General features: G+C 38.7%; 4 protein-coding genes and 2 long non-coding RNA genes across 12 annotated transcripts; 4 read left to right on the top strand and 2 right to left on the bottom strand.

The window, feature by feature from the left end:
- Positions 1–677: 677 nt before the first annotated feature.
- On the bottom strand, positions 678–22,957 carry LOC121975930. Of its 4 annotated transcripts, none has more exons than XM_042527863.1 (11): positions 22,442–22,957; positions 22,202–22,361; positions 21,939–22,121; positions 21,698–21,797; positions 21,583–21,613; positions 15,457–15,499; positions 7,388–7,540; positions 3,992–6,128; positions 2,006–3,326; positions 1,165–1,248; positions 678–1,007 (listed from the first exon to the last, which is right to left on the bottom strand). In XM_042527863.1, the coding sequence occupies exons 2-11, from the start codon at positions 22,258–22,260 to the stop codon at positions 949–951; spliced, it is 4,170 nt and encodes a 1,389-aa protein (XP_042383797.1). In that variant the 5' UTR covers positions 22,261–22,361; positions 22,442–22,957; the 3' UTR covers positions 678–948. The 4 variants fall into 4 exon arrangements, with proteins under 4 accessions (XP_042383797.1, XP_042383798.1, XP_042383799.1 ...); XM_042527864.1 differs by having other exon boundaries at positions 22,202–22,338; XM_042527865.1 differs by having other exon boundaries at positions 22,202–22,391; positions 22,563–22,957.
- Positions 22,958–25,452: 2,495 nt separating this feature from the next.
- LOC121975929 (ubiquinone biosynthesis protein COQ9-B, mitochondrial-like) lies at positions 25,453–39,888 on the top strand. Its single transcript, XM_042527862.1, has 6 exons — positions 25,453–25,821; positions 25,899–26,006; positions 38,466–38,639; positions 38,722–38,893; positions 39,285–39,358; positions 39,461–39,888. The coding sequence occupies exons 1-6, from the start codon at positions 25,498–25,500 to the stop codon at positions 39,545–39,547; spliced, it is 939 nt and encodes a 312-aa protein (XP_042383796.1). The 5' UTR covers positions 25,453–25,497; the 3' UTR covers positions 39,548–39,888.
- A 14,955-nt stretch (positions 39,889–54,843) lies between these two features.
- Positions 54,844–58,027, bottom strand: LOC121977806 (guanine nucleotide-binding protein subunit gamma 3-like). Its single transcript, XM_042530229.1, has 5 exons — positions 57,767–58,027; positions 56,268–56,320; positions 56,114–56,158; positions 55,999–56,043; positions 54,844–55,162 (listed from the first exon to the last, which is right to left on the bottom strand). The coding sequence occupies exons 1-5, from the start codon at positions 57,881–57,883 to the stop codon at positions 54,883–54,885; spliced, it is 540 nt and encodes a 179-aa protein (XP_042386163.1). The 5' UTR covers positions 57,884–58,027; the 3' UTR covers positions 54,844–54,882.
- A 2,812-nt stretch (positions 58,028–60,839) lies between these two features.
- Positions 60,840–61,728, top strand: LOC121975928. The gene is made up of 2 exons (XR_006110488.1): positions 60,840–61,294; positions 61,432–61,728. It is a non-coding gene; the product is annotated as an uncharacterized LOC121975928 (long non-coding RNA).
- Positions 61,729–63,343: 1,615 nt separating this feature from the next.
- LOC121975927 lies at positions 63,344–85,245 on the top strand. 4 transcript variants are annotated; one of them, XR_006110487.1, is made up of 3 exons: positions 63,428–64,030; positions 65,549–65,664; positions 85,035–85,245. It is a non-coding gene; the product is annotated as an uncharacterized LOC121975927 (long non-coding RNA). The 4 variants fall into 4 exon arrangements; XR_006110485.1 differs by lacking the exons at positions 65,549–65,664; positions 85,035–85,245 and adding an exon at positions 64,168–64,464 and having other exon boundaries at positions 63,447–63,830; positions 63,961–64,030; XR_006110484.1 differs by lacking the exons at positions 65,549–65,664; positions 85,035–85,245 and adding an exon at positions 64,168–64,464 and having other exon boundaries at positions 63,344–64,030.
- A 32,088-nt stretch (positions 85,246–117,333) lies between these two features.
- LOC121977805 (AP2-like ethylene-responsive transcription factor AIL1) lies at positions 117,334–119,538 on the top strand. The gene is made up of 8 exons (XM_042530227.1): positions 117,334–117,933; positions 118,021–118,103; positions 118,230–118,238; positions 118,318–118,406; positions 118,480–118,553; positions 118,648–118,698; positions 118,780–118,856; positions 119,018–119,538. Exons 1-8 carry the CDS (start codon positions 117,518–117,520, stop codon positions 119,440–119,442), a joined length of 1,224 nt encoding a protein of 407 aa, XP_042386161.1. The 5' UTR covers positions 117,334–117,517; the 3' UTR covers positions 119,443–119,538.
- Positions 119,539–144,179: the final 24,641 nt, after the last annotated feature.

The following is a 144,179-nucleotide window of genomic DNA, read 5'->3' as shown; positions in this document are numbered from 1 at the left end:
CTCATAGCACTATTTATTAGCTAGAGGAATTATTTGTTTTAATTTCTTTTACTGAATCGATTTGGCATGTTTCTGGTTGACCAAATAATCAAAAAAAAAATCAATTTCAATTTAGTTAAACTATAAACTAAAATCAAATTGAAAGTTAATCTTTCAGATAGTAATTGCATATTTGCCATTTTAAACAAAAATTCGACCATCAAAACATATAAATTAATTATGATATGGATAAAAAAATTAATAATCGAATGGGTTACTTAATAAATAAATATATTTTAAAAGATAATTGAAATCCATCCATACTTTTAAATAATTTTATAATTTTCCTATCAATTTTAAATCCAAAGTAAATAAATTATTACATATAATATTCCATTTGAAATTGTCAACGATTTAAATTAAAATTATCATAAATTTTAAATTCATTTTTAAAAAAAAAAGATGTTCATTTGATATTTACAAAAAAAAAAGAAACTTTTATGGCCGAAACATATAAACAGCAAGATCCATCAAGACGTAAAAGATTTTACTGCACAGATGGGATCAAATGGCAACTGAAGAAGCAGCAACATAGCATTGTAATAAATTGTAATAAAGGACCGTCCCATGCGCAAAACTTTCGTCAATACATAATCCTGAAGAAGATTGTATATTCTAAAATTGAGTCGAACCCACTGTAGTTCAAAACAATGTTTTTATATCATATAAAAGCATGCTATAAGTGGAGAAGACAACACCTCGGGCCATACAACATTGCCGTGCTAATTGATAAGTTAGACTAACAGAATATAAATCATCCAAATCTACAATGGGAAGACAGTGGCAAGGTAGGTAAGAACTCACAGCAAACAATAGACGGGATTCATCACTGAAGCCGCTATAACGAATCTATTGGAAAATTGGAACGATATGTATCGAAGCCATATCATACTTTCAGGCAATCCAGTGTCACCTAAGCTTGGTTTCCTTGCTTCGAAATGAAGATAACGAGAAGAGAGATCGTGGTGCTGCAAATATTTACGAAATGGGTCAACAAAGATAGTTGAAGTGTCCAAATGATTATCTTACAACAAACTTGCAACTGAGATTTTATCATTCAGCATATTAGCAGTTGTTTGTCGGGAACTTTGAAAAAATTGTCAAGAATCAGGGTGCTTTTGTTACCTTTCAGGGAGCCCCCACCCAGATGATCCTCTCTAAGTTTGAAATTTGCAGGAGGGTTTTGAATGGAGCTGCGTAATGATTCAGCTGCATAAACCAACCGTGTTCAGCAATTTGCTCATTGTAATCAGAAGAATCTTTCAAATGTTAATAGCTGGTACAGAAAGAACGAGTAAAAGGTATGGATTGAGAGTTCATAGAAATATTTATAACACAAATGTCAGCATGAGAACTGCATCTTGATTGGTCGGGATCTTAGAACTATAACATTGTCAACTTGAGATTCAGAAGAAAGAACGAGTAAAAGGTATGGATTGAGAGTTCATAGAAATATTTATAGCACAAATGTAAGCATGAGAACTGCATCTTGATTGGTCTTAAACATTCCATTCTAAACAATCATTTACGAAAAAAAAAGGTGTTACTTTGTTAGTTTATGCATACATCTTTAGAACTATAACATTGTCAACTTGAGATTCAGAAGAAAGATCTTAGGGACCTTATCAATGTTTGCATCCTCTGCACAATAAAAGATAAAGCTCAATAATTAATGTCAATCCTGCCCGAATCAATAAACCTACATGGAGAACAATGGCAAGCAGAAGAAGAGAACGAGTCATTTACTGCTATTTTTTTAAAAAAAATCATTTTCCTAAAAAAAAAAATACCTAGACCTAAAAAAAATTTTCCTTTAATTATGATTTTCTTTTGCACCAAAAATTGGAAAATCTAGAAAATATGTTTTCTGGAAAAAATTTTCAGTGAAGCATACGGGCCATAAGATCACATTGAAGAAATCGAAGTCGTTCAAAGGAAATTCATGCGAAAAGGAAAATATTTCTACCTCGTTCAGAAAACATCTCTCCTTCATTAAACCCATCATGGACAAGTGGATAACCCATTCTAGACTTTCTCAAATCTTCTGTTGGTCTGTTTGTCACATCACGACCATCTTCAGTATCATCATCACCTTCAGAAGCTGTTGAGGCAGAAACCCAATCCGAGACTAGAGTCTCCGCACCCCTACTCTTCCTTCCAAATTTCAGTAATCGTTTGAACCCTTTTGTAACATCCTTGCGCGATTGTTGTGATGCATGAGCAGCAATCAAAGGCATATGAGCACTTCCCCATTTTTTTCTCATCCAAGCAGCATCTGCCTCCAATGGGTTTAATGGATTTAAGGTCCATGATGCCGGACTGCCGATAGGTGAATCTGCACAAACATCAATATCTGATGCCTCAGGGTGCACATTAAAGTTCCATGATCGAGGGCTTTCTCCTGGTGGCACTTCTGCATTCCCTGCAGAATGCTTATTGGGGGAAACGGGAGCTGTACTGTAATCTACTTGGGAAAGTGACTGAAAATCACCATCCTCTGAGCCAAAATCATCGGAGTTCTCATATTCTTGACTACACCTTAACTTTTCACTATCTGCATCAAGCAGATAGTCAGCAGGCTCAGGATCTTCTTGAGCAGATGATCTCTCATGTGTATCTTTATCCAAATCAGGTGAGTTGCCTTGCTGAATTATACCTGAAACAACAGAGGCTTTAGGATTAGAAATGCTAATTCCTGAACTAGGAGCGGCACCTTTCCCTTTCCTGACAAACAACTTCAGCTCCTTGCTCTTTTGAGCTTCATTGGTAAAAACTGTATCTGCATGTGGCTTATCAAATCCAGTGAGTGCAGTATCAGGAATATCAGAATTGAGAAGAGAAAGGTCCTCCAATTCACCAGGCATTGCAGCACTATTTCTCATGGACAGAAACCTATGTGACTTGTCTTCCATAACATGGTTAGTCTCTTCAACAATGCTCTTGCTTCGAGAAAGAATTTTAATTCTTTCTCTTTTATTTACCCTGTTAATTGCTGTTGATGGTTTTGTATTTTCCTTTCTGAAGTCAGTGAAGTTAGGAAGTGATTCAGAAAGAGGATTTTCAGTTTGTGATCTGTTCTTTGTGGAAACTAATTTGGCAGATTTAACAGAAGGCTTAGGATTTGAAATTACTGTTGTCCGAGGTGTGGAACAAGACAAAGCTTTGTTAGGCAAAAGCTTCGTGCTTTTAAAATGATTATTAGCAAACAGATCATTATAAGATGTATGTTGGCCTTGATCATATAGTTTATCCACGTCTTCCTCCTCTTCAGCAACAGATTCAACAGCCTACAACCAGAAAAAATTGCTCCACTAAATAATTTCCGTAAAATATCAAGCTGAGGCTACTGATTAGTGCCCAAAAAATTCAATGGATTATCAGATGGTATTGGCAACAATAAACAATATAAACTGTTACTTGAACGCAGTACAAGTACCTGACAAAAGTATGAATCTAGGTTCAAACATGTCATGATACAGCAACAAACAAGCTAGGTTGCCATCTCTTTACCTATCTGCTACATTGCTTTGTTTTAAGTTTTATTTCTAGCTAATCTGAAAAAGAAATTAATTGGTCACTGGAACAGTTCACACAATTGTGATAACAGAACAAAAAACCAAATAGACACAACTGATTGCAAATCCAGAATCGCTAGAACCGTACTAAAATAATTTGGTGCAGATTAATACTCAATCAATTAGACAAAGATAACATATGGGCAAGTCACACTAGAATCCAACAATGGCTAAAACTCTAACTTAAGCTTGTTACATAGTTTATGATGTCAACCATATATACATAAATCTAAGGATGTAATTACTTTCCAACTGGAAATTTGTAGGCAGCTAGATCTATACTGTAACAATTCTAGATAAAGTCAGAGATTATGTACAATAATAGTGAATATGCATAATAATGAAGGATAATTAGAAGAGAAACTACATATCAATACCTCATTTTGTCTTTTTCCAAAAGATCCCACTTTTTCTGCCCAAAGATATTTTTTTTTTGAAACCTGTCTAGCAGCAGATACTGTGTATCTTGAATTCATTTCAGCCTGACTGTGTTCTAGACTGTCCCGCATTGCCTTCATTTTCGCTTCCTTTTGAGCCCTTTTTGTTTGCGACTCTACCACTAGCTTAGCATCCCGTTTTTGCGTGTATGCATAATACAACTTTCCTCTTGAATCATTTGATGAGCTGAAGTTGTCAAATTTTTCATTAGCAGAACCATAGTCCTTTTTATCTGCCATTGGTTTTAGAAATGTGGCATCTGTTTCCATTTCCTTTTCAGAAATTTCCCTCGTGGATTTCTTAAGCAAGTGATCAGGAGGTATCATTGCATGTCTTTTATCCATAGCCACAGGAACCTGATCATCAAATTCCACAGGTGTGCTTCTTCGATTATTAGCTGTCTGATCAATAGCAGTTCTGAGCTTGTGCGCAGCAAAAAGCTTTTCCAACTCATTAGCCTTTGTTCTTAGTTCATCATTTAAGTCCTGATTTCCTTTTGATTGTTTCATAACTTGAAGCTGTTCCTTGTGATGGGTAGAAGGTGGCTCAACTACATTCTGTGTTTTCTTAGAATTCCTAGAAAGCAAAGCTGGCACAGAGTTTGTTTCATTATTTTTTAATTCCTCTATGTTTGTCTCACAAACGGATAATTTTTGCTGATTTTTTTTGTCCATGCTATAGGCATATTCTTTTGTTTTAACTAGAGAATTTCTAGAAGTTACATGTGAGGCAGGAACATTTCTTGCTCCAGCTTCCTCCATTTTTACAGGGAGAGTTTTCCCCTGGGTTTGAGAAGTCTGTAAATCACTTTCTGAATGTGAACTTGATAAAACTTTCAGCTGAACCTGAGAACCAAACGGACCTTTTGCTTTCACTTCTACACTTGTCCTTCTCCCAGATGTCGAGGATTGGTTGCCTAATTTTGCTTGATTCTTTGTACCAGCACCATCTGTGCCAAGAGTTTCTCTGGTCCAAGGATGTGCAATTTCTTGATCTCTCCGATCAAGTTGCTCGGTGGCAATAGATCGAGTTTGTCCTACTTCAAGAAGTGTTATTTGATCTTTCATTTGAAATTGGTTCCCTTCTTCTGACTGTAAGGTAGATATTGCGAGATTTAGTGAATCAGTATCATTTCTGTTTACTGGAAGGGTTTTTTGGTGTACAACCTTACAATTTTTATTGTCAATTCCCATTTGTTCATCCTGTCCTGTAGAAGCACTGACACAGTGCTTGCCCTTCTCTACATCTGGCCTTTTCTTGTTAATAGAGGACCTGACACCTTCATCCTTGTTTCGATCTCCATCACCAGAAAATCCTTTGTCCTCGGAATGCAATGAAGGTGAAGTATCTGTTGTTCTTTGATCCAACCAGCATTGTGATGTGACAGTATCCCTCAATCCTGCGGCCTTGGTCTCCTCAGTTTTATTTCTCAATGGAAGCTGTAAGTTGGTAGAAGTAGGTGTTTCAACAGTGCTCCCACTTCCTCTAACATCATTCATACTGTTACTGGTGCTGCTGGTAAGATCAATGCTCATGTCACTAGCACCACTCCACCTTCTCAACACTGACTTCTCCGAAACATCAGAAGAGAGCCTCCTATGGCCTTTACCTGATATTACCCTATTGGCACCTGCAGAAATGATATTTCCAGAGTTTGCTGACTGTTCCTTTTGTTTGCTTTCAAACATGTTGATTCGGTCCTGGACACTTAGCCGTCTAGATCCCCCTCCATCCTGCCGAGATGGCTCATTAGCTGATGAAGCAGAGGAAATAGGCTCCTCCGACACTGCCTTCTGCCGCAGGATGGACATGGCTTGCTGAGTTGCACCTGAAAACACTGTCGACACTGTCCTTAATGTTTGGCTGTTAGGTTTCTGATCTTGAGGATCACCACCAACAGGAGGTTTACTAGCACCAACTTGCAACTCTGGCTCATCTGTTGACATGTCTGAGCTTGAAGAGGAACAGAGGTTCTTGTCTGCAAAGCTTTTCAAATGCTGATGCAGAGACTGTGACTGATGGGCAATAAGATCGGGATACTTTTGACAAAGGAAAATGAATTTGTTGCATGCCTCACTGTTGACAATATACCATGCATCAGTATGAAAATTGCAATATGAGAGAAAGAAGAAATGATATACTGATAGAAAAAGAAATAAGTCACCTTGTCTAACAAGAATCACAAACTCTTGTGAAATTTAATGAATATGAAAAATACAAAGATCCTAGCATACATGAACTATGCTGTCTAGATTAGTTGGAGGCATTCATATCTATGAACTTTGATGTTTTTACCACTAATTCTTATAACGATGTTTGCTGATTAAGCTTGATCAGCTTTAACAGTTACATTATATTTGTGCACTAACTTTTATTAGATAACCCAGATCAAATAAGGCATGGTTCTGTTGACAACTAACAAGATGTTACAGCATTGATCATGTTTGACTTTCAGGAAGTGAAAAACACAACTTACTTCTGGCAATGGCTTACCTAGATGACATGAAGACATAATAAATACTCCCATCACAATTACTAGTCGATGGCTTACCCAGATAACATGAACACATAAAGCACGGTCCCATCATAATTACTAGTCAATAGATTCTTCATATCTTGAAATTTGATGGTTTAACATTTGAACTGGCATTACCATTCTACCTCACTAGCAAAGTAGGAAGCATACAAGCTATATAAACTGGCAGAGCTCTTGATATCACTCAACAAATTGTGGGTCTTGTACTAAACAAGATACAAGGATCTTGGTAGATATCGTACCAATTCTGCAGTCCCAGCCAGCCAGGACATGGACAGGACAGGTATTGCCTGGTCAGAAGCAAACTGACAAATTAATTGGTTGTATCATATTTCTCTTGTGATGTGTTAGCTAGCCCTATGCCACCACAAGCTGAAGGGAAGAATGTATGGAGAATGTGTAAATAGAATGTGCCTGTGCACCCAGTCTCCACAGAACAAGTTTTAACATTGCAATGGTGATGCCACTAATCCTTAATTACCTTGATAAGGCCCAGATCATCATCAGCATAATGGAAAACATCTTTTCCCACGAGATAGATGAAGAAATATCATTGTCAATAAATAGTTACAAAGAAATGGATCCAAACTATTGAGGTTGCATTCAAGAAGAGTTACTCCTGAAGAAAAAGCCTAGAGCATTCAAATTGATAGAAGAAATAGGAAACAATAACAAAAATAAATTGGCTAACCAAGCTTTTTTTTTCTCACTGTATGCTACATCTATTATAAATTGAGATATCATTTCTCATTTAGCAGGAAAAAAAATAATACAAGTGATTTTGAGTTCCACTACTTACATTAGACGAATTGCACCAAAATACTCGGCAAAGAGAAGAAGCTCAGAGACATTATCAATAGAAAATCCAGCAGAACAAGCCCGAGCACACGCTTTGGCCAGGTCTTGCTTAAGAGTGACAAGCCTCAAATCAATGGCTCTTAGAAGTTCGTTCCTGACAACAAAACCATAATGAGACTGATAAGAAAAAGAATTAGCTATCCAACAATCTTACTAAAGCTTTTGATTAATACATATTAGAAAATTTTGGAGCGCATTCAAGGAAACTGATTGGCAAATTATTTTGAAGTTTCATTAGCAAATGCTACAGTTATTTTGAGAAACTAAAATGTAGGAAACTATGGGGTTCTATGAATGAAATCACACATTTTATTTTGAGTGCCGGAAATTCTGTCATTAAAGTCCTTGATTTAGTCATAATTTCAGGAGTATGCCAGGATCATTTTTGTAAAGATATACAAATTAGAAAAAATAGGACAGTATAATATGTCAAATATTAGCTTTATTTAGTTTCCTTTTCATTAGTTTCCTTTCCTATTGTAAATTCTCTCTATAAAAGGAGAGCCTTGTACCTATTCTAGTTAAGTGGAAATAATTATTTTCCTCATATTTTCTGTCTTGGTATCAGAGCAAGAAGGAAAAAAAATATATATACAACAACAATAAAATTGTAGTAGCCAATATCAGAAGTCACGTCCAAAACCACTACAATCCCTTGTCACGATAAAACCCTCTGAGACCCTGCAACACCATTCTAACTCTCATTCAGTCCAAATCACCACCATAATGGTGACAACTTCCTCCGAGGGTCGCAATCTGTCCGAATGTATATTCGTGGGTAAGGAAAAATCAGTTACATCACAGATACAAAAAGGCTCTTAATGTTAATGATCCACTACATGCCACATGAGATGCTAAAAACTCTATGGTTATGACATGGCTAGTCAACTCTAAGGAGGAGAATATAAGTACCAATTACATGTACTATCCTACTGTAAAAGAGTTATGGGATAATGTTAGTCAGATTTATTTTGACCTAGGAAACCAATCTCAGGTTTTTGAATTGACTTTAAAGTTAGGGGAAATTTGTCAAAGAGATGATTCCGTTACCAAATACTTCAATTCGTTGAAAAGGCTGTGGTAGAATCTTGAACTCTTCAGCACATACAAATGGAAATGTGCTGATGACTACAACCACCACAAGAAAACTATGGAAAACAATCGTATTTACAAATTTCTTGCTGGTATCAACGTTGAATTTGATGAAGTACGAGGAAGGATTATTGGGAAACCTCCTATCCAATCCATTGGTGAAGTATTTGCCGAATTCAGAAGAGAAGAAAGCTAAAGGAGTGTCATGCTGGGAAAAAGGAGTACCAATGAGTCAATTGAAAATTCTACCTTATTCACTGATGCTACCTACAAGACTGCAAATTACCAATGTAGGTCTGATGATAAGCCACGAGTTTGGTGCGATTTTTGCAACAAGTCTCGGCATACACGTGAGACATGTTGGAAAATTTATAGCAAACCTGCCAACCGAAAAAGCAATAAGCAAGGAGAGAAGAATCGTAGAATTCAATGAAGTCAACTCAGGTTCCTTCAACAAAGAGCGGATTAATCAATTCTTGAAGCTGATAAAATCCAACTTCTCATATGGTATTCCTAGTGTTTCCTTGGCACAAACAGGTAACAATCCTAAAGCTCTCTCTTGTTTAAACTCCTCTCTGTGGATTATAGATTCTGAAGCCTCATATCACATGTCTAGTTACTCTCACTTATTTAATATTTATTTCCCTTATTCTGGAAATGAGAAAATTAGAATTGTCGATGGTAGTTTTTCACCTATTGCAAGAAAAAGACATTAAACTAACCGAGAAAAAATCTCAATTCAATTCTTCATATTCCTAAATTAGCATACAACCTTTTATCTGTTAGTAAACTATCTAAAGATTCTAACTGTTGCATTATATTTCTTAAATCACATTGTGAAATTCAAGACTAAAACTCGGGGATGATGATTGGGCGTGCTAGGATGATTGAAAGTCTTTACTACCGGGATGAAATACCTATTAGTAATAAAAAAGCTCAGAGCTTTAACAGTATCAAACAAACTCGATTTGAGAAAAAATAATACTGTGACACTATAGACTAGGACATCCTAGTTTTCTTTATTTAAAAAACTTATTTCTAGAATTATTTAAAGGCATTAATTGTTCTTCTTTACATTGTGAAACTTGTATTTTTGCAAAATCTGATCGCTCAACTTATTTGCCAAAGATTTACCAAACCTTCAAACCTTTTTATTTGATTCATGCTGATGTTTGGCGCCCATCTAAAACTACTACTCTTTGTAGAAAAAAATAATTTGTAGCATTTATTGATGACCATACGCGTTTATGTTGGATTTATCTGATGAATAAAAAATTCTGAAGTGAGAATTTTATTCAAAAATTTTTACACTGATTGAAAACCAATTTCAAACCAAAATTTGTATTTTATATTCTGACAATGGAACAAATATTTTAATGAGAGCTTAGGGTGATTTTTTGAATAAAAATTTTTTTTCATCAATCTACTTGTCGGGATACCCCTCAACACAATGACATTGTAGAACCAAAAAAAAATTTACTTGAAGTAGCACATGCCATAATGTTTTATATACGTGTTCCTAAGTATTTATGGGATGAAGCAATTTTAACCTCCTCTTATTTGATAAAGATACCTATTAAGGTGTTAGAATACAAAACATCTCTAGATTGTCTTAAAAAAAAATTTCATGAAATAAAATTGATTTTTGATTTATCTGTCAAAGTTTTTAGATGTACTGTATATGTTCATGTGCCATGTCAATTTCGTTCAAAACTTGAACCACGTGCAATAAAATACGTATTCTTGGGTTATTCACCAAACAAAAAGGGGTATAAGTGTTTCGATCTTCAAACAAAAAAATTTTATGTGAGCACGGATATGCCTTTTTTAGAAACAAAACCCTATTTTACCAAAAATTCTCTTCAATGACGACAAGTAAAAGACAATTTTTGGGGCATTTCTATCCCACTTCCCAATATCATTTTTCTGGACAATCTTGAAAATAGTCACTTACCTCTACAAACTGATCACCATGATCTAAGTCCGGAGCCTCAGGTTTATACCAGGAAGAGATTTCATTAGAAATAAAGACTCAAATATCAAGCATCCACAACACCAGTCTGAAAATTCGAGCTTTGGCATCAAAATTTCATGTAACCCTATCCCAAGTCCAACTTTGATTCCTCCCATTGTGCCTAATTATTCACCTACTATTCCTGATCTATATTCCTATAGCAATTAGGAAAGGTATTCGAAATTGCACTAATCATCCTATTGCAAATTATTTTTTCCTATCAAAGACTATCAAAAAAACCATAAAGTTTTTACTTTTAGGATTTCACACTTGTTTGTTCCAAGGAATATACAGGAAGCTTTGGATGATCCAAGCTGGAAATTAGCAGTCATGGAAGAGTTGAATGCTTTAAAGAGAAGTGACACTTGGGAGATAGTTGATCTACTCAAAGGTAAGAAACTAGTTGGGTGTAAATGAGTGTTTACAATAAAATGTAAAGCTGATGGAAGTATTGAAAGGTACAAGGGTAGACTCATGGCTAAAGGCTTCACTCAAACTTATGGAATTGATTATCAAGAGACTTTTGCTCCAATTGCTAAGTTAAACTCTATCAGAGTCCTGTTATCTCTTGAAATAAATTCCGATTGGTCACTACATCAACTTGACATTAAAAACGTATTTCTCAATGGTGATGTAGAAGAGGAGGTGTTCATGAGCCTACCGTCTAGATTTGAGAAGAGACTTGAGTGGAAAAGCGTGGAAGTTAAACAAGACATTATATGAACTCAAACAGTCACCAACAGTGTGATTTGAACGCTTTGAAAAGGCTGTTATCAGTTATGGCTTCTTGCATAGTCAAGCAAATTACATAATATTTTATAAACATTAAAAAAAGGTAACGTTGTTATTTTTTGATTGTTTATGTTGATGACATTTCTTAACTGGCGATGATGAAACAAAATTAGCAGTCCTAAAGAAGAAACTCACAAAAGAATTTCAAATTAAGGATCCGAGAGTCCTAAGTTTTTCCTCGGAATGGAATTTGCAAGATCCAAGGTATATTTGTTAATTAAAGAAAGTATATTCTTGATCTCCTTAGAGAAACATGTTTGCTTGGGTATAAAATGGTTGAGACTTCAATTGAGCCTAACTTGAAGTTACAAGCTGCTAAGGCCCAAGGACTATATCAGAGACTCGTAGGAAAATTGATTTACTTGTCTCATACGTGGCTTGATATCACTTTCACAATTAGCATGGTAAGTCAGTTCATGCACTCACCAAGAGCGGAACATTTCGAGGCCATATATAGGATATTGAGATATTTGAAAGGAACTCCAAAGAAGTTTATTATTCAGGAAACATAGACATCTTCAAATAGAAGTATACACAGATGCAGAATGGGAAGGAGTGTTACGGACAAGAGATAAACATCAGGCTACTGTTCTTTTGTTAGAGGGAACCTAGTTACATTGCAAAGTAAAAAACAAAATGTGGTAGCCAAAAGTAGTGTTGATGAAGCATAATCTCATGGAATCTGTGAGGTGATGTGGATCAAAAGAATTCTTGAAGAATTGAAGCTTATTACTCAACTCCTATGAAGGTTTATTGTGACAATAAAGATGTTATTTCCATAGCTCAAAATCCAGTTCTTCATGATTGCACAATGCATATAGAAGTGTATAAACATTTCATCAAGGAGAAAATGAATAATATGCATGACATATCTTCCAATAGATGAACAATTAGCTGATGTATTGACAAAGGGACTACACAAGAAACAATTTGATAAACTTACTAGCAAGCTGGCTAGAAGATATCTTCAAACCAGCTAAATGGGAAGTGTTGGAAATTCTGTCATTAAAGTCCTTGATTTAGTCATAATTTCAGGAATATTCCAAGATCGTTTCTTATATGAATATAGATTGTAAAAGATATACAAATCAGAAAATATAGGAAAGTATAATCTGCCAAATTTTAGCTTTATTTAGTTTCCTTTTCATTAGTTTCCTTGTCTATTGTAAATTCTCTCTATAAAAGGAGAGCCTTGTACCTATTCTAGTTAAGTGGAAATAATTATTTTCCTCATATTTTCAGTCTTTGAGTATAAAAAAAACCCAGTGGTATGTATAAGTTGAACAATCTTTGACAACCACTAGATTTCATAATTACATTTGATAATGAACATTGTGGTTATGACAGCAGCCAGGCATATGGACAGCTCTTACACAACCCCAATAGGAAACCTGATTTGCTAGTTTAGATACAGTGCATCTACAAAAAAAAAAAAATCTGCTACCTTAACAACCCCCTAGTGCCGGCCCATATGGAGGGAGCTAAACAGTGCATCTACAAAGAGAATATTGCCAGAGGAGATTGGATTAATAAACACACAGGCAAGAATCAAATAACTCTAATTCTTGCAGTGATTTGGTGATTGGAAAATTGATTTACTTAAGCTGTTATTTTCATCCCTTGTATGTAGTCACACACTATTGCTTGGGAATGATGCAGCCACTTAAATTACTTGAACTTGGATGTCAAGTATTTAACACGGGTACAGATCTAAGTGTTTGAGACTTTATTTTCTAAAAGTGGGGAAACAAGGACCTGGCTGAAAAAAGACCCAAAATTTAACCATGACAGTCAAACTTGTTTCCCTACATAGGAACAAATAGCGGTCTGTGAAATCAGATCAGGGCACTGTGAGTCCATTATTTAATAAGACTTAACACTCTCACCTATGGATAGTACCATAGTTTTATACAATTATTCTTTTAACCTAAGGGAAACAAGACAATAATACAATAATGACCAATCATTTCTTTTGATTGGTTGGACTAGAAACAGATTTTGGATTCATCTAGACAAGCTCAAAATTTGAAAAAAATGCAGTGTGGCAAAGTCTGACTGACCAAATTTTACATTTTATTTTATTTTTCCTTTTGTTTGTTTCCTTTTGTTTCTTACTAAAATGCGTAATGGCCAGGGGTCGATTCTCAGGAACTGACGACCTAAGGTTTACCCCGCCATGCGCCTATGGCCTGTGTACCTGCATGAACCTCCCTCTATATCCGTGGGGCCGGCACTAGGGGGGCCGCTAAGGTAGCGGATATCTCTAGTTGGAGAAATTGGAATTGTGAAAAATATCCAAACATGTTGGATACCTTATCCTGCAAATCTAGCATCATGGTTTCAAGTGCCAATTAAGCATAGTGAAAACATATCATCTTGCCACTGTGCCACTGAACAGGTAAATGCCACTGTGTTGCTTGTTATAACACAATTTTGATAGTCCTAACTGTGACAGTGCCTCTCTGCCAATCCGCCCAAAGCAGGCTGGGACATGAAGGTTTTCTTCCTATAACTTGTTCTTTGATTTCAGTTGTAGGTCGCAGGGATGAAGTGATACTATAAAACAAGTAGGGATAGGAAGAGAAGAAACATCATCTGGACCGCCACCAACAACAAAGATGAGTAACACAAAAGTTGGAGAGATTAAGATGTATCAATATCCTATAATTGTATTTATTCCAGTTTTTGGCAGCCAGTCCAAGTTCAACTCATTAGTTAGCCAGATACATGGAGAAACTACCTCCAACATCAAATATCCAAAGAGAATGTTTATCTTCTCTTTGAAAATTATGAGTGATCTCACTAAGATGTTGCATGACCAAATGCTCTCATCCGATGTATGACGATCATTTTTGGTATCAATAAGATGTGATAATTTTATCAAATGATAGTTATATTATTGTGACTTGTTCCTCAGTTGTTGTTGACTTATTATAATTGAAGGTAAACAAGTCAAGTAAAAAACAATTATAGGATTATAAAAAAAATTAAGTTGATCTCAGCAAGCTTTGAAGTGTGTCAAGCATCAACATAACATGGTAGCAAAACCATTTTGGCTTAAGCCCAAAATTGACACAAAATCATACTTTAAACCTTGTCTAGCACTATTGTCGTAATTGTACAATTCATGATTTATAGATTTTTATCAATATAATACAAATTGGATGTAGAAAGACATTATATCATATATAATTATGATTATTTGTTCTGATTTAATATGATTACATAAGAATCATATTTGGGGAAAAATGAAGTCGTTAAGAAATAAAAAAACTGACATATTAAAGTTAATCCTAGCCACAGTAATTAAAGCAAGTTGTCAAGTCCATTATAAAAGGGGGAAAAGTAAAATTTTTATTGCTTGATAGAAAAAGAAAGGTGAGTGGAATGTTGGGGCAGATAACTTAGAATATGTGGAAACTCAGAAACAACCATGAGGTTGGACTCTACGCTCAACATTGATGAAATGATGCAAATCTTGTCACATTGAGACCTGAATTGACAGCCGAAGTGGAGTTAACAAGGCTGAGAAGAAGTCCTTTTCTCTTTCTCGCTTCGCTTTGCATTGTTGGTGTCTTTATCTTCCTCTCTTCAACTATGTTGATGGAAGTTGAGGAGATAAGTGTCAATTCAACTTTGCATTGTTGGAGCTACATGAAGTAGAAATATACTGTATTTGTTTGTCTAGGTGAGATATGAACCTAGTTAATCAATAATATTATTAAACATGTTTTACAATGCCAAAATATAGTAATCTTTTTAACCTATCTCACATTTTGTCAGCTAAATCTTATGATTCACAATTCAAAATTTTATCATAACAATCATGATTGAACCTTGATTTAACAAACTTTGAATCTAGTAACTCGCTGCTAGGACATATAATTAAATAATTAAACAAAGAAATAGGGCCAAAAGGCAAGTTAATTCATTATTGAATGGTACATACTCCATCCATTCAAATACTGAGCTAACAGTTCATAAAAAATTCAAAAAGTTCTTGCTTCATAAATTGTTTCATAGGTGTAATCTTAATGAAAGATTGCCCACACAACTAGAACAAAAAATAAATATGTTGATCAAAATTTGCATGATAAGCAATAAAAACATACTTTGTTACATCTGCATCTTCTACAGAATTGATAACATCTTCACCTGCGAGAAAAAGCGAAAGATATTATCAAGCCAACAAGAGATCACTTTATATGCAATAACCTGAGGCCTAACTAATTTGGTGAAGATGATTCTACCAAACTAGTTAGGGCTCAGGTATTGGTGTCAGTCGTATGAATCTCATTCCACCAATAAAATATGTAAAGCTATATGCTAGTAACATCTAGATGTTTTAAATCACTTTTCAATAGGCTAGTAATAGAATTTTCCTTGTTCTCCCTTTATGCCTCATGTCTTCAAATCATGGGTGTCCACCACTTTGACCCATATAAGTATGATTAGTTGTACCAAAGTCACATAAAACTTCTCTTTTTGTCCAAAGACAATCACATAAGTAAAGTTTAGAACCTTTTCTATGTCCATTTTAGTCACTCATTATCCTATTGGTTATATCTTCATCAAGATCTCCTCATTCAATATTGGATAAAAGATGCAAAAAATTTAAGTCATGATTGCCAGATGGTTAATAATTATCAAATTGGGAATATAGGTGAACTAGAATTTAAAGGAAGAAAAGAAAAAAAAATATTAAGATATATTTCAAAAGATGTTCAAAATCTTAAAAAGATGCATATTGTGCATATTAACATTGTGCAAATAGTCAATAATGGCATAGATAAAATTAGATAAAAAAACAAATTTATTATCAAAGTATTAATAATATCATATTATTGTTATTATTAATCATCATATCAGCAATTACTTACTACTATTATTTGATAAACTCATATTATAACTTTACATGTTAAATCTACTAGACAATTATCAAATAATAAAACATTATTCATAAAGAATTATAGATAACAACAATCGATAATAATCAAAATAAAAATGATCTGTATTGTTATTATTGAATAAAACTATATTATAGATTATCGAACATACTTTTAGTAAAACTGTATTATAGTCCAATTGGGCCCATAATTACCTCATAATCATATTTTAATTAAAAAGGAATTTTAGGCCTCCATTTATCAAGAGAGATTATTTTTATGTCGCAATTCGTTATAGCCTCTCTCAATAGATAGTGAGCAAGAGAGAAGATTGAGGCATCAGACTAGTGAGCAGCAGATACCTAGTAAAAATTCTTAACTTACGGGGTCAACCTTACAAACAAGCAAAAAAAAGGAATGCAACAAAACTTACATGATGGTCTTAAATCTTACACTTAAATTGAACATCTATTTTTCTTACTTACAAGTAGTCAAATATGAGAATTCAATACACGTGTATGTAGGTGTTCAGCACATCATTTTCTAAGTGGGGATCACAGTGACTCTATATGCAAGGGTCTGATTTTAGACACGAATACTGAGATGCAACAAAACATAAATTTTATTACAAAGATTCAAGTATTATTATAGTCATGGCTTAATATGAAAACAAAGAAGTTTAAATCTGACCATTGGATTTCCTAGGCAATTCAAGTCTCCATGGGATAATGTTACAAGTGGGAGACCACTGGGTCACTATCTAGTGTTTGGTTTGCTGAGATAAGCGGACATACTATATCCAGATAAGGAAGCCTATGTTCACATAAATCTTGTACCTTCATGCAAGCATCAATTCCTAAAACACATCTTGTTTGTGTGTCATGTTGGACCCGTGGGTGTTTTGATGTGATCAACCAAGTTGGTTAGGTCCTGCTGTGTTTGATCTGAGTGTGCAGGAGCTTAGGAGCGCAGGAAGTCGAGCCGAGGGGCTCGGTGCGTCCGAAGGACGAGAGAGCTGCGGAAGAGTACACCGGTGGGCGAGAAGAACATGCGCGGCGTTCGAGGGGCGTTAAGCCGGAGAGGAAGACTGCTCGAGGAGAAGGCCGGGAATTGGGTTCGAGTGAGCCCTATTCCGGTTGGCCGAAATCACCCAAAAGAACGGAGTGTCGAAAGCTGAAGAAAGCAAGCTGGAATTTGAGCTGCCAGCTTGGAGGCGCCTCCATCAGGCTTGGAGGCGCCTTCAGCTTGAAGGCGCCTTCAGCCTTGTTGAAGGCGCCTTCAACAGGTCAAACTGACCGTTTCGAGCTGCGGATAAAGTTTTATCCGCTCAACCCTTGGAGGCGCCTTGGACCCTTATTGGAGGCGCCTTGGACCCTCGAGATCAGATTTCCAGAGGCTATTTAAAGGCCCCTGGAGCTAGGAATTCAATACAACTCAAGCAATCAAGTGTGTAGCCACTCTTAGTAATAGTTCTAAGCTTCCAAAGTGTAAAAGGCTTCTCCGCTTTCAGTAAAGGAGATTCTTTTTAGTGCGCTTTTCATTGCCCTGGATTAACAACCTCCTTGGTCGTAACCAGGTTAAATTCCTGTTTCTTTTCTGTTTATTGCTTTATTACTTTACTGCTTTATTTACTATTGCACTAATTGAGTTGAAAGCACGAGGAGGGTATAGTTTAAATTTTGTTTTCAGCAATTCAACCCCCTCTTGCCGGCCTCCGCTGCACCTACAATTAGTATCAGAGCCTGATCGCCTCAGAAGGACTAACCGCCAACTGAAGCACTACGATCAAGACGATGGCCGGAGCGAACATCCATCCCCCGAAGTTCGACGGAGACTTCGCCACATGGAAACGCAAAATGGAGGTATTTTTTAAAACTGAATTTGACATTCTTTTAATAATGAAATATGGCTATGCAGTTCCGAAAGATAAGGAGGAAAACACCTGGACGAAAAAGGAACAAGCAGATTTCGTCGCCAACGGGAAGGCTGAGTTCCACCTACTCAGCGTTCTGCCGCCTCAGGAAGTAAATCGGATCGGAAGCTACGACTTCGCGAAAGATCTCTGGGAAAAATTCCTGGAGCTTCACAAAGGTACCTCCGAAGCAAAGCTAGCGAGGCGCGACATCCTCCGGACCCAGTTGACGAACCTCCGGATGAACCAAGGTGAGAAGGTAGCGCAACTCCAAGCGAGGATCAAAGAGCTGATAACTCAACTCAACAACCTTGGAGAAGAAGTAACGAACCGGGACTCGATCCGGTACGCGCTCAACGCTTTTCTGAGAACTTCCGATTGGGCCTCCTTAGTAGATGCGTACTACATCTCTAAGGACTTTGAGATAAGTACGTTAGAACAATTATTTTCTACTTTTGAACTTCACGAATCTCGAATTGCAGAGCCCAATGGAGTGGAGAAGACCAGTCAGAACATTGTCTTAAAGACAAAAATAAACGGTTCTGACTCAGAAGCCTCAGTCGACGAATCCGAAGCGGCACTACTGGTAAAACGCTTCAATAAATTTTTTAATACTAATAAGTTTAGATCGCAGAGGCATCAACGAAAGAAAAGAACAATTCGTTGATACAACTGCAACGAAGAAGGGCATATCAAGGAGGACTGCCCAAAATTAAAGAGCAAACAGAAGGATAAGGAAAGGAGCAAGAATCCAGCTCGACCCAAACACAACTTAAAGGCCACGTGGGATGATTCGTCGTTCTCCGAATCAGAAGTCGAAAAATTCTCGGGGATAGCACTGATGGTCAACCATCAGCTAGAAGAAACGTCTAGCTCAGAGATGAGCATCGATGAAGGAGGAGGAACCTCAGAAGAAGAAAGCAGCAGTGACAGATCAGGTAAGTAAGGTACGCAATCTAACCCCGACTCAGTCTTTTAAATTTATCAAGTCTCTGTCCAAAGAATTAGATCAATTAGAAAAAGAAAATAGTGAATTGAAATTGATCCTTGCAAAAGCATGTCCAGTAGAAATGTATGATAATTTAAAGTTAGAAAATTAAAAATTAAAAGTTGAAATTGAGAAATTGAAATATCATGATGCATGCTTAAATAAATTTCCTAAATCAAAATTAAGAATTTATGGAAAATTAAATTGGTACATTAGAAAACACCAGGGTCAACTTAGAAAAGTGCTCAAAAATCATGTACCCCCTAAGTTCCTGACCAACCCTGTAGGAAGGAATCTTTATTGGGTTCCAAAATCTTTGTTAGTTTAAATTTCTCTTTTAGTTAAAAGCTTATAATGAGAAAGTTAAACATTGAAATTCTTTATGGAAGCTTTGTCTAAGGAAGTGGTTGTTGCTCCAATAACCAAGAAGGCCTAGTGCCTCGCCACGACCTGGAAGCTAAAATATTGAAAGAAAATGTTTATTAACTTTCTGAAAAAGCATTAAACAAGAATTAAATAATGCTTTGAAAGTTTTTCAAACATTTTTGAAAAATTCTAAAAAAAATCGATTTTGACTTAGAAATTATTATGAAAATTCAATTTTCTGAGATATCATTTTTATTAACTAGAAATTTTCTAAAATATTTTTTTGAGTTATCCCCTGTTTTTGCTGTGATCAAAGGGGGAGAGATTAGTACAAGGTTTACAAGTTTAGGGGGAGTTAGGAAAATTAAAATTTTTGTTTTCTATATATTTTTTCTAAAACGTGTTATATATTGTTGCAATTTTATTTATTGCAAAACTTATGCTTAACATGTTAGTTTAGTAATTTTCTTTAAAATTACTTTCTGTGTCTGTTTTTACCCTAACTTGAACTTGGGTTGATGCACATCAAAAAGGGGGAGATTGTTGGACCCCGTGGGTGTTTTGATGTGATCAACCAAGTTGATTAGGTCATGTTGTGTTTGATCCTTGTGTCTGAGTGTGCAGGAGCTTAGGAGCGCAGGAAGTTGAGCGGAAGACGTAGTTAGCGAGAAGGATGACACCGAAAGGGAGCCGACGGGCTCGGTGCGTCCGAAGGACGAGAGAGCTGCGGAAGAGTACACCGGTGGGCGAGAAGAACGTGCGCGGCGTTCGAGGGGCGTTAAGCCGAGGAGGAAGACTGCTCGAGAAGAAGGTCGGGAATTGGGTTCGGGTGAGCCCTATTTCGGTTGACCGAAATCACCCAAAAGAACGGAGCGTCGAAAGCTGAAGAAAGCAAGCTGAAATTTGAGCTGCCAGCTTGGAGGCGCCTCCATCAGGCTTGGAGGCGCCTCCATCTTGAAGGCGCCTTCAGCCTTGTTGTGGGCGCCTCCAGCTTGAAGGCGCCTTCAGCCTTGTTGAAGGCGCCTTCAACAGGTCAAACTGACTGTTTCGAGTTGCGAATAAAGTTTTATCCGCTCAACCCTTGGAGGCGCCTTGGACCTCTATTGGAGGCGCCTTGGACCCTCGAGATCAGATTTCCAGAGGCTATTTAAAGGCCCCTGGAGCTAGGAATTCAATACAACTCAAACAATCAAGTGTGTAGCCACTCCTAGCAATAGTTCTAAGCTTCCAAAGTGTAAAAGGCTTCTCCGCCTTCAGTAAAGGAGATTCTTTTTAGTGCGCTTCTCATTACCCTGGATTAACAACCTCCTTGGTTGTAACCAGGTTAAATTCCTGTTTCTTTTCTATTTACTACTTTATTACTTTACTGCTTTATTTACTATTGCACTAATTGAGTTGAAAGCACGAGGAGGGTATAGTTTAATTTTTGTTTTCAGCAATTCACCCCCCTCTTGCCGACCTCCGCTGAACCTACATGTCACTCTCTTGTCTCCTACTCATCACCTCATCGGTGTGCATGGTGATTGCCCCTTCAACATTTGCAGGAAATTATTGTTAATCGAGGGTCTATGCCAACGCCATTTCCTTTGTTTCCCTTATCATGTCTTTGTTAGTTCCTTTCACTGGCATGGGTTTCTTGTGCCCTTCTTTTGGGGGGCAAATAAAGGAAGTTGTTAATTTCCATCAAGTTGCAATTGCACCTGGAATGCACCACCTGATAACTGACTCCATGCAAAAGCACTGTATAGATTAATTGTCACACAAGTTCCATGTGAGATGGAGAAGAATAGATCCAAACCTCTAAAAATAAGAAATAGGGAGTTTTTTTTCCATCCTTTCAATTTACTTCCAAATGGAGACACAAATGAGTTTGACCCTTCATTCCCATGGTGGATACATATTTCATCTCACATCATTATCAAAGTTGTATGTTAATTTCATAGAGGGAGGACAAAGGAAACAAAGGCTATCATGAAATGCATAAACTCAGAAAACAAAAGAAAAGAATAATAAAAGATTTAGGTACACCTCATCAAGAAAAAAAATAATCATTATGTAGATATAAAGGAAACAAAACTAAGCTTACCTGGTCTACAAGAAAGTGTATTTCCGATACCCTGCATTACAGAGTAGTTATTTCAGCATTATCAAAATGTAAGCAAGTCTAAATCCAAACTAAGTTCCATGATCAATGGGACTGCCTGTGAATATATTCGTCTGGCGCCTTCCAACTGTGATATCTCTGCGTCACAGGTGATGGCTGACTCCAGCACCTCAGGAGTACTGACAAACCGAACAAACCTGCAGCCAATAACTATTCTAAGCAAATTGGACAGAAGATTCTAACAAACACTGAAGGATCAAGGAGTAAAACAACCCGTAGCTCATTGCCTAAAGACCTAATTTGATCAACAGTGATTTATGACATTATCTCAACTGAACCTTTCCAGAGTTCCTTTATTAAACCATCCGTGGCCACTCGTTGATCCGTCAACTTCCAGTTTTATCATCTCGTCTGAACACGCAGCCTGCTCTTCTGCAACCTTCAAATGTGTGAGAAATGGCTTTAAGAAACCAGAGGCAATCTTCTCGGTCCTCCCATTTCCAGATACAAACAGCTCGCATCTGCAAGATGTGTTTTTTTTTCCCACTTCAAGCAGCTAATGAAAATTGAAACTAAAACTCATCTTGAAGGTGGATTTCACCTTGACCGCCTTGGCGATAGCTCAAATACAGCACAGTCGAGAGGAGTGTCAGAGTCCATCTTCTTAGCCTGAAAAAGCTCTTCCTTATCCGTTCAACAGCAACACCACACGATCAAAAAATCCGAAGCCCTCGAGCTCTACAATATGGCAGACACGCGACCTATCCAGTAAAATCGGTTGCCATGCCAGTCTGATTCCACGAGCCACACGATAAAACAACAAAAATCACAACTTGCAAACCTCATCAAGATGGAAGCTCGATTCAGATCTACTAGATCAAGCCAGCAAAGTGACGGCCCACTCTGGAATCAAAACCCAGAGAAGACAACAACGAGCATTCGCTTAGATTTAGCCGACTCACCACTGACTACCACAATGCCGGAGCATCGTGAGGCAGGGAGTCCAAGGACCCCGCGACCGGCCGATCGTGTATTTGAGGCGCTGGAAACGAGGAAGAGCCGTAGGAAGGTGTCAAGAATGGACCTCGTCGGCTTCTCCAGGCGCCTTCTGCCTCGATCTGGGATCCCAGCAACCGTGGGCGGGGTAGGTAGAAAGAGATCGAGAGGTGAGAGCAATGGAGGAAGGTCGGAAGACCGACACGGAACGAGATGAGGACAATGGAGAAGAGAAGCGGCAGGAGGCAGGGGAGGCGGTTGCTTTACTCTTCTGCCGCCCGCTATCTGCTCTCCTCTTACTCAAAGAGAAGTCGAAGATGAGAAGAGAGAGAAGCGAGGAGTGGAGGAGTTGAGGAGAGAGAGTGCCGTGGCATTTCATGGACAGCTTTTTTTAAGTAGCTCTAGATGGATTAGAGTACCGAGAATGCCTCTGGAGGCTCAGAAATTTACACGAGCACCCATAATAAATCAAATATTTCAATTTTCCGGTCACATTATCAATTAAATATTTTATTTTTTAAAATATTATAAATATTATAATTAAATATTTTATAAATTAAATATTTATGAGATCCATCACTATCAAATATTTTAAATTTTACCATTAAATATATATTTTAAAATTTTTTTATTAAAAAATAAAGAGAAACTGATGATTTTTCTTCCGTAATATTCACTTTCAATAAGGAATATTTAAATAAGCAAATTGAATATATAATATATCGGCAATTTATGAAAGGACACACCTAACTTTCCATATCCACTAAAAGTATACCATACTTTAATAATTATTAAAGGATATAATAATTTATTTGATTTTCCTATTATATTCTTCCCGCCAGACAACGATAACATCTCTCTATCCACTCCCTCTTTCTCTCACTATCAATTTTTACTCGACTACAATTAAATTTTTTTTTTTTCAAAACGCCCAGGATTAAAAATAATAATTAATAATAATCAAAATTTATTGATTGACGAAAGCTCCGATTACATATATTTTAAGCCCTTTGAAAATATGTCATTCATTATTGTTTTTTATATTAGCGGGTGATGATGTTTTCAAAAATGAATTTAAGTTAAATAAATTAATAAATGAAACAAAGGATGAGAGAGATTTGTTTTTTATGATTATAAAAAGCGAAAAGGTTCATTCCCAATATTTTCACCATCTCATCCCAGGCTAAGGAGATGAATCATGAAAATTACTAATCTTTAGAATAATGACTAGTATATAAAAGAGATATTATTTATCTCGATTTTACTGAGATTCGAATCTCATATCTCATGATGACAACACCTCATATACTAACCACTAGATTATTCCAAGAAAAAATTTACTTTCCATGAGTTGAGAGAGGAGGGAGTGGAGGGTGGGAGAGAGATTGCATGTGATTGATAGAAGGGGTAGAATGGAAAGATCAGATAAATTTGTATGTTATTTAATAATTATCAAAGTATTATATACTTTTGGTTTGATTTTGGATCAATCAAGAAAATTAGACGTGTTTTTTTTTTTATAAATGATCATATTAACACGGAATCCAAGTGCTTTTGATTATTTCATATCCCTATTTAAGAAAGCCGCTCAACTGAATAAATCTTCATGATTTATCTTTTTGAACCATCCATCTTAGGTGGATTGCTTAGCTGAGGACTTCACTTTTTACCACCAGTAAAATACAATTTCATCTATTCATATGCAAGTATTTAATATAATGTTGGGCATTTTCAAACGTTGATGATGTTTGAATCACTAATGATGGTGGGTGGTACATTAAGATTCATCTTGTTAAATCTAGAATAATACTAAAGTCTAAAGGGATAGAATTTGATTGGTTAGAATAATTTTTTTAAGTTATTATTAAAGGTGCCCAAGTAATACTATATTTTATGAGTCAATTATATACTTTTTCATTTATTTTCATATTTAATTTCAAAAATAATAACTAATTATTTTGTATTAATAATATTTAATTAATTTTTAACTAATTTAATTATTTTGTAGCTAGCTAAATTCAGACTACTAGATTTATCGATCTATTTAATAGTTGGTCTGTGAAATCTGACTAGATCGCTTTTGGATATTGGATTAATAAAAAATATATATATTATGTGACGTTACCATCCATTTTAATTTTTTATTCTACTCTTTAAAAATTTATCATTCTTAGTTTACATTATGAATCTAGATTTAAGGATATAAATATATATTAAAAAAAAGAACAAACTCTACAATTAAATATTTTATTATAGTACCATAGCTCGGGATGATATAAATATATTAAAGATGTTTGGAGGAGTACATTAATTTTAATTTAAAATTATTCAAAAATTTTCATATTCATCTGATAATTTTTTAATTAAATTGATCATCAGTCGAAAATTTAAAAATGGGGGTAGAATTCATTATCGATGTTAGATTATCATTATTTTAACATAAATTTGATCTCGACTTTAGATCACCTGATCATTTATGATAATCTTGAGTTATTCGTCTAGATCTAAACTATTATTTAAGAGATAATAAATAAAAAAAAATCACAATCAATTATAAATCAATTATAATCACGCTTAAATCACAATTACAAATAGTTCCTCCCATCTATTTTTTAAGTTTTTTTTAATCAGAGATGTGCCCTCCCAGGTAATACGAATTTATATATATTAATTAAATAAATAAATTCGTATTACATGAAAGATCATACTTATTTCCAACCCTATCTAACCTTTGAGATCGGCCAATATGAAAATCAAATCGTCCGTTCGATATCAATTCAACGGCGATCGCTTAGCTCCGCAGAAGGGAACTATGCGACCATCGTATTGGCCTACACTCGGGCTCTCTAGAGAGCGGTGGCTTTCTGGTTCGCCACACTCGGTCTCTCTCTCACAGCGCGAATGTTGAATTCAGGGGTGGCGACTCGCCGCCTCCTCTCTGTCCTCGCTTCCAGATCCCGCATCGCGGCCGCGGGATCGACATCCCTCCGAGGCCTTTCCAGCGACGTACCTCCGCTTCCCCCGCCTCGGCCGATCCCTTCAGAGGAACAGTCGCGGCCGCAGAAGGAGACCCCGGAAGGGGTGTCGCCGGTGGAGGCTACACGAATCGCGAAGGATGACGGTGAGGCCCGGAGGAATGGGAACCGCTCTAGGCCAAATGAAGGTGCGGCAGGTAAGTACGAGGAAACGCAGGCTCGTGTGTTCATCGCAGCACTTCCTCACACGGTAAGTATTTGATCCTCTTCTTTGCGAACATTTGAGCTCCTGTGTTCTTCGACTGTGATTATTTTTCTGTGTCTTAGGCAAGGTTAGGGTGGACGGAGTCGGCTCTGATCGCTGGGGCAAGGGATGTGGGCGTATCCCCAGCTATCGTTGGCTCGATTCCTCGTAAGGATGCGGCACTTGTCGAGGTAATCAAATCCAGATTTGCTTCACCTGTATTTCACATATTTCTTTTATCTTTGTCCCTAATGATGCAATCAATCAAATTATCGCTGCTCTTATTACCACACATGCCACATAATAGCTCGGATGCCAGTCAATTAGGGATCTATGTGCATTAGACGATGTAGTCTTCAGCTGAACAACTAAATAGAATATATCAAACACAAAAATGATACACAAACCCAGAACCGCAATGATTTCTGTTGAAGCCTCAAGACAAGGAGAAAATCGCAGTGGGGATGAAGATGAAAAGCACAAACGGTGTCGAGAAATAGGGAAGGTTGCAATATAAACACACAAGTGGTTGACTAGCACAATAACTCTTATACTAGTGTCACTCTCATAGATAACTCAACAAGCATTTGATGTGTCACTTTAATGTCTCCCAACGATTTGTCATACATCATGCCACCATAAGTTCTAAACTAACATAATGTATTCGAGGAAAACACAATGGGTTAATCTAACGATTATCATATCAAAGCATTAAAAAAGCATGTAAGTGCCACTTACATGCTACAAAGGGTATTTCCATTTCCAATGACCAGACAAGTTCCAACTTCAGAGTGTCTCATACAATATGTATTTTTGCCAATTCAATAAGGACCAACTTAGTGACCTTCAATTCTACTGAACCAACAAGTTTCATGCTTTCTGCAGTTTTAATTTAGTTGTCTTCTCAACACAGCTTCATTCAAATCGACCCTCAAGGGCTGGCAAAAAATGCAAAGCACATCAATGCGTTAACTACTTTTGAATGGATCTGACTGCTCAGGCCTTAGGGTCAACTACCAGGTTGATTTATTACCAAATCATCTCAAGCATATGCTTTTTTTACATTTTAGCTTAAACACTATAAGGTCGCCCATTGTGAGACTTCAACAACTGATTGTAGGGCATATTTGAACAACACTTAATAATTTTTCACCTCGGTTCACATAATGTCAAAACATAATTGCTATCATTTGTCCTTATTAATGGTCCATTGCGGGGTTATGAATTGTTGTTGACACTCATTGGTTCCAAGCACTACTAGAACTTGGTGCAAAGAGGGTCTTCATGATGTGTTTACCAATTTTTCATGTGTTTGTTATGTGAGTTAACCTTCTTTATAAAAACATACGGAAAAGTATCACAAACCATGTGATACTTCACTCAACATGCTTGGTGCTCGAATGGATTTTCATCTCTGGCTACTATATAACCTTTTGACTGTCACAGTACATAGAAATTTGATGAGGATTAACACATAGATCATTGACCAGAGTTTTTAAACAAACTAGTTGATGCCCACATCTTGTAATGCACATGCAAGACATATTAATTTATAATAATGCAACTTAAATTTATCAGTGAGATAAATTATGGTTAAGGTACTTATACTGCAAAATTTAAGTACTCAAAAAGCCAGTTTACAGCCTAATTTATATGAGAGTTGATGTTTCCTCAAAATTTAGCCAACCCACCTAGTGGGATAAGGCTTGGTTGTTGTTATTTCCTCTAATCAAACTGAAATTAATTTAGTTGAACATTAGTAGTAAAATAATTAAAACTTTAACCTAATACATGGTGGTCCATGAATTTAATTTATTTGATACCACACGTAATTAATTCCTTTGATGTTCAATAAACTTTGAGTAAGCATGTTGAAAGTATTCTAGTATATAGTAGTATTATGTTCAAATTAAAAGGCACATAATTTATATTTTGTATGTAACCCTTTGATGCTTATTTTTCATTTTTTTTCTTTCTCAGATGTTTATTTTCATATTTAACAATCAAACAAAATGTTATATTTTTAAGATATGTACATGATCAAAACATATTGAGTCCACTGAATTTGTGTACATAACTATAGTAATTATTGATAGAATTATTCGTTTTTGATTGAATTTGGATGAGTTAATGTTGAACACTAGTAATTACTAATTCTCTATCTGTCAAATCAATTTTAAATTTTTTAAGTTTTGGTTTTTGAGAAGCATTCTTGAAAAATCCTAAATTTGGGACAATGCTATTAGTGCATATAATCTCACTCACCTGCTGGCACTCCATGCTTATGTTTGTTGTCTCACATCATCGCTTTACCATGTTTGATTTATGTTGTATTAAAAATGCATCACATAATTAAATACCTTGAATAATAAATATTAAATCAATTGCTGGATATATGAAAGAAGCAAAAAAAAAAATAGTTCTCTTGTGAACCCTTAAGTACTCCTGTAACTTATCTAATATTTCTTGTGTTAAGTTATTTGTCCTTTCAAGAAAAGAGTAATCATGATAAACTCATTAATAGAAATTCTTTAGATCCAATGGTTAGTAGTTGATTGCATATCATATATGTTTAATTTTTATATGGTTAATATGTTTATTATTGTCAAAACATATAGAATAAACACTTTAAACGTAGTAATATATAATATTGATTCAAAGAGAGGCTCATGCCTTATATATAACATTAAGATAAAATAATGAATAATCAATCTTCTCAATGTGGCTTAGAACAAATGCCTATTACAGCATTCCATGTCAAACTCAATCATCTTCAACCCCAACTTAATTCTATTTGGATTTGTCACTAAACCCGTTCATCTGGATTTGCAACAAAATCTGAGTTGCTATTATATCTGGATTTGCAAAATAATTAATACTCGACTTTTCAGTGTTTTTCTCCATTTGACCATGTATCTAGCCACTATACTAACTTCATGTGTTGAATCAGGTCGAATGTAGATTGTGATTTACATAATACTCTTGATACTACTTGCATATGTGATGTGCTTGATATATGGATCTTGCCATTCATCTTGTTGTCATGTTTGCAAAGTGTCTGAAACGACTTGCCAAATGCATTTTGACCAACTTGGATTCAACATATTGAATTACTCCAGATTCTTAATATAGTTATGTCAATCAAAACTTAACTTTCTTGAGCTCGTATTTTTCAATTATATAAGCTAAATATTTTCTTTACTTGAACCTCTCACTTTGAACTCATTTTTATGCAGCTCCTTCAGAGTGTTCACATTAGATATACTCTTAGTAGCGAGCAATGTTTTAAATCACGTAGCGTTGGTTCATAGCGTTTTTGTCTTGTCATCGCGTAGCTTAACTAGCGAAGCACATAGCGCAAACTTTTCGTGCACGTCAATTTTTAAATTTAAAAAATAAAATATAATTATATAAGTAAAATAAAAATAACATAACCTAAAATTAATCATAATAATTTATTACATGCCAAAATATCCAAGAACAACAATTTAAAAAGTCTTATAATTAAAACAATATAACCTAAAAATAATCACGGGGAGCCTTGGCACAACGGTAAAGTTGTTGCCATGTGACCAAAAGGTCACACGTTTGAATCCTGAAAACAACCTCTTGCAAAAAGCAGGGTAAGACTGCGTACAATGGATCCTTCCCCGGGACCCCGCATGGCGGGAGTTTCATGCATCGGGCTGCCCTTTTTATAACCTAAAAATAATCAGTATCATCCAACTCTATATCACTATCATCATCAATAGTGTCTTAGTTGGAAAATTTTCACTATCAAAAATTGTTGGAGTTACATCACCATAGTTTTTAGCATCAAGATGATTATCTTCCTCATCAACAAGACTCAACCTTACTTGTTTGCCTTTGCTTCCACCTATATAGGTTAAGTAGATATAAGTAAATAATTTGCATATGCTTACTTGAATTTTCAACAACTTTTTTTTTTTAATTTGTAGGAGGAACTTCAACTATATTCTCAACATTTTTTACTCGCTTATCCGAGTCGAAAAGACTTTCAAAGATAGTCGACGACACACTCACAATAGGATCACTTTCAAATAATTTATCATCTTTAAGCCATTTAGTAGTTACGGGGAGGACATGACCTTTTTTCTCAGTTATCCATTCATCATCCGAATCAATTTAATCAACTATAATGGGATCAATCTTGTCTCTCCTCCTAAGGCTTCTCTTCCTAAGCTTGAAGTTATATTTCACAAACACCAACATATTCAACTTCGCATGTTTAAGCCTATTTCTCTTTTTTGCATGAATCTAATATTGTAAAGAAGAAAACATATATAAAAAATTAAACAATGATATGAAAATTATAAAACAATTAAAATTCAAGGAGAGTTAGAATATTCACCAATTCAAAAGTGCTCTAATTTCTTTCACATCCCGAAGCACTACAAGTGAGACCAAGTACTTGAATTGCAAACATAGTAAGCTCGGGTGTATTACTTTCAAAACGTTCCTACCACGAGGCTAATAACATAAAGAAAATGAAAATTACAAAAATGTATATATAATTTTAAAATACGAATGCTGGTATAAAAGGTTAAAAACTGAAAAAAGATGTAAAGAAGTAAATAATTTAACTCGGAGTCCGCAACATTCTTGTTCGTTTTGCTATTGGAGTTCCAAATTCTCCTTCAGCTTTGTTATAGAAGTCCAATTGGATCTCTGCTTTAAGACGATCATCAGAAAACATCTTATTCATGCAAGTATACAATCCATCTCTAACTTCATCACAATCAGAAAACCTTTCTTCATAACGCAACTGCGGGTTCAAATAATACCTGGCCGCGTGTAGAGGATGATGAAGTTGTAGAGTCCATCGTGAATCAATTTTTTTCCAAATTGGCTTGTATTTCTATCAACTCCCCCACAATTAAATTTTATTGTTTCTTTTGCCTTATCCATAAGTTTATAAATATATCCTATGGTCGATCTCTCCTCCGAATCAACTTCCCTTAACTCACTTACAAGAGGACAACACTCTTAACACAAAATGCAATATGTGGCCAAAAGTTGGGATCATGAACAACAATTCTCTTCACGACCTTCCCTAAGTTGTTTGAGATAGTGGTGAACTAACCCAATCTTTGGAAGCAAATATTTGTTCAAGTGGTCTTTTAACCTTATACATATTTTAAAGAGTGAGAAATGAAGTAGCAAAGCGAGTAACAGTAGGATGGAGAATTTCTTTACCGTTTGTATATTTTCGCATCAAAGAAAGTATAGTTCCATGACCATAAAGGAACTTCACAACCATCTTAGCATGCTCAATTATGTTAGAAAAAATCTTCAACTTTACAATATCCTCTAACATTAGATCAATGCAATACGGCGCACAAGGTGTCTACCAAATTCTGTATCTAGTCTCCATAATTTTTCCCCTACCGTAATACAATTCAAAGCATTATCCGTGACAATTTGAATCACATTTTCCTCTCCCACCTCGTCAACAACATCAGCAAGATACTTAAAGATCAATTCCCCATTTTTTATCGAAGCTGATGGATCAATAGATTTCAAAAAGAAAGTGTCGGCGGGATTATTCACTAAAAAATTGATCAAACTTCTACTCTTCCCATCCGTCCCACCATCGGACATAATAGTGCATCCATATTTTTTCCATTCCTTTTTATACTCATATATTAGGTTGATGTCATCAACCTCAGCCTTAAGTATCCAAGTTCTTAACTCATGCATTGAAGGAGGCTTGAACCCTCTGTTGGTGCAATCGACCTAGGTTTTGATCGGTACGATCATAGTTTTGATGTGTGTGTCAAAGAGTTTAAGTTAGGTTCATCCTTGTATTTGATATGTGTATTTGAGTTGTGCAGGTTCGCAAGATACACATGCGATTCAGGTTGATGGCTTCGGGTCCGGTGAAGGATGAAGCATCCGAGGGACCGTGGACAAGGCAGCGAGGACAAAGGCCGAGGGAAGCAATTTCGAGGCATACGCGAAGGATGGCATTGGGGACGAGCCGCAGGCTTGAATGCATCCGAGGGACGAGAGCCAAAGAAAGTATGCTTAAAGGCAAGAGGTCAAAGCTACTTAGAAGAGTCAAGTGAGTCGTGAGGGTCTGAGTACGAGAGAAATGTACTCGGGAAGAGAAACCCTAGGTTTAGAGTTATGCCAGTCGACTAGTACTGGGACTAGTCGACTGGGGGTGAGCACAAAGAGTTTCTGTGTTCGAACGGTAGGGATCAGTCGACTGGTACAAAGACCAGTCGACTGATAGAGAGTCGTTGGCCAGGCACCAGTCAACTGGTACCAGAACCAGTCGACTGGTAACGGTAAATAACAAGGTTGCTTCTCCCCAAGCTCTATAAGATGGAGCTTGGGATGGCTGGCCAAGGTGACAAAATTAGTGGTAGTTAACCATAATTAGTAGTCACTAAGTGCTCAAGGTTTTCTTTGCGTCCAAGAGATCTTAGTTAGTGTTGTAGTGAGGTTTTTCCACCCACAAGGAGTTGCTTGAGTAGTCGGAGTTTGTTGGGAGCTAATTCACTGAAATATTGAGGGATCGTCCACCTTATAGGCAGCCATGGAGTAGGAGCCCTAATCTCCGAACCATGTTAAAGGAAACGTGTTAGTGGTTTGCATTCTTCCTTATTGTCTTTAGCTTTCTTGTTAATATTAGTTTGTATTTTGGCTGCGCAAACTAACCTTGTAGAGAAGCAATCGAATTTGGGGCAACGTATATTCAACCCCCCTTTCTAGTCGGCCATAAAAATCGAAATCCAACTTAATTTCACCGAAGTCGACTTTTGATGATAGCGTATACTACTGACCTCGCGATCTACCGTCTGCATTCGGTTTGTTTGCTTTTAGATGTTCTAATTTTGTCAAAGTGATTCTCTAATTTCTTGCTTAATATCATCCTAAACACTAACACAAAGTGCCATAATTGTAAAAAGCGATCATTATGCTCACTTAAGCATGAGGCGCAAGCGTCACGCTACTGTGAACTCGGAAGCGCAAGACTTCCAGGAAGTGTGCGCTTCGCGCATGCAAAAGCGAAGCGCGAACTTTCCTTTTTTGATCGTTTTTGTTTGTTTTGTTTGTTTTTTTACAAGTTTAAACCCCTAAACCTCTTTAATTTTCATTTGCTTCAAACCGCCGCTGCTTCTTCGTCTCCTCTCATCGTCCGTGCTTCTCGATCGCCTCTTTTAGGTAAGTGCTTCATCTCTTTCTGTTATTATTGTTATTTGTGAATTTTTCCAACGTCGTCGGCATCCAATGAGTATCTTGCCATCACACAGTCATGGGACGCTCCTGGCGCCACCGAAGGCATCCAGAGACATTTCTAGCATCGTCGGGGCGGCACCGGAGGCGTCGCGGGATGTCGGACGCCTCCAACGGCGCCGGCAGCGTCACCGGACGCCTCCGGCAGCGTCGGTAACACTGTACATGTTTTTTTTTAAAAATTTTTCTAAAGATTTAATTAAATTAAAGAACTCCTCACTTAAATGGGGTATTTCAAATAGTCTTTTATAAAGCCTAATCAATTATCCCAATAATATATATAAAATTATATTTAAATTAAAATTTTTAAAAAACTAATTAATCTATATAAATCAGATTTAAATATATAAAAAATATATTTAAAATTTAAAAAATTAAATATTTTTATTAATTCAAATAAATCAGTAAATCAGATTTAAAATTTAAATACATAAAAAATATATTTAAAATAAAAAAATCTGATAAATTTTATTAATTAGATATAAATATATAAAAATATATTTTAAATATAATTTTTTTTAATTAATTTATATAAATCAGATTTAAATATATCAAAATATATTTAAAATTCAAAAAATAATTTTTTTATTAATTCAAATAAATTAGTAAATCAGATTTAAAATTTAAATACATAAAACATATATTCAAAATAAAAAAAATCTGATAAATTTTATGAATTAGATTTAAATATATAAAAAATATATTTTAAATTTAAAAATCTAATAAATTTTATTAATTCATATAAATCAGATTTATATTCTATAATTAATTTTTTTCATATTTTATATTTTATTTATTGATTGATTATTATTGATTTCATTTTCAGCAGTCTCGATTTTTAACCATGTCAAATACAACAATTTCATCAACTCGAAAAGATATTCCTTGGAATTATGCAACATGTTCGGATCTTAAAAATTTAAATATTGTTAGTTATATTTTTTGTGATAAAATAACAAATGACGGAATTTATCGACACAAGCTACATTTAATTGGGGGCAATAGAAATGTGAAAGCCTGTCCAAAATGTTCTGAGCATGTTAAAGAAGAAATTAGAGAGTTCATGCAAAAAAGAGTAATTTGAAGAATCAAATGGATGAAATTTGAAGAGGAGTCTTGGCGCAACGGTAAAGTTGTTGTCATGTGACCAAAAGGTCACAGGTTCGAATTCTGGAAACAACCTCTTGCAAAAAGCATGGTAATACTGTGTACAATGGATCCTTCTCCGGGACCTCGCATGGCGGGAGCTTCGTGCACCGGGCTATCCTTTTTTTTTTGTAAATGGATGAAATTCTTCATTTTGATGATATTGATGATTTGGAAGATTTGGAAAAACAAGAAGATGATCATCAAACTAAAGTGAAAGGGAAACGACCAATATTCGATTCAAGCATCCATCCTATGGTCCAAGATACTAAAAAAATATAAATACACTGAACCTATTAATCTTTATTTTATGAAAGATGTTGATGAAATTGTCAAATAAAGACATGCAAAAAATAAAGGACAATTTCATGAAAATAAAAAAAGTTAAGAGATAATATAGTTGAGAAATTTGCAAGATGGATGTATGATGCTGGAATTCCCTTTAATGTTGTTAAATATGATTCTTTTGAGCCTTGTATTGAATCTATTAGACAATTTGGATCGAGGATGAAATCTCCATCATATCATGAAGTGAGGGTTAAGTATTTAAAGAAGGAATTGACAAATACGAACTCACTTCTCAAATCCCATGAAGAGGATCATGCTAAGTTTGGGTGCACAATTATGGCTGATGGATGGACGGATAAAAAGGGTAGGACTCTTATAAATTTTTTGCTGAATGGTCCCAAAGGAAGTGTATTTGTTGAATCAGTTGATGCTTCAGGCTATTCTCATACAGCTGACAAGATGTTTGAGTTATTTTCTAAATTTGTGTATCGCATTGGAGAAAAAAATGTGGTTCAGATTGTAACAGATAATGCAATCTGCAATGTCAGTCCAGATAATATTTTAAATTTGAGTTACTTTTAATTAATAATTGGATCATATTTTTAAATTTTTTGACTAAATTTATTTGTTTTTTATGACATATTTTGGAAAATCGATTTTCACACTTGTACTGGACTCTTTGTGCAGCTCATTGTTTAGATTTGTTGTTGGAGGATATATTCAAAATTCTTCATCTCAAAAAATTACATGAACGGGCGTTGATGGTGAATGGTTATGTTTACAACATACTACAAGTATTGAGCATGATAAGAGAGTTTACTGGATAGAGAGACATGGTAAGAATTGCAAAGACATGTTTCACAATCATTTTTTTGACTTTAAAGTGGTTTCATGTACAACAAGTAAATTTGAGAAAGATGTTTACATTTGAAAAGTGGACAAATAGTCAATTTTCTAAAAAGGCTGCTGGAAAACGTTTAGGAGAAGTGATATTGATGCCTTCTTTTTGGAAAAATATGATTTTTGCATTAAAAGTTGGCGACCCATTGGTGAAAGTATTACGGCTAATAGACGGTGAAAAAAATGTCTCCTATAGGTTATATTTATGAGTCAATGGATAGGGCCAAAGAAGTCATCGCTGTGCCATTTAACAATAATGAAGAGAAATATCATAGTATTTTTGAATTCATTAACAAAAGATAGAACGTTCAACTCCATCGACCTTTGCACGCAGTCGGATATTTCTTGAATCCAAAGTGTTTTTACTCAAACCCTAACATAGAAAATGATACAGAAGTGATGTAGGGTTTGTACAAGTGCATATCTAGATTGGTGAAAGGTGAGGATTTACAAGATAAGATCACGAATCAATTGGAAAAAATATAAGAAAGCAGGACTTTTTAGTTTGCCAATGGCTATTCAACAACGAACTTTAAAATCATCAGGTAAATTTTGTAAATAATATATTGCGCAATATCAATATTGGATGGTAATAAAGTTAATCTTATAATTTATATGCTTTTGCATTTCAAGCTGATTGGTAGTCTTCTTATGGTGCATCAACACCTGAATTAAAAATATTTGCAATGAAGATTTTAAACCTCACATGCTCTTCTTCATGCTGTGAACGTAATTGGAGTGTTTTTGAACATGTAAGTTGGAGTTTTTTTTAATATATATTAAAATTTACATTATGGACTTAACCTTTTACTTTTAAATTTTTTGTAGATACATTCTAAGAAAAGAAATAGGTTGTCTCAAGAACGATTGAATGAATTGGTATATAAATACAATAGAGCTTTGAGGAGAAGATATGACATGCGAGTTAAGATTGATCCTATTACTTTGTCAGAGATAGATGATAGTAATGAATAGTTGTTGGGAAAATTGCATGATAGTGATATAGACAATGATAATGATTTTGTCTATGAAGGTGAAAATTTGCGTTGGAGTGATGTAGCACGAGGATCTGGGGTTGGTGAAAGTGCATATGACTTTTGATCTCGAAATGCATCTTCTTCAAAAGGCGCATCATCATCTGCATCAGTAAAAAGAAAGCAATTTTCAACTCAAGCTAGTCTTGCAAATGAAGAAGGAATTAATCTTGATATTGAAACTAAAGAAGAAGATACTGATGGATACAAATCAAGCGATGACGCTAATGACATAGATTTGGACAATGAAGATAAAGACGATGATTATTTTGATACTTGATATTTCATCTATCATATTTTCAAAGACTTGATTTATTTTTAGTTTTTTGAATAATCTACAACTTCATCAACGAATATTTTATTTATGGTTATTTGAATTTTCAAAGACTTTTAGTCCTTTTGTTTATTATATTTTTTTTTCCGTAAAGCTCGCGTTTCGCTTTGTGCTTTAAGCCTCACGACCCTTGAGCGCTTTTTTGCACCTCGCGCTTTTGACAACTATGCAAGGTGCAACCCTTTTATGAGTTAAGCTAAATGTTCCTTTAAGCGAGTAATCCCTCCATTTGATATATGGTGACAAAATTGCACCGAACAAATTCCCCCCCCTCCTTTTGATAACAATATTTCCAAAAAATATCTTTTTTATTTTTTTGATAAATTCGTAGACATTTTAAATTCTAAATATACAATAAAAATCCTAGAAAAACAAAAGAAAAAAATCAAAATAAATAAATAATTAATTATTTTCTTGACATTTGATTATCTATGGATGAAGGAGAAAAAGCAATCGAAAGAAACAAAAATCTTCACTGTTTGAACAAATAATTAATTAATTGATTCTCTAATTTCACCGTTGATTATATTAGAAGAAAAATCAATCAAAAATTACAAACAATCGACAGAAAGTCAGAAACAAACCAACCGAAGAAAAACGAAAAGGAAGGAGAAAACTTCGCATCCAGTCGCCGTCCCTTGCCGCCCCTCGCTCCTCCCCTCGCCAATTGTATTTGGACCTATCTTTCTTACTTGCCTCTGCCTTTGCCCTAACTGCTCGAAGGTTTGTCACGATTCTGCTCTGTTAAAATCTGATTCTTGCTTAGTTGATTTTGTAGTCAACTAAATCAGGATAGCCCAAGCTATCACACGCTATGGGATGCTAAGTCAAGATAGCGCATGCTATCGTGCGCTATCGATGCTATTGTCCTGAATAGCGTGGGCTATTTGGAACAATCGCTAATCAGCGAATGCGATGTAGCATTTGTTGATCATAGCGTGCAATAGCGCACTACACAGCGCGCTATCTGCCGCTATTGAAAACACTGGTAGCGAGCAACATATTATTTATATAGAAGACCAGCTAGATGAACAGGTGATCCTCAACACATGTATCATAATAGCATCTGCTGAAACTACAGTTGTACTACAATTGATCTTAGAGGATACAAACTTTTTATACTACAGACTTGGATATTATTTCAGGCTATGGCTAGGTAGGAGCGTGTTCAGTCTGTTAGATTCTCTTTTCCCTTTGCCAAAATTTTTGGTTGTTCCATGTAGATCTCTCCTTGAACTCATGATGCAGAAAACTTTTGGATTTATTTTTCCATGGGAGGAATCCTCATAGGGCGTGCACATGTGGTCTACCTGCTTGCGATGGCAGAGTTGTTTTGGTTGGATCCTACAAATGTATAAAATGGCTCAGAAATAAATGTGCACTAGGCACATGCACCATACCAAGCCTATATGACAGTGCTCTAATGAGTGTAGAAAAACTTTTGACATGTAAACTGGTGCAAGGAACACAATTACCAAGATATCATGGTGCTCATGCCAGAATCCTGGGAATACAGTCCTTGGATAGGTGGCACTAATCTTTAACTTCACTTACGATTTAGTTGACGTTATTTCCTTTATGAGATTTTCACAATCTAGCTACAGAAGTGTCTTTAATCATGTTCCAAACTGTTATATGTCACTTCTTTAATCTTGTTTTTGTGATGTCCTCCATCTTTTCAGTTTTTCATGGATTACTGTCTTCAAAAACTTATAGAGAAAGTTGAGTCAGGAGATGAATTGAAGAATGAACTGAAGGATTTAACTCTTAGTGATCGTCTAACAAAGCTTATTCGCATTCGATTGGAGATGCAAGCACCTTACATAGCAAAATGGCCACAAGCACTTAGCATTCAGGTATGTGCCATTTTCCATATATGTTAGATAAAAGACTGTATGAACTCTTCGTGTTGGATGCTTATCTTTTTTGCTTTTTCAGGCACAACCAGCAAACCTCCCTAACAACTTTAAGCAACGAGCTGAATTGATTGATGAGATATGGCATGCAGCTGGTGATTCAGGTTCTGACTTTGACTGGTATTTGAAGCGAACAATACTGGGAGGTATATACTCGACAACTGAAGTATATATGCTCACTGATCATTCTCCAGGTTCAGTAACTCCCCTCTGTGACTCTTGTGCTTTTTGATATGTTGTTTCCTACACATTTCTTAACGAAATAATTATAGAAGCTAATATTTAACCACTGCATTAAGATTTGGATTCCTTTTCCATCTATTCTAGATATTGATTTCGTTTTTTTCCAGTCATGTCCATTTTCTATTTGCCTTATTAATGACAGGTATATTAAATTAATTAATTTGTTTGTTTTGTCTCTCATTAGATCGTTATTCTGAATTGCATAGTTCACTTAGTCTTTGCTAGTTTCAGAAATTCTTGTTACAAAGTATGGATAGTCTCCTAGCTCGTATTTAGCTTCCAAATCCATGTTATTCACAATTCTGTATCTTATACGAGTATGTGTTTCCCTTCCTTTGGTAGATTTCAGAGACACATGGGTTTTCTTGGACCGCCGTGTAAAAGATGCTTTCGACCTTCAGAAGACTGTTCAAGAAGTACTATCTCGTTGACAACTAGACATCCTGCTTACATTTTTTAGATTCTATTTTCTTTCACCATTGCAACTATTTGAGACTATAATTTGGTCATTTCTGTAGGCTGCATACTTAGCCGAGGCAGTCGGGGCAGGCGTGGGTAACACAGTAAAGGGATTCATGGCAGGCATTTTTCCGGGTAGCAAATGAGGCAATGAATTTGTTCTAGGAATAATTTCTCAGGTTGCATAATATCTCTCTCCCAGAGAAAACTGTCGATATCATCTGGCTTTTAGTTGACTCATCACAACCAGACATTGAACTGCAAGAGCCTTTTAATCTTGAATACCATGTGTATATATGGAAGCTTTCATTAGGGAAAATGAAAAGCTGGAAACTTGTGTTCGGACCAGCTTCTCAAAATATGGTACAGTGAATCTTGAGTCCTGCACTGAAACTTTTGTGGACTAGTGAAGGACCAAATATTTCGGCTGATGTAAAGTGGCAAATTTCATGTAGAGTGTGGGCAATTAGGAAGTTCCTTGTGGATCTAACCACAGCGGAAAACCCAGGGAAGAGCATGATCCTCTATAACAATCCATAAATAATTCCTGGCTTAATCATCGAGAAGTCGACCTAAGGATCTAATCATGACGAAATTCACTTATGGCTTAATAATTGATCAGTTGACCTAGACAAGAACGTTATAAGTGAGTAACGAACTCCACTCCAAGTATGGGTGTTGACTCATCCAAAGCTTGCTCAAAAGATGTGAACCTTCACCCAATTTCGTTGGCTTCAATTTAATCTGTAGGAGTCTACGGTGAATCAGTTTGTTTTGATTCAATATGCTTACATAAGAATCATATTTGGGAAAAAATGAAGTCGTTGAGAAATAAAAAAACTGACTAATTAAAGTCATTCTAGCCACGGAAATTAAAGCAAATTGGCAAGTCCATCGTAAAAAGGGTAAAAGTAAAATTTTTATTGCTGGATAGAAAAAGAGGTGGGTGGGATGTTGTAGCAGACAACTTAGAATACGCTCGAAATTCAGAATCAATCATGAGGTTGGAAATTATGTAGTTGTCATAATGTGAGTGTATGCAGTTGAAATAATGGGAATGTTTTGTCCTCGTGTTAAGAAAAATTTATTTTCACTTTCTCCATGTATATATCAATATTGTTTAGGTAAAAAAATTTAAAACGAGGTATAATTTTTCTTAAATTCAACATCATTTAATTAGGATCTAATATATTTTCTATCAATTGGACAACTCCGATCAACTGGGAATCGATCGACAATTAGTTTATCGTGAGAGAACAAAAATCCTCATTATTTTTTATAGGTACAAAAAGTCTAAAATGAGGTATAATTTTTCTAAAATTCAGCACCATTTTGTAGGATCAGTGGCGTCGATAGAAGGGGAGGGGGGAATGTCGACTCGTCAACTTTTCTTCGATTTTGTTTGTTATTTCTATCAAAGTGTTAGTCGCAGTGGAATATAATAAAAACGTAAAAGAAAGAATACTTGCAAGCAAACTTCTAAAATTCATTAGGCGCTGGTCAAGCCGCAAACTAGCGCCTAGGTGGGGACTAGGTGTCGCTAAGGGGATTCTTCGGTATCAATATAAATTATATAATAAATCACCTATTATATCTTCAATACAATAACATCAAATTTAAAATGAATTCAAAATTATACAACCAATAAAATATCACATATTTATTCTACTTATTATTCTCCATAATTTTCAAGAACGTGTTCTTCATTGGACACAAACTCAATATCATCATTGTGATCCTCTTCTTCTTCGGATGCAAAATCATCCTCGTAAAGTTTTCTCACTCTTGAGTTCTTCGAAGTTGTAGATTTTCATCTGCTCCACTTGCTTTATCAACTATTTGTCTTGTGAGCTCGGAACCTAGTTTAACTTCATCATCTTTCCCACCAAACATAATCCAACCTTATGCATTTGAGGAATCTTTTGCAAGAAGGACATCGATATTCTATTCTTTCTTTTTTGTTTGTTTAACAATTTAGAATTAAATTGGATAAATATTATATTGTTCAACCTATTGACATCTCATTTATTTCTTTTCTTTGTATGAATTAAAAAAAAGTAAATATTATAATTAGAAACATGAATATAAACTTTAAAAATTAATACTTTACTTTAATTAAAGATTTAAAGTTTCAAACTTACTTCTTTAAATGTACTTCAATTTCTTTCACACCCAGATGAATTTGTAGTTAATGAAAGTATCCTCAATGCTACTCTTATCAAGTTGGGTGTTTGAGCATCGTATGTACTCCACCATGCACATGGATCAAATGTATTATAATTTTTTTCACATGTTTTTGCTGCCAATGTTTTAACAAATAACCAAGTATTGTCTTTGTATTTTACAAATTTCTTGTTAATAATTATATTTTGTAGATCTAACTAATTGGCATGCAAAATTTCTATGCAATCAAAAATCTCCGCCGCGACTTCCTTATAAGAGCAATAGAACTAGCTTTATAGTAAAAATAGGGATTTAATAAAAATAAAGTGGAATGCAATGATGTATCAAGTCTATTCCTCATTTTTTACTCAATAACTATTATGATAAGCTGATAATTTGATTCTACATTGTTTATGGTCACCTTGATATCTTCTTTATCTTAAAGAAGCTCCCCATATAGATTCAATTCATTCGTTCAAGAGAGTTTAGGTAAAGTCTGAGCTTGAGTTCAAGAGAAGATAGACAAGGGAAAATAGAGGGTCAAGTCAGTATGAAGCCTTTGCGTCAGTCTTGGTCTGAACTGAAGCCAAACACCTTGACCTATAGTTCCTTAGTAAAGGACAATATACAATAGAAATAGAAGGAAGATACTCAATATATATAGACAACTTTCTATCTCCATCTACCAATCCAAGAACTTTTATCAAAGGAGTAAATATTTTTAAATAAAGTGTCACACCATTCCAAAAACTCATGCTCATCACATTAGAGTAAGCCAATTTTCCTTTTTTTATTTTTGACCATTTGCATTTTTCTTGCATATCACTTGTAAGCATGTCCCTTAAACTAGATTTTTTTTTAATCAAACTTTGCAATGTAAGGAAATTTGATGCAACTTGGTAACTCCTGGTTGGACTATGTTTCTCTTCTTTGTGAAACTTCTCATAAACGATAAAATCTTATGGTGAACATAAATAAAAATGGTAAAAGACTTGGATTGTTCAATAACCTTGTTATATCGTGTATGTTTGTCAATACTTTCAAGCATGAGATTAATAGTGTGAGTTGCACATGCACTCCAAAAGATCCCATATCATTTTTCTCTCATCAATTTGGTTGCGGTTATACTGTTGGTGGCACTATTTGTTACAATCTGAATAATATTCTGAGCTTTTACTTGTTCAACATACTCAAAAAGAAGTTCAATTGTATATGCCTCGCCTGAAGACTCTTTAGACTCTAAAAATCTAGTACCCTCCTTGTAATTAGCACACAAATTTAAGATGTTTTTTCTTTTCCTATCACTCCATGCATTTGTCGTGATCGAGTACTCATTCTTTGCCATTCTTTTTCATGTTTCTTCAGCAATTGCTTTGTTCTTTTAACTCCGGCTTTCAACAGTGACTTCCTAAATTGATATTGAGTTGGAGACTTGAATCCTTGTCCAAATTGACCCACTACCTCCATTAGTCGCTTAAAGCTATTATTATCAACAACATTGAATGAATATCCATTTTCATAAACCCATCTCCCAATATATTGTTGAATTTGTTGAGTTCTCTATTTGAAAAGATCTTCATTTATATTTTATTGGTGAAGCACTTTAATCCCACTTGAACTTGCATTTTCTGAAACAATTACTGATGTATATCTATCCATTAGGTCAAGTGGAAAAGGTTTTTTAATTTCATCTATCCCTTCAATTTTAGGACATTTTTCTTCATCTAGAGAAATAGTCACCTCTACTCTACAACTTTGTTCTTCCATTATTTTGTTCTTCTTTCTATTCCTCCCTTCTAAAATAGTCTATTTTCACTTATTTTTATCTTCTTGAGATACTTTTCGACAACCAATACATTTCCAGGTATATTTCATACATGCTCCTTGATCTTATACACTCTCTCCGATATCATTTTTCCACACAACTTGCATTTAATTTTATCAAGATTCTTAGGATCAATTAACGTCCTAAACTCCTATCCAATGTCATTGACTTTTTCCTTAGAATCTCATATTCAGGTTGAGTGATAGATGTTGTTGAAGATGAATTCTTACCATTGTGATAACCTAAAAAGTGATTTAAGAATAAATTTAGGAACTTTAGAATTATTAACAAGTCTAAGAGAAAAATTATATATAAAATAATTAAGATATAATTATATATAAAATATTAAGATATAATTATGCATCTATATGATATAAAATTGTATTAACAAATTTGAGAATATAATTTTTTTTATATATCTTAATTTAATTAATAAAATTTATTAGAATTTTTAAAGATTTTTTTTGTAAATTTTAAATCTGATTTATATAAATTAATAATACTTATTAGAATTTTTAAAATTTTAAATATATTTTTTATATATTTAATCTAATTAATAAAATTTATTAGAATTTTAAAGAATTTTTCAAATTTTAAATATATTTTTTATATATTTAAATCTGATTTATATAAATTAATAATATTTATTAGAATTTTTAAAATTTTAAATATATTTTTATATATTTAAATCTTATTTATATAAATTAATAATATTTTAGAGTATTTTTTAATTTTAAATATATTTTATTGAGATAATTTAATTAAATTGTATGAAAATTATTATTAATTAGAACTATACCAATTGGGAGTTATTTGAATTAATTAAATTAAAATTTTATTTATAATAGTACAACAATCACGATGCCATCGGACGCTGTGCAAACTAGTCACAGGAAGCATCCGGCGATATCCTTCAAGGCTTCCGGTGGGACAGGAAGGGTTGCGAGAGGCATCCAGAGCCGCTAAAAGTATCGCGGGATGACATCGGATGCGTCTTGTGACGCCAAGGGCGGAGCCAAGTTCATGGCTACCTGGGCTACAGCCCGGGTAGCCAACGACGGTGAGATCAAAAATTACAAGGGAAGAAAGGGAAAAAATGAGAAAAATTAGGGATTAGCCTGGGTGGCGATGTCGACGTCGGCGGCTAGCCCGGGGCGGCGACGTCGCCGTCAGCGGCTAGCTTAGAATGACGACGTTGACGATCTCGGTGTCAACGTTTGTGACCCACATCTTGAGATCAACCCAGGTAATTGATCTTGGCTGGCTCCGCCATTGTGTGACGCGTCTGCCCCTCGACGCTTTCGACTGCTACAAACACCTCCTACGATGCGTCCGACATCCCTCGATGCTTCCGGCGGCTTTGGAAGCATTGCAGGATACCTCTGTTGGCACTAGAAGCATCGTAGGATGCATCCAACGACGTCTCCAACGACTACAGGCGCCTCTCGTGAAGCTTCTAGCGGCTGGGGACACCTCTTGCTATGCATCCGACACCACTGTAGATGTCTCGTGACATTCGAGTTAAAAAAAATAACAAAACAAAATAAACTTACCAAAATGATCAAAGAGACGAATCCAGAGTTTCAGACCTTCCGAGGCGACGAACATACCTTCCGTGAGAAGCAAACGAAGAGGCAGACCTTCCATGGTGATTAAGATGATTTAGGGCTTTAATTGGTTGGACAAATCTGACTTTTAGTTTAAACCCCCAAAACATCACTGCCCGCCTAGCAGCAAGGCCGCGACGCCTAGCAGCGCCAAGGCCGCCTAACACAACATAGAGCCGCCTACGCAACTGGGTCACCTAGGTTGGCCGTCTTCCAACTTTCTAGTAATAGTATTCATTTTTATTGATATTTTTTTTTATTGATCAATTTTAACTTTGATGAAGAGGTGTCTTGAGTCAATGTTAGATTACTTTCATGTGACTTAGAGGTCATAAATTTGAGTTGTCAAAATAGTTTTTTGCAAAGAAGGATAAGAGTGTGAACCTTTCTTCGAATCCATATTAACGGGAGTTTTTTTATAATTTTATTAATTTTAATTTTGATAAATTATCAATCAAAATAATTACCAATACAGCTATAAAAATTATGATGAAGGAGACGAAAGACAGAAAACAAAATTAGAGAGAAAAAGTCTAGTACAATATTAAATATAGTTTTGAACTTTAAAAAATATTTTTATAAAAAATATCAATGACTAATAAATATAACTGATAAATATTTTTTTGTTTATTAGAAAATATTTATCAATGGAAACTGTGATGTCACTTGTTTATTAATAAAATTGAAAAATAATTTTTTTTCAGTTAAACTTTCGAACATAATTTGTTAAAAAAATACATTTGCCTAATAAACATTTTTAATTAATTAATTAAATTAAATTCTGCCAATAAAATGTTAAAAATACTAATTAAATTTTCCAATGAAAAATAAATTATTATAATATTAATAATATTCATTGTAATTGATATTTTAATTTTTTGTTATTGATTAATTTTAACTTCATCGAAGAGCTGTCTTGACGCAACGATATGTGACCTTCACATGTTCGAGTTGTTAAAATAGCCTCTTATAAAGATGAATAAAAGTGCATACAATAGAATTTTCCCTCAACCAAGGCCGTCTCAATTATTATTGAGATCCTAGACAAGGAAAAAAAATTTAAGACCTTAATTTTTATTTAAAAATAAATAATATTTCAAAAAATAAATTTTTTTATAAAATATTGTTAGAGATATTTAAGTTTATTAATAAAATTTAAATGGACAATTTATACATTGTAAAAAATTGTTTTCGAAATTGGAATTAGTGACTGCCGTTCACTTATTAATAACTTTAATTTGTGCTAAAGCTCACTTCTTATTAGTAAAATTTAAAAAATAAAAATTCTTTTATACTAAATTTTCAAACATAATTTATTAAAAGTAATATACTTATCTAATAAATATTATTAATTAAATAAATAAAGTTAAATTTAATCAATAAAATATTTAAAATACCAACTAATTTAGCAATGAGCAATAAATTATAATAATATTATTAATATACATTTTAATTATTATTAAATTTTTTTCATCAATGAATTTTAATTTCGATGAAGACAAGTCACGAGGGCATAGTAATATTGTTATTATTGTATAATTTAGAGATAATAGATTTGAGTAGTAGATATAGTGTGTATAATATATCCTTATCTGAAATTCTATATTAGCGGGAGTTTTATGGTCCGAGTTATTTTTTTTTATCAATTTTAATTTTTATAAATTATCAATTAAATTTATTTAATAAAAAATTTAGCTGGTAAATATCGATGATGGATTATTAAAGATAATAAAAAAAAAAACAAGTATAATAATTTGTGAAGGAGCACGAGCACAATGATAGGGATATAAAAGATGAAAATGGAGAAATAAAATTTAGAGATAAATAATAGTGTAATATTAAATATGATTTTGACTTTTAAAAATATTTTTATAAAAATATATTAAGTAAAACTAATAAATATTTTTAATTTATTAATCAAACTTATTTTTTGTTAGTAAATTAATTTTTTATTAATAAAAAAATAAAATTTCTGGATTAAATTTTAATAAAAAAATAAAAAAAAGTTAACAAGCAAATCTAACTTAAAGTAAAAAAATTTAAATTATTAATAAAATCTAAATTTAACAGTAAAAAAATTGGAAACAACCAAATTTAACTATAATCTATAAAAATTTATTCATATATAAAAAAATAAATATTATTGGCCAAATTTAATTTAACTTTTAAAAAATTAAAACTACTTATGAAAATAAATCTGGATTAAAATATTAATTTTAATTTTGATAAATTATGGATCAAATTTATTTAGTTAAAATATTTAATTTATAATCTTTTTTAGACAAAGGTGATGAATTACACACAAAAAAAAGAGAGGGCGCGAATGAATAAATTGTTGTATAAAAATTATAATGAGAAAGAAAAAGAAAAAAAAATTAGAGAGGAAAAGTTTGTACAACATTAAATATAATTTTAAACTTTAAAAAATATTTTTTTGAAAAATATCAATGGCTAATAAATATAACTGATAAATATTTTTTGTTTATTAGACAAACCTAATTTTGCTGAATAAATTAAATTTTGATTAATAAAATTTTAAAAATTATTGATCAAATTTTAGCTAAAAAAATAATAAATTATCAGTCAAATCTGACACGTAAAAAAATTTAAAATTATTAGTAAACTTAATTTTAACTAGTTCAAAATTATGATCTATATAAAACCTAATTTTGGTCATTTAAAAAATTAAAAATTATATGTCAAGTCTAACTATGGTAAGTTAAAAATTTAAAATTATTGTCAAAACTTGTAAAAAATTAAAAATTATTGACTAAATTTAATTTTGACTAATAAAAATAATTAAAAATTAATGATAAAATTTAATTTGTCTAGGAAAAATATTAAAATTATCAATAAAAATAAATCTCGACTAAAATTTAATTTTAATTAAATTCATATATTTTTAATATATATATATATAAAATGTGCATCTAATGTAGTAATTTTTTTAGATTTAAAATTATACCATAAAGTCAAAATCCTAAATAGTTAATCCGAAGCTTAATAAAAAAAAAATGCTGCATACTGTGCAGTCGTGCGCACAACACTGTGCACAACATAATATACAGATTATGCTGGACTATGCTGTAGCCCAGTCCAAACATATGATTAATCATAAAATGGCACATGCAGTTCTGGTCAAGCAGACTTGGAAACGACCATTCATTTTCTTACACGGTAGTTGCCCTGATTAAATTACATAGATAAGTCTAAGTTGAAGAATAAATTATACAGAAACATCATAAAATCATTTTTTTACTTCACTGAATCAATAAAGACATTCTAATTATTGTTTTCAACACTAAATATCCTTTTAAATCCTTCCTGAAAAAAATCAATTATATACTAATTTTATTTCATGAATAAAAAAACACAAATGGGATGTACAAAGAACAATGAACTTCCTAATTAATTAATTAATTAATTTCATTTCCTTGTCGTCACTCACGACTATGGTCACTCTCTCCATGGCCCTCGTCCTTGGAGGCGTAGTCATCAATAGAGCCGCCCTTGACCACGGCTTCCATGATCGGATCGACGTGTCCTCTACACATGAAGTACCTTTACGTTGATGTCAGAGGCGAGCAATTGTGGATTGAGGTCTGTGCGTGACGTTCAAGCACGACCTCGTACCGCACTAGTGGATCAACTATTTCTACCTCACCATCGGCGACACGCTCTCTAACGTCGGTGTCACCGGCCAGGCTTCTACCGCGACCCTCAAATTTTCAACTTCTAAGAATTAGATATCATTACTAGTAAATGAACTAGACAATTTCATAAATAATGAAAATTTTCATTCAATAAAAATTTTAAATTCGATAAAATATAAGGAAAAATGAGATCGTAAAGTGAACTCGGACCTCTTCTACACCATCCTCAATAGACTCAACTAACTTGGGATCAGTTCAGGCGTTCAACCCATCTCTAATTCTTGAATCCATCCTTACTTGTATACATATATAAATTAAAGTCCGTGGAAAATAGGTGGCACTAATCTTTAGCTTCACTTATGATTTAGTTGACATTTTTTCCTTTCTCAGAAATTCACAATCATAGAGCTATAGAAGTGTCTTTAAATGTTCCCATTCTACTGTTATAGTGTCACTTCTTTAATTTTGTTTTTGTGATTTTCTCCATCTTTTCAGTTTTTCATGGACTACTGTCTTCACAATCTTATAGAGACAGTTGAGTCAGAAGAATGAACTGAGGGATTTATCTGTCAGTGATCGTGTAACAAAGCTCCTTCGCATTCGGTTGGAGATGCAAGCACCTTACATAGCAAAATGGCAACAAGCACTTAGCATTAAGGTATGTGCCATTATCCATATATGTTAGATAATAGACCGTATGAACTCTTCACGTTGGATGCTCATCTTTTTTGCTTTTTTCAGGTACAACCAGCAAACACCCCTACCAGCTTTAAGCAACTGACTGAATTGATTCATCAGATATGGCTTGCAGCTGGTGATTCAGGTTCTGACTTTGATTGGTGTGTGAAGAGAACAATGCTGGAAAATGCATACTCGACAACTGAAGTCTATATGCTCACTGATCATTCTCCAGGTTCAGTAACCCCCCTCTCTGACTCTTGTGCTTTTTGTTGTTGTTGTTTCCTACCCATTTCTTAATGAAATAATTATAGAAGTTAATATTTAACCACTGCATTAAGATTTGGATTCCTTTCCCAACAATTTTGGTAGTTATTTATTTTCTTTTTTCAGTTCTGTTCATTATTTATTTGCCCGTCTATCTCATGAGATATGGCATAGTTCACTTAGTCTCTGCTAGTTTCAGGAATTCTTGTTACAAAGTATGAATAGTCTACCAGCCTCTTGCCGTACTTAGCTTCCAAATCTATACTTGTTTCTGTTACAAATTAAAGTGATGTTGGCTATCTCTGTATTCATGGTGATAAGATTTCTTTATTTCTTAAGATCAAGTTAGTAGTATGAGTCATCCCTATTTACATGGTTAGTGGTACGAGTCATTCCTATTTACATGGTTAGTGGTACGAGTCATTCCTACTTACATGATTTAGTGGGATTAGTATAATGTTATCTTTATCTCTTGTAGTGTATTTAAAGGGTCGATGGTGTAAGTGTTTGGTGTGTAAGAAAAATAAAACAGTATTTTCAAGTCTCTCCCCTCTTCTAATATTCTTCTTCACGGTTCGATCATCGAGGTCTTCCTTCTGGGTGGCTTCGTTTTTCTTTACATGGTATCAGAGCCAAGTTGCATTGGTGAAGAAGGTATCGTTTTTAATATGGAAGGTGGTGATCGTATTGCGGGACTTGGTATGATGCTCTTGAATCAGTCCAACTATCGGATTTGGAAAACCTGTATGGAATCGTATCTTGTTGGTGAAGATCTATGGGATGTCGTCGTCATCAATGGTGTAGTTGCTCCGGAGGACGCCCCCGCTAATGCGGAAGCGCTCAAGAATTGGAAGCAACGTAATGCAAAGGCAGAGTTTGTTTTAAAGAGGTCTATTTCACATGAGATCTTTGAGCATATAATGGGATGTGCGTCGGCTCGAGAGATTTGGGATACGCTTGATCGTTTGTTCAACAAGAAGAATGAAGCTCGACTACAATTACTCGAGAATGAGTTGGCGGTTGCAAAGCAAGATGGAATGTCATGTTCAGAATTTTTTCTGAAAGTGAAGAACTTGTGTTAGGAAATCTCTCTTCTAAATCCCGAAGAAAAGATCTCGAATGCTCGGTTGAAGCGGTATATCATTCGTGGACTTCGACTGGAGTACACTCCATTTGTCACCTCAATTCAAGGGTGAGCTCAACAACCGTCGCTTGAAGAGTTTGAGAATCTTCTCTCCTCGCAAGAGTTGTTGGCTAGACAAATGGCCGGAACGCGCATCAAGGAAGAATCAAGCAATGCCTTGTTCACAAAGAAAGGTGACTCGATGAAAGATGAAAGTAAACCGGAAAGAGAATCTTCGAAGTTACCGAAGAAAAGTTTCAAGTGTTATCGTTGCAGCAAACTCGGCCATATCAAGAGGAATTGTCGAGTTAAGTTGAAGTCAGGGAATTATGCGGATGTTGCGGAGAAACGAGAAGAACAAAAGGAAGAAGATTGGAGTCATTGTTTTCTCGCAGACTCAATCATCGAAGACTCACAATGGGTGCCTTGCTTGATGACTGAAGGAAGTTTAAACGAGAAAATTTCTACCAACAAAGAGTGGATCGTGGATTCCGGATGCGGTCACCACATTACCGGAGATGAGTCCATCCTCTCGCATTCTTGGACACACGACGGCAGGAGTGGGATCCTGACCGCAGATAATACTGTTCATAAAATTTGAAAGGAAGGCACGATTGTTGTCGATAATGACCATGGGGAATCAATCACTCTCAATAGTGTGTATCATGTACCAGGGATACAAAAGAACCTCTTCTCCGTTGCAAACGCGGTGGATGCTGGGAATTTCGTGCTCTTCGGGCCGCGAGATGTGAAGTTTCTTCGGAACGTCAAGGAAATCAAGGCCGATGTTGTTCATACAGGTACGACGGTGAAATATTTATTTGTCTTGTCGGCGTCAAATTCTTATATCGAGAAGATGAGGAGCAATGATACATCTTCCTTGTGGCATGCGAGACTTGGTCATATAAATATGACAAAAATGAGGGCCATTATCCAAAAGAAGTTGGTGGAAGGGTTGCCTGATTTCATGAAGATTGACAATGCAGGAGTTTGTGAAGGGTGCCAATTCGGAAAGTCACATCGACTTCCTTTTGAGAACTCAACCTCTTGATGCACCACTCCTTTAGAACGGATCCATAGTGACTTGATGGGTCCAACAAAAACTACATCCTACTCTGAAGGTAATTATATGTTGTTGTTTGTAGATGATTATTCTCGGTTCACGTGGGTTTATTTTGTGAAGCATAAGTCAGAGACATTCTCTATTTTTCTTGACTTCAAGAAAATCGTCGAAGGGGAATTAGGCAGAAAAATTAAGACGTTGCGGACAGACAATGGAGGCGAGTTTTGTTCAAATGAGTTTCTCTCCTTCTGCCGAGACAATGGTATTAAAAGGGAGTTGTCATGTCCGGATACACCACAGCAAAACGGAGTTGCGGAGAGGAAAATCAGATATCTTGTGGAGACTTGTAAGAGTTGGTTGCACGCGAAGAAATTGCCCAAGGAGCTGTGGGCGGAGGGAATGAATTGTGCAGCCCATGCGATCAATCGGACGCCCCTTAGTTCGACAAATAACAAGGCACCATATGAATTGTTGTATGGTGTTAAACCAAACGTGAAGCATTTTCGAGTATTTGGATCTCTTTGCTATGTTCATTTGCAGGATTCTCAAAGGAGTAAGTTGGATGCAAAACCAGTTAAATGCGTTTTCGTCGGCTACGATGAACGAAGAAAGGGTTGGAGATGTTTGGATCCTACAACAAATAAATGTGTTGTGTCTCGCAACGTCATCTTCGACGAGATTTCCTCCTATCACTTTGAAGAGCCACCTAGAGAAGAGACTGACATGGTTACCTTGCCGTTGTCTCGCTTTCCAGAAAATTCTTCTCTAGAAACTCAAGAAGAAAGGGGGAGTGTGGACCAAGGCGAGAATGTTCAAAACAATCAACGGCCAAGAAGAAATGTTGATCGACCTCCTCGTTATAGAGATGAAAATTTCGTCACTACTTTTTCATGCTTTCTTGCTAATCAAATTGATGACGAAGAACCCTCTTCATATGAAGAAGCCAAAGGAGTAAAGGAGTGGAAGGTTGCCATGAAGGAAGAAATGGATGCATTGCTGAAAAATGAAACATGGGACTTAGTTCCGAAGCCTCCCGGAGTGCAGCCGGTTTCATGTAAATGGGTTTTTCGCATTAAAAGGAAGGCTGACGGGAGCATAGATCGGTTCAAAGCAAGGCTGGTCGCTCGGGGATTCTCACAAAAATATGGAGAAGATTACGAGGAAACCTTCACTCCAATAGCGAAAATGACTTCGGTACGCACCATTCTTGCCTTAGCAGCTAATTTCGGGTGGAAACTATGGCAACTAGATGTCAAAAATGCATTCTTATATGGAGAGCTTGATAGACATATATATATGGAGCAGCCAATCGGATTTGAATCCGAAAGTCATCCGGATTTTGCATGCAAGCTGAAGAAGGCACTTTATGGATTAAAGCAAGCCTCGTGAGCCTGGTTCGGAAAAATTGCAGAATTTTTACAATTTTGTGGTTATGTGGTATCTGACTCGGATTCAAGTTTGTTCGTCAAGAAAAGCCAAGGATTTTTTGTGGTTGTTCTACTATACGTCGACGATATTATATTAACGGGCAGCAATCATTCAGAAGTTGCTCGACTTCAAGAAGAACTATCCTTGCGTTTTGACATGAAGAAGCTAGGCGAGGTGAGTAACTTTCTCGGAATACAAATTGAAAATTTGGATGATGGGGTTTTTGTGTCTCAATCCAGCTACGCCAAGAAGCTCGTTGAGAAGTTCGGAATGATAAACGGGAAGAAGCGGTCAACGCCACTCGATGTAGGTACGAAACTTCGTCGTGACGAAGGAACACAACTATCGGATCTCCATCTCTATCGTGTCCTTGTGGGAAGCCTGATTTATTTGACAATAACAAGACCGGATATTGCCTTCTCTGTTGGCGTTGTTAGCCGATATATACAAGCACCGAGGAAGCCACACCTCGAGGAGGCAAAGAATATATTGAAGTATGTTAATTCCACTCTTGACATGGGCTTATTTTACAAGAAGGGTGCAAAATTCTCTTTGGAAGGATTTGTGGATGCTGATTTTGGTGGAGATTTAGATGATCGAAGATCAACATCCGGATTCGTTTTTTTATGCGGAAAAATAAGTATTTCATGGTGCAGCAAAAAGTAAAGTTCGGTGTCACTGTCCACCACCGAAGCCGAGTATAAAGCTTCGGCCCATGCCGCTCAAGAATGTGTTTGGCTTCGTAGACTTTTTGAAGATCTCTAAGAACCCATTGATGGATCGGTTCCTATTCATGGAGATAACTTAAGTGCAATCAAGCTTACATCAAATCCCGTCTTCCACGCAAGGACGAAACATATTGAACTTGAGCATCACTTCATCCGTGAAAAAGTGTTTAGCGGGATTATCGACATGGTTGCTGTTCGAAGTGAAGATAACATCGCTGACATTTTTACAAAGACCCTTTCGAAGGGTCCATTCGAAGACCTACGTTCTAAACTTGGGTTGATTCGGAAGACATCACTTTAAGGGGGAGTGTTACAAATTAAAGTGATGTTGGCCACGTCTTCTCTGCATTCGTGGTGATAAGATTTCTTTATTTCTTAAGAGCAAGTTAGTAGTATGAGTCATCCCTATTTATATGATTAGTAATACGAGTCATTTCTATTTACATGGTTAGTGGTACGAGTCATTCCTACTTACATGGTTTAGTGGGATTAGTATAATGTTATATTTATCTCTTGTAGTGTATTTAAAGGGTCGATGGTGTAAGTGTTTGGTGTGCAAGAAAAATAAAACAGTATTTTCAAGTCTCTCCCCTCTTCTAATATTCTTCTTCATGGTTCGATCATCGAGGTCTTCCTTCTGGGTGGCTTCGTTTTTCTTTACAGTTACTCCCAATTCTGTATCTCATACGACTATAACAACAATCCATAAATAATTTCAGGCTATTATATCAAAACACAGGAATTTTGAATGCATCTTAGTAAAAAATATAAAGAAAACTACATTTAATATATATTAAAAATGATTAAAAAAAATAATTAGATATTATTGACGAATATAAACTTACATGGAGTTCAGTGATAGCCGAACGATTTGCGACTTATCGATAACTCTACCGACGAACTTCTCTCAAGATTAGTGTAAAAAATAATGTGCAATCGAAAACTTTTACTCGCAGATGCAGTAGCTGATGCAGGACAAGCACCTTGGGCAAATGCAGACTTTGCTACATTTCGAACATGAGCAAACACATCCACAAGAATACCCTGGGCATGACAAACTTGGGGGCACACATTTTAATCTGGAGCAACTGCAGGCACTGCAGGGGCATCGACAGTGAGTGGAGCGATGAGTCCAGGTTGGTCTACAGTCGTGCCAATGTCTACTGAACCAGCTGAAGGGAGCTCCAGAGCAGCAAGTTGGCATGTTGAAGCAAACCACCATCGTGCTGCACTCGGGAAACAACAATTTGAAAGTTAGCTGACCGGCTGATAAAGATGGTAAGGTTTCACCATCACTGTTAGATCTTGTAGCTAAAGATGATTTGTCTAACTATTTTGTTCTTGATATTGGAGGAAACTGTTACTCTGCGTGGTTGGATGACTCTCCGCTAATTCAAGTTATCAGTGACAATTTTGAAGACCAAACGGTAAGGTTTCGATATCCTGTCTAAATGTTGCGTTGCATACTATTTACATATTGGTAAGCAAATGTCTTTTCGACATATTGTTTGCATTTAGTATTTACTACTAGTTGCATAAAGAATGGATAACATTTCCTCTTTGTGGAGGATCCTAAATCACCATGATTAATGTTGCATCGACTAAATTTGAGAGGCCATAATCATACTCCAGTAAAATAATGGGAACTTCAAAAAAAAAAATGATACATAACACATGATTATGCAACTTTAATTTCAGGATTTGACAAATCTGATAATGCCAATTATAAAGCTAGTTAAATATCTCAAAGACAAACCAGTATGCCAATATAAGGTTTTAATAAAGCCAATTGATTCATGAATTCTAAAGCTTAAACTATGACAAGATATTGCTAACCTTTCAATAGGACATTTTATCGAAGATAGATGGTCTAAATTATTGTAGATTGATAGAATCAATATTTTAAATAATAACACAGCTGAAAATTCTATAGTTGGAGGACTAAAAACAGATATAAATGAGAAACAAAATAGAATAAATCTGAAAATTCACAACACCAACCTTGGAGAATTAGACTTTTAAAGATTTCGAGTGGATAGGAGAAAGAAGAACTAGAAATTACCAGAGCCGCCTCCAAAAGCGAGATTTCTTTTTTCTCTTCTTATATCTGATTGAAAGAAATGGGGTAAGTAGAAAAGTAGAACCTCTAAAATAAAAGCAAGTTTGAAGTAGCATACATTGGGATTAAGGGCTCTGGGATCATCCCCACATATTCTTCAACCCTAAAATTAACAAAGAAATGACAATAAAAATGTGATGGGTTTTGTTAAAGACATTTTATCGACTTTAGTTGTTTAAATTTATAAAATAAAAAGAGTTTATATAACATACTCTTTGCAACACACAGATGCAGGTTGGATTCCTTCAATGGATTGTATCTCCTCCTGAAAAAACAAAGTTTCATTATCTCTTTCGTTAACAAGAAACTTGCTTAGGAAAGTCTGATTGAAGAAAACGAATACAACAAGAATATCCTAAATGTACCAAAACTAAATCTCTATAATGCAATGGTTTTCCTAAGGTGACAGAGTAAGTTACCATGCTTCTTCATTTTTGGGAAAAGAGAGAAGAAAGACAGATCTACTAGATGAGCTTCAAGAACTATTAGAGTGCCCCCAGGGCGTAGCGCAGACGGTGGGTGCATGACATCTCTGGCGTAATGACCAGGCTCGATTCTCAGGAACCTGGGGTTTACCCCACCATGCGCCTATGGCCTGTGTACTTGCATGTACCTCCCTCCATATCCGTGGGACCGGTACTAGGGGAGCCGCAAAGGTAGCGAATCTATCTTTTTTTCAAGAACTATTAGATCAAAATTGTAAAATAACAGCTTTGATCAAGAAATTTATACCATTTAAAACCTAACAAAAAGAACAAAACTAGTCTCACATCCAATATTATGGGGAGACTATCTTTCAGCATTGGAGAAGGAAAATAAGAACCAACTAAATAAAAAAAATTAAGGAGTATAAAAGTAAAAGAGTCATCCTGCACAAGCACCAAAGCTTCATTACAAGTGCTTCTTGGTATGAAGTTGGTGCTAATCAAGGCACCCAAGCTCACTTGTGTTAATTTCTTCAAAGCCATAAAGCACCTCTATGACCCCATTGAAGTACAAACAATACTTGACAGATATCTACTACATGTGGACTTATTAAAATTTTGGAATATTCAAAACTAATTCCAACAGAAATAGCCTCTCTATCTGCCTTTTTAAAATAGCAAGGGCACTTTAAAATGCCTAATGGTCACCAGGACAAGAAAAAAAGAATTAATTTGTGTATGTTTTCTGGAAAATTGTGACATGACAAGAGTAAAATTGGGTCCTATATACCATGATAACACTTCCATAATATATAAGACTGAGAACTAAGTCATTTGAGAAGAAGAACTGCAGTGCAGTAACATTCCCAGAGGACAAACAGCAAAACAAGACCTGTTTGTGAAGTACCATCATCACTTTAATCTAGTAACTTCTTTGTTCTTCAGGTCTCTTGTCTACTCAAAGATCCTTTTGCCTTTTTCCCTTTTTATTGATTTAGTTTGTTCCCTTCCCCCCCTCAAATTACATGCATCTACAGAATTGATAAAAATGCCTAAAGATTGAATCTTGAAAGGAAAAAAAAATCTTCTCCACGCAGATAGCAAAACAAACCCTATTTTTACCTTCCAAAGATCAAACCATTTCACATTCTCATGAACAAGCAAACATCTTCAGATTTAAGCAAACTCTTCCATACAATCTCGATCCATTCAATCTTATCCTACATCTTAGTATCGGCATTGAGCCGGGTAAGATCGTAGGAAGGGAAGGGGAAAAAGGAATCTACCTCGAGGAAGGCAATCTCTCGGGTCAAGAGGAGGAGCTGCGCCTGGAGACAGTGGCGGCCGCAGAGGTCGGGCATCCGCGGCGGCGATCGGGGATGGGGAACGGCCTCCACGTCCATCGCTGTCGCTGGTGCTTCTTCAGCTCGGGGTCTTGGGGAGTAGAGAGAGAGAGAGAGCTGCGGCCTGTGGAAAAGGAAGGCGGTAAGTTCACCTACTTGCCTTCAGCTGCCAAAGTGGTTTCCAAAAATGGACCTGCAACTCGGTACACTGAAGTAAAGAGGAGATAGAAGAAAGTGGTGAATTACTCATTTTAAATTAAATTAAATTAAATTAAATATAATAATAATAATAAAGAAAAAGAAATTAAAATTTGTGGTTGATTTTGGCTCGATCGATTCTGACTCAACCGTGATTATGATAAATCCGAATTCTAGTATGGACTTTGTTATTGAGTTATTTCGTTCTTAGTTTTCAACCTTAGATTTTGGATCCGGTTGAGATCGGACGGCAGGTCGACTCCATGAGGACTAGGTCGTCTTTTATCGGGCCAATCGCTTGCTAGGTCGGTAACCATCAGGTTGATCATTTGTCGGCTCGGTCTCCTATCGTTGCAAAGTGAAAGGGAGAATGGGAGATTGAGGTCCGATCGATATTGGAGTCAGTATGAAGGTGAACACAATAGTTGAGTTGTAACTTCTCAGTTAAGTGCATGGGTAGGAGGATTATGACCACAAGAGTATGGTTAGAAAGCGGCCGAGAGGGAAAGGAAAAAAAAAATGACAACAACTCTAATATAGTGAGTAAAAAAAATAAGAGTTTTCATTATTTTTCCGGTGAAGACGCAAATTGAATATCACATACCAATTAAAAAAAAAAATGAATAGGTTCACCCACTCTCACACTTATCAAACAAGGGGTCAAGGGCCTTTCACTTATGCTCAACTTAAGTCGCACCATACTTATGCGACCCAACCCTAGGATCTGAGGGACCACCCCGGTCTTCCACTTGATCTTGGTCAGTTATTCATCCTTAAAAAAAGTTATGAAAAATAAAAAATATTATTATTATTTTGTGATTGATATCGATGTGATGGGTCATGATTGTTGAAGCTTCGAAAAATAAAGAGAAACAGATGGGCATGGAACATTTGTGTGGCCGCAGCCGCACAAATGGAGCATTGGCCTGGGCAATTTGTAAGTACCACGCTTGAATCATACCCATTCTTGTTAACTGCAGGGATTTAAAAAATCTCCTAACTTAAACACATACTTAAAGTCTAAATCTGTCCATATTTTAGATTTTTCCTATGGGCCATAAACTCATGGGAAAAATTATTATTCCTATATTTGATTCTTCCTATGTGGCCCTTGATGTTTAAGAACATGAGCACGTTTATGCTTCATCATCAATCTTAAACCCGAAACTCACATTCCACGCTTAGTATCCCTTCCCAAACCCCAAACTCTCTACATTTAATTCATCCTTTAATTACATCCTAGGTGGCAAAAGATTTCACTAATACACCTCTTCATATCCGTCCCAAGGCAATTATAAGGGAAGTAATTGGGAGAGATTTTATCCCCAATAGACCTCATTTAATTACACTCTAGACTTTTGATGAGTTAGCTATATTTATTATGCATAATTTTCAACTCATAACTTCAACTCATAACTTATTTTTAAAAATACTTTTTTTTTCTTTGGTTCATGGTCTCCTTCCATCTTATTTGGCCTATGATTATTTCTAATTTAGATATTTAATTCTTTGATTAATTTTGAAGGTAATTGATTTGATCTCATCAAAATTTTCTATCGGTCATTAGGATGAATCTAGAAACGCAAACAGTTTCTCACCCAATAGTCAACATCCTAGATTTTTCATCCCATTAAAAGAAAAGCTTTATAGTGCATCGTAATTGAGAATTGAATCATGAATGCTTGAGAATTGATGGAGCGCCTCTACCGCTGTATCGTAGCTTGAGGGGCGATCGATGACTATTTGAACAAGTGAAGAAAATGATCATGAAATCGATTGAGCTAGTTGAGCTTCCACACTTGGCTATGATTTTGTAGCCAACTTAAGTAAGGGTTGAAAAATATTTCAAAATTTCAGTATACCATATATACCATATCGAAATATACCGATTTAAAGTATATTAAAAATTTTGGAACGATATAACAGTGTATTATAATTTTTAGTATCGATATCGATATAAAATTGATATTAAAATTTTTAGTATACCGTATAGATATCTAAATTTAATTATATATGATATGACATTTGTCTCATGTCGAATTTTGTTATACTGATTTTTTTAGCATACTAAAAAATTAGTAGTATACTAAAAATTTAATATAATATCAATATGGATTTTTGTTATATCAAATTTTTTAGATAAAATATACATTATAGAATTTAAATTTTGATCTACCTCATGGAACTACCCCTAAACTCAAGGCTAAGTTTGTGGTCACCTAGCTCCCATTTCATAACCAAGCCACAATTTCAATTTCACGGCTGCTCAACCATGATTTCCAAAGAAAATAAAAAGATTCATTTTATGAGGAATAACATTTACCAAATCATTTGCATAGTATAAGAAATGGTTACTGCACATGGACAATGAAACCTTATGTGGGCCTATTGATGATCATCATAGCTAAGTTATGATCTTTGTAAACACTAATATAATTAATAAAGTAAAAAAATATAAAATCTAATAATTATAAAACGTCACAAAATAATTATTTTACAATTATAATTTGAAATCTTTATATAATAATTTTATGATAAGACTATCATAGGTCTCCCAAGCGTTAATTAAAAAATTTAATTAAAAATAATAATAATAAAGTAAGGTCTCATGAGCCTTAATAAAGGAATTTATTTACTAAATTTTCTATGAATTTTCTAAGATTTTAAATGAACTTGTACGACATATTTTAAAGGGATAGAACTAATAAGCATGAGGGAGGTAAAGGTTAATGTCCAATTAAGTTAAGAGTTGATTAACCTTAATTACCCTAAGTCAATACTAAACAACCTAGGTATAAAACCTAGTGTTCACTGATTCTCCTCATAGCCTCCTGAAATCGCCGCCGCGTCACTATCCTCCCCACCTCCGCTACTCCGACGAAGCTTCCACCCTGCGTATTGAGCTCCGGTCACGTGCCACAGATCACAACCAACTTCCGCGGAGGGTGACACGATCGGACGGGGATAGCAGTCAGTGCTGTAGCATTTCGTAAGGGTTCCGGAGGAGGCATGAGGAAGGGAACGACAAGGGAAAGGCAAGTTCATATCCCCGTGATAATGTGAGATCCATGAGGTAAGGGAGAGGAATCTAGGAGATGTTGAAATGATTACCTACGAGGTTCAATTGATTGAATGGTTTGCGAATTACTGTTTCTGTGACGATCTTGCTTCGCCTTGTGTTTTTTATCTGGTTTTCTGCATAGGATTTGGGGGTCGATGATTGGATTCGGTGTTTGGAAGGAGGTGATGTACTTGTCTTCTTTTCAATGTAGGGTATGTGTCGCAATTCATTTTCCCTTGAGGTTTCTGCCTCTTCTTGGGGTTCTTTCGGGTTCCGATTTGTTTTTGCTCATGGGAATACTGATGAACTTGGTGGATGGTGGATGTTTTGTAATTCTCTGTCCGTTTAGGTTCCTCGCAGTGTTCTTTTGGATCGCAATTACAGCATCGTAGGATTTGGAGTAAGGTTACGTGACCGGTTCATTAAGATGTGGATTCTGATTTACAAGTCGGGTTCTTCTCCTTGATAGCTTGAGATGATTTGCTTGCTTCTATTATTTCCGAATGTTTCAACTAGATGTTGGTGGTCTAAACCTTGGTGAATCACATTTTTGTTCCTTCTGTTGCTTTTGAAATGCTGGTTAGATTGGAATATGTGGACCCAATTTGATGTTGTTTTGAAGATGTTATTGGTTCCTTGTTGTTAACCTTGGAGTTGCAGGATTGATTTGGAAAGTGTGGGTTTATCTTGGCGTTGTTTTGCTTCCTCGATTAGCTGTGGATCTTTCATGAGTGCAACTTTGATGTTGTTTCTGTTTCATCAGTTTGCTGTGGATTGTGAGGATAGATTTAGTAGACTTTCGATCGATTCTGAGAGTGTTCTTGGTTCTTCATAATGCTATCAAATTTTTGGACGGATTTGATTTTGGATTGTGGTCGAAACAATGATGCTTTACTTATTTTTATTAGATTTGGGATTTGGTCCGCTTTGGTTAGTGAGTTTTATTTGGAAATTGAATCAATGATGTTTGGGATTCTTTCGAGTTGGACATGATTTTCTTGGTAGTTAGATCTATAGAATGAAGCATGAATTCTGTGGTTTTGCACCTTGTGATGGGAATTCGAAGTGGTTTCTCTTAGTTTGAAAACGGCTATAGGTGTTGAATTCTTCTCCTTTAGATAGTAACAAGGTAGCAACATATTTCTGGTTGTTTCCTTTCAAGTGTTGATATATGCTAGGTGTTGAATTTCCATTTCTTATTGCTCTCTTTCATGGATGTATGTTTTTGTGGTCTTATTTTAAGGTTGGAATGTCTATAGGATAAATGGAACAGTTTTTTCACCTAACAGTCAACATCCTAGATTTTTCATTCCATTAAAGGAAAAGCTTTATAGTACATCGTAATTGAGAATTGAATCATGAATGCTTGAGAATTGATGGAGCGCCTCTATCGCTGTACCGTAGCTTGAGGGGCGATCGATGACTATTTGAACAAGTGAAGAAAATGATCATGAAATCGATTGAGCTAGTTGAGCTTCCACACTTGGCTATGATTTTGTAGCCAACTTAAGTAAGGGTTGAAAAAAAATTCAAAATTTCAGTATACCATATATACCATATCGAAATATACCGATTTAAAGTATATTAAAAATTTTGGTACGATATAACACTGTATTATAATTTTTAGTATCGATATCGATATAAAATTTATATTAAAATTTTTAGTATACCGTATAGATATCTAAATTTAATTATATATGATATGACATTTGTCTCATGTCGAATTTTGTTATACTGATTTTTTTTTAGTATACTTAAAAATTAGTTGTATACTAAAAATTTAATATAATATCAATATGGATTTTTGTTATATCAAATTTTTTAGATAAAATATACATTATAGAATTTAAATTTTGATCTACCTCATGGAACTACCCTTAAACTCAAGGCTAAGTTTGTGGTCACCTAGCTCCCATTTCATAACCAACTAAGCCACAATTTCAATTTCACGGCTGCTCAACCATGATTTTCAAAGAAAATAAAAAGATTCATTTTATGAGGAATAACATTTACCAAATCATTTGCATAGTATAAGAAATGGTTACTGCACATGGACAATGAAACCTTATGTGAGCCTATTGATGATCATCATAGCTAAGTTATGATCTTTGTAAACACTAATATGATTAATAAAGTAAAAAAATATAAAATCTAATAATTATAAAACGTCACAAAATAATTATTTTACAATTATAATTTGAAATCTTTATACAATAATTTTATGATAAGATTATAGGTCTCCCAAGCGTTAATTAAAAATTTTAATTAAAAATAATAATAATAAAGTAAGGTCTCATGAGCGTTAATAAATGAATTTATTTACTAAATTTTTTATGAATTTTCTAAGATTTTAAATGAACTTGTACGACATATTTTAAAGGGATAGAACTAATAACCATGAGGGAGGTCAAGGTTAATGCCCAATTAAATTAGGAGTTGATTAACTTTAATTACCCTAAGTCAATACTAAACAACCTAGGTATAAAACCTAGTGTTCACCGATTCTCCTCATAGCCTCCTGAAATCGCCGCCGCGTTACTATCTCTCCACCTCTGCTACTCCGATGAAGCTTCCACCCTGCGTATTGAGCTTCGGTCACGTGCCACAGATCACAACCAACTTCCGCAGAGGGTGACACGATCGGACGGGGATAGCAGTCAGTGCTGTAGCATTTCGTAAGGGTTCCATAGGAGGCACGAGGAAGGGAAAGGCAAGTTCATATCCCCGTGATAATGTGAGATCCGTGAGGTAAGGGAGAGGAATCTAGGAGATGTTGAAATGCTTACCTACGAGGTTCGATTGATTGAATGGTTTGCGAATTAATGTTTATGTGACGATCTTGCTTCGCCTTGTGGTTTTTCTTTGGTTTTCTGCATAGGATTTGGGGGTCGATGATTGGATTCGGTGTTTGGAAGGAGGTGATGTACTTGTCTTCTTTTCAATGTAGGGTATGTGTCGCAATTCATTTTCCCTTAAGGTTCCTGCCTCTTCTTGGGTTTCTTTCGGGTTCCGATTTGTTTTTGCTCATGGGAATACTGATGAACTTGGTGGATGGTGGATGTTTTGTAATTCTCTGTCTGTTTAGGTTCCTCGCAGTGTTCTTTTGGATCGCAATTGCAACATCGTAGGATTTGGAGTAAGGTTACGTGACCAGTTCATTAAGATGTGGATTCTGATTTACAAGTCGGGTTCTTCTCCTTGATAGCTTGAGATGATTTGCTTGCTTCTATTACTTCCGAATGTTTCAACTAGATGTTGGTGGTCTAAACCTTGGTGAATCACATTTTTGTTCCTTCTGTTGCTTTTGAAATGCTGGTTAGATTGGAATATGTGGACCCAATTTGATGTTGTTTTGAAGATGTTATTGGTTCCTTGTTGTTAACCTTGGAGTTGCAGGATTGATTTGGAAAGTGTGGGTTTATCTTAACGTTGTTTTGCTTCCTCGATTAGCTGTGGATCTTTCGTGGGTGCAACTTCGATGTTGTTTCTGTTTCATCAGTTTGTTGTGGATTGTGAGGATAGATTTAGTAGACTTTCGATCGATTCCGAGAATGTTCTTGGTTCTTCATAATGCTATCAAATTTTTGGACGGATTTGATTTTGGATCGTGGTCGAAACAATGATGCTCTACTTATTTTTATCAGATTTGGGATTTGGTCCGCTTTGGTTAGTGAGTTTTATTTGAAATTGAATCAATGATGTTTGGGATTCTTTCGAGTTGGACATGATTTTCTTGGTAGTTAGATCTATAGAATGAAGCATGAATTCTGTGGTTTTGCACCTTGTGATGGGAATTCGAAGTGGTTTCTCTTAGTTTGAAAACTGCTATAGGTGTTAAATTCTTCTCCTTTAGATAGTAACAAGGTAGCAACATATTTTTGGTTGTTTCCTTTCAAGTGTTGATATATGCTAGGTGTTGAATTTCCATTTCTTATTGCTCTCTTTCCTGGATGTATGTTTCTGTGGTGTTCTTTTAAGGTTGGAATATTGTTTATAGGATAAATGGAATGATTATGTATGATCAAATGTTTACAATATAATATGGATAGATTATGTTTTTTTTATGTGGCTAATTGGATGGGTATGAGCAAATGTGGTGACAGTATGGATTGGGTGCCCCGGGATGAGCATCGGGGAGGGCCCTTCCAAACATGACTGATACTGTAATTTATGACTGATACTGTAATTTATGTTAGCTTCGGCTATATTACTACATATTCTCTAGGAGGTACCCTCTAGAGTCATGAGACTGATTGACTGGCTCAAATAGTGGTTTCCGAATTTGTGACATATCTACCCTTATTAGCTATATAGACTCTTTTACATATCGTATTTCCATTTTTGTTTTGTAATTGAGTTTATGTTCTTTGCCTACTAGTTATTGCTCCTACTACTTTATGAATGCCATATTATTTATATCAAATTGTACTTGCTGGGTCCGTAGACTTATGATGCCTACGTTACAGGTAAGGACATCTCCCAGTATATGACGGAAGGCATGCGGACGGAGTAGACGAGGAGGCGAGATGGACGCATGACATTGTTTGGATGTCTTAGGAGTGCATAGCAGACTTATTTCCTTGTGAGATCTTCTTCATTTGTATAGGGAGATGCTCGGAGGGTTTATTGTTTCCTTCTGTTAATTTCGTACTTGAGATGCTTATTGGGGCAATTTCCCTAGGTCAAGTTTGGCCAATTTGACAGCTTGAGTTGAGTCAAGCTTGAGTCGGGATTTGAGTTTTGATGTTTGACAATATAAGGAGACTGCTGGAGCAATCATCCGGTTATGGAGATAATCAAAGGGTTGACTAGGTTGATGAGAATACAAGTCAAGTAGGTCAAGGTTGACAGGAGACTTGACTGGGAAAGTCCTAATTGGATGTTAGGTATTTGGAAAGTCCTAGTGAGGAGCTAGGCAGGAGAAAGTCCTGGTGAGGATGTCAGGCAATGGGAAAGTCCTGGTGAGGAGCTAGGCAGTTGGAAAGTCCAAGTGTGATCTTGGCAAAGGAGAAAGTCCTGTTGAGGAGCCAGACAATTGAAAAGTCCAAGTGTGATCTTGGCAAAGGAGAAAGTCCTGGTGAGGAGCCAAGCAAGTGGAAAGTCCAAGTGTGATCTTGGCAAAGGTTGTAAGTCTAAGCATGTGGTCTTGGCAAGGTAAGTCCTAGTGTGACTTGGGAAAGAGAACTCGATAACTAGGATGAGGCCGAAGGAAGCTCTTGAAGGCAAGGCGTGAAGGATGAGAAGATATCCGAGAGACGCAAGGCTGATGGAGGTGGCTAGAAAGCTAGTTCGAGGTTGGTCGAGTGTGGTGGTATAATTCGAAAACTAGTATGAGGCCGAATGAAGCTCCTGAAGGTAAGGCGCGAAGGATGGGAGATATCCGAGGGACGCAAGGCTGATGGAGGAGGCTAGAAGTCTAGTTCGAGGTTGGTCGAGTATGGCCAAATGCTAGGCATGGAGACCCAACAGGTCACAGTTGACCAGGAGTTGGGTTAGAGATTTTGGACTTGAGTTTGAGTCAAGTCCAGGCTAGTCAATTGATCGGGCGATCGATTGAACCAGGGTCCAATCGATCAGTCGATCGATTGGAGTGTGCTACGATTGTGGGAAGGCCTAGTCGATCGGTCAATCGATTGGGATGTGGAATATCGAGCACAGAGGCTTTCCCAATCGATCGGCGATCGATTGGGAGCTGCTAATCGATCGGTTGATCGATTGGGTAGCAAAAGCTCTCACGCGGACGCGAGAGCACGGAAAGGTGCTGAATCGATCGCCCGATCGATTCAGGCAGTCCCAATCGATCGGTCGATCGATTGGGAAGTGACCGTTGCACAGGATGCAGGTGATGGATGGCTACGATGGAGCGGTGCTGATGTGGCAATCGATTGGGGATCAATTCGATCGATTGGGAGCACTGTTTAAAGCTTGAGCGGAGCGTTTTCTTCGCCAGATCTTTTGCGATTTCTCCTGCGATTTTTCGGTGATCTTTAGCGAGCTTCTCCGTCTTTCACTGCCAGTTCTTGAAGGCTCTTGAGAGTGTTCTCTCAAGGTTCAAGAGGCAACAACAAGCAGCAAGTAAGCAAGAAGAAGAGTGTATTGTAGTTATATCTTGTATTTTCTTCTTGTGTGAGTTGTGTTGCTGTGTGCGGATCTGTACGAGGCTTCTCCGCCTCCAGCTGGGACCGAGAAGGAGTTGTTCATAGTGGAGGAGCGTGTCATGTGTGGATCCTTGGATTAGTCACCTCTTCTTGAGGTGGAGACCAAGTAAACCCTAGGTGTTAGCATTGTGAGTGTTTGTCTTCGAGTATTCTGCTGCACAACAACGAGACGAAGCAAACCGACGCAAGCACGACGAAACGCTATTCACCCCCCCTCTAGCGGGCACATCGGTTCCAACAATTGGTATCAGAGTGAGGTCGCTCGTCTATGGACTAAACGTCAAGAGAGCAAGAAGCTATAGGAAGAAAAAGATGGAGTCCGAAGGACCGCTCGGATGGGATATCCGGATTCCACCTCCATACGACAAAGAGGACTTCAATTTTTGGAGGAACCAATTGGAGACTTGGTTCCAAATGGATTGGAACCAATGGATGGTCTTGGAAGACCCATTTGAAGCTCCAACGGACAAAAAAGGGAAGCACCTCCGATCTCGACATTGGAGCGAGGAGCAACGGGAACAAGCGGAGGCGAATAAGGAGGTAACAAAAACCTTGTTAAATTTATTACCTTCTAATATCCTTTTGAGTGTAGGTGAATGCACAAGTGCATGTGATCTTTGGAAAAAGATCATTTCCTATCATGAAGACCCATCATAATTCCAAGGAGTAGAGGAGCCCAAGGAGGACTCATTGGTCCAAGAAGAGAAGGACCAATCCAATGTTGACATAAGATCAACATTCGAGGAGAAGAAGGAAGAAGAGGAGAAAGAAGAAGATGAGAGATCTTCTACATCTTCAAGAGAGAAAGAGGTGGAAGTATCCACATCCTCAAGAGTTGAAGAGGTGGAAGCACCCTCATCCTCAAAAGGAGAAGAAGAAGAAGATGATGCAACCTCCACAATTCAAGCTACATCAAATGGAGAATCAAGCATCATCCCTACAAGCAAAGGTATAGAAACTTCAATTGTAAAAGATAAAAACCATATCATTTGCTTTGAGTGTAGGGAACATGGGCACTACAAGAGCAAGTGTCCCAAGTTGGCCAAGAAGAAGAGCCAAGTAGCACTCAAGGGCAAGGAGAAGCCCAAAGAGACAATCCCCACAACAAAAAGGAGCAAGGAACACATTGTGTGTTTCTTGTGCAACCAAAATGGGCATTATCGAAGTCAATGTCCAAAGGGGAAGAACACAACTAGAGTCAAAGGAGGAAACACAAATCAAGGGGGAGCTTTTAAGAGCAAACCCTAGGTAAACTTTAATAGTGCAATTCCTCTTAGTCATGATTAAATGCATGTTAGAAATAATTCTTACCATCTTAATGCAAATTATCATGAAAGTAGGAAGCATGATAGCGTTAAGGGAAAATACATTCCTCCTCATGCTAGAACTATCACACCTAAGTTTAGGAAGGTAGATAGCAACTTAGGCAATAACTCTACGGATTATAGATATATGCCAAAATATAGAAATACTCATAAGGGTCAAGAAAAATCCAAATCTATGGATTTAATGATGGAGAACCAAGTCTTGAGATCAAGACTTGATAACTTAGAAAGGACCCTAGCAAGAATGGAAAGTATTCTTAGGGGTAAAAATGAGCATCACCTAGGAAAAGCTAGACAAGAGTCATCCAATGACTTAGAGGTTTGGGATATAAACCTAAAGTCTAGAAGGATGTGACTTCTTTTTATAGGGTTTCATATAGCTATGAGATCAACCCTAGGTGTAAAGGACAAGTCAAGGATACTAGGGAGAGAATCCCTAAAGGTTCTTTTGGCAAGACCATTGTGACTAAGACTTCTAAGAAGTCTAACAAAGTTACAAAGAAGGTTACAAGGGAGGTCATTGATAAAGCGAATCTGTCACATCCGCTAATCAAATTGTAAATGTATATTCCACCGAACCCCTTAATTAAACAATAATGTCGTAGTAACGAGCCCAGGATCGATCCGAGAAACCAACGGTAGAATGTAATTTAGGATTGTCTTTTATTCCTATTTTTTGGGGTTTTCGATATAAAAATGGACTTGGGGGTTTAAGCTTTAAATCTAAATCTAACAGAGGAAAAACACAGCAATTAAGAAATTAATCTAAAGCAAGAGTGAAACATAACTATGTGCCAATGAACAAATCATTACGCATTGTCACACTACGTTGTGATAAATCCATCAACACACATCAAACTAAGGATGAAATTACGAGACTCAAATAAATCTGATCTAAAGCAAGATGTAAACCTAATTTAGCACTTAAACACTAAACAATTAACCAAGCACAAATAAAACTTAAACTAAGCTTCAACAAGGAAGGAAATGCTAACTACTTGCATAAAAATATAACGAACATTAAAAGAAATCTGTCTAAGCTATAAAACAGTAAGAAAAAGAACTAAAATGAAATAAAATGGTAAACCAATCCATTCTCACAATCAATTCCACAAGTTTCACACTCAAGCCATCACACAAGAGTGCCAAAGTCGAAACCACCCAACTTTGGACCTTAATGGATCGTCTCAGCTGCGTATCAGCTCAAGGAAGGTTCAACAACACTGACGGACCACCCCCGACGAGCTGAAACAACCCTAAACCCAAGAAAATGCTGAAAATCTGGAAATCTTCCATCCTTGACCTCTGAATCTGGAATGGGAGCTACGGATTGCGAATTGTGGTCGGATGAAGCTCAACAACGCCGGAGGACCACCGCCTAGCGTTTCTGATGGGAATTGGAGCTCAGATTTGGAAGAACACCTCCAAATATGAGGTGAAAAGAGGTATCGAAGAAATGGAGATTGCGCCGGAGGGAACACCCAAATCGGTTCCAGAGAATCGGGATGAAGCTGCTGGGACGTCCTTCACCGAGGTTGAAGCTCGGGAGAATGATCAGAGAAGAGAAACGGGCCGAAATCCGGAAGAATCGCCGCGGGACGCGAACAGTGTGTGGAGGACTCGACGACGGCACTGTAGCTTCTATTTAAATCAGATCTGGATCTGATCGGACGGCTGAGATGATTCTGGGCTAAATCAACAGTGAAAAGTCATCCAAAATCTGATCCAAAGGTACTGATGTTGATCTAGGGTCTGGATCTACCCTACCGTAGGTCGGATCGATCAGATCATCACTGGATGGCCAAGATCCGCCCAGTCTTCAATGAACGGTCCAAAATGTTTCGGGCTGGATCAATGGCTAGATGAACTCAGGTCTGGATCAAAACTTCTGGATCTTCATCAATGGCTCATATCTACTCCCCATTAGGTTGGATCGGCCAGATCTTCAACGGATGGTCCAGATCTCTCCTATTCTTGATGAACGGCCCATAATGCTCCAAAGATTGATCTTCTTGTTTGAACTGTGATTCAAGCCCAATTTCGGTCCAAATAGATCCAAATTTAAGATCCTTTGATGCCTACAAAATAAGAATCAAATATTAGCATCAAATAACACAAAAATACAATAATTTACAATTAGGTCCAAAATAGATACAATGCACAAAATATGATGTAACCATAATTTAAACCTATAAAATCAACATCAAACCATGCATATATGAATCAAAATAATGCAATGAAATCATGGTTATCAGTCATCCCTAAAGTTGATCTAGTAAAGGTGACTAAGGCTCCAAAAAGGCCAAATAAAGCCACAAAGAAGGTTACAAGGAAGTTATCCCTAGGAGTGACCTAGTAGAAGTGACCAAGGTCTCTAAGAAGCTTAGAAAGGTTCTTAGGAAGGTATTTAGGGAAGTTATACCGAGTGAGTACCTAGAGTATCCAAGGAGCACCAATAGGTTTTGGGTTCCTAGGAGCATATTCACTACACCCTAGATGGGTTTAGAGAGTGTCAACTCCAATTTGAAGGGTAGTTAACCCAACCTTGTTAAAGTTGATACTTTGAGAGAATTTTCAAGGTTATTGTTAACCTTTGAAAATTAAAAGGATTGTAGGGTTACTCTTTGAAAGAGTTATATATGTGCCAAAATTTGAAGAGTTGAACTTAATCTAAATTGACACACTTAAGAAAAGTATAAGAAAAATTAAGTTAGAATTTTGATACTTTCTTAAGGAATTAAGAGAAAACTCATGCTTTAATCAAATGTGATTAAGCCTTGAAGAGCAAAAAAGTGTCAAGTTTTGAGGATTTGAAATTAGGTTAAAATTGGCACACTTAAAGGAAAACCATAAGAGATACTAAGTTAAGATTTTGGTGTTCTCTTAATGGGCTAAGGGATAATTTAAACTTTAATAAAATTAATTAGTCCTTGGAAGAGTAAGTTGTGCCAAACTTTGAGGAATCACATTTAATGTAAGTTGGTACACTTGAAAAAGGGTAAAAGAAATGTCAAGTTGGGTTTTGGCATTTCTTTAAGATATAGGCAATCTAGGATTAGAATTTAAAGGCTTAGCTAAAATTAAGGATACTTAGATAGATTATCTAGGTATATTTTATTTATGCTAAAATATCATGATTTATTGCCTATTATATGTCATAACATCATGTGTTGCATTCATTTTTATTATGAAAAACATAAAAAATATCATGTCATGTCATACATACATCATGTAGCTATAGCATGTTTTTCTTTTGAAAATTACTTATTTTGATGTATGCCATGGAACATCATCATTATGTTAATTTCCTTGTAATTAAGGACAAAAGACATTTATTAAGAATGGTAAATATCCCAACAAGTGGGATTATACCAAATGACATCTTAGGTGGATGATCATAAATTTCATAATGCCTAGATAAATATGCATGATCCCTTAGTTTAGGGCAAAACCAAATATACATTTCACAAAGAACCATAAGGTGACTTGTATGTGTTTTAGTACACATTAGATACAAGTGAGATGCTAGGATGGTGAACACAACTCAAGATGTTAATTTAGTGCATCTTGTTGAGTTTTAGTTTCATCAAAACACATAGTTATGTGTTTTCCAATCATTGAGAAAGCTAATGTACAAATCATGTGCATTGAGCCCAAAGAACATGGTTGGATATTGGTTTTAAAATTCATTTTAAAATACTTTTTGAAAACCTTGGTGAAAACTATCTTTTGATAGTAATCATCATTGAATAATTAGGCACAAACTTGGAAGAAAACACTAAAGTTTTTACATGTTCTCAAGTTTATATCCATCTTTGAAAATAGGAAGTATTTTCATAGAAAACTATTTTTCCTTGAAAAAGTATACCCTAAATAAAGTCTACATGAATTTTTATGATTTTTAAAATTTTGTAGAATTTTTGGGAAGTTTCTGAATTTCTCTGAAATTGAATTTCAGGAAATCAGAAACCCAATCGATCAGTTGATCGATTGGGATGGGTTCAATCGATCAGTCGATCGATTAGGAAGTCCATTCCCGCGAACAGAAGGTTAGTGAATCAATCAGTTGATTGATTGACCTAGATTGGATCGATCAGCCGATCGATTCAGAGGGAATTTCTGCGGGCAGAAGCTTGCGAAATCGATCCATGGATCGATTGAAGTGATTTCAATCGATTGAGTCCCAACTTCAATCGATTGGGAAGTCTGATTATGGCTGGAAAAGCCTGATTTCTGCACTTCAAGTCACTTCAAGTCCCAATAATCATTCCAAATCCTTTGGAATACATTTGTATACATTTAGGGGGAGTTTTCATGATGAAAGCAAGTATGGAGTTGTTAAGGTAAACTTAGGTGAAGTTTAGGTTGGAGTTTAGTTTCATTATTGAATTTTGAACCTCAAAACTTCAAGTTTTGATTTTCCTAACTGTTTAGGAACTCCAAGTCATTGTTGGTGCAATGACAGAAGTTTGACCATGTTTTTAGGAGGAGTTACTCCTTGAATGCATGAAAATTTACTTTCAAGGACCTTGGAAGGGGGTTAAATCTTCGTGATGGATAATACTCAGGGTCGAGTATTGGGGAACAATGGAAGATTGGTTATTTTCATTGCTAGGATGATAAATGCTCTTGGCTGAGCATTGTGGAGTAGGTTACTACTCAAGGGGGAGCATTGGGTTAATGAAGGGGATCAGACCTTCATTGGTAAAGTGAAAAATGCTCTTGGATGAGCATTGAGAAGAAGATTACTGCTCAAGGGGGAGCATTAAATACAATGAATGAGAGTATAATTGGGAAGTTGATGCATGCTCTAGGATGAGCATCTTGAAGTGAAGTAGAGCTAAAGGGGGAGCTCTAGCTTGCATGCTTCATTGTGGGGTTGTTAACAACATATGAGGTTGTAAACAACATAGAGTTAACTCTTATGGAGAAGAGTTTGGTTTCAGTTTTTGATGTGTGATAAAGGGGGAGAATGGAATGTTAAGTTAGGCCTTCATCCCAAGTAGAGAGAGTTTTCCCTCTAGGAAAGGGAGAGAATGAAGGAAACCTTCATTCATGCCTTGTCATGAAAGGGTTAAAGCTATGAGATTTAGCCTTGTGATAAAGAATAGGTTAAGGCTATGGGATTTAGCCTTGTGATAAAGAAGAGGTTAAGGCTATGAGATTTAGCCTTGGTATAAAGAAGAGATTAAGGCTATGAGATTTAGCCCTGTGATAAAGAAGATGTTAAGGCTATGAGATTTAGCCTTGGTATAAAGAAGAGATTAAGGCTATGGGATTTAGCCTTGTGATAAAGAAGAGGTTAAGGCTATAGGATTTAGCCTAACTTAGAGGTATTGTCAAACATCAAAAAGGGGGAGATTGTTGGGGTAATTTCCCTAGGTCAAATTTGACCGGTTTGACTAAGTTTGAGTTGAGTCAAGCTTGAGTCGGGATTTGAGTTTTGATGTTTGACAATATAAGGAGATTGCTGGAGCAATTGTCCGGTAATGGAGATGGTCAAAGGGTTGACCAGCTTGATGAGAATAAAAGTCAAGTAGGTCAAGGTTGACAGGAAACTTGAATGGGAAAGTCTTAACTGGATGTTAGGCATTTGAAAAGTCCTAGTGAGGAGCTAGGCAGGAGAAAGTTCTGGTGAGGATGCCAGGCAACGGGAAAGTCCTGGTGAGGAGCCAGGCAGTTGGAAAGTCCAAGTGTGATCTTGGCAAAGGAGAAAGTCCTGGTGAGGAGTCAGGCAATTGGAAAGTCCAAGTGTGATCTTGGCAAAGGTTGTAAATGTTGGATCGTAGACGTTCGATAGAGGGGGGGGTGAATATCGAATGTAAAAATTCGTTCGAGTATAGGCGCAGCGGAAATAAAAACAAATAATGCTAACACAAACCAATTTTACTTGGTTCGGAGCCTGTGTCGACTCCTACTCCAAGGTCCGCGATCGTTGACCGCTTTCGGTGGACAATCACTAGCAATTCAAATTTTATTACAAACTAAGTACAAAAAAAGCTAATGAAAAATGACAGCAATGCCGACAACGGAATGAATCGAAAAGAGAAACGTGTGTTGTCGGAGCTTCGTTAGCGTCGTAGGAGCGCAGAGCAGCAGAGCAAGCAGTAGAAGATCTCTTTTTTTTCAGTTGTTTTTGAAGCTCCCCTCTGACCCTCCTTTTATAGGATGCTTGGGACGCCTGGATCCCTTCCGGCGCCCTAGTGTGACGTAGCCCGCCCAACCAACGATAGAAATTGCCAGGGATAGAAATTGCCTCCCGGGCGCCTGGATCCCTTCCGGGCGCCCGTACCACTTATTCTCCAGAAGCTCCTTTATCTGCAAGAAAGAGTTAGTCCGAGGCAAACAATATGTATATCTTGCAAAATAAGATGTTAGCACAATTTATACTTTAATCAAAGAAGATTATGACTTAGATTCCGTCTTTCCGAGACTGGAATCTAGTCACGATCTCGACTTAGATATCCGAAATGGATCTAAGTCGGATCGACGCCTAATGTTCCCTTCCCGGGAACGCGTCTTTACAGTCACTCCCTTCCAGTGACTTACCTTTACTCTCCTGCCAGACGTCCGGTCAGCCCTTCGACCCGTCTGGACTTCTCGCCAAGCGTCCGGTCAGCCCGTCGACCTGCTTGGACTTCTTGCCAGCTATCTGGTCAGCCCGTCGACCTAGCTGGACTTCTCGCCAAGCGTCCGGTCAGCCCGTCGACCCGCTTGGACTTCCTGCCAGACATCCGGTCAGCCCGTCGACCTGTCTGGACTTCGTCTACACACTCGGTCAGAGTGTTAGATCACGACAAACCTAACTCAACCCGATTTGTCATTCATCAAAATCTGAGTTAGACCGTTAGTGCTAACCGCACCAACAATCTCCTCCTTTTTGATGGAATGACAACCTGATTAAGTTAGTAAAAATATACGAAAAAATTAAGCATTTTGTTCTAGCAAATTAAGCATTTTGTTCTAGCATGAGGTTTAAGTTAGTTTTAAATTTTATTTTGTTTTTCTAACTTAACCCCTATCCCTCCCCCTTTGGCATTCATCAAACAAGGATATATTTTAAACATTCAAAAATACAGAATACATAAAAAAAATATGTAGGAAACGATGCCAAGTTAACTTGGGGGAGTTTGAACTTTCGAAGATTTGTTTTTAAGGTAGCTAAAGCATGTAAAACAGTCTTTTGGAAAATAGCTAAGTTTTAAAAAAGTGGCTAAATATAAAGCATTTAAAGATTTATTTTTACAAAAGTTAATTTTCAAAAATGACTTTGCAAATTCATAGAGGATTTTCAAATCAAAAATTTGAAAAGCTAATTTTCTAATATAAGTATAAGTTTCAAATTTTAGGATCAAGGTGAATTTTCGAAATATGTTTCAATTTTGAAGTATTTTTCAAACATAAGTTTTGACAATCAAAATCTTAAGGCTAAGTTTTCAAAGTTAAATTTTCCAAACAACATTTTTCAAATTTCAAAACTGAGTTTTAAAAGATATTTACTTTTCAAAACTGATTGAAACTAAGTTTGAAAAAAAATCTGAGTTTATAAAATCTAATTGAAGAATTTAATAAAAGCTAGTTTTAAGAAAATATTTGAAAAATAAGATTTCAAAAACTAAGTTTGAAAAACTTTTCTTTTCAAGACTTACTAAGTTTGTAAAAATTTTAAATTTGAAACCAAAGACCAATTTGAATACTGAAAAAACATTAGAAAAAATATTATGTTTAAGGTGAAGAAAATAATTGTTGGTGTTAAGTGTTGATTTAATCCTCCCCCTACACCAGACATCTAAAGTAGTTATCTAACTAATTAGGTACTTACTGACTATCAGAAGATAGCAGCTTTTACTTGGTTAGTCAAGTTAAGTTCGTTGTAATCAGTTAGTGGTTGACTTAACTGAGTAACTTAGCTTGATCAATGTATGTTTTGTATTTAACGCCCAGACCTATGTCGATGCACTGATATAAGCATCTTAAGTCCAAACAATCGGCCTATACATCTCACCCCTTTCTATGTTTGTCAATCACAAGCAAGGTAATCCTAGGGTGTTGGTGAGATGCTCAAATACTAGTCCTGGGGGTACATGATTTCTAAGGGAATTTTTCTAGTCTAAGGCTAAAGTTATTTTGAAATTTTAAAAGTTGGAAGGTTTTAAGACAAATGAAAACAAATTTAACCTAGAATTTTAAAATAATTATTTTTATTTAAAAACAGTTTTGAATTTTGAAAAAGTCCTAGTCTATTAAGCACATTCCTAATTTTCTACGTAGATTGCTAAATTCACTTTCAGGGAGTGGTTTTGTGAATATGTCAGCTAAATTGGATTTGGACTCAATGTATTTGAGTTCAATGTCCCCTTTAGTAACATGATCCCTGATAAAGTGATGCATAATTTCAATATGTTTAGTTCTGGAATGATGCACTGGATTTTTTGTTAGGTTAATTGAGCTAATGTTATCAATTAAGACTTTGACATTTGTGAGATTCAAGTTGAAATCTTTTAGGGTGTGCATCATCCATAATAATTGTGCAACACACTCTCCTATTGCTATATATTCTGACTCAGTTGTAGATAGGGCAACACAATGTTGTTTTCTACTAAACCAGCTGACAAGTGATGGACCCAATAATTGACATCCGCCACTTGTACTTTTGCGGTCTAATTTGCATCCAGCATAATCTGAGTCAGAATACCCTATTAATTCAAAATTATTTGTCCTAGGATACCAAATACCTACATTTGTTGTTCCTTTAAGGTATCTAAAGATTCTTTTGGCTTGAGTCAAATAAGATTCTTTAGCACAGGTTTGGTATCTGGCACATATACTGACTGCAAACAAGATATCCGGTCGACTTGCAGTTAGGTATAGTAGGCTACCTATGACACTCCTATAATGTTTTAGGTCAACTGGTTTTCCATTGGGATCATCATCTAGGATTGTGTTTACTGCCATAGGTGTTTTTATTTTTTTGGTGTTTTTCATTCCAAATTTTTTAAGTAATTCCTTAGTATACTTTTGTTGATAAATGTAGTTACCTTCATTTGTCTGTTTGATTTGTAATAATAAAAAATAGGTTAATTTGCCTACCAAACTCATTTCAAACTCGTGTTCCATTAAGCTTGTAAATTCATCTAAGAATTCTGAATTTTTTGAACCAAAGATTATGTCATCTACATAAATTTGTGCTATAAAAATATCTTCTTTTATTAATTTGACAAATAATGTTGGGTCAATTTGTCCTTGGTTAAATCCTTTAGAGATTAGGTAAGACGTTAGTCTTTCATACCAAGCCCTAGGTGCTTGCTTAAGTCCATATAAGGCTTTCTTCAATTTATAGACATAATCAGGGTGTTCTAGACTCTCAAACCCAGGTGGTTGTCCTACGTAGACTTCTTCTTTTATTAGTCCATTTAGGAATGCTGACTTAACATCCATTTGGTATAGTCTAAACCCTTTGTGTGCTGCATAACTTAGTAACATCCTAATGGACTCTAGTCTAGCTACTGGGGCATATGTTTCATCATAGTCAAGTCCTTCCACTTGACTGAACCCCTTAGCAACTAGCTTGTCCTTATTTCTAGTAATTTCATCAGTTTCACTTAGTTTGTTTCTAAATACCCATTTTGTTTCTATTATTTTCTTATTCTTGGGTGGTGGTACCAGGTCCCAAACTTCATTACGCTCAAATTGAGCTAATTCTTCTTGCATAGCTATGACCCAGTCTGGGTCAAGTAGTGATTCAGCTATGGTTTTGGGTTCAATTTCTGAGATTAAGGATATTTGACTTAGATTTCTTAAGGAGGATCTAGTTTGAACCCTAAGATCTGGGTCACCAATTATTTGATCAGTTGGGTGATTTGGATTGACTCTTATTGTTCTAGGGGGTTGACTTTCCTGAGGTTGTTCTTCTTCTTCATGACTTAGGATTTGGTTGGTTCCTTCAGAATTATTGTTTTCTCGAATAAATTCACTTGATTGATGTTGTGTTTGTTCTAGGTTTTGTTTGGATTCTTCAAATTTCACATTAATGGTTTCTTCAATTCTTAAGGTAACCTTATTGTAAACCCTGTAGCCTCTACTATTTAGGGAGTATCCTAAGAAAATTCCATTTTCAACCTTGGAGGTGAATTTTCCTAAATGTTCTCTTATGTTTAAGATAAAAGTTGGGCACCCAAACACTCTAAAGTATTTTATATTAGGTTGTTTATTGTAATAAACTTCAAAAAATGTTTTGTTATGGGTTTTGTTTAGTGTTGTTCTATTTTGTACATAGCAAGCTGTACTAACAGCTTCTGCCCAAAAATATTTAGGTAATTTGTATTCATTTAACATCGTTCTAGAGGCCTCAAGCAATGTTCTATTTTTTCTTTCTACAATCCCATTTTGTTGGGGGGGGGGGGGGGTTTTAGGACACAAAAATTCGTAATGGTAGCCATTTTCAAGACAGAATTTGTTAAAGTTATGATTTTTAAATTCTCCCCCATTATCACTTCTAATTCTTTTAATTTTAAGGTCCTTTTCATTTTCAACTTGTTTACAAAAGTTTGTAAAAATTTCAAAAGTTTCATCCTTATTTTTTAAAAATTTTACCCAAGTGAATCTAGAATAGACATCTATTATAACTAGACAGTATAGACTTCCATTTATTGATTTGACTCCATGGGAGTCAAATAAGTCTAAATGTAACAGTTCTAAGATTGAGTTGGTTTGCGATTCATTAGTTGGTTTGTGGGTAGATTTTATTTGCTTACCTTGTTGACAAGCATTACATATGGTTGAGTCAAGGTTAGGTAATTTTGGTAGTCCTCTAACTAGTCCATTTAGTCTGCTTATATTTCTGAAGTTTGTATGTGACATTCTTCTATGCCATAACCATGTTTCTTCTTTTTGTGTTAAATAACACTTAATTGAAGAAGTGGTTAAGTTAATCGCATAGATGTTGTCTTTCCTAAACCCTTTTAGGCTTATGTTAGGGTTGTCTAGGTGTTTGATTAAGCATTCTGTAGATAAAAACCTAACCTTATACCTAGTATCACACAGTTGACTGATACTCAAAAGATTATACTTGAAATTTTCAACAAATAAAACATTTGTAATGATAAAGTCAATTTTTAGTTTGATGTTACCTATACCAAGTACCTTGAGTTTGCCGTTGTTCCCAAAGGCAACAGTTCCTAGGTTTTTGTAGGTGAGTTGAGTGAATTTTGTGTGATCTCCAGTCATATGTTTGGAGCAACCACTATCCAAAATCCACTTAGTTTCCTACAATAGGTAGGAATTGGGGTTAGTCTAACTATTGGACAAAAAAAAACTAAATTTTTAAATAAATTAAGTTTTAAAATAAGTTTTAAGTTAAAAAGTAAGTTTTAATTTTTAAATTAAATTTTTAAGTTAAAAAAAACTTTAAGTTTTAATTTTTTAATTTTTAAGTTTAAAAAATTTAAGTTTTAATTTTTAATATTTTAATTTAATTTTACTTTAATTTTAATTTAATTTTAAATTTAATTTTAATGTCCTTAGTCATCTCACCCGATCTATATTTTCAATCAAGAAATCCTATAATTTTGTGAGATGAATTAGACTCAGTTTTAGGGTTTGTTTTTAACTTGCGTTAGATTCAGGTTTAACTTTGGATTCAACAAATAGGCGTTCTCTGGATAAACTTCTGGGCTATGGTGAGTCACTCGAACATCATTAAAGTAACCATGCCTTCGAGGTTTTCCAAATAGTCCTATCCACTGGACTTAGTACAAAACCTTGGTCTAACTGGTTAGGATTCATAAAGGGTAGCTTCGGTCAGTTCCACTTAGCCAAATGCACTAGGTCGAAGTCATATCTTCCTAGACATGCATAGACTAAGCTTCCCTAATGTACTATCATCCAATATTTCACCAGTATCATTTTTCAAGTTAAACTTGAACTCTTTTTAACTAATCCTAATTACCCTGTCGGGTAGGTTGGTTAGGGTTACCCTGCCGGGTAGGTTAGTTTTGGAGGTGCCAGCTATTCTGGAGCCTCCCCCTGAATTAATGGTCATTTAATTTAATTTTGTTCTTGGTTTATGTCTATTTCTTTTGTAATTATATTTTACTTGGTGATAGTTTACATTTTGTTGAGTTTTTCTATGTTTAGATTTTAAATTTTTTGGTTTAGGTTTGTATTTTGGTCTTTGACTTGATTTGTTCGAGTTTATATAAATTATTTTTTCTTTAGGTATGTAGTATTGATTAAGTCCTACTTGCGTAATTAAACACGCTTTCGGAACCCAAGCTTGTTTTGTTGGTTTGTGTTGGGTTATTAATGACTTGAATGTTTTATTTGAGCTTGACTTATAGTCAAGTCCGGTTTTATTATAAATTGCTTTTTGATTATTTAATATTAAATCTAAATTTTTGGATCTTGTTGTGAATTTTTATAACATTTCTTTTAAATTATTAATTTCTAATTTTAGAGATGAATTCTCCTCCTCAAGTGTTAGATTTTGAGTTGGATTTGAATTTTTTATTTGTTCCTTGAGATTTTGATTTTCTTCAAAGAGCAACTCATTTTCTTTTTCTATTTTAACTAATTTATTGTTTAAGCAAGAAATAATTTAAAAAAATTTCCGGTTTAAGTTTAGGAATACCTCTTCGGAACCTTTGGAAATGAGTACGGACTCGTGGCTCGATTCTGATTCGGACCCGTCTTCCGAGTCTTCCTCCGATTCTTCTTCACGGGCCATCAGCGCGAGGTAACTCTTGTTCTTCTGTTCTTCGGCTTCCGATTCATCCGAGGAAGTGTCGTCCCACGTTGCTTTAAGGGCCTTCTTTTTGGGCGTCCTTGGTTTCTCGTTTTTCAATTTTGGACACTCGTTCTTGTAGTAGCCCTTTTTGTTGCATCCAAAGCATGTCACTCTCCTCGGGTCGGTTGGTGAATTGATCCTCTGTAGGTCCTTTTTGCTAAAGCTCCTTTTCCTCCTGGTGAACATTTTTTTTACCAAATTCATCAAGTGCTCTTCATCTTCAGAGTTCTGATCAGAGTCGTCTTCAGATTCAGACTTGTTCTTTATCTTCTCCTTGGAGGAACCTGCAAACAAAGCTACATCCTTCTCGGCCCCAACGTTAGTTTGTTCGTGTAGTTCTAATTCACAAAACAACTCGTCTAATTTCAGTTTAGATAAGTTTTTAGAAATTTTGTAGGCATCCACAATAGATGCCTACAAACTATTACGTGAAAACGCATTCAGTGCATACCTTATTAAGTCTCAGTTCTCCATTTGGTGGCCTATTGCGTGGAGCCCGTTGAGGATGTCCTTGATCCTCGCGTGCAGCTGACTTGAAGTTTCCCCTTCCTGCATTTTTATATTAAATATTTTATTTAAGAGTAAGTCCCTTTTTGTTACCTTAGCATCGCTGGTTCCTTCGTGCAACTCGATCAGTTTGTCCCACAGCTCTTTGGCGTTCTTATGTGGTTCGACCCGGTTTAGTTCTTCTCTAGTCAATCCGCACTGTAGGGTGTTGATTGCCTTATTCTCTGTTGATGCCTTCTTTTATAGGTCTAATGTCCAATCTTCTGGATCCAGTAGATTCCCGGAACTGTCTACTGGTATTTTGTAGGGTCTGGTGATGCTCATCCACTGGTCGAAGTCCGTCTTGAGATACACTTGTATTCGTTTCTTCCAGTACGGGAAATCGTCCCCGTTGAAAAGGGGCGGTCGTACTGTGCTGAAGCCTTCAAGTTGAGACATTTTAATCCCTGCACACAATCAAACAAATAGACAGGCAAATTCCCAAGACTTGGTCTTGGATTAGCAGTGCGGGAAGAAGTAAAAGATAATAAAGGAACTGAATTGGTGTTGCACCAAGTTAGATTTAATTGCAACGAGAAAACTTTCCAAAAAGATAATAGTATCAGTTTGGAATTAAACGTAAGACTGAAAGCGAAAGAAGAAAAAAAAGAGAAAAAAAATAAAAGAAAATTTCACCCCCTTGTCTGATTGGTGGTTGCGCCAAATCAGAGCGGTACCTGCTTTGATACCACTTGTTGGATCGTAGACGTTCGATAGAGGGGGGGGTGAATATCGAATGTAAAAATTCGTTCGAGTATAGACGCAGCGGAAATAAAAAAAAACAATGCTGACACAAACTAATTTTACTTGGTTCGGAGCCTGTGTCGACTCCTACTCCAAGGCCCGCGGTCGTTGACCGCTTTCGGTGGGCAATCACTAGCAATTTGAATTTTATTACAAACTAAGTACAGAAAAAGCTAATGAAAAATGACAGCAATACCAACAACGGAATGAATCGAAAAGAGAAATGTGTGTTGTCGGAGCTTCGTTAGCGTTGTAGGAGCGCAGAGCAGCAGAGCAAGCAGTAGAAGATCTCTTTTTTTCAGTTGTTTTTGAGCTCCGCCTGGATCCCTTCCGGGCGCCCTGGTGCGACGTAGCCCGCCCAACCAACGAGCTCCACGTGTCGATGCACGCCAGGGATAGAAATTGCCTCCTGGGCGCCCGGACCACTTTTTCTCCAGAAGCTCCTTTATTTGCAAGAAAGAGTTAGTCGGAGGCAAACAATATGTATATCCTGCAAAATAAGATGTTATCACAGTTTATACTTTAATCAAAGAAGATTATGACTTAGATTCCGTCTTTTCAAGACCGGAATCTAGTCACAATCTCGACTTAGATATCCGAAATGGATCTAAGCCGGATCGACGTCTAATATTCCCTTCCCGGGAATGCGTTCTCACAGTCACTCCCTTCCAGTGACTTACCTTTACACACCTGCCAGACGTCCGGTCAGCCCTTCGACCTGTCTGAACTTCTTGCCAGCTATCCAGTCAGTCCGTCGACCTAGCTGGACTTCTCGCCAAGCGTCAGGTCAGCCCGTCGACCCGCTTGGACTTCTTGCCAGCTATCCGGTCAGCCCGTCGACCTAGCTGGACTTCTCGCCAAGCATCCGATCAGCCTGTAGCGCCCGAAAATTCTCAAACTTGCATTAGAATTATTCCATGATTTTTCTGGAATTTTTAGATATTTTTCCGGAATTTTCCGAGTAGCGGAAGTAGCAAAAATAATTAGAAGAATAAAAAGGCTTAAGCGGGAATCGAACTCGGGACCTCTCGGGTCCGCTAAACCTTTAGTTAGCCTTAATAACCGGTGAACCCAGCAGGGCCGTGCTGAAAGAGAAGGGAAACATTTATATTTATATTTGAGTTGGGCCTAGTTACCCACTTAATATAAATTAAAAACTCAAGTAGGTTTTGGTTTATTTGTGGTTCGGCAGCCCTCTCCTCACAAAACCTCATGCCACTTTTCTCCAAGCCCTCACCGACGCCAACCTCTCTTCCTCCTCTTTCTCTCGGCGCACCAAGGCTAGGCCCCCAAAGACATCTTCCGGCAGCGGCTCCGACACCAGGACGCTCCCCTTCGCGAGAGGAACGTGTTGGCGCAAGCAAACTATCGAAAGGATCGTCTTCTCCGGAAACCTAGCGACTAGAACCGTAAGGAAACTAGCGTACGAGGTAAGAAACCCCTCACCTGCAGTATAATAGCTTCCGTATGAGTTTTTATGCTTTAGTTAGGATGTATGTAGATTTTTATTGATATCTAGGGTGTGTTTAACTCTCTTCGCAAATTAGGGATTTAGTTGAGCACCTCTAGATAGGCCGGGCACGTTTTCCCTCTTCAGATAGGAGGTTAGACGTTGTCGGGTGCCTAGAGGTGGTCTCCCTAATAGGGAGAAGAGTTAGAGCATCCTAGGTGTTCGATTAAAGGTCTAGCCTAGTAATAGACAGTTTAATTAACTTATTAAATGCACTAGAAACATTTAAAATAGCAAATTAGTTTTGTCTCAACTTATGTAGGACTACAGTCCAATGGGTGGGCTCCCACAGTAGCCTCTAGGTTCAGACAACCTAGTTCTAGGCTCAGATAACCTAGATTCAGCAAAATAAGTATATAGCATTCAGTATTTTACTTTCAGCAGTGGCACTGTACTGGATTAGATATCCACTGGGCTGTACTCCCATAGTCGTCCCTAGGTTTAGCTAACCTAGTAAACCCTACTAGATTCGGAACTTGCAATCCCGGGTTTAGATAGGGATGCGCGCACAGCAAGTCCCCTCAGCAGCATGTTTAGTATTTTCACTTATTATATGTATAGCTTTTCAAACTCACGATCAGTTATGTGAGTTCAGCTTAGTTTCAGTACCAGCTCAGTTAGTTTAGTACAGATCATGATCAGCGTAGTTCAGTTCCATGATTTGTATTCGGTTTCAGTTTTCATGCTCAGCTCTATTTTTGCAAGTATGATTGTCATGCTCAGTTTCTGTTCATATGAATAAATGTCATGTCATGCCATGATCAGCACGTACTTTCCAACAGCATGTTTTTAAAACATATCTGCATCGTATGCATGTTTTTGTGAGGTAGATGATTTTTTACTAAGCTTTTTAGCTTATAGATACTACTTTTTCTTATACTGCAGATAAAGGTAAAGGAAAAGTGGACCAGTAGCGTAGGCTGGAGGGCAATGCTATCAGGATGTGTGTGGGCAGGAGTCGGAACAAAGACCTTTGGGATCTAAACAGTTTTACTTCAGTATTAGCACTTAGCGTTTTCAGTTTTATTATTCAGTTTTTGATTTGTAAAGTGTCATGAAATAGTAAACCATGCACTATGTAGTATGCCAGGTTTAGAATATTAGTGAGTTTATATTAGTATGATTTGCATTGGTTTAGAGTTGTTGCAGGTGGTTTTGGCACGTCAAAGTGTCGAAATCAGCATATCTGATTTCGTAATCAGGAAATCAGACGCTGGATCAGTTTGCTGACCGATCTAGTAGTATGCCAGGCTTCTGGATCGGTCAGCCGACCGATCCAGACAGATACAGTATGCTACTGTATCCTCCTGGATCGGTCAGTCGACCGATCCAGCACGATACAGTAGCGTTCCAGGGGTTTCGGGTGCCTGGATCGGTTGGCCGACCGATCCAGCCACACCTGGATCGGTCTGCCCGACCGATCCAGTTGGGAACCGAATGCCCCATAGCTTCGATCGATCTGCGGATCGATCGGCAGGTCTGTAGTTAGTTGGGAAGTTTAGTTTCTAGTCCCTAGCCCAGTTGGGATGTTCAGTTTCCCCTCCTTAGCATATGTACACCAGCAAAGAAGGTCTTTAGACCTTTCTTAGCAGTTGGATCCGTCATTAGTAGACTAAAATTTTAATTAGCCCAGCTTTCCGCACAGTATAGTTTAACATAATTGTAGCGACCGACCTTACAGCCAGTACCCAGAAGGTGGATCGTTACAGAGTGGTATCAGAGCAAAATTCCATACTTCCTACACACACATCAGCATTGAACCTGCAGCTTCCAAGTAAGAATACCTCTACTTAATTTATGCTCCTTGTTTTGTTATTACAGTTCATGTTTATATGTCTACTGCTTGTTAGTATGTGATAGTTTTTAAACATGATATCAGTAGTTATATAACTGTGACTACATTAGTTATGTTATGTTCTCTATGTCTTTAGAAATGGCACGAAGACGCCCAGCTAGAAGGGCACTAGCTCACGAGCCCAAAGGCGGGCGGTTCGGTGCCTCCTCCAGGCTTCTGACATTAGTGGCTCGATTCTGACTAGGTGAGCGACAGAAATAGCCACCTTAAAGGCTAATCGGCAGAATACCCCACAGTCACCGGAACCAACACTAGTAGTCTTAGAGGTTCCACCAGCATTCGACCCTAGCGCCGGCCTGATGCACGGCACCGGCGGTCAGCCGGTGAGCCAAGAAAGGAAGCCTATCGATCTAGTGGCGTGAGTCAAGCGGAGAACTTCTCGGGCACTAGTGAACCATGGGATGCACAAGCTGGTTCAAAACACTGGAGAACACGTTGAGATTGGCCCGAACACGAGAAGGTGAAGTGTGCCTCCTTACACTGACGGAGGCCTGCGTGTGGTGGGAAAGAATCGAGCAAGCACCTAGTGAACCCGGATGTCATGGGTGACTTGAGAGAATTCTTGAGGAGTTCTTTCACATCTGGGTCCTGAACCGCCACTCGACGAGTTCCTGAATTTCGTCGAGGCAACCTTTACGTTGAGGAAGCGTGAAGAAATTCAACAGGTTGGCTCGTCTATGCCCGAGCTAGTCAGCATGGAGAAGGAGCGAATCCGGTTGATGCTCAAGATGCTGAGGCCGGAGATAGCAGTGAACGTGGGTGGTGGCATACATAGGCCACAAACCACGGAGGAGTTAGTGGCGGTGCCTTGACCACGAGCATTACGAGCAGCATAAGCGGTGACGGGTCTCCTCGAGTCAGGCCAGAAACCCTCACACTCAAAGCAGCAAGGCCACGGCTCTAGCGGAAGGGAACTCCAAGGCCGTCGGGGTGACCCAAGGAGGACCATCTGTAGCGACCTAGTTATCAAGTGTGCTACTTGTGGGAAATTTCACCCGGGGGTTTGTCGCAAGGACACGAGGATACTTGAATGTGGACAAGAAGGGCACATGGCCAAGCGGTGCCGAACAAGACCGGTCTTCCTCGGCCACAGAGATTCAGTATGCAGGCCGGCCAGCTCGGTTATATCGGATGCAGGTCGCTCTAGAAGGTCCACTTATCGGCCAAGGCAGATTAGAAGCCCCTCCAGCTATGGAGAATGCGAGGATCTACTCACTCACAGAGGACGTAGCGAATGCCTCGACGGTTGTCACAGGTCGATTAGCATTTTTCGGTATAGTGCTACTGTTCTATTTGATCTTGGGGCAACCCATTCATATATAGGCGGTGTTCTCCGAAAAATTAGAAATACCCTCCGAGGTACTGGTCAGTTTTTGTGGCACTACCTTCCGGAGAGATCATGGCATCCACGCAGTGGCCGGTGCCGGTCATTATAGCAGACAAGGAACTCTTTTGTGATCGATCCTGCTGGAAATGGTGACTCCGACGTCATCCTGGAATGGACTTCACGATCGGATCTGGTGCTTCCATAGAGTCTTGTAAGCAGTCGTATTCGACCCGAGCGAAGCCGGTTCGAGTACATCGGAGAACCGAAAAGCTAGAAAATTTCTCTCAGTATGAAGGCACGAAGTTGATGGATTCGGGATGTACGGGTACTTAGCACATGTAGTCAATACCGGCCAGGACAAGGACCAACAGCTAGCGGAGGTCCGAGTTGTATCAGCAGTCTTCCCCGAGGAGTTACCGGGCCTAGCACCGGCGGAGATTGAATTTGAGATAGAGCTCTTCCCGGCACCAATCCTATTTCCAAACCATATCGCATGGCTCTAAGCGAAGGAACTTGAGGAGCAACTCAGGGGCTGCTTGACAAGGGCTTCATACGCCCTAGTCACTCACCATGGGGAGCGCCTGTATTGTTCGTGAAGAAGGATGGAAGCATGCGGCTATGCATAGACTACAGAGCACTGAATCAGGTCACGATCAAGAACAGGTATCTTCTTCCCAGAATAGATGACCTGTTCGACCAGTTAAAGGGAGCAGCAGTGTTCTCTAAGATTGACCTCAGATCAGGATATCACCAAGTCAGAGTCAAGGAGGGTGATATACCGAAGACGACATTTAGGACCGGATACGGACATTACGAGTTCGTAGTCATGCCCTTTGGCGTGACAATGCTCCAGCTACATTCATGGATCTCATGAACAGAGTATTCGGAGTATTTAGATAAGTTTGTTATTGTGTTTATCGATGACATTCTTATCTACTCAAGAACTCGGGAAGAACATGCAGAGCACCTGAAGACAGTACTACAGACACTTCAGCAGAATCAGCTATATGCCAAGTTCACGAAATGTGAATTTCGGCGATCGGTGTCTTTCTAGGTCACATCATCTCAAAGGATGGTGTCATGGTAGACCCAGAAAATAAAAGCGATAATAGCGGAAGAGACCGAAGAGCGCCGGTGAGATCGGAAGCTTTACGGGATTAGCGAGGTTATTCTGAAAGTTTGTAGAGGACTTCTCCAGGATAGCCTCCCAGCGACTCTTACCGGAAAAGAGCAGGAAATTTCGGTGGACGGAGGGCTGTGGGAGCTTGTGAGCTAAAGGAGATTGACCGGTGCTCCCATTTTGGCTCTACCGGACAACACCAGCTTTGACATCTATAGTGATGCCTCTAAGTTGGGACTAGGAGCGATATTGATGCAAAGCAAGGTGATCGCTTATGCCTCCGGACAACTCAAGGATTATGAGAAGAATTACCTACTCATGACCTTGAGCTTGCAGCGATAGTGTTCGCTCTCAAAATTTGGAGACATTACTTATATGGAGCTCGGTGCAGAGTGTATATCATCAGAGTCAAGTACTTCTTCACTCGGAAGGATCCGAACATGCGACAGCAGATGGCTCGAGCTGGTCAAAGACTACGATATAGACATCCTCTACCATCCGGGAAAGCCAATAAGGTGGCAGACGCACTTAGCAGAAAATCCGGTGCTACCTTATTATCTCTTCCACCATGTCACCGCCCTCCAGAAGGAAATCGTAGATTTCGGTCTAGAACTCATCGTTGGACGACTCTACTATGACCTTAGAGTCTACCTTGCTTGGTGATATTCGGTCACTCAGAGCAGGACCCCGGAATTGGAAAATCAAGCAAGGGCTAGCGGAATCGAAAGTAGAGAATTCAGTGTCCGATAGCGGGGTGTTGTACTTTGGTGACAGACTACGTGTTCGGATCGGGAGGAGCTACGGAGGCAGTTTTAGATGAGGCTCACAAGACTCCCTATGCGATGCATCCAGGTTCCACCAAAATGTATAAGACACGAAGAACTTTTTGGTGGCGGGATGAGGCGAGACATCGCCGAGATATGTGCATCTGCCTCACTGTCGGAGGTCAGGCGAACATCGGCGACAGGAGGAGTTGCGACCTATCTGATTCAGAATGGAAGTGGGAGGATATCTCTATGGATTTCATAGTGGGGCCGGAACCACGAATGATTTTGATGCCATCGGGTAATAGTAGATAGGTTGACTAAATCAGCCCACTTCTTAGCTATCAAGATATCCTACTCCATGGAGAAGCTAGCTCGAGTTGTATCTCCGTGAGATCGTCAGACTACATGGAGTCCCACGAACCATCATTTCAGACAGAGACAGCAAATTCACATCACACTTCGGGAGTGTTCAGTCAGCGTTGGGCACTAAGTTAAAGTTCAACATGACCTTCCATCCTCAGACGGATGGTCAGACGGGTAAACCGGTACTCGAAGATATGCTCGGCGTGTGCAGACTTCTGAGGAAGTTGGTGCAAATATCCGAGCTTAGCGGAATTTGTATACAACAACTATCGAGCCACTATCGGCATGGCACCTTACGAGGCTCTCTACAGGCGGAGGTGTAGATCTCAATCTGCTGGTATGAGAGTGGTGAGCAGAAAGAACTAGAGCTTGAGACGGATCTAGTAGCGAGATACCACAGCGATCATCAGGAGATCCGTCGGAGGATAGAGGCATTTCGAGCCTTGGAAGAGCTATCTTGTCTGTGGAGACCCTTAGAGTTTTTAGTTGGGGATTCAGTGTTCCTCAGAGTGGCTCCCATGAAGGGAGTAATGCGTTTTGGGAAAAAGGGCAAACTAAGTCCCAGATATGTGGGACCATACCTTATCAGCAGAAGAGTGGGTAAGGTAGCATATGAGCTAGAGCTACCCCAGGAAATGTCAGCTGTCCACAACGTATTTCATATCTCTATGTTGAAGAAGCATACCCCAGATGCCACCCAGGTGATTGAGCCCCAGTCGGTACAGATCCGCAAGGACCTCAGCTATGATAGTCGACCTATTCAGATAATAGACCGAGCAGTTAAGAAATTGCGGAACAAGGAAGTACCATTAGTCAAATTCATTTGGCACAGTCACACAGCAGAAGAGGCAACTTGGGAGACAGAAGCCAGCATGAGACAGAAGTACCCAGAATTGTTCTAAGTTTGAGGACAAACTTTTTATAAGGTATGGGGGATTGTAGCGCCCGAAAATTCTCAAACTTGCATTAGAATTATTCCATGATTTTTCTGGAATTTTTAGATATTTTTCCGGAATTTTCCGAGTAGCGGAAGTAGCAAAAATAATTAGAAGAATAAAAAGGCTTAAGCGGGAATCGAACCCGGGACCTCTCGGGTCCGCTAAACCTTTAGTTAGCCTTAATAACCAGTGAACCCAGCAGGGCCGTGCTGAAAGAGAATGGAAACATTTATATTTATATTTGAGTTGGGCCTAGTTACCCACTTAATATAAATTAAAAACTCAAGTAGGTTTTGGTTTATTTTTGGTTCGGCAGCCCTCTCCTCACAAAACCTCACGCCACTTTTCTCCAAGCCCTCACCGACGCCAACCTCTCTTCCTCCTCTTTCTCTCGGCGCACCAAGGCTAGGCCCCCAAAGACATCTTCCGGCAGCGGCTCCGACACCAGGACGCTCCCCTTCGCGAGAGGAACGTGTTGGCGCAAGCAAACTATCGAAAGGATCGTCTTCTCCGGAAACCTAGCGACTAGAACCGTAAGGAAACTAGCGTACGAGGTAAGAAACCCCTCACCTGCAGTATAATAGCTTCCGTATGAGTTTTTATGCTTTAGTTAGGATGTATGTAGATTTTTATTGATATCTAGGGTGTGTTTAACTCTCTTCGCAGATTAGGGATTTGGTTGAGCACCTCTAGATGGGCCGGGCACGTTTTCCCTCTTCAGATAGGAGGTTAGACGTTGTCGGGTGCCTAGAGGTGGTCTCCCTAATAGGGAGAAGAGTTAGAGCATCCTAGGTGTTCGATTAAAGGTCTAGCCCAGTAATAGACAGTTTAATTAACTTATTAAATGCACTAGAAACATTTAAAACAGCAAATTAGTTTTGTCTCAACTTATGTAGGACTACAGTCCAATGGGTGGGCTCCCACAGTAGTCTCTAGGTTCAGACAACCTAGTTCTAGGCTCAGATAACCTAGATTCAGCAAAATAAGTATATAGCATTCAGTATTTTACTTTCAGCAGTGGCACTGTACTGGATTAGATATCCACTGGGCTGGACTCCCATAGTCGTCCCTAGGTTTAGCTAACCTAGTAAACCCTACTAGATTCGGAACTTGCAATCCCGGGTTTAGATAGGGATGCGTGCACAGCAAGTACAGTTGCCAGGGCCCCTCAGCAGCATGTTTAGTATTTTCACTTATTATATGTATAGCTTTTCAAACTCACGATCAGTTATGTGAGTTCAGCTTAGTTTCAGTACCAGCTCAGTTAGTTTAGTACAGATCATGATCAGCGTAGTTCAGTTCCATGATTTGTATTCGGTTTCAGTTTTCATGCTCAGCTCTATTTTTGCAAGTATGATTGCCATGCTCAGTTTCTGTTCATATGAATAAATGCCATGTCATGCCATGATCAGCACCTACTTTCCAACAGCATGTTTTTAAAACATATCTGCATCGTATGCATGTTTTTGTGAGGTAGATGATTTCTTACTAAGCTTTTTAGCTTATAGATACTACTTTTTCTTATACTGCAGATAAAGGTAAAGGAAAAGTGGACCAGTAGCGGAGGCTGGAGGGCAATGCTAAAGTGTCGAAATCAGCATCTCTGATTTCGTAATCAGGAAATCAGACGCTGGATCGGTCTGCCGACCGATCCAGATGTATGCCAGGCTTCTGGATCGGTCAGCCGACCGATCCAGACAGATACAGTATGCTACTACTGTATCCTCCTGGATCGGTCAGCCGACCGATCCAGCACGATACAGTAGCGTTCCAGGGGTTTCGGGTGCCTGGATCGGTCGGCCGACCGATCCAGCCACACCTGGATCGGTCTGCCCGACCGATCCAGTTGGGAACCGAATGCCCCATAGCTTCGATCGATCTGCGGATCGATCGGCAGGTCTGTAGTTAGTTGGGAAGTTTAGTTTCTAGTCCCTAGCCCAGTTGGGATGTTCAGTTTCCCCTCCTTAGCATATGTACACCAGCAAAGAAGGTCTTTAGACCTTTCTTAGCAGTTGGATCCGTCATTAGTAGACTAAAATTTTAATTAGCCCAGCTTTCCGCACACTATAGTTTAACATAATTGTAGCGACCGACCTTACAGCCAGTACCCAGAAGGTGGGTCGTTACACAGCCCGTCGACCCGCTTGGACTTCGTGCCAGACATCCGGTCAGCCCGTCGATCTGTCTGGACTTCGTCTGCACACTCGGTCAGAGTGTTAGATCACGACAAACCTAACTTAACCCGATTTGTCATTCATCAAAACCTGAGTTAGACTGTTAGTGCTAACCACACTAACAGTAAGTCCAAGCATGTGGTCTTGGCAAGGTAAGTCCTAGTGTGACTTGGCAAGGAGAACTCGATAACTAGGATGAGGCCGAAGGAAGCTCTTGAAGGTAAGGCGTGAAGGATGGGAAGATATCCGAGGGACGCAAGGCTGATGGAGGAGGCTAGAAGGCTAGTTCGAGGTTGGTCGAGTGTTGGTATAATCCGACAACTAGGATGAGGCCGAAGGAAGCTCCTGAAGGCAAGGCGTGAAGGATGGGAGATATCAGAGGGACGCAATGCTGATGGAGGAGGCTAGAAGTTTAGTTCGAGGTTGGTCGGGTGTGACCAAATGCTAGGCATGGAGACCCAACAGGTCACGGTTGACCAGGAGTTGGGTTGGAGATTTTGGACTTGAGTTTGAGTCAAGTCCAGGCTAGTCAATCGATCGGGCGATAGATTGAACCAGGGTCCAATCGATCAGTCGATCGATTGGAGTGTGCTGCGATTGTGGGACGGCCCAATCGATCGGTCGATCGATTGGGATGTGAAATCGTGAGCACAGAGGCTTTCCCAATCGATCGGGCGATTGATTGGGAGCTGCCAATCGATCGGGCGATCGATTGGGCAACAGAAGCTCTCACGCGGGCGCGCGAGCACGGAAAGGTGCTAAATCGATCATGCGATCGATTCAGGCAGTCCCAATCGATCGATCGATCGATTGGGAAGTGATCGTTGCGCAGGGTGCAGGTGATGGACGACTGTGATGGAGCGGTGCTGACGTGGCAATCGATTAGGGATGAATTCGATCGATTGGGAGCACTATTTAAAGCCTGGACGGAGCGTTTTCTTCACCAGATCTTTTGCGATTTCTCCTGCGATTTTTTGGCGATCTTCAGTGAGCTTCTCCGACTTTCACTGCCAGTTCTTGAAGGCTCTTGATAGTGTTCTTTCAAGGTTCAAGAGGCAACAACAAACAACAAGTAAGCAAGAAGAAGGGTGTATTATAGTTATATCTTGTATTTTCTTCTTGTGTGAGTTGTGTTGTTGTGTGTGGATCTGTACAATGCTTCTCTGCCTCCTGCTGCGACCGAGAAGGAGTTGTTCATAGTGGAGGAGTGTGTCATGTGTGGATCCTTGGATTAGTCACCTCTTCTTGAGGTGGATACCAAGTAAACCCTAGGTGTTAGCATTGTGAGTGTTTGTCTTCGAGTATTCCGCTGCACAACAACAAGACGAAGCAAACCGACTCGAGCGCGATGAAACGCTATTCACCCCCCCCTCTAGTGGGCACATCGGTCCCAACAATGCTGTTATTTGCATTGGATGAGATGATCCATTTCGATGGAGTTGTTACTTCGGTTATTTCTATAGTAGATGTTGGGAGGGTTATTTTTGAATAAAAAAAATTTGAGAGAAAAGCTAGGGATGTTTCAATCATTCATTCAATCATCACACATTATATTACACAATACATCTTTTACAATTCTTATAGTAGAAAACACTCTTTCTATCGTCATTGATCCTATCCAAAAATTGTGAAGAACGCTAGCTGGGGATGTGACTTCTGGGTTGACTACGTGTAGACTTCGTTCCGCTCTGCAACACAAGAAACGTCAATGCCGGATCAAGGAAGGAGTCCCCAGTGTTGGTCCTCTGATGCTCAAGTCAATCACTGGAATAGTAAAAGAACTTCTGGGAACAATGCTGTCATTTACATTGGATAAGATGATCCATTTCAATGGAGTTGTTACTTCGGTTATTTCTATAGTGAATAACGTGTACCTCCGTCGGTACATGGACCCCCTTTTATATAGGGCTATAGTGGACGATGTGCACACTCCTTAAGGTGTGGGTACGTTCTCAAAACTATCCTATGAAAGAGCATGTCAGAAAAGCATCTTTGACAAGACAACAGAATCTTCTATCATATGATCCGCCTGTTGACCATGCCCTGTTGTCAGCGGTATTACCTCCTAAAGGGATATTAAGAGATACGGGAATGGTCCCACTGTTCGACCGAGTGGGGTAGCGGCTCAGAAGGGACTCCTCCACTCAATCGACCTCTCCTGCTCTTCCCCATAGTGACTTGATTCAGTAGATTGTCTCTGCCCGATCGGACAAGTGCTCCGATCGCCTTATCGTTCCTCTGATTCGTAATGAGTGTCTGATGTTCTTGCCGTAGCGTTCCTGGCTAGATGGGCGATCCACTCAAATAAGCCACCTAGCCGATCGGACAATTCATGCCTGATCGACAGTTGGCATCGCTTTTCGCTCGGCCATCTTTGATGGAACCTTTGACCACCGCTGACCGTCATTGACCACCTTGGCTTTGACTTCTACATCGGCTGCTGTCTCCACCTTTGACCCACGATTGTTGGGCCTCCTTTATCACCACATCACAAGACTTCCTCTCAAGTCTAGTCAAAGGAGGTTATAAGTCCGACAGATAGGACAAGTAGTGTCTTTAGTGACCTTCCCTGATCGGGCGTTCTTTATTTCTGAGCTTCCGATGCTCTTATATAATCTTCATAGTTGTCGTTCTACATCATCTTATTAACCCGAGCCTAGAATCGTAGCCTGGCTATAATGAACACTGAAGCTTTTCTTGTTGACCTGGGTTTAGAGCCGCCGCTCGGCTATCATCTGACCTGGGTTTAGAGTCGCCGCTTGACTACATCTTAGTCAGAGCTCTATGCCGATCAGGATTGTTGGTGACAACACTTAGGAAATTTTCACATCTCGCTACTTTCTTGGACGAGCGCCCTTTATTGGTTGCTGATGTCCTTCCAATTTTTGGAAGACTGTGCAAATCTTTGGCCATCATGGTTGAGCACGTTGCTCATGCCTTTTAATTAAGCCCCATTAATGTTTCCCTGTCGCCGACCTCCACATGTCCTGATCTCTACCGTCGCACGCTTGATGTGACAGGCGAATATCTACGATTGATGTGACAGACTTCTTTTCGAATTCCACAGTTAGATTTCGACCTTGTTTTCTGCAACCCTCGATCAAATGGCTTAGAGCGGTAACCCGCGGGATTTACAAGCCCTTATTTGCTCGCCATCATCTTCATGTTTCCTCAAGTTTTCTTTCTTGCGGGCGTTCTTTGATGCTTCTCCTTCTCTTTGTCTTCGCCGGTGACATGCTTCAGTAAGCCCCTTCTTGCCTTCTCTTGTTGAGTTCGTAATTTGCTTCTTTTTCAATTTTCTATGGTTGTCTCCCCTCAACCTCCTACGTCCATCCCCGGGCTCTGGTACACCTCCACCGGGTCCAAGTTTAATGAGAATGAGATTGATCAGATGAAACTTATCTATCGTTTCCCCTCTGACTATCAAATCGCCATCCCCTCTACCTACGATCGACCCCATCTACCTCCTGCCGACTTCTTGCCCTTCTTTAAGGACTAATTCTGTGCCAGTCTTCGTTTTCCCGTTCACCCTTTATTCTCAGTTGTATGTAAATACTTTCGTATCTCCCTGCACTAATTAGTACCTAACTCCTTTAGGTTGCGATGCGAGGTAGTCATATTGTTTCGTCTGTATGACATTCCCTTAGTGTCTCGGGTATTCCATTATTTTTATTATCCCAAGTTGTCCGAGCTTGGAACCTTTCTATTCCGAGCCCGAGTGAGCTCTGTCTTTTTTTTAAAAAAAAAATGACATCCTCCAATAAGCACCAGAGGGAGCACTATTTTTTTGTTCATTTTCCCGATCGGCATAACTTCCCGACTAGCTAACAGATGGAAATGATAAAGTCTCCATCACTCAGTAGATATCGAAGTCGATTGGACTATCTCCAATCAACTTCCAGCTTAGCTAGTCAGAAGTATCATATCCATCGGATTCTCTTGGAGAGTGTCTTATATGTGTTCGTGCTGAGCCCATCCGAACGCAGCCGCCTCTCAGCCTAGGTATGCTCTTTCTTTTCCTAATATTTGAATCTAATTGATTTTTCCTCCTTTTTTGTAGATCAAATCATGTTGAAGGCACGTCTGAGAGGCAAGAGTAAGCTCGTGGACGTGGAGATTAATGCCATTAGTGTTGTCGAGTTGCAGAGTTGTGGCCTACAGTCGGTCAACCAATCTGACAATCCAACCGGCGAAGTGGGAGGGAGCCACGTACCGGCCAATGAGGCTAGAGCAAGTCAACAGCGGCTAGCGATGCCGTGGCCACCACAGCTGAACTTCCTCCTAATCGGCCTTCCATGTTGCCGATTGCGGTGCCCTCGAAGTCTGCCACCTCAGGCGAGCCTCTAATACGACGAAAGAGGCATTGCTAGGAAGCTTTGTCCTGTTCGGCTATCTCTGCCTTACAGACCCCCGCCTATACTGGCTTGCGTCCTTCCTCTAAGGGGGTGAAACTTCATCACCCGCCTTTCCTGAGCAGGGGACTGTCGCGATTCCTACTTGCCTGTCATCCGATCAGACACCTTCGCTTTTCGGGTTGTCGTCAGGGACTATATGTGCGCCGCCCGTCGCATATATGCCTCCACACTCCTCTTTGCTGGTCACCCAAGTATCAACTATCTGATCTTCCCCCATGCCCAAGTCCATTGGCCAAGTGACTTCTGAGCCTTCTGGTCTGAGCAGCCGGAGATACATAACGACCATCATCTACTTGCCAACTGATGAATGGCGCCACACGGATGATGCTGAGCTCTGCTCCCCCGAATACCAGATCAGGATTCAAGGACTGCTAGCACAAGTTTGAGCCGATGCTCGGGCCCGTGTGACGACCATTTCACCTGGGGAGCTCGCAGACGACTATACCCAGAAGGCCACTGGGGTACATATATTGTCCTCATGTTTACTTGCTTATTTCCCAATCAGCACTTACTAATTTATTTTTTCTATAGTTTTGGGTCGAGAGCTTGGCCATTTGCCAGAGGTTGGACTTTTTGGAGAATGAAGTCCAACAACTGTGCACCTCGAACAACCCTTACGAGGCCTCCCAGGCTCATTTTGAATAGCTGAATGCAAAGGTGGCTTAATAGGCCAACCTGGAATGGAGCTCCGAGCAGCTCATTACAGAGAGAAACAAGAATACTGAGCAGGCCTCACAAGTTGAGTGACTCACCAAGCAAGCCAATTCCTTTGAGGTAAAGATTAACTCCGCCAACGCCAAGAAGCTCCGAGCCATCCAAGATTTGGATATCAAGAACAAGGAGGCGGAAACCACTCTTGTGACCGAATGGGAGAGCCGATCGAAGGAACAAGTGGCTACTAAGCTTCAGCTCAACGCCAAGGATGCCGAGATGACTTCACTGAAGGTCGAGTTGGAGGCATCCCGAGTAGCCTTCAGAGCTTACCAAGAGGAAGAGCCCAGCCGGTTTGAAGTTTTCAAACATGATTATCTCCGTTCGGACCCATTTAACGATCGGCTCACGGATCGAGCGCTTCACCTCTTCAACTTTGGCATCGATGGGGCCATCCAACAACTAAAGGATGGCGGCTATCTCCCTCTCACGTTGACCAACAAGATCATAAACCAAGAGAAGCCCACTGAGTCCCTACCGGATGATGTACTTGACTATCTCGACTAGTCATCTGACTAGACTTTAAGTTGCTTCTTGTGCTCCTTTTTGATTTTCTGTAAAATTTTTTCTAAGTGTCAATGAATGTACGCCCGTTTGGCGCTTCTCCACTTTTGTTAACTTTTGCAAGATCTCCTTCCATACATCGTCATTTGGCTCTTGTGAGGTTGTCCAGCGTTTTAACTATCTTATAACGCTATATGAAAATTTTCTAAGTATGAATCCTTGTGCTCCCGTTCGTCTATATAAGTATTCGCCGAGACATCCGATTGCTCATTTTAGCATATGTCGAATGACCTCTATGCCTTTGTAATCAAAATTCTCATCTGCCAATCAGTAGTAGAACATGTGTTATAGTCGTTGCTCGACTCTCTAGTAACTTCATTCTCGAGTTTATAGTCGCCGCTCGGCTATGATCGTCAACTCTCGAGTTTATAGCTACCGCTCGTCTTAGTTGACGTAGACTCTCGGGTTTATAGTTACCACTCAGCTTTTGGTTCGTCTACTCCCGGGTTTATAGTCGCCGCTCGGTTGTTGATGGCGTAGACTCAAGGGTTTATAGTCTTTGTTCTACTATTGAATTCATCGACTCATGAGTTTATAGCCGCCACTCCACTGCTGATTCATAGACTCAAGGGTTTATAGTTGTCGCTCGACTATTGAATTGGTCAACTTAAGGGTTTATAGTCGCCACTCGACTGTTGAATTCATCGACTCAAGAGTTTATAGTCGTCGTTTGACTGTTGAATTCGTTGACTCAAGGGTTTATAATCGTCGCTCGACTGTTGATTCGTAGACTCAAGGGTTTACAGTCACCGCTCGACTGTTGATTTATAGACTCAAGAGTTTATAGTCGTCGCTCGATTGTTATGGTTTTCTTGAATAATTTCGTATCAAGGGTTTATAGTCGCCGCTTGACTTTTAATCTTGGTCGGACAACACAAGAGTCTGGGACACTTGAGATTTTTATTCATTGTTCCCCTGCACTCACAGGACATACGTTTATACAAGTGTATCTAAATTTAATTATGCACCTCTCACCCGACCCTATAGGGATGAAGATGGTTTGCGCTCTAGGGCCACTCAAGCTTTCTCTTGTCTTCATCTTGCAGATAGTAATCTCCCAAGCAGAGCTTCTGAATGACTTTGTAGGGTCCTTCCCACGGGGCTTCTAATTTGGCGACGTTGCCGACAGGCTTCAATCTTTTCCATACCAAGTCATCGACTTGGAACGACCTTGAGATTATCCTTCTGTTGTAGCCTGCTTCATGTGCTGCCTGTATGCTATTAGCTGGACGATGGCCTTATCCCATTCTTCATCTACCAAGTCAAGTTCCATGAGTCTTCGGTCAGCGTTTCCATAGTCGTAGAGTTGCATACGGTCGGACTCTACTCTGACTTCTACTGGAACCACTGCTTCACCCCCGTACACTAGATGGAATGGGGTTATGCCAGTCGCCTCTCTTGGTGTGGTGCGATGATCTCATAATACGCTGGGGAGTTCATCGACCCAACAACCTCCAGCGTGGTCGAGATGAGCCTGTAATCCTCTGAGGATTTCTCTGTTGGTGACTTCTGTCTGGCCGTTACTCTGGGGGTAGGTCACTGAAGTAAAAGCCTGTATAATGTCATAGCTCTTACACAACTCCTTGAGCCTCCGTCCTGCAAACTGTCATCCATTGTCCGAGCATGGGAGGGATGTTGAACTGACACAAAATGTCTTTCTATATAAATTTGATAATCATATTCTTGGTTATCTTGGCTAACGGCTCGACCTCCACTCATTTCGAGAAATAATCTACTGCCACGAGTATAAATCTTCACTAACCAGTCACCATGGGAAATGGTTCAATGATGTCCATGCCGCATTAGCCGAACGGACACGACACCGTGGATGCTTTCATCTTCTCGGTGGTTCGGTGAGGGATATTATGATACTTCTAACATGACAAGCAAGTGGTCGCCGTTCGAGCGACATCATCTTACAATGTGGGTTAAAAGTATTCCACCAACAAGATCTTTTGAGCCAGTGATATGCCTCCAGGATGACTGTCGCAGGAGCCTTGGTGAACTTCTTGCAAGATGTACTCATGTTCTTCGATCTAACGTACTTGAGTAGTGGTCATGAGAAAACTCTTTTATATAACTGGTCTCCAATTAGAGTGAACCACCCAACCCTCTTTTTTAACAAACGACCTTCCTCTTGATCGGCTTGTGTGGCGCCTGATCGGAGGAACTTTATCAGTGGCATCCTCCAGTCGCTCGGGAAGGTTATTCCATCCATCTTGTCGATGTGTGCCACCAGTGAAACTTGTTCAATCGGCTTATCAACGACGATCGACGATAACGAACTCGCTAACTTAGCCAACTGCTCAACGACCTGATTGTCCAATTGGGAGATCTTCTGTATAACCACTTCTTGGAAACTTACCTTCAACTTCTCGAAAGCTTCGGCTTATAGCTTGAGTCAGGAGTTACATATCTCGAATGTGCCCAATAGTTGCTAAGATGCTAGCTAAGAATCCGAATGGATGAGGATTCTTGTGGCTTCTACATACCGAATTGCTTGCAATCCAACTATCAGGGTCTCATATCCGGCTTCGTTATTTGTAGCCCAATAATCTAGCCGTAATGACAATTGCATCCTGTCCTCCCGTGGTGATATCAAGAGGATGTCGATCCTGCTACCTTGCCGAGTAGATGAACTATCTACATATATCTTCCAAGTCATGTCTGACTTAACATTCTGGACCTCGGTGACAAAATCATCTAAGGCATGGGCCTTGATCGTTGTCTGCGGTTAATATTATATGTCAAACTCGCTCATCTCGGTGGTCCATTTGATCATCCGTTCGGACACTTTTGTGTTAAGGAGAATTCTTCTCAATGCGTTGTTGGTCATCACCATGATCGGATGTGAGGGGAAATATGGATGAAGTCTCCGAGCGACGAGTACTAACACATACACTAATTTTTCAAGACTGGTGTAGTGGGATTCTGCATCTTTTAATATATGATTTAGAAAATATACCGGCTGTTGCTCGAAGCCATTCTACCTCACCAATGTCGAGTCAACCGCAAGCTCCATGGATGATAGATAAATCCAGAGCGGCTCACCAACATTGGGTTTTGCCAATACAGGTAGGGAGGTAAGGTACTCCTTAAACTCCTCCAAAACCTTGTCGCACTCCACGTCCCACTGGAACTTCATCATGCGGAGTAGTACCTTGAAGAACGGGTGACTCTGGTCGGACGATTTAGAGATGAATATAGTGTGACGATCCGTTCGGTCAGCCATTAGGCTTCATTCAAGTTGCGAGGCAAGGGCATGTCCTGCAGGGCCTTCACCTTGCTCAGATTCATCTCGATCTCCCGTTTGATGACGATATAGCCCAAGCAGCGACCACTCCTTGCTCCAAACAGACACTTGTTCGGATTCAGCTTGATTCCATATGCCCTCAGAGTTCGGCAGATTTCTTCGATATCTACGCAAAGGTCAGTGTCTCGGAGAGATTTTATCAAGATGTAATTGACATATACCTCCATGTTATGACCAATCTACTATTGGAACATCTTGTTCATCAATCTTTGATAAGTAGCGCTGATGTTCTTCAATCCAAACGGCATGACGTTGTAGCGGTAGGTCCCATCGGCCGTAATGAAGTTGACCTTTTTTTGATCTTCACAGGTGAGTGACACTTGGTGGTAACCTTGGTATGCGTCGAACATATAGATTAGCTCACAACTCGCCGTGCAGTCGACCATTTGATCTATCTGGGGCAGGGGATAGAAGTCCTTCATGCAGACTTTATTTAGATTATAGAAGTCGATGTAGGCTAGCCATTTGTTGCCCGGCTTGGAGACCAGTACGATGTTGGCCAACCAACTCAGAAATTGTACATCATGGATGTGACCAACCTCTAGCAATTTTTCTATCTCCTCTTGGATAATTTGATTATGCTCTGAGTTGAAGTTCCTCTTCCTCTATTTTACTGACCTAGCATCCGGTCGGACGTGAATCTCATGCTGAGCCACACTTGGCATGATGCCCGGGAGCTCGTGTGTCGACCAAGCGAACACATCATGGTTTCGCTTAAGGCAGACAACCAACTCTGCCTTCTTCTCATCTGTTAGGTTGGCTGTGACAAATGTAGTGGTTTCCGACCAGCTAGGATGGATCTGAACCTCCTCATTTTCTTCATAGACCAGCGCGGGAGGTTCTTCTATGATGGTGTTCACGTCCAAACACTGAATCTTTCATGCGACCTTCACCTCTATTTTGACCATCTCGACGTAGCACCGCCGAGCGGCTAATTGGTCGCCCTTGACTTCTCCTACCTTATTGTTTACCAGGAGCTTTATTTTTTGGCAAAAGGTAAGCACCACTACTCGAAACCCGTTCAGCGTTGGTTGGCCCAATATGACATTGTAGGCAGACGATGCATCCACCACAATAAAATTTATGGTCCTGGTCCTCTTGAAAGGCTACTCTCCGAGTGATATGGCCAGCTGAGCCTAGTCGATCGACAATAATTTGTTACCTGTAAACCCATAATGTGGGGTCGTCATGGGCTGCAGTTCGCTCCGGTTAATTTGTAGCTGGTCGAGCACCTTCTTAAAGATTATATTCACCGAGATATCTATATCAACAAAATTTGATGAATAGTATAGTTAGCTATTATCACCCGAATGATCAAGGCATTGTCGTGAGGGATCTCCACTCTCTCTAGGTCCCGAGGCCTAAATTGATCTCTGGTCCCTTAGCCTTCTCTTTGTTATATCCTACAACATGTATGCCTAATCACGAAGCGTGCGACTTTCTTGCTCAGTTGGAATCACCACTAGTCGGTCCGCGACAATCATTCTGATTTTGCCCCGAGCGGCGTTGATTCAATTTTCCTCCTCCTGGGCTGAGGATCTGGTCCGCTCAGCCGAAGCTGGGGCGGGGCTTGCATTATCCCTTTGTTGAGGCTAGCGATGGTACTGCTCGTTTGTCGCTTTCTCTTCTTCTCCATGTCAGTCTAACCGATGTCTGTGTTGTCGATCGGGAGTTGGTGAGCAACGTCGATATCCTGGAGGAGCCGGTCTGTTGGAAATCAGCCTCAAGTTATAGCAGTCCAGAGTGTTGTGTGTCGGCGATTGATGGAATGAGCAAAACAACGACGTCCAAGTCTTGCCTTTTGTAGCTTTGGGTCAACCTGCTACTATATGCTGCACGACATGTGTTCTTTGCTCTTGGTGCGGTTGTGCTACTCTCGCTCGGGGGTATTTTGGTGATTGATGATTGGTGGTCGACCGCCATTCAGGGGGAGTAGTATGCTCGGCAAACACTTCCTTCCTTCGCGCTGCTTGGGCTTCTTCCACATTTATATATTCAGTGGCATGCCTAAGCAAGTGGTCGAAGTCTTTTCACGATCTCCGGATGAGTGAGCGGAAGAATTCCCCTTCGGTAAGCCCCTGGGAGAAGGCACTTACCAATATTTTCGAGGAAACCGATGAAATATCCATGACCACCTGATTAAACCGCTTAATGTACACTCTTAATGCCTCCTTGGACCCCTGTTTCACAGTGAACAGATTAACACTTGTCTTCTGGTAGCGACGACTACTAGTGAAATGGTGCAAGAATGTCGCTCGGAAGTCTTTGAAGCTGTGAATTGATTCGATCAGTAATAATCTAAACCATCGTTGTGCCGATCCTGAGAGGGTGGTGATGAAGACTTGACATTTCACTCCATTGGTGTACTGATGGAGTGTGGCTGTGTTGTCAAATCTAGTCAAATGATCCTCTGGATCAGTCGTCCCATTGTATTCCCCGATTGTCAATGGGGTATAGTGTCGTGGCAACGGATTATCTAGAATCCCTTGAGAGAATTGTCGGTTGATTCGTTCGAGCAAATCATTGTTTCTTGGTGCTTTTCCTTTCCGTGTATCCCGAAGGGGTGCGTCATCCGAAGAGGATTCTGGTTCCCTGTCCACTCAGCCCTATTCCTCCGATGGAGTTTGGAACAACGCAAGATGAAAGGGGATCAATGCATTGGAGGCATCCCCATATGTGCCAGTCGGTTTCTTATTCTTCCCCCGAATGGATACATGTTCCATTCAGTCTCAATCCGACCTACTGCCCTACTATTGATGTCGTGGGCTCATGTACTTGGCACTCGACCATCGTCTGCTATTGGTGCTGCTCCACCACTTTTGCTGCTCGGCCTTGTATCAGCATATCTAATTCCTCCTTTGTCAGTGTCATCGTCGTGAGTCGTCTAGCATCCTCCATCTCCACGTCTTGGATACAGGCTACGTTCTCACATACGACGCCAATATAATCATGTCTGAAAATCGTGAAGAAGGCTAGCTGAAGATACGACTTCTGGGTTGATCACGTGTAAACTTCGCTCCGTTCTATAACACAAGAAACGTCAGTGTCGGGCCAGGGAAAGGGTCCCCAATGTTGGCACTCCGACGCTTAAGTCAGTCACCAGAACAATAGAAGAAAGCAAAGAAATAGTAAGCACAAGCGTAAATAGTGAATAACACGTACCTCCACCAGTGCATGGACCCCCTTTATATAGGGATACAATGGACGATGTGTATGCTCCTCAAGGTATGGGCATGTTCTCCAAACTATCCTATGAAAGAATATGTCTGAAAAGTGTATTTGATACCATACCTTAAGAGGTTATGCAAATCCTTGACAAGACAATAGAAGCTTTCGTCGTACAATCTGCCTGTTAACCATACCCTGTTGTCAGCGACATTACCTCCCAAAGGGATATTAAGAGATATAGGAATGGTCCCACTCTTCGACCGAGCGGGGTAACCGCTCGGCCGAGACTCCTCCGGTCGGTTGACCTCTGTTGCTTTTTCGTACAGTGACTTGATTCAGTTTATTATCTCCACCTGACCGGACAAGTGCTCCAGTCGTGTTTATCGTTCCTTCGATCCATAATGAGCGTTTGATGTTCTTGTCGTAGTGTTCTTGGCTAGACGGGTGATCCGCTCAAACAAGCCACTTGGCTTATCAGACAATTCATGCTTGATCGACAGTTGACATCACTTTTTGATAGGCTATCTTTGGTGGGACTGTTGACCACCGCTGACTGTCGTTGACCACCTTAACTTCCACGTTGGCTGCTATCTCCGCCTTTGACCCACATTGGTGGGCCCCCTTTATCGCCACATCGGTTACAATAGCAACCGATAGAATTAATGTTAATGTCAAAAATTTATAAATCAATGGTTACATCACATTTGTTTTTGACATAACTAACTTTTCTGAAAGATCACCAAGGTCTTTCAATCCTTAAAATGTTTTGTTATAACACATATCACATATAAGTTTAAAGTTGATCATCAAGTATGAGGAGATCAAATTTTGAGAAATCTTATAGATGCAACTCAGCTAGTTGCATTAATTTTTCTTATCAAAAGCTAAAAAAAAGTTTTGTGGACACAAACAAGCTACACAAAGGAGTAACTCGTACTTGTCTTTGAGAAATGATCATTTAACTCTAGAAGTTGTATTTTAAAGATACCATAGAATAAATTAACATGACAATGATGCAAATTTATCCCTTCTGGTGGATTATGATGGGGAGGATCACGTGGTACCCAACGTATGAATATATTATCTATTTTAAGAACATCAATGTAACATTGCTGACAAAAATAGTAAACCTTTTCTAAAATTGAATTTCAATTACCACCTCTTATACTTTAGAGTCAGTGTTTGCATACTTATACTAGGGGTGTAAATGGGCTAAGCCGCTCGTGAGCTATTCGAAGCTCAATTCGATAAAAGCTCGTTTGAGCTCGTTTAATGAGGCTCGTTAAGATAAACAAACCAAGCTCAAGCTTCACAATATTCGGCTCGTTAGCTCGTGAACATGTTGTAGGACCGTTGGGCCGGCTAGAAGGGGGGTTGAATAGCCTGAAAAAAAATAAACAGAAAAGACCCTTCTCGATCTTTCAACAGAACACTTGCATAAAGTAAATTAGCAGTAAATAAAAAGCAGAAAGAAGAGGCTCACAATTTGACTTAGTTACAACCAAGGAGGTTGTTAATCCAAGGAATGAACGTGCACTAAAATATCTCCTTCAGGCGGAGAAGCCTCTTACAGCAGTGAAAGCACAAAAGACAGAAGCTAAACTAGAACAGAAGCGCACAAGTGTTTGGAATGTAAATTTCTGAGTTGATTAAAAGCTTCTGGACCAAGGCTATATTTATAGCCTTGGTCGGGGCGCCTGGAAGGGTTCCGAGCGCCCTGGGGGGATAAAACTTTATCCTCCAACGTTCAGATCGCGTAAATCGCGATCCTGGTCAAAATCAGGGTCCGGGCGCCCGGAAGGGTTCCGGGCGCCCCGGAGCCCAAAGTCAACAGCGTTGACTTTTTTGTCTGGGACCTCTTCTCTGGTTCAGTCCCTCCTCGGTCCGGTTCTTCTCCTCCGGATCCAATCGCTTGGGTGATCTCTACCATCCGAAAAAGGGCTCACCCGAACCCAACTTCCGGTCTTCTCGAGCGTGCTTCCCTCCGGCTTCTCGTCCCTCGGAATTGTCGCGTGTTTCCTTCTCGTCCGCCAGCGTACTCATCCGCAGTTTTCGTCCCTCGGTCGTCGACCTTCTCGCTAGCTGCGTCTCTTGCTCCCCGAGCAATCTTCCGCTCCAGCTTTCGTCCCTCGGAACCACCGCGCGCTTCCTTCTCGTCTGCCGGTGTACTCTTCCGCAGCGCCTCGTCCCTTGGACGCACAGCGTGTCGTCCTTCTCGCTAGCTGCATCTTCCGCTCGACTACCTGTGTTCCTATGCTCCTGCACACTTAGACACAAGGTTAAATACACAGGACCTAACTTAACTTGTTGATCACACCAAAACAACCTTGGGGTTCCAACAATCTCCCCCTTTTTGGTGTGATCAACCCAAGTTAAGCTAGGGTTAAAATAGACATAAAATAGAATTAAGTAAATTAACTTAATTTGTAATTTAAGTGCAAAAAGATAGAAAAAAATCTATCTACCTCCCCCTAGACTTATACTTTCCTTTCTCCCCCTTTGATCACAAAAAAAATGGGGTTCCAAGAAAAAACAATCTAAGGGTTTAAAAACATAGAAAAAATATTTAAAAAATTTCTAGGTTTTTAAGAATTTTTAGAAAAATTTTTTTCTAAGTTATTTAAGCTGAGATTTCTCGTTTCAGGAAAAAGTTTTTAACTTAGGAAGAAATGATTTTTGAGAATTTTTCTAAGTAAGAAAAAAATCCTAACTTAAATTTTTGAGAATTTTTAAGCACAAAAAAAAAAACTTAGGGAAGAAAAAAATTCTAAGTAAGTAAATTTCTGAAAAAAATGTTTTGAATAACCTTTAAAGCACTAATTAATTCTTGTATTAATGCTTTATTAGTAAGTTAATTAAACATTTATTTCAATATTTTGGCTTCCAGGTCGTGGCGAGGCACTAGGCATTCTTGGTTATTGGAGCAACAACCACTTCCTTAACAAAGTCTCATAAGGAAATTCTTTGTTTAATTTTCTCACTTAAAGCGCTAATTTTACAATTTAGTTTAGGCATGATTTAGGAACCCAATATAGGTTCCATCCTACTGGATTATTTAAAAAGCTTTTAGGGACATATTTTCTTGAAATGTTCCTAATTTGTCCCGGGTGATATTTAAAATACCAATTTAAATTATTAAATCTTTTAAAATTGGTTTTAGATGAACATGCATAGTTTTTCAAGTTATCTACTTGAATTTTCAAATCATCATTTTCAAATTTCAATTTTTCATTTGCTATTTTTAATTTATCTAATTCTTCTAAGGGACAAGATTTAGCTAGAATTACTTTTAAATTTTTATTTTCACTTTCTAATTTGCAGCAATCTTTTGTTAAAAGTTTAACGAACTTGAACATTTTATCGGGAGGAAGAGATCGAACCTGACTTACCTTGTCGATCTCGTTGTCCGTTTCTCCCCCTGAGCTGCTGCTTTCTTCCGACGTGTCTCCCCCTTCATCGATGCTCTCGATGCTCATTTCGGAAGAGCTTGAATCGCAGTCGTCATCTTGATGACTCGCCATCAGTGCGAGTCCGGAAAATGCTTCGACTTCCGATTCGGACGAGGTATCGTCCCACGTCGCCTTCAGGGCCTTTCGTTTTTGGATAGGTTTCTTACCCTTTTCCTTGTCTCTATTCTTCATCTTGGGGCAGTTGTCCTTGACATGCCCTTCTTCGTCGCAATGGTAGCAGCGGATAGTTCTTTTCTTTCTACCCTGTGGATGGTTAGTTTTTCTAGAATTGTATAACTTCTTAAATCGTCTTACCATCATTACCATTTCCTCGTCGTCGAGAGAAGATTCCGATTCAGGTTCGTCTCTCGAAGCTTTGAGGGCGACATTGTTCTTTGGCTCCCTCATTCCTGCACACCTTGACTCATGCACTTCAAATGTTGAAAAAAATTCTTCTAATGAAATTTTTTCTAAGTCCTTCGAAATGTAAAAAGCATCTACTAGTGATGCCCATTTTGAATTTCTAGGGAAGGAATTTAAAGCGTACCTGAGCGAATCTCGGTTACTTACCTCTTCTCCGAGATTCGAAAGTCCGGTGATGAACTCCTGTATCCTCGAGTGTAGATGTGCAATTGTTTCACCTTCTTCAAGAAGGAGGTTGGTGAGCTGGTTGCGAAGTAAGTCCCGTCTCGCAGGATGTTCCTTCGTGTAATTCAAGGAACTTCTCCCAAAGCTCCTTTGCCGAGTTGTAGGTGTCGACACGGTTGACTTCTTGTGGCGGAAGTACGGTTAGCAAATGGAATTCTGCTTTCTTGTTTGCCACGTACTCGGCCTGCTCTTTCTTTGTCCATTGATTTTTCGCTTTGCCCTCGGGAGCTTCAAAACCATGTTCCATTGTTAGTAATAAATCAAAATCGGTACCGAAAAATACCTCCATATGCTTCTTCCATCTTGCAAAGTCCCCCTCGAATTTTGGTGGGTGGATGTTAGATCCGGCCATCTCGTTGCTTCGTTCGGCGGTTAGTCCTCCTGAAGCGTCTCGGCTCTGATACCACTTGTAGGACCGTTGGGCCGGCTAGAAGGGGGGTTGAATAGCCTGAAAAAAAATAAACAGAAAAAACCCTTCTCGATCTTTCAACAGAACACTTGCATAAAGTAAATTAGCAGTAAATAAAAAGCAGAAAGAAGAGGCTCACAATTTGACTTAGTTACAACCAAGGAGGTTGTTAATCCAAGGAATGAACGTGCACTAAAATATCTCCTTCAGGCGGAGAAGCCTCTTACAGCAGTGAAAGCACAAAAGACAGAAGCTAAACTAGAACAGAAGCGAACAAGTGTTTGGAATGTAAATTTCTGAGTTGATTAAAAGCTTCTGAACCAAGGCTATATTTATAGCCTTGGTCGGGGCGCCTGGAAGGGTTCCGGGCGCCCTGGGGGGATAAAACTTTATCCCCCAACGTTCAGATCGCGTAAATCACGATCCTGGTCAAAATCAGGGTCCGGGCGCCCCGGGTGGCTCCGGGCGCCCTGGACTGTTCCGGGCGCCCCGGAGCCCAAAGTCAACAACGTTGACTTTTTTGTCCGGGACTTCTTCTCTGGTTCAGTCCCTCCTCGGTCCGGTTCTTCTCCTCCGGATCCGCTCGCTTGGGTGATATCTGCCATCCGGAAAAGGGCTCACCCGAACCCAACTTCCGGTTTTCTCGAGCGTGCTTCCCTCCGGCTTCTCGTCCCTCGGAATTGCCGCGTGTTTCCTTCTCGTCCGCCAGCGTACTCATCCGCAGTCTTCGTCCCTCGGTCGTCGACCTTCTCGCTAGCTGCGTCTCTTGCTCCCCGAGCAATCATCCGCTCCAGCTTTTGTCCCTCGGAACCACCGCGCGCTTCCTTCTCGTCCGCCGGTGTACTCTTCCGCAGCGCCTCGTCCCTCGGACGCACAGCGTGCCGTCCTTCTCGCTAGCTGCGTCTTCCGCTCGACTACCTGTGTTCCTAAGCTCCTGCACACTTAGACACAAGGTTAAATACACAGGACCTAACTTAACTTGTTGATCACACCAAAACAACCTTGGGGTTCCAACACATGTTCGTTAAGCTCATAAATCAACTTTTAAATAAAAAAAATAATAGTTTTGATATTGAATTTATAGATTTTACACTCTACTTATGAAAAACATAGACAAATATATTAAATTTATTTATTAGAATAAAATTATAAATTTTAACAAGAATATTATAATTTTTTTAAAATATATAATTTAGTTTTTAATGAATATTCAAATTTATAATTTATATTTATTAAGCTCGTTTAGGCTCGATAAAAGTTCGAATAAGCCTGTGAACCATGAATATATTCGTTAAATAAAGCTTGAGCTCGGCTCGATTATAAACGAGCTAAACTCAAACATCCAAGAGTTCGGCTCGGCTCGACTCAGCTCGATTACACCCCTAACTTATACTAAATCCATTGCATTCATAATATCTTAATCTTTCTCTTGCAATGTTGTCAACAATTCAATCGAAATCCATAAGACATATTCATCAAGTGTAGACTGAATGCAAAATCAAATAAAAGTGGTGACTTCGATAAATTAAATGTCTCAGTTTTTTTTATCAAGAAATTGTATTCATCTTCTGAAATTATTTCAAGCACATCATTGATAGCATAGAATATAGAAATCAAGTTGAACAAAGAATTGTAATATGACCCCAATGTGCATCCCTAACACTTTGAAGGGTAATTTCTTGATTAAGTCCCCACTTGAAATCTCATCACTCTCCAATGCCTCTAACAATAAAATTTGAATGGTTCTCTTGAAGAAGATTAGAATGTTTGCAGGATAATCCAATAACATTTACCACATCACCAATAATATGAAAGAATTAGATATTAAAAGATTTTTTTTCTTGGTCACATCTATAAAAGCTAATTGAAATAATTGATGTGCAAATAATGTATATAAAATACACATGGGTTCTCCTTTAAATGAATACTTTTAGACCATTAAATTTACCCTGCATATTACTTGCATTACTTGCTCCATCATAATCCTATCCTTTCAATTTGGACATGCTTAAATTATATTTAGAGAACATCTTATCAATGATAACTTTAAGTAAGAGTATTATAGTACTAGTAACATGTTTAATTTTGATAAAGCACTCATTTACATGTTCACTATTATCCACATAATGCAAAACAACTAACATTTGCTCTTTTGTTGACATATCATAAGAATCATTAACTAAAATAAAAAATAATGAATCACCAATATCTCCGATAACAACATTAATAATTTCAGTTGCACAAACAGTCACTATTTCCTTCTTTTGAATATCAGGTGATGTTAACTTGTAATATTTAGAAGTATTTTTCAATATCACGCCATTAATATCTTTATTATAAACACCTAAAAATTCAGTTGAATAAAAAAGTTACCTAGATTAAGAGAATGTTTAGTTTTGTCATGACCTTAATTAAAATAAATTCCCTTGACAGAGTAAAACTCTAATACAATCAATCAAAACATTGAGACAGATATTATAATTATTTCGTATTTGCTTTGATTGGTTGTACAAAATTGATTGAATGTGCTCATTTTAATTCATCAAACCTTCACAATTCATTCGAGCTTTATGATGTTCACTGTGATACTATCCAACATAATTATTTAATCTATCTTTACTTTTTCAATTTGTGAATCATTCACTAACAAAAGGCTACTCTCTTGTTTGTTTTCCCTTAGTTGTCTTGAAGAGATAACAATACAAATAATACATAGCATCTTTTTTTTTATACTATATTCCCACCAATTAGCAAATTCCTTAAACCATAAAGGGTTGAACCATCTAGATTAACTTACTCCAAATTTTTATTTTGGAAATTCATAGCCTAGAGATTGATATGGACTTTTTGTTTTTACAAATATGTCATTCAAATTTATCCCTAATGTTAGCATTATTATTAGCACAATTTGAAGTCTTTAGTCCAGGATAGTTATGAAAAATTAAATTCTTCAACTCTAGCATCTCAAATGTTTTATTTTTCTAATTCTAAATCTTTTCTTTTAAAATTACTATACATTGTAGTCGATATAGAGATTTCCTAATAAAAATAAACAAGAGATGAACTAACAATCTAAACTTAAACATTGAAAATCCTAAAGCCACGATGACATATGACATAAATCATCTTTTTTATCCCAAATGTCATGCCTCAAATAAGTAGCAACCAAAAGAAACGTTAAAGCATCATATACTATTACCTCAAAATCTAAATAACGACACCAAAAGAAGGAAAAAAGGAAACTACCCTTAGTTCAAGGTTTCAGTCTGTGTAGAGGAAGGGCTTTATTTTTCTTTCTATGTCGACTGCCGTCAACTCGGCTCCGTCTACGTCCTCCGAACCAAAAAACAGAGACAATCAAATGAATCTAAATCGAAACAAAAGAACGAAGATTGCAACAGAAAAATTGACAGAGCAACAACAACATCATACAGTGGCCGCTTTGGGAGGACAACATCTGCGACTATGCGTTTGCTCACGACGAACAAATGTCACAAAGAAACGACACAAGAGACAAATCGATGGCGTAGAACCTAGAAACTCTCAAACATAAACATGTTTTTTTTTTAGTTCAGTGGCCTAGTGTAGACAGAGTTGGAACTCTTCGACTATAAATATTTGATGCCAATCCCCTCTCCAAAAACCTAACGCCGAAAGGATCGGCTAGAGTAGTGTGGCAGCGATGGCACACCGATTGAAGGAGGACTAGAAGAAGCATAACCACTCCATGGCAAAGGCAATCCAAGACTAGACAAGCCGATCAGTTTAACAATTTTAATCTCGGAAGTGGATTTCACAGACATATGTTTATCATCTTGATCAATTCTACCATTTGGGTTGGCAAATTGGTCGAACTAATTGAGCAACCAAGTGGATCACTTGTGGCAACTAGAGAGTTTTTTTTTTTTTTTTTTTGATAATCCCGATATTCAATTTTTACAAGAGACCTGCTTTTTCCCCCCTCCCCTGACACCTTCACCTTCCGGCCCATCCAATTTTTTTTTTTTTTTTTTTTACCTTTATACCCCTTATTCAGTGTCCATGTTTTTTTTTACAAATTTTTATTTCTTTTTAATAAGTTTTTTTATCAAATTTTTTTAACGGTTTTATTTTTTAATCAGTTTTTTAATATTTTTAATCAATTTTATTATTTTTAAATAATTTTTTATTATATATTTGTAATATTTTATTTATTTTTTAGTTGTATATTTTCACATTCCACACACTTTCTTCCAGCTCCATCATATTATTTACCTTCATAATATTTCTTTTATTCCATTTATTTTTGTTATTTATTAAGTATTTTCTCAACAAGAATATTATATTTGTAATCTGAGATCGAATTCTATGTCCCTAATTTTCTCTGTCCCCGTGTTTCACTTGTCACCTCCAGCCCACTACCGGCGACCTCTGACCGTCGTCCCGACCAGAACTATACCCTAGGGGGAAGGTGAACCCAGGGGGATCGCCATCGACACGATCGACATCGGTATTCCACCGAATCTGAGCAGAGACTCAGATCGACGGCGAAGGAAAGTCTGCTCAGATCCGAACAAATTTTGGCATTGATCGCGCCGATGCTACCTCATTACGTTCACCTTCCCCCTAGGATATAATTTTAATCGAGGCGGCGACCAAGAGCCTCCGGCGGTGCCGCCGACGATGGGCTAAGGCGACGAGTGGAAACAAGCACAGGTGATATCAGGGCCGTAACTTCCATGAGGCCAGAGAGGCGATCGCCTCAGGGCCCAGCCCAATGAAGGGCCCATTATTTTATTAAAAAAATGAGAGATATGGATCCTAAATGGTCGTTAAACCTATTCTCACAGTTCCGAGGCACACATGGACGCATGACTCTTATTTGCACATAATTTATTCTTCGGTGTTGCTATTCTTTGCACGTGATTTCTTTTTCGGCGTTCTTTCTACTAAGGCACGGATCCACGGAACAAGAGGTAATCATAATCTTCTTCTTCGACCATCTTCTTCGTCTTGCAACACGTGACACTAATTGTAACCTAATCATGCAACAAGAATCGTTTGTGCGACCTAATCGCGTCGATTCTCACAGTGGCTATCTCACTCGACGCGGGTTGGCAGTTGACCTTTGTTCGCGTGACTTAATTGCATAGTACGGGGCTGTCACACGCTACCTCAGTCGCTTGTACGAACTGCGACCTAATTGCATGGTGGTTACTACTTGTCGTCTTGCTACTACCTGTGGCTACCGCATTGGTATCAGTATTATAGGATACACTAAATGGGCTACCAATGTTATCTATTGAGAAAGAAAGAGTTCGACAATTGAATTATGCAGATTTGATAATTGTTTTTCTCTCTAAAACATCTATACGAGTAGTGTTTATATAATTATTTTAAATATTTATTATTTTTTTGTTGATGTAATATATTTATTTTTAATTTTTTTATATATTTAATATATATGTTATTTGTAAATTGAACTTTATTATTATTTATCGTAGCAGAAGAGTCACTTTTTTAGTATGCGCTTCAGGCCCCGTCGTACACAGGTACGGCTCTGGGTGATATTGGAATAGAGGATTCGATCTCTTGTAATCTTTTATTTTTTTAATAGTAGATTTTAGAGGTTATTATTTATAAAAAATTTAAAAGTAAAATATGGATAAAAAAAATGATGAAAAAATAATAAACAAAATTTATTAAAAAATAAAATTAAAGAAGTAAATAAAATTGAACAAAAAATTAAAGAAGTAAATAAAATTAGAAAAAAAAATAACTTTTTATTTAAAGAAAGAGGGATGAAAAAGGTCATTTAATTGAGGAGAGAGAGGAGGGTGGACTATTAGAGGGGTGGGAAAAACAATTCACCCCGAGCTAATTGATCAATCTAGCATTCTACCATTTAGGTTGGCAAATTGGTCGAACTAATTGAGCAACCAAGTGGATCACTTGTGTCAACTAGGAGTTTTTTTGTTTTGTTTTGTTTTTTATTGATAATTCCGATATTTAATTTTTACAATCCGATTAATCCTGATCAACGGACAATCAAAGTAAATTAAACTTGTCCATCCGAAATGAGATCTTAGATTTGTCGAAAACTATTCTATAATAATTGAGATTCCTGCAATGGCGACTAGAGCAATTGATTCTGGATAGAGTTGGTCAATTCGATCATATTTTATCGGAAATACAAAAATATCCCTTTGATTCCAATTACAAGCCCCATCACTTTTCTTCAAAAGATTCCCATCTGATAACCTTATCAAGGGGCGACTATAAAAAAAATATGAATATTCATATCGATTACATGGAATGGAAAACATTATTTTCCTTTAAAGTATATTTTTGTATCAACATTTTCTTTATAGGGGGCATTCAGGGATAGAGTTCGAACTCAATTATAATCTATTATTAAAAAATTTTATTCTGTATATGAAAATGTTCGCAATAAGGATGAGTTATATATATATATATATATATATATATATATATATATATATATATTATCGTGTGACACATATCCGTGTGGATCGGTATGATAGATCGATTCATTGAGCGATTCATCCCCGCTAGATCGATCAGTGGACCAATCCAGCAAGCGCGAGAAGATGAAGCGGGGCTTCAATCTCGCTGGATCGATCCAGCAGGCGCGAGAAGACGAAGCGGGGCTTCAGCCCCGCTGGATGCCGGAACCCCTTGGGTTCACCTTCCCTTCTGGTTATAGTAAAGTTCTGAGGTAGGTGGTCGGAGGCCGTCGACGATAGAAGAGTGCGATTGACATGACAGGCGTGAGAAAATAAGCGAGGCTGAATCGATCCACTGATCGATTCAACCCTGCTAGATCAATCAGTGGATCAATCCAACAGGTGCGAGAAGACGAAACGAGGCTGAATCAATCAATGGATCGATTCAGCTCTACTAGATTGGTTCACTTCCACTGGATCAATAATCGATTCAGCACTAATTTTAATATGTATTGTATCAAATCATACAGAACGTGTCGTAGGATAGTTTTTCTATATATATATATATATATATATATTTATTTATTTATTTCAAATTATTGTCCCTAAAAAGATAAAAAAAATAATAAAAAAAACAGTAAAATGGTTTTCAGCCGCATGCAGCTCCCCTGGTGCAAGACGTATCCATGATGGGAGTCATGGACCGAGCCCCGAGGAAGTCACTGGGCAGGGCAGTCTCTCTGCCTGTCACTGCTGCCTCACCTCGAGAGGTCATCCGGGACGCAAACACCAACTGCGTATTCAATTCCAATCCCTCCTTCCTTCGTCCACAGCTTTCATCTACTTGCGTGCAATAAACAAAGCAAATAAAGGGAACACTAATTTGTAAACTACCCTGCTGCTGCCACTGCTCCTCTTTTATCTGATCACAACCGTCTCGGCCTTGGTTTCTGAAAGCAGGCAGGAAAAAAGTTAATAAGAGCTTTGGAATTTGAGCACCGGTTTGGTTTCATACGTAGAGTCACAGTAGATGCGCAGATAGATAGATAGATAGATAGATAGATAGAATTTGCAGCTGGGTCATAATTTTCTTGGGCTTGATGGAGATGAGCAGCTGGCTGGGCTTCTCCTTGTCTTCCTGCGTTCAGGAGGAAGAGTTTGATGGAGGTGGAGAAGAGAGAGGAGTTAGCGGCGGCGGCGGCGTCAATCCCCTTGTTCTCATGCCTCTCACCTCTGATGCCTCCGTCTGCCTCATGGAGCCTGCACCCTCGAGGCAGCCTCAAGCTTCAGGTTAGTTTTTGTTGAGCTGCATGATTTTAGACCTTGGATTTATATTGCAGTTCTTGAGATATATTGATCCACGAAGCAATTTTCTTCAAAAAAAAAAAAAACAATTTTTCACCTGATGATTTTGTCATCTGATTAACTTTTGCAAATGCTTTCTCAATTCCCCAATGAAATATTTTGAAGCTCAATTCTTCTTTCTTACTTGTAAACATTGAAGAGTGGAAATACGATGCAATTGCGGTCAACTCCACCGGGCTTAACCTGGCTGCGCGAGGGCCGAAGTTTGAGGATTTCTTGGGTGGTTACTCTGAGAACTCCGGCGAGGAGAGCCACCGCCGGCAACACCAATCAATTCCCTACTTTTATGATGTGCATTGTTCCCACAGTTCCGGCGGCCCTGGAATCAATGTTAACATGCCTCCTTCCTTCGCCCTCGGTGACGGAGTCCTGACCAAGGACAATGTCGAAGCCCCTTATCACTATACTGGATCTTTCGACCACCACCATCGACATCCTAATCAATCTTTCCGTGATCCTAATGCCCTCTGGCCAGCATTCCTCGGACCCGATGCTAACCAAAGCTTCACTGCCAATGCCATGCCGGAAAATAAGCCACCGGCCAAGGAAAATGAGTCCCAATCGCTAACCCTTTCGATGAGCCGCGGTTTGCAGATGGATTTCAATGAAATTGTTCCAGCCTCAGCTTACCCCTCTGAGCCTGTCACTGATCCCAAATTCCTGAATGGAAAATCGACAATTCGCGAACGGGTTCCTCGCAAGTCCGTTGAGACTTTCGGGCAAAGAACCTCACAGTATAGGGGAGTGACAAGGTGGGTAACTTTGAAATGTAGTAGATTTGGTTTGCTAGCATAATCTCGATTAAAGATGAACACGAAAGATTAATTTGTGTGTTTTAGGCATCGATGGACCGGACGATATGAAGCCCACCTGTGGGACAACAGCTGTAGAAAGGAAGGCCAAACAAGAAAAGGAAGGCAAGGTAGAATTTTACTAGTCTGGATCATCAGCTGTAGAATTCTTTCGATAAATTGAGATTTCTGACCTTTTAGTTCATTGTTCTTCCATGGCAATTGGATTTCCTGATTCTCTTATTGTCCGGTGGCAGTTTATTTAGGTAAAGGAAGATCCTAAATTGAGCGGTTCAGGTGTCGATTTAGTCTTTTATCTGATCGATCAATGTTTGTGAATTGAAGGAGGTTACGACAAAGAAGAAAAGGCGGCAAGGGCATATGATTTGGCTGCACTCAAGTACTGGGGATCAACAACTCATACAAATTTCCCTGTGAGTGAAATTGTAACCCCCTCAATTTCGTACTCTTACGGTTGAATTCATAGGATGATGCTACTTATTGCAGCTAAGGACCTATGAGAAGGAGCTGGAGGCGATGAAGAACATGACTAGACAAGAGTTTGTAGCCAATTTGCGTAGGTTCGTTCAGCAATGTTTAAAGAACTAGGAAACATACTGAAACCCAAGATTGGTGAACTCATTGCGTCTTTTTCTCGTCTTCTTTTACATTCAGGAAGAGCAGTGGGTTCTCTAGAGGGGCATCTGCGTACCGAGGGGTGACGAGGTCGATCGATACCAAATTGAATGAGCATTTCAACTCTTTGCTTTACTTTGTCTCTTACTCTTCTTTCCTCCATGTTCTTAGGCACCACCAGCATGGGAGATGGCAAGCTAGAATTGGCAGAGTGGCTGGCAACAAGGACTTGTACCTTGGCACTTTCAGTGAGTTACTTTCTCACACACTAACGCAGTCGACCGATACGATAATTGGCCGATCAGTTTAGAACGGCAATTTTGCGCTTCTCAGTTCAATTTTATTTAGATGTTCAATCTGATGCTATGTTTTGAATGTTCATGGTTCCATTTCTTGATCTGTCGCGCAGGCACACAGGAGGAAGCTGCGGAAGCCTATGACATTGCAGCCATCAAGTTCCGAGGGCTGAATGCAGTGACAAACTTCGACATTACTAGGTACGACGTGAAGCGCATTTGCTCAAGCTCACACCTACTTAGCGGGGAGCTTGCCAAAAGATCACCAAAAGAAACAACCCCGGCATCGTCTGATGATGCATTTGATGTGCCATTGAATTCAAAGACCGACGATGTGTCGAACAACTATCCTAACTCTTCAGGTGCCGAGGTGGAGAGTTTTAGACACTCTGTCTCTTGGCATAACATGTATGGGGATTGCTCTAGTGGAATCTTCTACCCTGCGGCCGCGGCGAAGTGGACTGTGGCGGCGACCGTGCAGCCTACCGGTACGATGGCTTCCAATCAGCCTCCAGTGTTTGCCCTGTGGAATGATTGAGGAATCAATCACAAGCGGGATTCAGATTGTTAAGGTGAGCTGTGTTAGTCTCTTGGTGATAGTTACACAAAGCTTCAGTCAAATTTTGAGTTACTTAGTAGGGGCGGAGCCACCTTGGGTTAGGGTGGCCTTTTTTATAACTTTGATATAATAATTGTAATGTATGAATACGCAGATAGTTATCATAATTACTACCTATAAAACCTATAAAATGAATTCTACGGTAAACAATTGTTTATTGTTGGTTGATTAAATAGTCAAACCCAAGGGTGGTTACACCTTTGCCATCAGGCGCCTCCGTCAATGACGGAGTTAGGAATTTTATATCGAGGGAATGAAATATATGTGTTTATATTGAGAGGAGACGATTATATTATTACATTCCATTCATCTCTCTTTCACCTCTTATTCTTATATCTCATACACTTAAAATTTATAATTGATTGACGTTGAAAAACTATAGAAAAAGGTGTTTGATTCTAACCCAATCTAACTCATGTACTATTGCATTAATTTATGATTTGAATCAGAATATATTTGAGCCAGAAATGGTAAAAAAATAAACTCTAGTTTGTGAGTTCGCATGCCAGTGATTTCACCTTTGATTTTTTTTTTTCATTATGTCGATGATTTTTGCCAAATCAATTTTGCTTCATTTTTCAAGAATTTTTAGCTCGATTTCATATCCTTCGTTTGAGGTTTTCAAATTGTCAATTGTTAAAAATTTTGCCTCCTCGATTGGTTTTCAAATTGTCAATTGTTAAAAAATTTGCCTCCTCGATTTAGTTATAATTTTGGGAGTTTTGAAGCTCGATTCAAGCTATGTCAATTTATGGGCTGTCTTGAGTGGGAATTTTACTCATTTGAATTAGTTCTATTTTCGACTCATATATCACACTAATATTATTTACTGGTTGATTTATTATTGTATGTTCTGAAGTTTATATCAAGTTTGACATTGAAATACTCACATGAAAACTGGTTATAAATTTAATACAGGTCATTTTTATTAACAAAATAATTTAATCACAATTGAGCACCAAATGATATAATAGATTTTTAAGTTAAAAATCTTAATAGTAGATTCAAGGATGGAATAGTTGAACTTCTTAAATTTAGTTGTGCTGGGAAGTTAAAGAAAATTATAAACTTCTTAATATTGATCACATCTATTGATTTGCTATGCAATTCTATCTTCTTAATTTCGATGTACAAGATTTTTGTTATTTGAGAATGTAATTAGTAATTTGCTATGCAATTCTATCTTCTTAATTTCGATGTACAAGATTTTTGTTATTGAAGAATGTAATTAGTAATTTGCTATGCAATTCTATCTTCTTAATTTCGATGTACAAGATTTTTGTTATTTGAGAATGTAATTAGATTACTATAAGTTTGATGTTGCTGACCATAAAATATTTTAGAATCTATCAATTATTTCTAAATTATGTTAAATATTAGTTAAAACAAATAAGGCAGAAACTTACAATTAATTTAATTGAATAATTTTTTCTCATTTATTATAATTTATACTATAATTATAACGTTTACTTATATATTGAATATAATATATTTATTTAATTGACAGATTAATTTGTTTTGTTTTAATTTTATTTTATTTATACAATAACAATAGAATAAATATTTTTAAGTATGAAATTTATTAAAATAGTTATTCAAAATGAAAGAAGTGCTTTTAACCTATTCTAATTTATATTTAATGAGAGTACAACTTTAATATTATTTTTCTCCATACTTTTGAATTATATTAAATAAAATTAAGATACATATATTTTAAAATTAAATAATTTATTATATCAATTATAATCGATGGTTTGGTAGAGCTTCCATTAAGCGATTCTTAGATTCTAACTATATAGAAATATTTTTGAATGTTTGTGAATGTCAACTTCTACTCTAGCTTCTAGAACGTTTAATAAAAAAATTTGAAAGTAAGAATTTGATATTTTTTATTTCTATTTTTTTATTTATGATTGTAAATTAAAACTTAATATTTATGTCTGATCTTGTCCGAACGCTGAATCGATGGACGCTGGGCACGTGACACTCTCCCAACTGCTGACGTAGATCTTCGACCGGTCGCGTGGACCTCCGGCGAACCTGCAAGGAAGTCGGGCCGGGAGGGGGTTCCTGGCGACGACCCTCCGATGCTCAAGTCAGGCAAGTGGGCAACAAAGAGGTGACTTCGAATATCTAAGAACGCATACTTCCGGTGAAGTATGAAGGCTCTTATATAGAGCTGTGGGGAGGCTTGGGCACACCTACCGAGGCGTACACGTGTCCTGGTACCATACCTTAGCATGGGTTTGTCAGAGGAACATGCCTGACACCATACTATACAGTCTGATCACCTCTTTGATGGGACAGCAAGTCCTTCCGTCGTACGATTCTATGTATGACCTGGTCGTCGAACATGCATGCTGTCAGAAAATGATGTTCTCTAATGTCCCCTTGCCCTTGTCTCCTTTTTCCTGACGCCAAGCGTTCATCCGCTCGGCAGGCATAGGTCCGACCGGGCGTAAGTATCGGTCCGACCGGGTGCTCAGCTGAGAGTGTTCCACAGCAACGATGCTTTATGCTTCGGCCGAGCGGGCTATTCGCTCGGCCAGGTGACCCTTTTCACTATGAGCGTCGGAAACCCGCCCATGGTCGGGTTGCCTTCTGTCCGGCCCGGGAAGCTCCTGGCCGAATGTCAGGTCGGCCCGGCATGCTTCCGTTCGGCCCGGCATGCTTCCGTTCGGCGCGGCATGCTTCCGTTCGGCCCGACATGCTTCCGTTCGGCCCGGCATCCTTCCGTTCGGCCCAGCACCCTTCCGTTCGGCCCAGCACCCTTCCGTTCGGCCCGGCATGCTTCCGTTCGGCCCGACACCCTTCCGTTCGGCCCGGCATCCTTCCGTTCGGCCCGGCATGCTTCCGTTCGGCTCGGGATGCTTCTGTTTGGCCCGGCATGCTTCCGTTCAGCGCGACATCCTTCCGTTCGGCCCAGCATCCTTCCGTTCGGCCGGCATGCTTCCGTTCGGCCCGACACGCTTCCGTTCGGCCCGACATGCTTCCGTTCGGTGCGAACTTGGGGTTGACCTCCACGTGTCTTTGACCCTCCGCCCATGAGGGTCCCCCGTCCTTACCACCGGATCACATGCCTCCCCTTCAAGTCTAGTCGAAGGAGGCGCATAGTCCGATTGATTGGACACCCGTAGTGCCGAGCGGCGCATCCAAGAAACCATCCTCCGCTTCTCCTCGTTAATCGCCTCTCATCCCACCTCTCTTGCGTTTTGCAAGGGATTTCTCACGAAGTATTTTGCGTAGCTTTTCCACTCGGCTTAATATATCATGTCTCGACAAAAGAGGTTGTTCGCTGGACGTTGACGAAGTACTTTTGGGTACTTGGCCGATCGAATAAACGACTCACCAGCGAAACCTCTTTATTACATTCGTCCGACCGGAGGGTTTATAGTTGGTGACTTGATTCTCGATTTTTAACGTCGGAGCTCGACGGTCTTCCGCTCGGAGGGTTTATAGTCGCTGGCTCGACTCTCGATTTTTAACGTCGGAGCTCGACGATCTTCCGCTCGGAGGGTTTATAGTCGCCGGCTCGACTCTCGATTTTTAATGTCGGAGCTCGACGGTCTTCCGCTCGGAGGGTTTATAGTCGCCGGCTCGACTCTCGATTTTTAACGTCGGAGCTCGACGGTCTTCCGCTCGGAGGATTTATAGTCGCCGGCTCGACTCTCGATTTTTAACGTCGGAACTCGACGGTCTTCTGCTCGGAGGATTTATAGTCGCCGGCTCGACTCTCGATTTTTAACGTCGGAGCTCGACGGTCTTCCGCTCGGAGGATTTATAGTCGCCGGCTCGACTCTCGATTTTTAACGTCGGAGCTCGACGGTCTTCCGCTCGGAGGATTTATAGACGCCGGTTCGTCTCTCGATTTTTAACGTCGGAGCTCGACGGTCTTCCGGCCGGAGGGTTTATAGACGCCGGTTCGTCTCTCGATTTTTAACGTCGGAGCTCGACGGTCTTCCGGCCGGAGGGTTTATAGTCGCCGGCTCGACTCTCGATTTTTAACGTCGGAGCTCGACGGTCTTCCGCTCGGAGGGTTTATAGTCGCCGGCTCGACTCTCGATTTTTAACGTCGGAGCTCGACGGTCTTCCGCTCGGAGGGTTTATAGTCGCCGACTTGACTCTCGATTTTTAATGTTGGAGCTCGACGGTCTTCAAGGCTAATTTTAACACTGCCGTTTGGCGAAGCTTGGCAGATGCCTCTTTTTATCATTTTGCTTCCTGCATTACAAGGACATAGACGACCAAAAGATACACAAAGTGAATTACATCAGCGCACCTCTCACACAGCTCGGTACGGCTGGAGATGATTTGCGCTCCATGGTCGGTCCAGTTGCCGTCCTTCTTCTAAATAATAAGCACCCGAGCGAAGCTTTTCGATGACTTTGAAGGGACCCGCCCAAGGAGCTTCTAGCTTGCCCACGTCGCCGACCGGCTTTACTTTCTTCCAAACTAGGTCACCGACTTGGAAGGCTCTAGGGATCACGCGCCGGTTGTAGTTCTGCTTCATCCTTTACCGGTATGCCATCAGCCGAACGGACGCTTTTGCTCGCTCTTCATCAATCAAGTCTAATTCCATGTTCCTCCGCTCGGCCTGCCGACGCGGACGTCACTTGTTGTTCCATCCGCTCGGCTTGTGCCTTCTGTTTCTGTTGCTCCACGAGTTTACCTGCTCTTGTCTCGATTAGAGCGTCGGACCCCTCCTGGGAGAGCATCACGGTGTGCAGTCGTCCAGCTTTGTCCATTGCTTCCGGTCGGATGCAAGTGCGTTCCCACAGACGGCGCCAATTTGATCCTGTCCGAACGCTGAATCGATGGACGCTGGGCACGTGACGCTCTCCCAACTGCTGACGTAGATCTTCGACCGGTCGCGTGGACCTCCGGCGAACCTGCAAGGAAGTCGGACCAGGAGGCATACATAGAATCGTACGACGGAAGGACCTGCTGTCCCATCAAAGAGGTGATCAGACTGTATAGTATGGTGTCAGACATGTTCCTCTGACAAGCCCATGCTAAGGTATGGTATCAGGACACGTGTACGCCTCGGTAGGTTTGCCCAAGCCTCCCCACAGCTCTATATAAGAGCCTTCATACTTCGCCGGAGGTATGCGTTCTTAGGTATTCGAAGCCACCTCTTTGTTGCCCACTTGCCTGACTTGAGCGTCGGAGGGTCGTCGCCGGGAACCCCCTCCCGGCCCGACTTCCTTGCAGGTTCGCCGGAGGTCCACGCAACTGGTCGAAGATCTACGTCAGCAGTTGGGAGAGCGCCACGTGCCCAGCGTCCATCGATTCAGCGTTCGTACAGGATCAATGTCCTTAATAAATTTATTATTTTATATTATTACCATCGTATTTTTAACTTTAATAAATTTATCATTTTACATAATTATCACCCCACTTTCAATATTTATTTTTAAATAATATTTCATATTTTTATATAATTTGTATTTCTAAATTTTTTTATACATATTTTTGCGTATTTATATAAATTTTATCATTTTTTTAATTTTATATATTTTTTCATTATAAAAAATAGTTTTGATAGAATATTTAAAATATAATAATAATTATATAAAAAAATAGTGCATCAAAAAGATATATTAATATACATAATTTAAAGATATTATTATGATTAAACTAAAAATTAAGCTTGAAAATAATTATTCATTACACTCTAATATCTTATATTAATTTTGACTTCTAATTCTAAATACTTTATATTTTAACTTATTACTAATTTTGAATGGGAGTTTTCATGCAATGATTGTCACGCCTTGGGGGAGGCCTTGTCCGAAAAAATTTCGACAGCATCTCCTCTGTACGGGTGACAATCTGTACGGGTGACAATCTGAGACATATCTACAATGCCCTCAGGGCCACATATACCTCGGCTAACACGACCGGAATAATAACAATAAAATAACTAAACAACCACTCAATTATATATGTAGCAGCCCACTCGGCTGTACTAAAAATCAAAACACAGCGGAAAACTGATAGAAAACCAAATACTAACAAAAATACAAGACTGCTAGCCGGGTAGCCTTACACAACCATCAAACAACACAAAAACTCCATAACAACACTTCAGCGCCAAAACCAGAATATACAATGCTAAGTACTCTTAATACACAAAACAAATAAAAACATAAATGAAACCGGTGAGTCTTCAGATGTGACGTGGGAACCGACAGACAGGATACTCCAAGCGACTCCGTAAACAACTTGATACATGAAAATAGTGTCCACGGGGGTGACAATTTATTTGGTATCAGAGCCAAGTTGGCGATACTTGTTTGTATGTCGTGTTACCGATTTCGAGATTTATCTGATACCAATTTATTGGTATCAGAGCGGGTTACGAATACCTGCTTTTGGTATTCTGGATTTTTGGGTTTGCCCAAGTTTGCGAGTAAACTTGGGTACTTATTTTTCGGATTTGTATGGATTTCCGTTGGTTTTCTTGTACGGAATTCCGAGGTAAAATGAGGACTGGACAACGACGAAACATCTCCAGATGACAAATAGGTATAAAGATAATTTGATAATTTTTATATTTGTAGTAATGTCTGAGATATAATTTAACAGATATTTTTAGTGGGCTTTACCGCACGCTTGATCTTAGGTTTCGGATAGTAGTTTTTCTAGAATGATAGAGAGTAGGAATTGTTCAAATCTTCACCTGCTCTAAGGACAACACAGGAGGTGCATATAGATGCTTGGAGGAAGTAAAACTCGGGCTAATGTTAGTTGCCCTAAGTTTTAGTACATAACTTACATAACGCTTGTGCCGACTGACTCAACCAAACTCTTAACTAGGTATTGAAATTTTCCTATCACTGTTATTCATGATTTCTGTGATGTCTTCTAGTCATAAGGTTCTATGCATGAGTGTGTCGTTACTCCAAAGTTTTTGACTCATAGTTTGCAATGGTTCAACTACTTGTTCATTTAAATCATCAACACTACTAAATTATTAGATGATTCTGGTCTAGAAAAGGTTTAAATGTTACGTCTAACCTACCCTTTAGAATTTGTAACCATGGTAAAAATTACAAATCCCCTAGGATCATATATCCCTATCAGTTGAATTGGCGTTGGCACTGCCTTAAAAATATATATATAATAATAATAATCTTGACACTAAAGATTTGGAGAATGACATAATATATTTAAGAGATTCAGAGATAGTCATAAAAGTTGCACTAAAAATCAACTGAAATGCCGTAGGATTGGAAGAGAAAACATCTTGATGTACAGCACATCAGAGGTATCCAATTGCCGTCTCTTCCTTGCAGTTGAATCAGGAAAAACATCCGCTTGGTTTTATCCGACTCAGGTGCTGATCGAATTCGTTCATTAGCCAAGTGATCCCAATATTAAGGTGTTCTTCTACTGTTTAAAACTGCCAATAAATATTGTGCAATTTGTTCTTCACCAATTACTGAGTCTCTGATTGCCCCTGTTAAAGCAAGTCTCAAACCCGTCTCTATATCTGGAAAGCTAGGCACCAGAACACCTGGTGTATCCAGTACATATATGCTAGTCCTGTTGTAATCTTGTATCCTACAATGCCCTTAGTCACTCCTGGTAGCAGTCCAAGAGTATCCGGATGTATTTCCAGAAGAACTACCAAGTTTGTCTCCTAGAAGGCAAGTGGAGTTTGCAATTGAGTTGATTCCGGGAACCGCGCCGACATTGAAAGCTCCTTATCATATGACACCAAAAGAGTTGAACGAGCTGAAGGTTCAACTCCAGGAACTTTTGGACAGGGGATTTATTCGCCCTAATGTTTCTCCATGGGGTTCTCCGGTACTGTTTGTCAAAAAAAAGGATGGTACACTGAGGTTGTGCATTGACTACAGACAGCTGAATGCAGTGACCGTCAGAAATAAGTACCCCTTACCGCGGATTGATGATTTATTTGATCAGCTCAGAGGTACATCAGTGTATTCTAAGATTGATCTGCGGTCCAGATATCATCAGCTGAGAGTCAGAGAATCTGATATACAGAAGACAGCATTCCGTATCAGATACGACCATTATGAGTTTTTGGTAATGCCATTTGGGCTTACCAATGCTCCAGCGGTGTTTATGGATTTGATGAATCGCGTCTTCTTGGAGTATCTAGATCAGTTCGTTGTCGTTTTCATCGATGACATATTGATCTACTCGCGTTCCGAGGAGGAACATGCACAATATCTTCGCATAGTCTTGGAGACTCTTCGACGACATCAGCTATATGCGAAGTTCAGCAAGTGTGCCTTCTGGCTACATTCAGTCGGTTTTCTGGGACATGTGGTCTCTAGCAGAGGTATTTCAGTAGACCCTCAGAAGATCGAGGATGTCACCAGCTGGGAGCAGCCAAAGTCCGTGCAGGAGATCCGCAGTTTTTTGGGATTGACCGGATATTACCGACGTTTTGTCGAGGGTTTCTTGCGTATTGCTATGCCACTGACATGTTTTACCAGGAAAGGCGTGAAGTTCACGTGGTCCGAGGACTGCGAGACCAGTTTTGAGGAGCTGAAGCGGAGATTAGTGTCGGCTCCAGTTTTGGTTTTACCTTCTGGAGAGGATGGATTTATACTCTACACTAACGCGTCTCTTCAGGGTTTGGGCGCTGTTCTGATGCAGCACGGCAGGGTAGTCTCCTATGCTTCTCGACAGTTGAAGGAGCATGAGAAGAACTACCCAGTACATGATCTGGAGCTAGCTGCCATCATCTTTGCTCTGAAGATCTGGCGGCATCATTTATACGACATTACATTTGAGATTCTCACTGATCATAAGAGTCTCAAATATATTTTTACTCAGAAGGAGCTTAATCTCCGATAGAGGAGATGGATGGAGTTCCTGAAGGATTACGATTGTACCATTAGCTATCACCCGGGGAAAGCTAATGTGGTTGCCGATGCACTCGGTAGGAAGTCCAGAGGGACTTTGGTTTGCCACCGAGTTTCAATCACAGACTTGGTTTAGGGTTTTTTCGAGTTGGGTCTTCAGGAACAGGGACAAACAGAGCAGGGTATTTTGGTTACCATGGTTGCTCAGTCGTCGATCAGGACGAGGATCCGAGAGGCCCAGGCCAGTGATAAACATTTGCAGTTTATTGGCAGTCAGGTAGATTCCGGGCAGCAGACCGAGTTCACACGAGACGAGGAGGGTATTATATACTTCCGAGGCAGATTATGCGTACCTCAGTCTCACTCGGTCTTACAGGAGCTACTTCAGGAGGCTCATCGCTCTCGATTTACGATCCATCCAGGTGGGACCCGCATGTATCGAGATTTGAGGCGTTCCTACTGGTGGAATGGTATGAAGAAAGACATCGCGGAATTCATAGCTAGATGTCTTGTCTGTCAGCAGGTAAAGGCTGAGCACCAGAGACCTATCGATTTACTTCAGTGGATTCCTATTCTTGAGTGGAAATGGGAACACATTACTATGAACTTTGTGGTGGGTTTGCCGAGGATACGACGAGGCCATGACGCGATTTGGTTAATCGTTGAACGATTAACCAAATCCGCACACTTTTTAGTAATCCGGAAGACTGATTCCCTGGATCAATTGGCAGATCTGTATTGCCGGGAGATAATCAGATTACATGGTGTCCCTTTGACTATTATTTCGGATAGAGACCACCGGTTTACGTCTCGTTTCTGGCAGAGTCTGCAGCAGGCCTTGGGCACTCAGCTCCGTTTCAGTACAGCTTTCCATCCGCAGACAGATGGACAGTCAGAGTGGATCATTCAGACTCTAGAGAACTTGCTGAGGTCATGTGTATTGGATTTCGGAGGCAGTTGGGAGGACCATTTGCCATTGGTAGAGTTTGCTTACAACAACAGCTTTCATTCGGCTATTTAGATGGCACCGTTTGAAACGTTGTATGGTATGCCTGGTCGGACACCCACCCTCTGGGATGAGGTTGGGGAGGCCCAGTTGTTGGGACCTCATAGAGCTTGGCATGAGGCAAAGTTGGTCCGTACTATTAGACGGAGGATGTCAGAGGCGTAGGACAGCCAGAAGAGTTATGCAGATCGAAGATGCAGACCCCTAGAGTTCTCTACCGGTGACCATGTTTTTCTACGAGTCTCACCCACGAAAGAGGTGAAGAGATTTGGCCTCAGAGGTAAGCTAGCTCCGCGGTACTTTAGCCCTTTCTAGATCCTGGAGAGGATTGGAGCAGTAGCTTACCGTCTGACACTACCACCGTCCCTGGCAGGTGTTCATGACGTATTCCATGTGTCTATACGGAGGAGATACATACCCGACCCAACACATGTGCTGACAGATATTTTAGTTCCTATTCAGCCTGACGTCACGTACGAGAAGGTTCCGGTAGGGATTCTGGACCGAAAAGAGCGTCAGTTGCGGAACAAGACTATCCAGCTGGTTAAAGTCGGATGGCAGCATCATTCAGACGAGGAGGCTATCTGGGAGCTCGAGGATACTATCTGAGCTCGATACCCCATCTTTTCACTAGAGGTATGTAATTTAATTTACCGTTCAGCATTTATACTATTTACCTGATGTTAGTATTTGCTGATGGTAGATAATGAAATTTGGAGACTAAATTTTTTATTAGTGGGGGAGAATGTAAAATACCGAAAATGGTGAATCACCATAGGGGATTTTTTTCAAAATTTTTAGAAATTTTTTTGGAATTTTTCGGAGACCTTATGGACGAGTTTACGGGGATAAAATTGGGTCACGGGAAAGCCTGTTTAGGCTACCCCGTTTTAGCGAGGAAAAGTCAAATTTTTATTTTTATTTTTCTTTTTCTCTTTTCCTCTCTTCCCGTCGCCGTTTCCCTCTCCCCCGTGCCTTCTCTTCTCCTCGCGTGCCCTAACCTCCTTTGCGCCGAAACCGCCGTCTCCTCTTCTCCTTTTCTTCCGCGATCCCCTCTCTTTTGATTCCTCTTCCCTTCCTCTCCATCCCGATCCTCTCCTTCGTGCAGCACCGAGTCTTCATCTTCTCGACGTCGCCGGCACATGAGCAAGAGCTGACCAACTCTCTCTCCCCTGCGCCCGATCCGCCGACATCCGAGATCCCGCAGCCGATCTCTCATTGAGCCCTAGGTCCCAGCCGCCGATCCCTCTCCCGAGCGCCGAGTAGCCAGCCGAACTCCTCTGCCCTAGATCTGTTCCACGTGGCCTTCACTGTGCTCTGTCGACGCTGCCATCTCTCGACCCGAACAGCGTCGGCCTCCTCCACGCTGTGCTCTAGTTTCCAGATGCCAAGTTCTTTCTCCCATTGATCTGGAATAGAGGTAGGGATCTCATTTACAATTTTTGTTGTGGAGGGATTAATACTGACTTAGTTTTGGTTTGTATGGCAGATTGGGGTTTTTGATCTACTGAGGCTAATCTTGCTTCAGTTGAGGGTTTTTAAAGGAGGAGGTTGACTTAGTCCAAGTAATTAGCATTTGGTAAGTTTTGGATAGATAATGTTGCTACTGGATTGTGGTAGTAAATAAACTTTATGATTGCTTCCTTGATCCTCTTTTGTCAAGGCAATGCGGAGGTTTCCAACAAGAGTAGTGGTGTTCTTCCGAGGATTTCTAGCAGTTACGATCCCTAGCTGTGGATAAGCAGTGGCTGTAAGCAGAGGTAAAGTCAGTGGGTACGCTTTCTAGTGGCGATTTGTGTATCTCATCTTGGTATTGTGTTGATTGGGTGTTTCCTTTTTGGATTCGGGCAATGAAGAGGTGTCCGGCAAGAGCTATGGTGTTTCCAGCAGCAATTACATCCTTCCGGCAGCAACCTTTTCGGCTGTGAATTGGGTAAGATGCTATGATTGATTATGCTTATTGTAAGTCCTAATTCGAATGGATTTGTTAGAATCGATTGAGGAGTTAGATGATCCAATTAGGGTTTATAATTGGATCTGAATTTATGTTAGCTTCTCGAGGATTTGATTTAGCTAATTTATTTTTATGTAATTAGCTAAATCTGGATACCATGTATCACAGGACTTTGACACGAGACGAGTATCTCGACGTCAGATTTAGACTGTATTGGACCTTCCTATTGGAGGCGGGTACTTTGACTTTATGTCATTTGATATGCATAGTAATGTTTTTAACAAATAGCAATGATTGTGTTTCTTATCTGCTTCGGTTGGTCACTACCTGATCTGTTACATGCTTCTTTGTTTATTGTTATGCACTTCATGTTAGTACCTACCTGATTATATATACTTTTAAGGGTAGTGACACAACCATATTTTTGTTATTATGTTCAGGACCTAGGATTTTGATTCCTTATCTGACCTGTGTACCTATACCATTGATTATGTCAACTTATTCTAGGGTACACATTATATATATGGATTGGTTCAGGATATTGCCATGCTTAGTGTCATACATCATCTCGCATGATTGCATGCTGTGCGATTGTCAGCTCCATTATTATTGAGCACATCGCTAGTTACATGGATCTGCACACACCACCACTCATGGGTTAGTGGTATATCAGACAGGTGTGTGGCAGTTCTGCTATTAGGCTTCGCTGGTCCGGTGACTCAGCGTGGTAGCCGGCAGACAGTTCTGCTCTGTTAGGCTCCGCTGGTTTAGTGTAGCAGCGTGGTAGCCGGCAGACGATTGGACTTTGTTTGGCTCCGTTGGTCCGCTCATGGGTAGTGTGACGCAGCGTGGTAGCCGACAGAGATTCCTCCCCGTCATTGTGTACCGGGAGATGAGAGCATTGAGCTCCCCCATTTATGATTTGGGGTAGGAGGATAGGTGTACTCTGACAACATCCCGTCCACTCGGCCACTCATTAGGAGCAGTGATGAAAGAGTGCACGGTTGTCACAGCCCTACCCACTCGGTCTCACCATCGTGTGTAAGATGGCTGACTGACGTCAAGGGTGACCAGGACCCATCATTGACATCATATGCATTTATGCATTTTCTGATTGTGTTTGCTACACTTATATGTTACATTTGGATGGATGCATATGTTTAACATGCATACATGATTTTGATATCTCTCGGTCTGACGACCCTGTTATACCTATACCCTGGTCCAGGTTAGTGCAGCTTTCTCTTACTTGTTTCAGTTGCATTTATCCTTCTTGTATCAGGAGACTGTACGCATGATTAGTGCTGGTTGTTATTTTCTTTATTATGCATATCAGTTGTTACCCGCTGAGTGTTGGACTCACACCCCCCTCCGTTGCTATTTTCAGGTTGATGCTGTCCGGAGAGTTCCAGTCGCTAGTCCCCTGCAGTCCACGAGGACGTTTGTTAGTCTTTTGGTTTTTCTTTATTAGACTATGTTTAGACTTGTTCTGTTTTGATACTTTGTATCTTGTATTGATTTTTACTTGTCGATGGATTTTTATTCGATATGATCTTCTACATGCCTGCCTTGACGACAGAAGAGGTAAGTTGACTTTATTTGTGTCGTTGAGTTTTTATGCTTTATGAGTGTAGTTGAATAGGATATCGGTTTTGTGCTTTATGAGTGTAGTTGAGTAGGATGATTTGAGATGTTTACTTATCATTTATTTTAGTTCACTATTTAACTACGTAGATGGTGTGATTGTTTGCTTATTTATTTGTTGTTATATACATATGTTCCGCCCGTGTTGGCCGTGTATGACTATGGATGTAGAAAAGTTTCAGATTGTCATCTGTACAGGGAAGATGCTACTGAAATTTCTTTGAACAGGGACTTTCTCATGATGTGACAATGATAAAATTATTATTTTTCAATAATTTCTTATAAAAGTAAGGTAAAATTGTCTATAATGAATCCTTCTTTATGAGTTTTATGTACGGATTATTTTGTTTTTCATAACTTTAAATAAATTCTATAAAAAATTATTTTTAAATAAGTAAAAGACACTCGACATGCTATCAACTTCTTTTGTTTACGTTTTTTTCGTCAAGATGATTTGACTTTGACTCTGCTCCTCACATGTTGGATAAAGATTGAACCATAGTTCGTACTTTGCAGGACCGTGATTCTACTATCACTCGATCAGATCGGTAGGTTCTGATCGAATTGTACTATCCTACTAAAAAATTTGAAATAAAGACATTGATAAAACTGTCAATATTGATGCCACACAAATGATATTATTATTATTATTATTTATAGAAGTTTAAATTAACTTATAATTTAATTAATTACTAACGTTTAATAATATTTATATTTTTATATCATATTATATTTTCATATCACAAAAATCTAAAAAAGAAAATACATAGAATTATTTGTAACGATCATATGGATCTTAAATGATCTTAACAATTCTGTTCTGATTCGATTGTAGAAGCCGAATTTAAATGATATAGGAATGATTTGGTACTTTTGAATTGTAAAATCTTGCGAACCTGGGATCCCGACTCTGCAAATTTATCCATGGACTTTCTGCAACTGGTAAAAAGACAGAATAATCGTTTGCTTCACCAGAGAGGAGAAATCCTGTGATTTTTTTTAATTGATACTTACGTAAATTAATTCAGGAGCATCAATTCGATTCTAAAAAAATTTCTTATAGATCATCAAAATAAATTAGGAAATGTTGGACTGTTCATTAAAAAAAAATTATCTATTAATTAATTAAAATTAAAATTCAATTTGTCTAAAAAAAACATTAAGAAGGGATTTGGCACTACACCATTGTCCCAGGATTGTGAATTTTATTGGCTGTTTGGAAAATTTGTTGATTGGGAGCAAAAGTCTTCTACCATGAAAATTGCTGTTAATAGGTCTGAGAAGTGTTTGCAGGTGCATGCCTGATTGTCTTAACTTGCGTGCCTGAACTAGAAATCTATACTCATCACTTCTTCTCTGCCAAGCTCAGCGTCATCGTCCATTTCTTAGGCCTTGTCCCGTGCCTGCCACGGTGTTAGTAGGTGTTTTCTTTATTCAATTATATTCGAGCAGAGCCATCCCATAGCAAAATATTTTTTAGGGTAATACTAAATGATCAAAATCTGATCAGTTAAAATTCATGCATATATGCATATACAAAGATATTTTAATAATATCATATGTATATATTAATTACATGTATGTACATGCATGCATTGTGATTGGAAGATAGAGAATTTTAACTTGTCAGATTCTGACCAACAAAATTTATTTTATTCGGATAATGCTAAATGGTCAGAATCGGACCAGTTAGAATTCATACATACATGCATGTACAAAAATATTTTAGTAATATCATATATATATATATATTAATTACATGCATGTATATACATGCATTGTGATTGGAAGATAGAGAATTTTAACTGATCAAATTCTGACCAACAAGATTTATTCTATTCTTTATTCAATTATATGAATATTGCAGTGGCCCATAGAAACAATCATTCTTCAGCTGAATCTGCACACAGTTTTATCTATCAAAAGCAGTTGGGACAGTATGAAGAACGGGAAAGATTAACTACATTTACTTAATTTTTGGACAAAATTAACTTAGAGAATTTGAAAATTTAAAATTTTAATAATTTTCGAACTAAAAGAGTCTTAGAAATCCTTTAACAGTGCTGATTTGGGAGTATTATTGTTTTAATCCTTATAATGAATGTGTGATAAATTTTATTAAATCTGTATAAGTTTAAAAATTTATTGTTCACAATTTAGGTTGTCAAATTCTAATAGGTGGGCATAGATACATTAAGGATATTTCTAGGCTGATTTTGGATGAAACTCGCTGATGTACCTAAATAATTTTGAATTATTTTAAATCAAAGTTGATGTACTTCGGAAATGTATCTATGTCTTTAGATCTGAATTCGACACCATAAATTAAAAATGATAGATTTTTTTTCATGAGAAAGAAAGAGGAGTATAATGGAAATCTGCACACATGTTTAGATTTTTCTTCAATGAATTAACGGTCCTATTAAATTGTCAACCTATCAAACAATGATTTTATATTGCCAACTACTTAGCCTGGAAGACCTAAAGTTAAATTTATAGTAGTTACTATTTTACATAAATTTACTCATGACTAAACATGTGAAACTAAACTAGAGTATCAATAGATTTAAAGTCTGATTTAAGTTGTCATAAAGACAAGCTTTTTCTATCTACAATGTCTTATATTAAGTTTATTCTAATATCAATTGAATAGTTTTGGCCCAAATTACTCTTGACTCTAATGAATAGGATAGGATTTACTTACTATCTTAACAACCGCAGTAGTGTTTTTCATCCACAAGAGCCCTATAAACTACATGCACGTAACATGCTCTCTAACTGTTCACCATGCTAGACCATTGGTCAAAAGGTTTGGGAAAATTCTAATTCATTACAAAAGGTTTTTTTTTTTAAAAAAAAACAGAAATTAAACATATTAAGCTTATTTTAACCATGCAGCGGTATTAGGGATGGATCTAGGAATAGAAAGGAGGCTCGGCTTTGGGTGCTGAAGGAATGAATTTCAATGTGCTAAGTAAAAAAAACTTAGGTTGGGCCAGAGCTCAAGACAATTCGATTAAGATCTGTCTGTAGCAATCCATGAAGACGGAGCCCCGTTAGGGTTGTCTCGAGCTATAGCCCACCCCAAGGAGCTAGGCTATACTAAGTAAAAGATCAGATATGAAAATCTTACTTTTGACTACTTAAATCGGATGTCCTAAATTTCTAAGCATGAATGGAACCGAATGTGGCTCCATCTCTTACTATAACTCCAATCAGTGTCACACCTAGATTTTAATGGCCCAAGCCGATTCTTTTCCTGACATGCCATCAATATTTTTTTAGTGAGTCTAAAAAATGTCAATAAAATAAAGAGTTGAATATGTAATAAAAAATAAATGCTATCAATAAATATAATGTCTTACTTACGTTTTAATAACAAAAGTGTTGTCCTTTTTTCCTTTTTTATTTTATTTTTTTTAGTGAACCTACCACATGTAAAGTAAAATATGGAGTTAAATAATATTTAATATTGTAAAATATAATCAAACAAAAAGATAAATATTACGAATAATCATTTGAATATAACACGTTTTGCTATTTTAGCTGCAAAAAATATCAAGTAAACTTGTATAATCAAGATGTTCAACTATTTTCTTTTCAATAAACAACATCATCATTTAATCTTTCTTGTGACATAATTGATCGAAGATATGTTTTAATCAACTTCAACAAGGAAAAGCTCCTTTATGCAGATGTCAGTGTAATTGGTATGACCAAAAAAATTTTATAGACAACATGAGTATTTGGAAAACAATCATCTATATTTTTCAAATAATTCAAAACATCTAATATTCTTTTTTCTTCCACCGGTAAAGATTGTTTCAAGATTGATAATTCTATATATAGATCATTTCTATTAATGTCTAACTTACCATTATATCTCAAAGTTTCTTTAATATTTTTACAAGTTTCATTAGACCATCATCATTAGCAAACTTCAATTTCTCTAGATTTAACAAGAACCCAAATGGTTCTTCTTACTTTTGAAATTGTTCAAATCGATTTTTTAGTGAAGAAATAGTTTGATCCGTTAAGAAGAGAAAATAATTAACCTTAAAAATTTTTTCAACTGATTGCATTACATCTTCTCTACTACTTTCATCAAATTATTTCTTTCTTCGGATAATACATTTTTCTTTGAACATAAGTTTAATCTCCATTTCTTTTGCCATTTGCTTCGTTTACATCATGACCTTATCAAATCCAAACTCTCTATCCTCTTCAAAAGTAAGAATATATTAATATTAATGTCCATATTTTCACCTTGAAGAAATTTACTCATGGTATTGATCACATTCAACAACTTGTACCAAATAAACATACCAAACAAAATTCAAAATTTTCAAGTTGATATGTCGCCAGCTTCACTCTTTGTTTTTGGATCTTTACTCGTTTGTGCCAAATCAAATAAAACATCTTTAATTTTTTATGTTGGTTCTTTTATAGCTTTCATGCTTTCAACATGACTTTCGCAACGAGTTTGTTACAATGACTTAACTGTTAGGCCTTTTATGTGATCTTTAAAACTTTCAAACGCTTGGTAGAAGAGGAGAACAATATATATATATATCACTCCAAACATAGACATAACTTTAGAACACCAATTAGCCATAACACATAATGTTGGGGCTTTGATCACTGGCTAGAAAGAGGAGGGGGGTGAATAGACGGTCACCTACTTTGTTCATTTTTTTATACTCATTAGTGTAGTGGAAATACATACAACCAAATATGAAAGCTAACCCTAGAGACAAGAAGAAGGAAAATAAATCCTAACACGTTTGTTTATGTGGTCCGAAGATGATGCTTCTACTCCACGGCTGTCCATAAGGTGAAAAATCTCTCAATCCGTCAGTGGATTAGTTCTCAGAATTCTGGCTAGATCAATCCTCCTTGTCGGTGAGAAACCTCACCACAAACTCGATCAAAAACTCTTGGATTACTCTAAGCTTTGGAGACTCTATTAGAGGTTATCCACCTCTAATTTCATCACCAAAGACAGCCAATCCGAGTTCCATTATATGGAGCTTGGGAGGAAACACCCAAGCTGTGTTTCCACCACAAGTGACTGCCATACTTACTAGTCAATTGACCTCTGTGGAATTCGACTGTTACAACCTAATGGGTTGATTCCAGTCGACTGCTCACTATGGATTAGTCAACTGATCTTCAAGGGTTGAGTGAATAGAAGCATTCTGTTCACCCCTAGTCTGTAACGCCTCGGCCCGGGCGGGCCCCACCCGGACCGAACCGGGAACGCCACCAGAATTGCCCATCGGGTTGATGACTAGCTCCACAGATCACCAGAGGTCCTTTCAGCGTGCTTTGTCCTCACTCGCACGCACCCTGGAAAACTTCCCAGGAGGTCATCCATCCTTAGATTTCTCCAAGCCAAGCATGCTTAACTTTGGAGTTCTTAAGTTTGGACTTTCGAAAAGAAAGGTGCACCTTGATGATATGGATAGTACCATCTAACCTTTTAAGCCATACTTAACCAGAATCTCAGAACCGAGGTATTACAATCACCCCCACTTAAAGACACAACATCCTCGTTGTGTAACTACGAATCACACCACAGACAAATCCCAGAATCTCCCTCGCTAGGTGGTGCCCTGGGTGCTCCTGCCACAGGCGCACTCATGGTCGCAAGGTCGCTCTGATACCATCTGTAACGCCCCAGCCCAGGCAGGCCCCACCCGGACCGAACCAGGAACGCCACCAGAATTGCCCATCGGGTTGACGACTAGCTCCACAGGCCACCGGAGGTCCTTTCAGCGTGCTTTGTCCTCACTCGCACACACCCTGGAAAACTTCCCAGGAGGTCACCTATCCTCAGATTTCTCCAAGCCAAACACGCTTAACTTTGGAGTTCTTAAGTTTGGGCTTCCGAAAAGGAAGGTGCACCTTGGTGATATGGATAGTATCATCTAACCTTTTAAGCCATACTTAACCAGAATCTCAGAACCGGGATATTACACAGTCAATTGCCTAGTCGATTGGACTAGTCCACTAGTAATTTTACCAGTTGACTAGTAACCCTAGAACTACAAACCCTATAATTCCATTCCGGATTTACTGGTCTCAACTATCAATCGATTGTGGCATATATCATTCGACTGGTAAATAACCCTAACTTAGGGTTTTATCCCTGAGTACAATCATTCATGTTGTCATGCTTCGAGGGTAAGGTTATTCGATGAAAATCAGACAGCACCTCCCTTGCAACAATGACAAATGAAACATATATACAATGCCACAAGGCTACTCACAAGACTTCAACAACCCACACAACTGGATATAAAATATAACCACATAGTTATATACACAGCCCACATTGTTAGAACACATACAACATAACCACACAGTTGTATAGTAAGAAACCCATATGGTTGTAGCCAAACACATCGAAAGTCACAAAACAACGAACGCAAAACCACAATACAACTAATTGTGAGTCAGCCCAGCTTGACACATCAATATTAACACAATTACAGGAAGCTACAAAGCTAAACTTCATACAAAAGATACATATACACGAATAAGTCCAAAGCTAATAATGCAAACTGAAGCAATAATAGAAAAGTCGCTTGATGTGACATGGGATTTGCGGACAAATCTCTAAGCGACTCCATAAATCCTTTACCTGCTACCTGGCGGAAGAAAACCAGTTTATGGGATGGTGAGTGCTGGAACTCAACGGATAATAGACAGATAGTGCATGAACATAATAAAAAATTAGAGATACAAAGGTATATAGTCTCATAGGAAAAATAACAGATACTACAGTGATGTCATAGTAAATGTCCATACCTGAAATCATATCCTAGGCTAGTAATAGTAGATCAGGGTAGTGTGGATCTGCAATAGTACTGCTCATACTGTAAGGTATCATGTGAGGTATATACATATTACCAATAAGTAGACCAAGGTCTAAGCATATGCAATAGGTATATTATTGGTACAGTTTGCACTAATGGTCTAACCCAAATTTTGATGAATGACAAATAAGTTAAGTTAGGTTGGGTCGTGATCTAACCACTTGATTAAGTGTGTAGGAAATCCAGCTAGGTTAACGGGTCGGCCGGATAGCTGGTACGAAATCCAGCTAGGTTGACGGACCGACCAGATAGTTGGTACGAAATCCAGCTAGGTCGACGGGCCGACCGGTTAGTTGGTATGAAATCCAGCTAGGTCGACGGGCCAACCGGATAGCTAGTACGAAGTCCAGCTAGGTCAACGGGTCGACCGGATAACTGACACGAAGTCCAGATAGGTCGACGAATTGACCGAATGTTTGGCAAACTGGTAAGTTAAGGTAAGCCACTAGAGGAGAGTGACCAAGTAAGGACGCATCCTGGTTGAAGGGACAGTAGGCGTCTGTCCAGTTTAGGTTCATTTGGGATTCCTAAGCTGAGACCTTGACTAGTTCCTAGTCCTAGAAAGACAGAAACTAATTACTACTCTGTATTATTATTAAACTGTCCTAATACTTATTTTGCAGGGTATTTTTGAACTAACATTGTTTTGTAGGGCAAAAAGAAGAAAATTACCTTCAGATGAATAGTGTCTGAAGGCACCTTCAAGCAGTGAAGACGCCTTCGTACTATTCATAGAATGCGCCTTCCATGGCTATGAAAGGCGCCTTCCACAAGATAAATTTTGGTCGAAGGTGCGGATAAGTGCTGGGCTGTTCGGGATCAAACTTGCCTAATTGGAGGCGCCTTCCATGGCTATAGAAGCCACCTTCCATGCCCTTTGTAAGGCTAACTCGAGAAGACATTCAATAAGAACTACTATACGAGCTACTACGCGTTCTTTTGTGGTCCTGATTGCTCCGGGCTCTTGCTACGACTCTATTACAAAGCTGCTGTGTCTGACAACTGTTCTGAGGACTTCTGAACGTGGACGGTAGACCGACATCGACACAAGTGCTCCCACTTTAATCTCTAATTGTCGGTAATTTACTTTTGTAATTAATTACTGCAAAAGGACAAGTATAGTGTGTTGCGCTTGTTCAACTTACTTTGTACTCGATTTCCTCTTCTGGAGGTACCAGAAGAGGTCTTTAGTGGATTACTCATCGATAGGTCCGCGAGACCTGAGTCTTGGAGTAGGAGCCGCCGAAGGTTCTAAACCAAGTAAAACCGCCCATGTTTTTCTTGTGTTCGTTATTTCCATTTTCTTTTTCCGTTGCTTATACTTTGATTTTAAAATTGAAAAGACAAGCTTTTGAAAACCACGTGATTCACCCCCCCTCTTACGTGCGATTAATCCAACAAGTAGTATCAGAGCGGGTACCGCTCTGAATTGGTGCAACCACCAATTAGGCAAGGGGGTTCCTTTTTGAAGGAAAATTATATATCATTTTTTCCCACCATTTTTTTTAAATTCATTTTCATTTTTTCACTATTAGTTAGGATCAGTGAAATAACCATTTTGACAAAATTTATCATAATATTTATTATTATTATTATTATTATTATTTATTATTTTTAAAATTGGTGAAGCACCCTCATTTCCTTATCTCCCACGTTGCTTACCCCAAGATAAAGTCTTGGAAATTGCTTCTTGTCAATATTTTTTTTACAAGTATACTAATTGTTGGGACCTTAGATGGCTAGAGGGGGGTGAATAGCCTCTTTGAAAAACACTAAACACAAATTTCTTCAAGAACTTTGTTAGCACAGCGGAAATAGAAAACTAAAACAAGAAAGCACAGCACACTAACTCAGAGATTTACGAGGTTCGGGGATAACTTGCCCCTACTCCTCGGCGTGTCCGTAAGGTGGACGAATCCTCTTGATCTTTCGGTAGATCACACCCCGGAAGCTATCCGGCTAAAGGATTCTCCTTCTCGGTGGAGTAACCTCTCCACAAAGTCTTTAACAGCAGTAAGAAATTAAGCACAAGACTTACAGTAGTGGCTCAAGTGAAATGATCAAAGGAAGCTCACAGCCACAATCAGCGAAGAACAAGCACACTGCTTCAATCTTCCAGAGAGTTTTTCACCTCAGTGTTTTTTCACAGCAAGAGCACAAAAAGCATTGTCACGAGAGCCTCTCCTCTCCACCTTCATATGCCTCTCTGCTCTGTAACGGATCTCTGCCAAACCTGCAGCAAATCCCTGCAAATCCCTGCAACCGTCCACGACGTCGCCAATCACGCTTCTTCCTTGTCTGATTGTCTCAGCTCCCACCAATGGCATCCTCGTTTCCACTAGTACCTCTGAGCTTGAACCTATCAGCACAAGTCAAGCTGATTTCGATCAAACGGCTGCCAGCAGATCGCAAACGAGACGTTGCTACCAAAACTGGTTTGTCCGCAGCGAGACACAGCAAAAGCTTTTTGTTGCCTTCTACTAATGATTCTTAATTTGAATTCACCCAACATCGTAATCAGTAACCTGAAACTTCGAGAAAACTTGCAGCAGATGGTTAGAAACGAAATAGGTAAAAGCAATTGCGAATCGAAACAATAAGAGAAAGCGCATGCAAAACCATCAGGATCGGTCCGCAGACCGATCCACGCTTTCTATCGTCACCGATCGGTTCGGGACCGATCGAGGTCCCGATCGGTCCCAAGACCGATCCACCCCTTCACGCAAATCTGCCATCGAAGCCGTGGACCGATCAGGACTCAACTGGATCGGTCCGTAAGACCGATCAAGATCCACCGCCATCGAGATCATCCGATCGGCCCCGATCGACAAGATACACCGCAGCTATCGAAAGTTATCTCGATCGTCCCCGATCGACAAGATACACTCGCATGTTATCGAAGTTGCCCGATCGGTCCCCGCATCGATCAGAAACCGGACGGCCTGCACCGATCACCCGCATTAGCATCGGATCGGTCTGCAGACCGATCCAAAATCGTGAGTCTCGAGTCAAGCTTCCAAGCTTGCTGCCCTCACCCCTGACGGTCCGGAGAGCGTGCTACCGAACCCTCTCCGACCATACATGCCAAGCTTCCACACTTGGACTTCCCAATTGCCTGTTTCACTCACCAGACTTTCCAAATGCCTAACATCCCGTTAGGACTTTTCCACCGCTCGGCTTCACTCACCAGACTTTCCCGTGCCAAGCTCCTCGCTTGGACTTTTCCCAATCAGTCAATCAGTTAACCAAGTCAACCTTGATTAGTAATTAGTCTGAGTTAATTTAATATCTGATTAAATCAGTGTCAACATCAAAACAACATCCGTGTCGATCAGATCAACAATCTCCCCTTTTGTTGTTTGACAACACAATTTAAGTTTAGATCAAAAATTCTCATATCCATAATTTCGGAAATTAAGATCTCCCCCTAAGATGGATATAACTCCATTTTCTTTTTTTTTTTTTTATTGATTCAAAGAGGTCAAATCGTCTCTAAACTTAATTATTTTCTCCCTTTGTCAAACACCGAAAAGGTGTAAAATAATGAATAAGACTGACAATAACCCCTTAACCTTAATCCACACAAAAAAAATGTGGTATATGAAAAACAATGGCATATGAAACATCATAAGTGTATCATGAATAGTGAAGCATCATAAATAGCATGAATATAAGAAACACAGCTAACATCTAGTTCAGATAAATGTATCAAAGACATAGTATCAACAAAACAATCAAAACATAGAGATTGTCAGCCAACATCCTCATCAAGAGGATCATCTGCAGCATCAGCTGGAAGAGTGGAATCCTGAAGAGGCATGCTGCTGCCTGAGGGTAGCTCGCCCGCAGAGTGCTGAGGAGGTGGATGGCCGGCCATCCATCCTAGAAATGCCTGATGTGTCGCCAACTGCTGTCTCTGTAGAGTATCGATCTCCTCGTGGCGATCAAATCGGCCCTCCAACTCCGCGATCTGCCAGCGCAGATCTGGATCCTCCTCGCCATATGCAGCAGCAGCAGGAGGACGAGCAACCTGTCGTGGAAGTGGTAGCTCACCCAGTGCCCTCCCATCCATCCACCTAATGGTCCCATCCTGACTGAGGATGCCAGATTTGGAAAACGCACGCTTCCCAAGTCGACAATCCTGGCGAACCATCTTCACCAACCTCCCCTTAGAGACGTCAATACCCATGGACTCGAGCCAATCAGTAATTATATGCCCAAAAGGCATATAGATGTTGTCGCCGCTCGGTTCGCTATGGGAAATGATAGACATATAGACACTCGACATAATATCAAAATCTAGACGTCGACGTAAACCATAAAGCATC

The sequence above is a fragment of the Zingiber officinale genome, chromosome 4B (assembly GCF_018446385.1).
Source record: "Zingiber officinale cultivar Zhangliang chromosome 4B, Zo_v1.1, whole genome shotgun sequence".
Lineage (NCBI taxonomy): Eukaryota > Viridiplantae > Streptophyta > Magnoliopsida > Zingiberales > Zingiberaceae > Zingiber > Zingiber officinale.
Note: the sequence above shows the minus strand (reverse complement) of the source record. Positions and strands in the feature narration are given on the sequence as shown.

What these genes read in the sequence shown, in the direction of transcription:
- LOC121975929 (XM_042527862.1), top strand. Translation starts at nt 25,498, where the DNA reads ATGTTGAATTCAGGGGTGGCGACTCGCCGCCTCCTCTCTGTCCTCGCT. An exon ending in TCGCAGCACTTCCTCACACG is followed by an intron (nt 25,822 to 25,898) that starts GTAAGTATTTGA and finishes TCTGTGTCTTAG; the next exon opens with GCAAGGTTAGGGTGGACGGA. An exon ending in GCTCACTGATCATTCTCCAG is followed by an intron (nt 38,894 to 39,284) that starts GTTCAGTAACTC and finishes TTCCTTTGGTAG; the next exon opens with ATTTCAGAGACACATGGGTT.
- LOC121977806 (XM_042530229.1), bottom strand. Translation starts at nt 57,883, where the DNA reads ATGGACGTGGAGGCCGTTCCCCATCCCCGATCGCCGCCGCGGATGCCC. An exon ending in GCATCTGTGTGTTGCAAAGA is followed by an intron (nt 56,159 to 56,267) that starts GTATGTTATATA and finishes TGTTAATTTTAG; the next exon opens with GGTTGAAGAATATGTGGGGA. An exon ending in CGCTTTTGGAGGCGGCTCTG is followed by an intron (nt 55,163 to 55,998) that starts GTAATTTCTAGT and finishes TCCCGAGTGCAG; the next exon opens with CACGATGGTGGTTTGCTTCA.
- LOC121975930 (XM_042527863.1), bottom strand. Translation starts at nt 22,260, where the DNA reads ATGGACTCTGACACTCCTCTCGACTGTGCTGTATTTGAGCTATCGCCA. An exon ending in TTTGGTGCAATTCGTCTAAT is followed by an intron (nt 6,129 to 7,387) that starts GTAAGTAGTGGA and finishes TATTGTCAACAG; the next exon opens with TGAGGCATGCAACAAATTCA. An exon ending in GGGTGGGGGCTCCCTGAAAG is followed by an intron (nt 1,008 to 1,164) that starts GTAACAAAAGCA and finishes AAATATTTGCAG; the next exon opens with CACCACGATCTCTCTTCTCG.
- LOC121977805 (XM_042530227.1), top strand. Translation starts at nt 117,518, where the DNA reads ATGCCTCCTTCCTTCGCCCTCGGTGACGGAGTCCTGACCAAGGACAAT. An exon ending in CAGTATAGGGGAGTGACAAG is followed by an intron (nt 117,934 to 118,020) that starts GTGGGTAACTTT and finishes TGTGTGTTTTAG; the next exon opens with GCATCGATGGACCGGACGAT. An exon ending in GCGTACCGAGGGGTGACGAG is followed by an intron (nt 118,699 to 118,779) that starts GTCGATCGATAC and finishes CCATGTTCTTAG; the next exon opens with GCACCACCAGCATGGGAGAT.